This window comes from Coregonus clupeaformis, chromosome 12 (genome assembly GCF_020615455.1).
Source record: "Coregonus clupeaformis isolate EN_2021a chromosome 12, ASM2061545v1, whole genome shotgun sequence".
Classification (NCBI taxonomy): Eukaryota; Metazoa; Chordata; class Actinopteri; order Salmoniformes; family Salmonidae; genus Coregonus; species Coregonus clupeaformis.
In genome coordinates, this window is record NC_059203.1 from 50,010,317 (window position 1) to 50,138,993 (window position 128,677).

A 128,677-nucleotide genomic window follows, 5' to 3' on the forward strand; every position below is an offset into this window, starting at 1 on the left:
TATGTTATGTCTAACCCTGAGTCCAGGTTGGTTGTGTGTGCATCTTGCTAGTTGTCACTCAAATTACGAGGGGCTGAAGCAAATTGACTAGAACTTGAATTGCTAGGGGGCTGGCCCATGTGGGGGAAAATGTAGGGAAAATGCCACAGAACAGCTTCCAGAAAAACGGTCTCTTTCATACCAAGGATTTAGTGGCTAATTGAGGTCAGACAGTAATTCTGCTTATAGATTATGCATGCATGAACTATACATTGACACATCCAGCCCAAAGTGGGAAGTTTTAAAAAATACTTAGTAGTCAGAAAAGTTACAGAGCATGTCTTTAAAAGGGAGTAAATGGTGAACAGTGATATTGATGGGAAAGAAGCACCTGTTTCAGTAGTGCAAGTCACAGCTCAAATGGTCTTGCAGTCCTTCATTTAGCAAATTAGGTAGGCTGCCTCACAACTCAAGTAGGCCTGAGTGTTTTTATTTTAGACAGAGAAGATAGGCCTAAACATTTTATTTAGTTGTCAAGTGTGCTACTGGCTTTAGTGTGCTAGCTAGCCAGCGTGTTTACAGTTTCATTAATTTGTACAATAAAAGTGACTCCAAAATGACACAATACATTATTTGCCATTCATTTCTATTGGGCACAAAATAATCTGAAACACAACCAAAAAGAGCAAATTTGTAGAGTCACAAGCTTGATGTAATCATTGCGTGCTATGAATATGGTACCAAATACTTAACTGTTTACTACTTTAATATGCACACTTAAGTGAATTTGTCCCAATACCTTTGCTCCCCTTCAATGGGGGGACTATGTACAAAAGTGCTGTAATTTCTAACCAGTCCTCACGATATGGATGAAAACAGCCTCGAATTAAAGCTGACAGTCTGCACAGGTGAAGAAGCCAGATGTGGAGGTCCTGGGCTGGCGTGGTTACGCTTGGTCTGCGGGTGTAAGGCCGGTTGGACGTACTGCCAAATTCTCTAAAACGATGTTGGAGGCGGCTTATGGTAGAGATATGAACATTACATTCTCTGGCAACAGCTCTGGTGGACATTCCTGCAGTCAGCATGCCAATTGCACGCTCCCTCAAAACTTGAGACATCTGTGGCATTGTGTTGTGTGACAAAACTGCACATTTTAGAGTGGCCTTTTATTGTCCCCAGCACAAGGTGCACCTGTGTACTGACCATGCTGTTTAATCAGCTTCTTGATATGCCACACCTGCCAGGTGGATGAATTATCTTGGCAAAGGATAAAATGCTAACTAACAGGGATATAAACAAATGTATGCACAGAATTTGAGAGAAATACACTTTTTGTGCATATGGAACATTTATGGGGTCTTTATTTCAGCTCATGAAAACTGGGGACCAGCACATTACATTTTGCGTTTATATTTTTGTTCAGTGTAGGTAGAGGTAAAGTTAAAAGGCAACAGGATAGATAATAGACAGTAGCAGCAGCGTATGTGGTGAGTGTGAAAGTGTGTGTGTGTCTCAGTCACAAGATCTCATCCTAATTGAATACTTCTAGAAGATTCTGGAGCATTTTCCACCGCCATCAACAAAACACAAATTATGGAATTACTCGTGGAAGAATGGTGTTGCATCCCTCCAATAGAGTTCCAGACTCTTGTAGAATCTATGCTAAGGCACATTGAAGCTGTTCTGGCGGCTCATGGTGGCCCAAATCACTGGGCACAGACGTCAATTCAACGTCTATTCCACGTTGGTTCAACGTAATTTGATTGAAATGACATGGAAACAACATTGATTTAACAAATGTGTGCCCAGTGGGAATTCCCTATTAAGACACTTTATGTTAGTGTTTCCTTTATTTTGGCAGGACATTCAATTATGGTATATTGTTGTTAATTTTACTAGAAAAAAAACAATTATGAGCACATTTTGTCTGAAATATTTTGTCCACATTCCCTCGATTCTGGTGATGCGATGCAAAATGACTTGATAGTGTACTCTACTGTATGTATGCAAACACATAATAACCAATATCACGACGCCAGGACAGCGGAGTCACTCACCACCTTCCGGAGACATTTGAAACCCCACCTCTTTAAGGAATACCTGGGATAGGATAAAGTAATCCTTCTACCCCCCCCAAAAAAAAATAATAATTGTAAAGTGGTTATCCCACTGGCTATAGGGTGAATGCACCAATTTGTGAGTCGCTCTGGATAAGAGCGTCTGCTAAATGACGTAAATGTGCCCTTGAGCAAGGCACTTAACCCTAATTGCTCCTGTAAGTCGCTGCGTCTGCTAAATGACTAAAATGTAAATGTAAATTTAAGCTTGGACCACCAACTGTGTCATTTCTACCATGCCACTACAGTTATTGTGATGTGCTGTGCTGTGCTGTGCTAGGGAAATTATCTGATACCTTTACTGCCTCAATGTGGTAAGTTCAAACTCACCAGGCTACACATGATAAATTCAAAATCAATGATGTACAAATGTGTACCTTTTATTTGTTACTGTGGACATCAACGGTTGTATGCATGGTACTTTGGAATAGGTGAGAAACTTGGCAGACATGTTTTATGTCAATTATGACTTGATAACCCATGACCAAATCTCATGAAAAGTCTGTTGAGAGATTATAAACATGATGGCAACCTCCCTGTGTGTGACTTGGCTTATTCCAGAGACTATTCCAGTGTACGCCACAGGGAGGGAGCAAAGGGAAGTATTCTACCAAAGGTTACTCACCCATCCAGGGCCAACATCTTACTAAATCCAAGAATAACCTGACAATAACCCATCTTGTTACAATTTAAATGACATTCAACAGCAGCAGCACTTGACTGAAATTGAGACAGAGAGGATTTATTGAATACGACAGCTAAAAACATAATAATGTTGGATTTGTTATCATTGCTTATTCGATGTATTTATTTGTTCAGGCCCTTTAGACACGAGGTTGCCCGAACAACCAGTGCGTATATTAAGGACCTCTTAACTGCAGAGTACATACGCTGTAACAGAGCTTAGCAGCCAGAGGAGTTAACCTTGGGCAACAGGACACATGTAACAGTTTAAGATAACGGTGAAGTTAGGGGTGATCTACGAGGGTCTACTTTTACTCATTCAGACTGACAGGGTTGGGTAGGTTACTTTCTAAATGTAATCCGTTACCAGTGGCGGCTCCTGAAAAAATTCTCAGGGGGGGCAATTTTTCTGATGATTTAGGTGACCTACACACATTTTTAAAAAGATATGTCCAGCAACAACATGAAGACAGGGGCAGCATATAAGTCAATACCAGAAGCATTTATTGACTGATCTCAAAAGTGTTGGCTTACAAAATCAAAATAAGTTATCACAGTAAAAATAAAGGGTGTCTTTCACATTCCTCAACACTGCATAAACAATATGCATTTCCATAAACAAATGAAATATCAGCTGAAAATACAGCATCTTGGTATTTGTTCAGATTGCAGGATCAACAAGAGCTTTTACCACATTTTTTGCCTCATGGTTGAATTGGAAATATGTGCACCTGAGCATAATTCACAACAAGCAAGCAGGAGCTTTTGATAGAGGCTACTGAAAACATTGATGCAAGTTATTGGTAATAAGACATTTTTATAGACTTCCATATTCTGCCCTCTTGTATAGATTTGTGAAAATGAACAGTGATAGACATTTTGCTTGAAAACTGAATTTGAAAGTAATTTCTAGAAAAGGTAAACACAGCTATCTGTATGGCTTTGTAAAAATGAACAACCATATTCTGGCCAATTGTATAGATTTGTAAATATAAACAACCATATTCTGGCCAATTGTATAGATTTGTAAAAATGAACATGAACAGATATTTTTTTTTGTTTTACTTTTTTTAAAATGAAAAATAACTATTTTAAACAACATCAACTGTGAACTGATTTGGGCGTGTGTGTGTTAAAGAGACAGGGAGGGAGGGACAAAGAGAGAGAGAGGCTACATTACTTGTACTGAAACTGTTCTCTTCTCTGTTTCAATACAGCAAAGCGTTCAATGACTTTCTCATTGAAATCAGGCATGCTGAGGACTAGTTCCCTCTCCATGGAAAGCATGGCCAGTGCATTCAGACGTTCCTGGCCCATTGAATTTCGCAGGAATGTCTTAACTCGTGTCAAAGTTGAGAAACATCTCTCAGCTTCAGCTGTTGTCATGGGAGTAGTTATGAGGATGTTCAACAGAGTCACAGTCTCAGAGAACGTCTCCTGGAGGTTGTAGCTCATGAGAACCTGGTACAGTGCCAGTGCACCACAGCCTCCCTTGAATTCAGGATTCTCATAGATCAGAGATAGTTCTGTCTTGAGCTTTGCCTTGCTCAGCATGGGGTATGCATTCACAGTGGCATTCAGAGCCTCATCAGGAAATGAATGGCAGTACCTTTCAAACATGTCTGCTTGCAGTAAGGTAGCACTCACAAGGTGGCCAGAGAAAGAGAACCTTTCTTTGGTGTGATCCAGGATGGTGTTGCAGACCTCTTCAGACAGCCTCTGCTTCTCCTCTTCTCTCAAAGCTGTTCTGGGTCTTTTGGCTCCTGTTGCTTCTTGCAGCTGCTGTTGAGAGGAGTCCCTGAAGGCAAACAGACCAATGTGTTTGTTGGCTTTGTACAGTATTGTTGTCTATGTGATGCACAGGTATATGCAATGTATCCATGATGTATAGTACAAATACTTCAGTTCCACTTAAAATGGGCAGGGATGCATAAAGTCTTTAGTGTTTAAGTTAGCCTTTGTGTCTCACATAGCCTGGATGTTCAGCACAGTATACAGTGGTGCTCATAAGCTTATGATCCCATGCTAAAGTTGACTAAAAGAGGAATAAAAAAGAAAAGAAAATTGGTGTCCATAAAGGTTGGATTTTCCAACTTTTTTTAATTAAGTCATTAAGATAAATTTCCAAAAGATTATTTTTTTATTTTTTATTCCTCTTTTAGTCAACTTTAGAATGTGTTCATACACTTATGAGCACCACTGCACAGTACACATAGTATATAAAATAAAATAGATTACACCACTGGCCATATATAATGAGAATAATGTAATTTCAAACACAAATGCAGTCTCCTTTCATGCATACATTTTCAAATAAAGCTCTGCTTTGAGAAAGATCGAATGATATTGTTTAATCTTACCTTATGGCCTGCACACTGCTTGTGAAGCTGTCGAGGGCACTTTTGATAAAGACAGCATCGATGTCCTTCTTCTGTAGCTTCTGGTACAGAATGTCGACGTGGGGCATGATTTTGTGAAAAAAGCCGCAGGAAAAAAATAAAATCTTCATCATGCAGCATCCTCACGTAGCCAGATGCCTCTCTCACTGTGCCCTGGTCAAATGAACCCAATGAACCCGTCCGGATGGCTTCAAAACATTCTATGAGGTCGTCTCGATTCTCGTAGACAGTGTTCACGACTCTGCTGTTGAAGTTCCACCGTGTGGATGAAGGTCTGGGCAGTCTTCGTGCAACAGTCTGGTCAAGAATGCTGGTGCGTTTGGGTGACCGGGAAAAAAAAAGTTGTATGATCAAATTCAGCTGATGCGCATAGCAATGCACGTAATGGGCATTCTTGAAATGCTCACGCACCTTTTTCTGCACACCAGCCTTCTCTCCCCTCATCACACTGGCTCCATCGTAAGCTTGCGCAATGAGTTTGACTTTCTCGTCATCGGCAAAAAGACCGTTCAGTCTCTCCAAAAGTACACTGGCGATTGAGACAGGTTGATTCCGAGATGGGAAGGAACTCAAAAAAGCGCTCCTGCACTTTGTGCTTGCTATCTATGTACCTCAGCACAAGCACCAACTGTGTCTGTGTAGAAACGTCCGTGGTCTCGTCAGCTTGGATAGCTACGAAGTTCGCAGACTTCACCTCCTCCACAATATGTTCCCTCGTGACCGCTAGCATACACTCCAGTAGCTCGTTTTGAATGGTCTTTGATGTGCCCTTGAAAACTTTAGCATTTTTAAGATGGTCATCAAACACCTCATCTAATTGTGCCACAAAGTTGACAAGTCCAAGAAAAATACCAGGGTTGGTGGAGCCCTCAGTTTCATCTTTGCCTCGCAAAGCTAACTCAAACACGCCGCAAAACTTCACACACTGGATTAGCCGGCTGAGGATATGGCGGTTCTTGCTAACCTCATCGTTGTGGCGGCGGACAGCTAGCCTGTATCCCTCATCCAGTTGAGTGGCAATATTCACTCTCCCCAAAGCAGAAATTCTCAAACAGCTATCCATGTGGGTCTTTGACAGCTCATGTTTCTTAATCTTTTCTGAAAGATGGTGCATGTCGGTTACACCAGTCGCTGTCCAAGCGGTGCTGTCTGAAGTGCCGCCTTCAGGGTGAATGAGTAAGCAGGGGTAGCAGAAAACTGCATTAGCTACATCGCAGCCTGCTAGCCAGGTTTTTCGTTCATACCAATTTTTGGAAAATCCTCGGGTGTAGGACTTCCCCCCTTTAGTAGAAACCTGTTGAATTATTAAATTTGGTCTGGGAGGTCCTAATTGTTTCGTTGCCAATTTATCTTCATTTGTTCGCCGACAAAAGGAACTTATTTCAAAGACACAATCGAGTTGCACTGAAGCCTAGCCATGTTGATAGTAGTAGTGAATTGATTGAGGCTGCTACCCTCTCTTTTCTTAGTTACGTTCATGTGACGAAAGCGCGTAAGTGCAAGCCCAGAGACACCCATTGAGATTGTATTGAAGGCTCTGAAATTTGAAAAAAATAGATTTTACATGGGAGTCTATGACAGAAGTTCTGGGCGATTTTCAATCTGACTGAAATCGCCCCAAAAGGGGGTGGAGCCATTTGAAGCACGACTTTAGCCTGATTGGACATTTAGTGGCAGTGTGGCACTGTGGCAGATCAGACGTATAGATTACAACACTGATAACTACTGTTGCCGTGATATAATTGATTAGAAAAAAAATCCCTTCCTTTTCCCGTTTGGCAGTGCGTCGCCCATATCGCCCTATTGAACAGGCCGTCCCTGTCCGTTACTGTTACTGTCCACACTGATGTGGATGTCGCAAAGTTGGAGGCGTCGTAGAAGTGCCATGGTGTTAGTTTGTTCATACATACAGTAGTTACTGTAGAGTAGTGATGTGCAGTTTGCGAATGAGTCATGATTTTTGAACAACTCATTTTACTGACTCGAGAGTCATGATTCGTTTTTCAGAGTGTCTCGTTAATTTAGTCATTTGTTTGACCTGCTGGCCGCAATGAATTCTACAGCAGGATTTAAAGGGTCTGCATGTTCAATCCGATATTTGCAGTGGCCATACAGCATTTACGTCAGGAAGTCAGGGCATTCATACTTTTTTTTTTTTTTTTTCTTCTTGCGCTTCGCTGAGCAGAGCTATTTTGAAGGAAGTTGTCAAGGTAGTGAGTTTGTGTTTATACTGGACCTCCCGCCCCCACCTACCATCAACCAATTATGTCAGTTCGGAGCTATACAGAGCTCTCCGCATTGTTACAAAATTTGCCCGGCGCATGGCGATGCGGTACAGAGCTGTACTTTGGCCTCTGCATGCCCCGGAGCCTCTGCAATTGCGTCGCACTGTCCATATGGCGCCTCCGACCACATTTTGGATCAAGCATAAATTTACTTTTAATACGCACTCCTCCGACTCACCGGCTCCGGAGACGTGCTCCTACCACCAACTGGCTATCATGATGAATCATCATATGAATGCAGAAAAATTGATCATGCTGCAGGCAGCATAGAGAAGAAAAATACATGTTTAGAACTGATCACATGGTACAATAATTAATGCAATTAATTGATTATTGAATGTTATTGATGGACAGCTTTTTAGAACCAAAACATAGGCTACACAGCCTGCCTCTGCTCCAGTGGCAACCTGTCACTCAGGGCAGGTGGGGAAGAGCACCACCTGTTTTGAGCCCCATGTTTAGCATGTTAATTGTGCATTAATATGTGTCACATATCAGTTTGCAAACAATGTAAAAAACAAAACAAATAACATTGAGTTAATAAAGCCGCATACAAACATGGTGTCTTTTTTTTTAGTAAGGCAGCTCCAAAATGAAGGTGTTTGAGCCTAGCTCAGTGCTTTCTGTGGTGGTGGGGCAGCCAGCGGAAAATACGAAGTGTAGGGGTTGGTAATGTTCTCTAGTTGCGCTGTGATTGGCTCAGTGTTCTGTCACTCATGGTGACACTATGTCACCTCAAAATCTACGGGGAGAGCAAAAAAATTCAAGCCCCTAGGGTGCTGCCATAGAGTTACATTAGAAGTGCCCATCCAAGAAGGCTCAAGGTCATTGGCCACAGGTAAAATGACTTCAAATCACGTTATATCTACAGTAGCTTTGATTGGACTGATCATGTCAACATCATACTTTCAAAATCTTAACTAGTAAGCTAGCAGTCATCATGAATCAAGTTGACAATCTACTGGCAAATCCTTTTCAAACCTTGTCATACGAAGATAAATTAGGTATCGGTGCTCATCGGCCATTGGACATAAACATTACACAACAAGTTGGAAATCGCAATTTCAACAATGAGTGGGTTGGAAGGAATCAGTGGCTAACTGCAAGCATTGCAATGCAATCACTAGCGGATTGGATGGGTGGTCCAAGTCTGGGCTTAAGGGTCTCTTTTCCAAGCTTAAAAGGATAAACATTCAACATTGGCCATGCTGTCAATCCAGCATGACTTCTGCCTCTTTCAAAACAACTGGAAACTCAGAAACTGGGAAAATCTCAGACTTCAGTGAGTTCAAGACAACTGGGAACTCAGAAGAAAACGAGCTCCGACTGGGAAAATACGTTTTGAATGGTCATCCAACTCAGAATTCCAAGTCAGGAACTCGGGCCTCTTTCTAGAGCTCTGACCTGAAGATCACTAACGTCATTATTCAACCTTGTTTTTTTCTGAGTTCCCAGTTGTCTTGAGAGCACCATAAATCCAGAGAATGCCAGACTTTGATGACAAAGGTTGATGACAAAATTTGCCCACCAAGGACCACCGCGCCACCTTCCTGTTCAAGTGAGCACAGCACAACAAGGTGAGTCCGAAAATGTATTTTATGCTGCTGCATAAATTATGTAATATGCCAGTGAGATATGTATACTGTAGCTAAGAAAGTAATACTAAGTGTATGTTGTGTAGTAAGCTGTTAGTAGCCCATGTGCCTCACCCTAATAATTTGGTCCCTTTTCCACTCATAATTTAGCCTACTGTTCTGACTTGGTGGTGCACATGTAGCCTATAGCTTGTTTTAGAGAAATGTCATCATCGAATATTGTAAGAGCTTTCATTGTCTGCTTATATGCCCCCTTTATTTATCCTACGGTTCTGACTTGGTGTACAGGGAGAATACTGTAAGAACGGCCCATGTTCTGAATTCTGTCGCTGTACATTTCAAAAGTGCTGAACAAATAGTTATATTGACTATGTCTGTCCTAGCTCGCTCATTAATGTCTTAATTGAAATTACGGATTGCCTCTTATCCGCTCGTCATCTCAATTGTCAGTAGAAACCACATTTGTTTAAGCAAGTCAGCCATATCAGCTATGTTTTTTTAAAGGCAGTAAATGAGGCTGAATTAATTGTTTCGCTGCCAGACAAAGCTCCGCTGACGGCCAGGTGTAACAGTGGTAAGGTGTTGGGACTGCTGTGGGACTCTGCTGTTGGGACAGCTTATGTAGGCCCTAACAGTTTGTGGGCACCATTTGTCACTGTTATAGTCCAATTAATGTATTGTTTAGTGTTGTGTTGTGTAGTGGCTTTGCTGGCATGCATTTAGAAAAATATTGCGGGGTTTGCCCCACCAGGATTTACATGCTGAAATCGCCACTGCTCTGCTCAACACTCAAACTCGAGAACGAATTGCTTCGGGGCTGCTGCAGTTCGCAAATTATATGTACTTACGGCCATAACTAGACCTTGTTTCAAAATAATGAATACATAATCTTATTTGTATGCCTAACAATCACAAATGTACATTGTTCAAAGCACACTTTTGAAAGTCTCAATCACAAATGACAGCTCCAATAACCCCTTATATGGTGAATGATTCGCTGGTAGGGGGTCCTTCGTGCTCGAGGCATTACTGAATCGAATGAAATGAGTCGAAAGATTTGTTCTTTTGACTGAACGAGTTGAAAAGATCTGAGCCAGTAAAAAGAGCCGAACTTCCCATCACTACTGTAGAGAACAGACCTCTTGTTTGGTTTTATTTCGTTATTTATGTCTTACACAACTTGAATGTATACTAACATTCTAAATTCCTCTGCAGTAAACCTCTCTAATCATGTTGATATGTGTAAATACCTATGTAAAAGACTGCCACATAATTCAGATGTGGCACAGAATTCCACTGTTGTAGACCAGACCAGAGCCACTGCATCCAACATCTGGTGTCCAGATTGAGTGGTAGGTTGTAGTTGACTTGTTGGAAAGTAAGGGTTTCATAGTGCAGGTTGACTCTATTAAGTTTAACATGAAAAGTTACTGTGGCTTCCACCTAGCCAAAATTATATTACTCCATACATGATTATCAACTATTCTATTTTATTGTTGCTCTAGATTGTCACCCTAATCTACAATTACACAAACTTGCATAATAATATTTGTGTTTTTCTCCGCTCTGCTGGCGAGTATTTCTCTCTGCTCATACAGGAGTAATAAAGGACTAATTTAATAATTTTGTGAAATATCTTCTTTTTTTTATTTATTTTTATGTTAATGGAGGATTAAGTTGAATTAAGAACTCTCCCCTCCCATCTCCCAACAGGCACTAGAGAACAATGAACAAAAAGAGCAGAGGCAAACTAGTGGGGGTTTAAAAAGAGAGATAGCAGGAGAGAGAGAGAGAGTTAGAGTGAGAGAGAGAGAGAGAGAGAGAGAGAGAGAGAGAGAGAGAGAGAGAGAGAGAGAGAGAGAGAGAGAGAGAGAGAGAGAGAGAGAGAGAGAGAGAGAGAGAGAGAGAGAAAGGATGGGACTCTAAAGATAACATAAACCTAACCTTAACCACACTGCTAACCATAATGCCTAACCCTACCCTTAAATTAAGAACAAAAAGCACATTTCTGTTTTCACTAATTTTTACAATATAGCCAATTTTGACATTGCAGCTGGCCCATCTAGCGGAAATTGCTCAGTTCTGCCTCTAGGGCAAGATTCATGGCAATAAATGTCAACCAACTCACCTATACCATCCATATGGTTAGGAGAAAACACAATCTCCACCGCCCCATGACACTTTGTTCTTTATGTAATGGTAAAAGAGGTAGCCCTTTCCTGCAGTCAATGACCAAAAGCGCCCTCTTTGGCCTCGTGGGTGGAATGTTATAAATGTATATAAAGTGTAATGTTGGGATGCAAACTCAAAATGGAATACATTTAAACTCTATATCTGACATGGTACAGGTGTATTTTTTTTGTGTGTGAGGTGTATACTTTTGTTTCAAAGTAGATTTGTTTAAGACCAAGAATCACTCTGTGTGACCCTGATTTAGCCCACTGCAGTAAAAAGTTAAACCACTTCATGGAAACACAGTTACCTGGATACTTTCATTCGTTTACAAGTAAAACTTTTTTACAATCACTTAAATGGACTCCAACTTTATATTCTCGCCTAAGCCAGTTTTCGATATTTTTGAATAAGAATGGAAATTCTCTCTGATGAACCAAGCAACCAATCCATCCATTTCAGTAAGGAGGACTGGATTTGACTAGAGGGGGCTGTGGTGGAGTTCGTGATGGCGGGGTGTTTGATCACGTCCCCAATTTCAAAGGTACAGGAGGGTCACCTGATCCTCTTGGTAGGGGAGGATGGGGGCTCCGTGAGCCTCAATGCCCCGGGCCGGGGATACAATAGGTACCCACCCCAGGGGCCAGCCCTTTCAGGCCCCTAGACAGGGTGGCCTGCCTTTCACACAGATCTAATTTCAAGGACCAATTTATCGATTGATGAGTGCAGGACAGGTTGCAGGGAGTTCAGCCTTTTGAAGAGAGAAGACTGTGGGCTGTGCTCTTTAGGCTGCCTCTTTCTCTTTCTCTCAAACTCTCCCCTCCTTGGAAAATAATGGTTTCCAGCTTGGTTGCGATAGAATAAGAGAGGTGGTGTAAGCTAGTTTAGGGATTTGTGAGCTTTGAGGGATGTATATTTCAGTAGTATACAGTAATGAATGTATTACTACACTGTATGTTTTGGTCGTTACACCTTAGTGACTCACTGTAGGCATTTGTTCAGTGCTGACTGAAACCGGTCATTAGTCATGTTACGTAACAGGTCTCTGTCTGTCTATAAATGGTTGTGAATTGTGTGGTTGACACAGTATCTGTCTACAGACCATGTATGCCTAGTTTATTTGGTAGATGAGAGATGTTTGAAATGGATGTGGTTACAGTATGTGGGTTTGTAATGCTCCTGTCTTGCCAGGTTGGGGCTGGGGAAAAGTGGATGTGACTTATGAGTAGCTGTTTAATAGTTGCACTGAGTAATCATCTGCCAATAAAAACCACTTTTTTATGTGGACAAAGTGGCATGAGACATTTGATGGTGACATTTCAGGGATCTTTTCTAGTGGAGCCATGCACCTTTTTATTATCCACTTGTGGCCATAACTCATAGCCAATGAACAGCAGTGTTACATAAAAGACCAAGCTGTGCACTTGCTGAAATTTGTCTGACTGCCACAGAGAAATGTCCTTACTCATGTCAATGAGAACAGGAAGCTCATTATTGATGTTCAGAGAGAGGGAATGTTAATGCAAAGGAGCATTCCAACTCAATGACAGAGAAAAATCCATGAGCACTTCACTGTGCGTATACTGTAAGATGTGTTGTCCAATGGATCAATATCACTCCTTCAACACACTACCACTTGGAGAAGTACCCTGGCACAGACTCAGCCCCTCAGGGAAGAAGTAGTGGGAGTCTAGCCAAGCCACCAGTGACATAGAGAGTGGCACTCTGTCTTACAATGCTTTATTGTGGCAGTGAATCCTTAGTGGGCATATCTCTAAGGCTTTCGAAGAACAATGACGTATTCATTATTTGAATATGTGATCACACTTAATCTATAGGCTTTTATTACTGTAAATAAATTCCATCAATTATGTATTCATATAATTATATATTTTCATATCAATATAAGGCATCTGGTTTCCAACAAGTTAACAAGATCCTTTGTTTTCAACCTCTGCCTACATGAAGGTAACATAATGATCAATATTTACAATGAGGATACATTTGGCTAGATAACAGTAATCATCAGCAGCAGCACACAGTCTGGTCTTACGAGAACCAAGCTTCATGTGACCTCATCGTTCAACACACCGCATGCTTCACAGAGAAAGGGATACAACCTTCCACAGACCAAACAGGAACAAGACCTTTTACAAACAAACCTCCAGGACAAGAGACAATGGATCTTTCAATCGTCAGATAGATACAGCTGCAAACACATATATGTACTCAGATATATCATATGTACGGTGTAGGTGGACGTTGAACAGGATGTTTTTTTGAATAATGTTGACTGAAATTACATACAGTTGAAGTCGGAAGTTTACATACACCTTAGCCAAATACATTTAAACTCAGTTTTTTCACAATTCCTGACATTTAATCCTAGTAAAAATTCCCTGTTTTAGGTCAGTTAGGATCACCACTTACTTTAAGAATGTGAAATGTCAGAATAATAGTAGAGAGAATTATTTATTTAAGCTTTCATTTCTTTCATCACATTCCCAGTGGGTCATAAGTTTACATACACTCAATTAGTATTTGGTAGCATTGCCTTTAAATTGTTTAACTTGGGTCAAACATTTCGGGTAGCCTTCCACAAGCTTCCCACAATAAGTTGGGTGAATTTTGGCCAATTCCTCCTGACAGAGCTGGTGTAACTGAGTCAGGTTTGTAGGCCTCCTTGCTCGCACACATTTGTACAGTTCTGCCCACACATTTTCTATAGGATTGAGGTCAGGGCTTTGTGATGGCCACTCCAATACTTTGACCTTGTTGTCCTTAAGCCATTTTGCCACAACTTTGGAAGTATGCTTGGGGTCATTGTCAATTTGGAAGACACATTTGCGACCAAGCTTTAACTTCCTGACTGATGTCTTGAGATGTTGCTTCAATATATCCACATAACTTCCTCAGGATGCCATCTATTTTGTGAAGTGCACCAGTCCCTCCTGCAGCAAAGCACCCCCACAGCATGATGCTGCCCCCCCCGTGCTTCATGGTTGGGATGGTGTTCTTCGGCTTGCAAGCGTCCCCCTTTCTCCTCCAAACATAACGATGGTCATTATGGTCAAACAGTTCTAATTGTTTCATCAGACCAGAGGATATTTCTCCAAAAAGTAAGATCTTTGTCCCCATGTGCAGTTGCAAACCATAGTCTGGCTTTTTTATGGTGGTTTTGGAGCAGTGGCTTCTTCCTTGCTGAGCGGCCTTTCAGGTTATGTCGATATAGGACTCATTTTACTGTGGATATAGATACTTTTCTACCTGTTTCCTCCAGCATCTTCACAACATCCTTTGCTGTTGATCTGGGATTTATTTGCACTTTTCGCACCAAAGTATGTTCATCACTAGGAGACAGAACGCGTCTCCTTCCTGAGCGGTATGACGGCTGCGTGGTCCCATGGTGTTTATACTTGTGTACTATTATTTTTACAGATGAACGTGGTACCTTCAGGCGTTTGGAAATTGCTCCCAAGGATGAACCAGACTTGTGGAGGTCTACCATTTTTTTTCTGAGGTCTTGGCTGATTTCTTTTGATTTTCCCATGATGTCAAGCAAAGAGGCACTGAGTTTGAAGGTAGGCCTTGAAATACATCCACAGGTACACCTCCAATTGACTCAAATGATGTCATTTAGACTATCAGAAGCTTCTAAAGCCATGACATAATTTTCTGGAATTTCCCAAGCTGTTTAAAGGCACAGTCAACTCAGTGTATGTAAACTTCTGACCCACTGGAATTGTGATACAGTGAATTATATGTGAAATAATATGTCTGTAAACAATTGTTGGAAAAATTACTTGTGTCATGTACAAAGTAGATGTCCTAACCGACTTGCCAAAACTATAGTTTGTTAACAAGAAATTTGTGGAGTGGTTGAAAAACTAGTTTTAATGACTCCAACCTAAGTGTATGTAAACTTCTGACTTCAGCTGTACATTACTCTTTCCGCACACTGCACTGAATACTCATGAAAACTAAATACTATAGGGGTTAGATTAAATAATGATGATCAGCCAATGGTAATCACTTTTTGCAATCTCCAAACAATTATCCTACATTTATGTATCTTCATAGATTGGACTGTGGTGTCAATGTGGCCAGAATCTTTGTCTGTTGAGTTGTCTGCAGTGGGCCAGTTATCCGGTGTTGAGATTAATTGAATTGAAGGTCATCGGTATCTGCTAAACTCACTTGAAGTCCAAAATTCTAACCAAGCGATTGTCTGATTCAAAATTACGTAGAGACATGATATTTTTGGAATTCTTATTTTTAAACAGAAATATAATCCAGTTTGAAAATGGTCCATTCTGTCAGAGACAACACCAGCATTGTGCTCTGGGCCCCGGCAGCCACACTGAAAGGCCATCTACCCAACAGCCCCCAGGCTCATCTCGGGGTATAGGCGGTGTGTGTGTGTGTGTGTGTGTGTGTGTGTGTGTGTGTGTGTGTGTGTGTGTGTGTGTGTGTGTGTGTGTGTGTGTGTGTGTGTGTGTGTGTGTGTGTGTGTGTGTGTGTGCATGTCCGTGCAATGCTGTCTAAACTAGGCCTGAACGAGTTCCACTCAGCATCCCCCAATCACAATTCCAATCTTCAGCACTGGTTTTATAGGACTGGCTGCTGAGTGTGTTGACGTACATGTGGGGTCAAGGTTCAACTCACAGGGGCTCAAGTGTAGTGCACCCATATCCAACACCAAGGAGGGAGTTGTCAAGGTCCGGGTCGTTGATCAGGAAAATCGAGCCACTCATATATGACAGGTAGACAAACGTTACTTTCTCTTCATCTTCCTGCATTATTATTTTTCTTTATATCTGTGGTAATTTAAGCGTAATGTTTCATTGAATTAAGGTAAACTCCCATTTCCTGTTCAGTTCCAGGCAGCTGTCTTTTCTAGCATAGGTTCTGATCCGATGTGGCTAATGGGGCCCAGATGTGGCAAAACTCCCCTCAGCTCTCTGCCCAGCAAAACTCAACCACAGCCAGAGGAGAAGAGGCCTGGAGAGTTTTCACAGGTAATTCTCTCTCATCCATTGACCCACTGAAATCAGAATCTCTTATTACTCCTGTATGAGTATTTTCATATTTAGAATATTTTTGCAGATTGGCTGTGAACTTTGTCATAGACTTCCATCATTGGATGAGCATTGGAATCACCAGGAAGCCTGATCTAGTATACCTAAAGGCGTCAGCATGATACAGTTCGGCTGGCGGCCAGCCGAAGTCGGCTAGGCGAACCGAACGAGTGTGCTCGCATAATTGCTTAAAATACCTTAAAAGAAAAAAGCGGCAACAGTACTGTTTGTCCATTTTGAGATAATAGTTACAATTAATCTAATTCAAGAAATCTGTCATTCATTTTGATGTTTTTGCCGAGGTGATCTTAGTCGGGCAATTTTACATCTAACTAAGATGTTTGGTGCAGTATTGTTTAATGCTGCACCAAAGATGGCGTAGTAGTGCAGTCCTGTTTTTGTCGTGTGTCTGTAAATGGCCTGTAAATACCCTGTTTTTTTGTATTTTTTGTACATATTTCCCTATCAGACTTTTCATCCTTCTACAAAGTATACTTTCCTGCAACCCGCCTCACTCAATGTGGAACGGATTCTATTATTGACTTACCTTTTATCTAGAATCTCCAGTTGAAACTAGCTAGCCAGCTAACTAGCTACTTGCTATTAGCCACAGTTAGCGGTATTTCACCCAGAACATTGGATTTTTCTGCCGGAATAATTTAATCACTGGACATTAATCACCGGATCGCAACTAGCTAGCCGCAACCGAATGGATGTTGCTGTTTGGCTAATCACCACTGCCCCCGATGCAAGCACCAGTTAGCCTCGAGCTAGCCTAGAGCCAGGCTCATATCCCGGCTATCTACCTCTAGGTCTACCGGACGGGAGTAGCCAGCTAACTAGCTACTTGCTATCAGCTACCGTTAGCGGTTTTTCACCATTGTCCGTGGCCTGCACCACCTACCAGCCAGCTCTAGTCTGGACTATTATTCGGCCAGTCTGCACTTTCTGCAGAGCGCGTTATCGACCCAGAACATATCAGTTTTTCTGCCGGAATCACTGAATCACTGGACCTTTAACTCCGGATTCATCGCTACCAGCTAGCAGCAACAAAATGGACGTTGTGGTCTGGCTAATCATCCTGAGCTAGGCCCATCTCCTGGCTATCTACCTCTCTGTCAACCGGACGGGACCACCTAGTGTTGACACGGAGCCCCGCCGATCCTACACGACTGGTCTGCCGACGAAATCGTCTGATGTTTTTACAACAGGCTTCCCGTTACGACGTCGACCACGAAGATTCCATCTGCTAGCCCCGGCCCGCTAGCACACACTAGCCGTGGCCTCTTGCTCGCTAGTGCTTTAGCAGCCCCCGAACTACCTCCGAACTAGCCTATTGCTGTTCACCGGACCTTATGAAAACTCAGCTATACAGCTGATGTCTGCTGGACTGTTCCTTTTTACGGTACCGCATCCTGTTTATGTTTAGCCTCAGCCCAAACTGTGTCCTCATTACCAGCTGTTGTCTTAGCTCTCTCAAATTACACCTGTGATTGCTTTATGCCTCTCTCCCATGTCAATATGGTTAGCTTATTGTTGTTTCGGTTATTTCTAATTGTACTATTTCACTGTAGATCCCCCAGCCCAGCTAAACCTGCCTTAGATAGCTCCTTTGTCCCACCCCCCATACACGCGGAGACCGACTCAGTTGGTGCCTCCAGTGATGCTATCTCTTTCATTGTTACCCAACGCTTAGGTTTACCTCCACTTTACTCATATCCTTCCATATCCTTGTCTGTACATAATGCCCTGAATCTTTTCTACAACGCCCGGAAATCTGCCCCCTTTATTCTATGTACCCAACGCACTAGAAGACCAGTTCTTAAAGCCTTTAGCCGTTTCCTTATTCTAGTCCTCCTCTGTTCCTCCAGTGATGTAGAGGCTAACCCAGGCCCTGCAGCCCTCAGTATCACTCCTACTCCCCAGGCGCTATCATTTGCTGACTTCTGTAATCACAAAAGCCTTGGTTTCTTGCATGTAAATTTCAGAAGTCTACTTCCTAAGTTTGAGTTATTCACTGCGTTAGCACACTCCGCCAACCCTGATGTTCTAGCAGTGTCTGAATCCTGGTTTAGGAAGGCCACCAAAAATTCTGAAATTTCCATCCCCAACTATAACATTTTCCGTCTAGATAGAACTGCCAAAGGGGGTGGAGTTGCAATCTACTGTAGAGATAGCCTGCAGAGCTCTATCATACTATCCAGGTCTGTGCCCAAACAGTTTGAGCTTCTACTTCTAAAAATCCACCTTTCCAGAAATAAGTCTCTCACTGTTGCCGCTTGCTACAGACCCCCCTCAGCCCCCAGCTGTGCCCTGGACACCATATGTGAATTGATTTCCCCCCATTTATCCTCAGAGTTCGTACTGCTTGGTGACCTAAATTGGGATATGCTTAACACCCCGGCCATCCTACAATCCAAACTAGATGCCCTCAATCTCACACAAGTGATCAACGAACCTACCTGTCACGAGTTACAAAGCCAGAACCCAGAAGCAGACCAGGACAAGGTAAGTTGAAACGAAGGTGAGTGTTTATTTACAAAGTCAAGAGTGATGCTGAATAATCCAGGGAACAGAGCGGGCGGCGTTGATTAGTTGTTGGGGGTGCAGTGGTTGATCCAATCATGGCTCGGCAGCCGCCGACCACCAGGCAGAGGTTGGATGAAGGTTCCGGACGAGTGATGTTCATGGCTAACGATCCGGCAGGGAATGGATGTTAGGCCAGAGCCTAAGAAGGGTGATGATCAGGACCAGGTGTGCAGATTGCTGATGGGATGCAGGTGCGGAAATCAAGAGAGCTCCCCGGAGCGTTCCAGAACCCTCGGGAAACTGGAGATCACGAGCCGAAAAACTAGTCCACAGACAGGACCCGACTCAGACTGCCGGGATCGTTACAGTACCCCCCCTCCGCGAACGCCACCGGGCGGACTCCCGGAGCGCCAGGATGGAGGCGGTAGAAGTCACGGATGAGGTCAGCATCTAGGATCTGTCGCCGCGGAATCCAACTCCTCTCTTCAGGACCATACCCCTCCCAGTCCACGAGATACTGGAAACCCCGGCCCCGCCGTCTGGAATCCATGATGCGTCGCACCGTGTAGGCAGGACCACCTCCGATCATCCGAGGAGGAGGAGGAGGAGGCGGAGGAGGCAACAGAGGACTGAGGAAAACAGGCTTGAGGCAGGAGACATGAAAGGTGGGATGGACTCTGAGCGTCCTCGGGAGTTTGAGTCGAACTGCCACCGGATTGATCACCTTCTCCACCACAAACGGACCAATGAACTCGGTAACAACTTCCTAGACTCAGTCCGTAAAGGAAGATCCCGTGTGGCCAACCAGACCCTATCTCCGATGGTGTAGGTGGGAGCGGGGATCCGGCGACGATTCGCCTGGAGCTGATACCGGTCCGAAACTCTAAGGAGTGCCTTTCTGGCCCGATGCCAGGTCCGGTGGCAACGACGAATATGGGCCTGAACAGAAGGCACTGAGAGCTCCTTCTCCTGAGAAGGGAACAAGGGAGGTTGGTAGCCATACAGGCACTGGAAGGGAGACATCCCAGTGGCAGATGTAGGGGAGAGTATTGTGGGCATACTCAACCCAAGGCAACTGAGAGACCCAGGAGGTGGGGTTGGAAGAGGCCAGGCAGCGTAGCGTGGATTCCATCTTCTGGTTGGCTCTCTCCGCCTGACCATTAGATTGGGGGTGAAAACCAGATGTGAGACTGACTGTAGCTCCAATGGCCAAACAGAAGGACTTCCAGACAGCAGAGGTAAACTGAGGGCCACGGTCGGAAACGATATCACTGGGCAACCCGTGGACCCTGAAAACCTCCCCTAACCAGGATCTCGGACGTCTCCGAGGCAGAGGGAAGCTTGGCAATTGGCACAAAGTGGGCGAACTTGCTGAATCTGTCCACGATAGTCAGAACGACCGTGTTCCCCTCAGAAGCGGGCAACCCAGTGACAAAGTCCAGGGCCAGATGCGACCATGGTCGCCGGGGAATAGGAAGGGGGTGAAGTAGTCCAGAGCTGGGCCGATTGGTACTCTTATTCTGCGCACACACTGGACAGGCAGCAACATAACCCCGAGTATCCTCGGCCATGGCAGGCCACCAAAAACGTCTGCGAAGAAACGCCATCGTCCGAGCCACGCCAGGGTGACAAGCCATCTTGCTGGCGTGGGACCATTTGAGGACCGCAGGACGAACCGACTCAGGCACAAACAACCGACCGGGTGGACCGTTACCGGGACCGGGCTGCGTCCGAAGAGCCGCCATCACCTCCTCCTCAATCTTCCACCTAACAGCTCCCACGACGCAGTTCCGGGGAGAATTGTCTCGGTCTTGGACCCACTCTCCTCCGTCTTGGAGAACATCCGAGACAAGGCGTCCGCCTTGCCGTTCTTAGATCCAGGTCGGAACGTCAGGGAAAAATTGAATCGTCCGAAAAACAACGACCACCTGGCCTGACGGGAGTTGAGACGTCTAGCCGATTGCACGTAAGCAAGATTCTTGTGGTCAGTCCAGACAATAAACGGCTGCTCCGCCCCCTCCAACCAGTGGCGCCACTCCTCCAAGGCAAGTTTCACCGCGAGAAGCTCCCGGTTACCCACATCGTAATTCCTCTCCGCAGGCGAAAGGCGACGAGAGTAGTAGGCGCAGGGATGGAGTTTACTGTCCGTGGAGCATCGCTGCGACAGGATGGCGCCAACTCCCACATCAGACGCGTCCACTTCAACGGCACGAACTAACGGGCCGTGTCCGGTTGAGAGAGAATCGGTGCGTTGGTGAATCGCCTCTTCAAATCCAGAAACGCTCGATCCGCCTCCGGATTCCACTTGAAGCTCCTGATACTGGAAGTCAAGGCCGTTAACGGAGCGGCCACACGGCTGTAATCCCGGATGAATCTGCGGTAGAAATTCGCAAACCCCAAAAATCTCTGGAGCTGCAATCTCGTACCGGGCTGGGCCCATTCCAGAACCGCTCTAACCTTCTCCTGGTCCATCCTAATCTCTCCCCTGGAGATGATGTACCCGAGAAAGGATGTCGTGTGGGCGTGAAACTCGCACTTCTCGGCCTTCACGAACAGGCGATTCTCCAACAATCGCTGCAGAACCTGCCGGACATGCTGGACGTGGTCGGAAGGTTCCTTCGAGAAGATCAGAATGTCATCCAGGTAAACAAACACAAAGAGACCGATCATATCTCTCAGGACGTCGTTCACCATACTCTGGAATACCGCTGGAGCATTGGTCAGTCCAAACGGCATCACCTGATACTCGAAGTGACCCATCGGTGTATTGAAACCCGTCAACCACTCGTCTCCCTCTCTGATCCGGACCATGTGATACGCATTGCGTAGGTCTAGCTTGGTGAACACCGTAGCACCCTGTAAGGAGTCGAAGGCAGAACTCATCAAGGGCAGGGGATACTTGTTCTTGACCGTGATGTCATTCAACCCCCGATAATCAATACACGGTCGAAGAGAGCCATCCTTCTTACCCACAAAGAAGAATCCTGCCCCCAGGGGTGATGACGAGGGACGAACGAGACCAGCAGCTAGGGACTCCTTGATGTAGGTCTCCAAAGCCTCACGTTCAGGGCGGGAGATACTGTATAACCTTCCCTTGGGGTAGACAGCTCCAGGGAACAGGTTGATGGCACAATCATATGGTCGGTGGGGAGGGAGTGACAGAGCCTTCTGCTTACTGAACACTTCCCCAAATCGTGATATGTCTCGGGAACCAGGGACAAATCTGGGGGTTTAGCCTCAATCACCTGACTGGGAACCGAATGGGGACAGGCAGTCTTGAGACAGTTAGCATGACAATCAAGGCTCCAACTCGTTACCTTGCCCGTCACCCAATCGAACGTGGGATTGTGTTCCTTCAGCCAGGGGTATCCAAGGACCAGAGGAACATGGGAAGACGGCAGAATGAAGAATGAAATCATCTCCGAATGATTCCCCGACAACAGCATCTTAACCGGTTCAGTCCTCATCGTGATACGTGCCAGACTACTGCCGTTCAGAGTGGTCGCTTCAATGGCTTCCGGCAATTGCTCCTTGGAAAGCCCCAGCTGTTCCACCAACTCGGCATCAAGAAAGCTTCCATCGGCACCTGAATCGATAAAGCGTTAATCGCTAAGCTCTGATTCCTGTTCACAAGGGTAGCCGGAAACGGGGTCTGACAGAGGTACTGAGAGGTTGAAACTGGCTCGCTAAAAGTCCTCCCAACTTTAGCGAGCCGGGCAGTTTGACGACCGCCGGGAACAAGTGGAGATGTAATGTCCCGAGCTACCACAGTAGAGGCAGCAGTTGGTCTTACGTCTATGTTGACGCTCCTCCTTGGTTAACCCGTGCCGCCCCACTTGCATGGGTTCAGAATCGGGAGAGAGGACCTCTCCACTAATCCTTTGTGGTGGAGAATGATCGACGTGTTCTGGTCCACCACCCGACCCGACTGGGAACTGAGAAGCTGATCGATTGGACGGACCCCATTGCTTCTCCCTCCTTCGCTCTCGGACTCGATTATCCACCCGAATGGACAAGGCTACCAAGCTGTCCAGGTCACTAGGCTCCGGATAGGAGATCAACTCATCCTTGAGCTGCTCCGACAGACCCTGGTAAAAGGCCGCTTGCAGAGACTCCTCATTCCACCCACTCTCCACAGCCAACGTCTTGAACTCGATCACGAAGTCGGCCACGCTGCGAGTTCCTTGGTGAAGCGAAAACAGGCGCCTAGCTGCGTCCCTCCCTCGGACGGAATGGTCGAAGAGCTTCCTCATCTCGGCCGTGAACCCCTGGTATGAAGCCATGCAGGGGTCTTGTCGTTCCCAAACGGCTGAAGCCCACTCCAGCGCTCGGCCACGCAGCAACTCAATCACAAAGGCTATCCTAGCCTTGTCTGTGGCATAAGAGTAGGGCTGTAGATCGAACACTAACCCACACTGCATAAGGAAAGAACGGCATCTTCCCAGCTCCCCCTCATATTTATCCGGCGTCGGAACCTTGGGCTCACGGAAGGACACCGCTCCAGACGCGGCAGGCGAGATGGATGAAACCGGTAGTGGATCCTCCACCGGAAACTTGCGCTGGTTCTGGACCTCCGTCAGACCGGTAGAAAGGTTCCGAACTGCCAACGCGATCTCCTGTAGCTCCGTGCTATGATGGCCCAACATCTTCTCCTGATGGGTAATGGCATGGCGAACAGAGTCCAGGTCCGCTGGGTTCATTACTGGCCGGATCGTTCTGTCACGAGTTACAAAGCCAGAACCCAGAAGCAGACCAGGACAAGGTAAGTTGAAACGAAGGTGAGTGTTTATTTACAAAGTCAAGAGTGATGCTGAATAATCCAGGGAACAGAGCGGGCGGCGTTGATTAGTTGTTGGGGGTGCAGTGGTTGATCCAATCATGGCTCGGCAGCCGCCGACCACCAGGCAGAGGTTGGATGAAGGTTCCGGACGAGTGATGTTCATGGCTAACGATCCGGCAGGGAATGGATGTTAGGCCAGAGCCTAAGAAGGGTGATGATCAGGACCAGGTGTGCAGATTGCTGATGGGATGCAGGTGCGGAAATCAAGAGAGCTCCCCGGAGCGTTCCAGAACCCTCGGGAAACTGGAGATCACGAGCCGAAAAACTAGTCCACAGACAGGACCCGACTCAGACTGCCGGGATCGTTACACTACCAGGTACAACCCTAAATCCGTAAACATGGGTACCCTCATAGAACATCCTGACTAACTTACCCTCTAAATACACCTCCGCTGTCTTCAACCAGGATCTCAGCGATCACTGCCTTATTGCCTGTGTCCGTAACGGGTCCGCGGTCAAACGACCACCCCTCATCACTGTCAAACGCTCCCTAAAACACTTTAGCGAGCAGGCCTTCCTAATTGACCTGGCCCAGGTATCCTGGATGGATACAGATCTCATTCCGTCAGTAGAGGATGCCTGGTTGTTCTTTAAAAGTAATTTCCTCTCAATCTTAAATAAACATGCCCTATTCAAAAAATACAGAACTAAGAACAGATATAGCCCCTGGTTCTCCTCAGACTTGACTGCCCTTGACCAGCACAAAAACATCCTGTGACGTACTGCATTAGCATCAAATAGCCCCCGCGATATGCAACTTTTCAGGGAAGTTAGGAACCAATATACACAAGCAGTCAGGAAAGCAAAGGCTAACTTTTTCAAACAGAAATGTGCATCCTGTAGCACTAACTCCAAAAAGCTTTGGGACACTGTAAAGTCCATGGAGAATAAGAGCACTTCCTCCCAGCTGCCCACTGCACTGAGGCTAGGAAACACTATCACCACCGATAAATCTACAATAATCGAGAATTTCAACAAGCATTTTGCTACGGCTGGCCAAGCTTTCCACCTGGCTACCACTTCCCCGGCCACCAACTCTGCACCCTCCGCTGCAACTTGCCCATACCCCCCGCTTCTCCTTCACACAAATTCAGACAGCTGATGTTCTGAAAGAGCTGCAAAATCTGGACCCCTACAAATCAGCTGGGCTAGACAATCTGGACCCTTTCTTTCTAAAACTAGCCGCCGAAATTGTCGCAACCCCTATTACTAGCCTGTTCAACCTCTCTTTCGTAACGCCTGAGATCCCCAGAGATTGGAAAGCTGCCGCGGTCATCCCCCCTCTTCAAAGGGGGGTGACACTCTAGATCCAAACTGTTACAGACCTATATCCATCCTGCCCTGCCTTTCGAAAGTATTTGAAAGCCAAGTTAACAAACAGATCACCGACCATTTCGAATCCCACCGTACCTTCTCCGCTATGCAATCCGGTTTCCGAGCTGGTCATGGGTGCACTTCAGCCACGCTCAAGGTCCTAAACGATATTATAACCGCGATCGATAATAGACAGTACTGTGCAGCCGTCTTCATCGACCTGGCCAAGGCTTTCGACTCTGTCAACCACCGCATTCTTATTGGCAGACTAAATAGCCTTGGTTTCTCAAATGACTGCCTCACCAACTACTTCTCAGATAGTGTTCAATGTGTCAAATCGGAGGGCCTGTTGTCTGGACCTATGGCAGTCTCTATGGGGGTGCCACAGGGTTCAATTCTTGGGCCAACTCTTTTCTCCGTGTATATCAATGATGTCGCTCTTGCTGCTGGTGACTCTCAGATCCACCTCTACTCAGACGACACCATTTTGTATACATCTGGCCCTTCATTGGACACTGTGTTAACAAACCTCCAAACGAGCTTCAATGCCATACAACACTCCTTCAGTAGCCTCCAACTGCTCTTAAACACTAGTAAAACTAAATGCATGCTCTTCAATCGAACGCTGCTGCACCCGCCCACCTGACTAGAATCACCACTCTCGACGGGTCTGACCTAGAGTATGTGGACAACTACAAATACCTAGGTAAACTCTCCTTCCAGACTCACATTAAGAATCTCCAATCCAAAGTTAAATCTAGAATCGACTTCCTATTTCGCAACAAAGCCTCCTTCACTCATGCTGCCAAACATGCCCTCGTAAAACTGACTCTCCTACCGATCCTTGACTTCGGCGATGTCATTTACAAAATAGCCTCCAACACTCTACTCAGCAAATTGGATGTAGTCTATCACAGTGCCATCCGTTTTGTCTCCAAAGCCCCATACACTACCCACCACTGTGACCTGTACGCTCTTGTTGGCTGGTCCTCACTACATGTTCGTCGTCATACCCACTGGCTCCAGGCCATCTATAAATCACTGCTAGGCAAATCCCCGCCTTATCTTAGCTCATTGGTCACCATAGCATCACCCACCCGTAGTCTGCGCTCCAGCAGGTATATCTCACTGGTCATTCCCAAAGCCAACACCTCCTTTGGCCGCCATTCCTTCCAGTTCTCTGCTGCCAATGACTGGAACGAATTGCAAAAATCTCTGAAGCTGGAGACTCTTATCTCCCTCACTAACTTTAAGCATCAGTTGTCAGAGCACCTTACCGATCACTGCACCTGTACACAGCCCATCTGAAATTAGCCCACCCAACTACCTCATCCCTATATTGTTATTTATTTTGCTATTTTTCACCCCAGTATCTCTATTTGCACATAATCTCTTGCACATCTAGCATTCCAGTGTTAATACTAATTGTAATTATTTTGCACTATAGCCTATTTATTGCCTTACCTCCATAACTTGCTACATTTGCACACACTGTATATATATTTTCTGTTGTATTTTTTGACTTTATGTTTTTTTACCCCATATGTAACTCTGTGTTGTTGTTTTTATCGCACTGCTTTGCTTTATCTTGGCCAGGTCGCAGTTGTAAATGAGAACTTGTTCTCAACTGGCTTACCTAGTTAAATAAAGGTGAAATAAATAAAATAAAATAAATGAAAGAATGTGCATGAAAACAAGTCGTCTCTCGTTGAATGACAACAAATACATTATTGAATAATCCCTACAGTTGACCAATCACAAACGAATGGGTGTAGACTTCAGCTCCTGAACTTTGGCTGGCCTCGAGAATTTCATTTGTGTGCCCGAAAAGCTGAAAAAACCCTTCTCGAAGACCAAAACGGACAAAAATATCACAAAATGTTGTTATACTATATGCACAAACTCTTCCGAAACTGTTTCAGCTGGGAAGCATGCGGACACCTTAAGATTCCCCTTCTCACCACCTGACTAGTGGCTGCAAACAGTGAAAGATGGCTTCCTCTTCTTCCAGACACCCTCAAACTCCCCTACACAGAACCCCACAAACTCCCCCACTGGATGCTAGTGTGTATTACCACAAAGGCTGTGCTATATCTCTCTCTTCCTTTTGTTCACATTTTACTATTACACTTGGGTTATGGTTGTACAACTTATATCTCAAGTACGAAATAGTTAAACTGACATAACACATTTTCTTCCCAGAGCAGATTTCCCAACTCTCAGTCATGTTTTACGTCATATAAAAAAGATTATCCTATAGTCCCTAAAATCATTCACATCATTATTTGAGTATGGTAGTCCCTTAGACTCCTTTGCCAGATGTAAACACTTTCACTTTCATTCGTTCCCTTGGTCTGATTGTACTTATTCCTGCCAGGCAAGCATATCAAAGCAGTCATCACGGTGTAAGTGCAGTGGTATCTTATTACATATAGAGCAGTGGAGGCTCCTCAGAGGAGGAAAGGGAGGACTATACTAAATATATTCACACTGTTTTGCAATTAAGGTTTTCGTCCTCCTCTGGGTACATTGACTTCAATACAAAACCTAGGAAGCTCATGGTTCTCACCCCCTTCCATAGACTTACACAGTAATTATGACAACTTCCGGAGGACGTCCTCCAACCTATCAGAGCTCTTGCAGTATGAACTGACATGTTGATGACCCAATCAGAGGATCAGAGAATGAATCTAGTACTGAAAGCATAAGCTACAGCTAGCTAGCACTGCAGTGCATAAAATGTGACGAGTAGTTCACTCAAAGAGCGAGAAAGATAATAAAATTAATTTCTTCAAAAATGAAGGAGAGGCAAAAGAGAGAGAGAGAGCTAGTTATATTTAGTGTAATATTTTTTCACTTTTACTTACCTAGCTAGTGAATACAGCTAGCTAGTTTAGCCTACTCAAACACCAGGCTCAAACAGAGAGGGATGCTATGTTAGCTAGCTGGCTATGGCTATCCAACACTGCAACTCTTCCAAGTCAAGGTAAGCTTTTGGTTTTATAAATGTTTTGCCACCGGGACATGCCGGTGTAACTGCTAAACTGCTTGCTGCTGACTGTACTTCATGATTGTAGCAGGTTTATTAACATGTTAGTTCTAGTAGCTAGCTGTGTTGACTATAACGTTAGCTAATATGGTGACAATGATGTAAGCTGTGTGTAGTGGTTAGTGGTTATGGTATGAAGGTTTGGCTTGGAAAGGTTTTTTCACCTGGTCACAGACAACTGTAGTATTGTGCACTGGAGTCCACAAGTGAAGGGAAAAGGTGAGAGGAGGAGAGCGCAAAGATGCGAGAAGGAATTATACAATGAGCAAATGATCATGCTGTTTGTATGTGGCTGCTATGAAAGTGAACTGTGTTTGCTGTGATCAGGGGTGTATTCCTTCCACCGATTCTGTTGAAAACATTTCTTAAACGGAAGCAAACGGAACGAAACGGGGATCAACATACCTGAATTTGTCCAATAGAAACTCTTGTTTGCAACTGTCTCCCGAGTGGCGCAGTGGTCTAAGGCACTGCATCGCACTGCTAGCTGCGCTACTAGAGATCCTGGTTCGAATCCAGGCTCTGTCGTAGCCGGCCGTGGCCGGGATACCCATGGGCAGGCGCACAATTGGCCCAGCGTCGTCCAGGGTAGGGGAGGGAATGGCCGGCAGGGATGTTGGTAGAGCATGGCGTTTGCAATGCCAGGGTTGTGGGTTTGATTCCCACGGGGGGCCAGTATGAAAAATAAATACAAATATGTATGCACTCACTAACTGTAAGTCGCTCTGGATAAGAGCGTCTGCTAAATGACGTAAATGTAAAAATGTTGATTCCTCCCTATATCAGCTAGATGCAGGCAAGAGTGTGAAAGGCGGTATTTGATGTGTCACTGTCTTTCACCTTGATTACTCCAATTTTTCTCCCGAACTGTGCACCTATGTTGTAAACTTCATTTGTAGGCTAGGTTGTAGCAACCTCGTGATAGGTATAGGGAATATTATTGTATCATGTAGTAGCCTAAACCTATCAATGTTACATTGAGCTGGATGAATGGAATATGAATGACAGTCATCCAATATGCTGTAATAGAAACAAGGTCATGCTCATGAATCGTCCTCCCTCATCTTAAACTGCCCTGACCGTCAGTGATATACAGTAGTATGCAGAGAGGCACCCCATGTGGCAAACAATGACTCTTAACGCAAACTCCAATAACGACTTCAAACTTATTGTCTCTCAATTAGTATAACTTTATATGATACATTGCAACAGTCAGGAAAGTACCCATAGCTGAACTGTAGTAAGCAGGTTACATGGGTCCCACTTGGACTGATCGGACGTTGATGAAAAGCAGGCTGTCCTCAGAATCCTCCATAGTGTGAGTTATGTTTCCTCACTGGTTACTGTCATTACCTTATTCTGTCTAAAGATGTTGAAGGGAACAGCATGAGAATGTAAGCTGCATGGCTGAGGTCTTCTAAATATGATTTACAGGAGATCAGCAGGAGGCCAGGGTCCAAAGCCCCCAAGGCTCCCAAATGTTAAAGCAGGAAGTAGTGTCTGCTCCCTGTCTGTAGATACAGGGGGTCTGATCCCTCACAGACACAGGACTCTGGAGTGGCAGACACCACTGGTGCCATGGGAACTGGCCTCAGGACTGCTGTTTACACATACACATACTTATAGGGTCTCAATTCAATCCAAGCCGCAATACAGTATTTGGATAGTAGCATGTAAACATCTAAGGTCTGGAAGGTGTTCATGTAACGTCTGGGGGTCTCGGTCAGCCTGACCAAGTCTAATGGGGAGGTGGAACGGGTAAATCAGGATGTGGGTAGGTTCCTGCGGTCCTACTGCCAGTTTCGTTAAGTTCTTTTTGGTAGCATTCCTATGTTGAAGATAAAAAAATAATTTTGTGCATTTTTCCCCATATTCCATCCAGTTTGCTTTATTTTTATAATATATTACACTTGATCTTTCTTGAATAAGTTTCTCAATTTCTTTTTGTTTTTCCTCTAATTTATTCTGAGCCTCTATGTTACAGTTTTTATTGCCATCTATCTGTTCTGTTAGACTTTCTATTTCCTTTGTTAGTATAAACTCTTTTGACCTAAATTGCTTTTGTTTTCGAGATGAGTACTGAAATACATGGCCTCTAAAGGCACATTTAAAGGTGTCCCATACAATAAGGGGATTTGCTGTACCTATGTTATGTCGGAAAAAGTCAGTTATAAATTCCTTTGTTCTAATTATAAATAAATTATCATCCAATAGGCTTTGATTAAATTTCCAATATCCTCGCCCACGTGGAAATTCAGTAAGAGTAATGTATATGCCAATTATATGATGGTCCGACCGCATTCTGTCCCCTATCAACACTTTTTAAACTTTTGGAGCCAACGAGAATGAGATAAGAAAGAAGTCAAGACGACTAGCTTGATTGAGTCTCCGCCATGTATATCTCACTAGATCAGTATATTTAAGCCTCCATATATCTACTAGTTCTAATGTATCCATGACATTCACAATTTCCTTAAGAGCATGTGGGTGATTGTTTGTGGTGTGATTTCCTTTACGGTCCATTGAGCTATTTAAAACAGTATTATAATCCCCCACCATAATAATATTGTCTTGAATTGCTTGCAGGGTTGATAATTTATTATATATATTGTCAAAGAAGTGTGGATTATCATTATTTGGTCCGTAAAGGTTAAAGAGCCATATCTGTTTATGGTCCAATAACATATTTAAAATCTACCTTGCGTATCTATTTGGACAATTTGCACATTCGGATCGAAATTACTATTAATTAATATCATCACCCCTTTTGAATTTCTTTGCCCATGGGAGAAGTATATCCCCCCCCATTACTTTTTCCACACAACTTCATCTCGAATAGTTGAATGAGTTTCCTGTTTACAATAGATATTATATTCCTTCTCTTTGAGCCATGTAAATATTGTTCTTCTTTTGTTATTATCAGCTAAGCCATTACAATTATAACTGGCTATACTTATTTCACCATACACAATAATGAGATACAAGTTTCAAGTCTATTTATCATTATAAATATATGTTTGTAAATGTACCAATAAAAAATACTTGAATGATTGAGTGTCCATACAGCTGTACCGTGATATTTGCATTGCTACTGAGTAACCCTTCAATTGTTCTCCACTAATTTCCCCGCTAAAGCCCCTCCCCATCCCAAGTTGAGCCGTCATCCCAGTGATCGGCATCCCACCCACGTCCCTCCGGATCCCTAAGGCCCCGAGAGGCCAGGACCCATCCATCGAAAACAGCACACAGTGCCACCCACAAAACAGAAGCAGATTAACCGCCAAAAGCATTTCCAATGCTGTCACCTATATATATATACAGTGGGGAGAACAAGTATTAGATACACTGCCGATTTTGCAGGTTTTCCTACTTACAAAGCATGTAGAGGTCTGTAATTTTTATCATAGGTACACTTCAACTGTGAGAGACAGAATCTAAAACAAAAATCCAGAAAATCACATTGTATGATTTTTAAGTAATTAATTTTCATTTTATTGCATGACATTAGTATTTGATACATCAGAAAAGCAGAACTTAATATTTGGTACAGAAACCTTTGTTTGCAATTACAGAGATCATACGTTTCCTGTAGGTCTTGACCAGGTTTGCACACACTGCAGCAGGGATTTTGGCCCACTCCTCCATACAGACCTTCTCCAGATCCTTCAGGTTTCGGGGCTGTCGCTGGGCAATACGGACTTTCAGCTCCCTCCAAAGATTTTCTATTGGGTTCAGGTCTGGAGACTGGCTAGGCCACTCCAGGACCTTGAGATGCTTCTTACGGAGCCACTCCATAGTTGCCCTGGCTGTGTGTTTCGGGTCGTTGTCATGCTGGAAGACCCAGCCACGACCCATCTTCAATGCTCTTACTGAGGGAAGGAGGTTGTTGGCCAAGATCTCGCGATACATGGCCCCATCCATCCTCCCCTCAATACGGTGCAGTCGTCCTGTCCCCTTTGCAGAAAAGCATCCCCAAAGAATGATGTTTCCACCTCCATGCTTCACGGTTGGGATGGTGTTCTTGGGGTTGTACTCATCCTTCTTCTTCCTCCAAACACGGCGAGTGGAGTTTAGACCAAAAGCTCTATTTTTGTCTCATCAGACCACATGACCTTCTCCCATTCCTCCTCTGGATCATCCAGATGGTCATTGGCAAACTTCAGACGGGCCTGGACATGCGCTGGCTTGAGCAGGGGGACCTTGCGTGCACTGCAGGATTTTAATCCATGACGGCGTAGTGTGTTACTAATGGTTTTCTTTGAGACTGTGGTCCCAGCTCTCTTCAGGTCATTGACCAGGTCCTGCCGTGTAGTTCTGGGCTGATCCCTCACCTTCCTCATGATCATTGATGCCCCACGAGTTGAGATCTTGCATGGAGCCCCAGACCGAGGGTGATTGACCGTCATCTTGAACTTCTTCCATTTTCTAATAATTGCGCCAACAGTTGTTGCCTTCTCACCAAGGTGCTTGCCTATTGTCCTGTAGCCCATCCCAGCCTTGTGCAGGTCTACAATTTTATACCTGATGTCCTTACACAGCTCTCTGGTCTTGGCCATTGTGGAGAGGTTGGAGTCTATTTGATTGAGTGTGTGGACAGGTGTCTTTTATACAGGTAACGAGTTCAAACAGGTGCAGTTAATACAGGTAATGAGTGGAGAACAGGAGGGCTTCTTAAAGAAAATCTAACAGGTCTGTGAGAGCCGGAATTCTTACTGGTTGGTAGGTGATCAAATACTTATGTCATGCAATAAAATGCAAATTAATTACTTAAAAATCATACAATGTGATTTTCTGGATTTTTGTTTTAGATTCCATCTCTCACAGTAGAAGTGTACCTATGATAAAAATTACAGACCTCTACATGCTTTGTAAGTAGGAAAACCTGCAAAATCGGCAGTGTATCAAATACTTGTTCTCCCCACTGTATATATATATATATAAAAATACATATCCTATTTTCCATCATTAGCAATTAATATGCGTAATAATGTCAGTAGTTCATGCGTAGGATTTTAACATATAACCCGGATTGCCATTGTGTTACATTTGATTTATTGACAAGCAATTATTATCCTAGCAAATAATTGCTGCGGTCCATCCCATACAACCCCCCCTGGCTTGTTGGCCATTAGCCAATCAGCGTTTCTCAATGAGTTCAAAGCAAGTGAATGCATCCAACTGGTATTTACGACTTCACAACTGGTAAATTCCCATCTCCCACATGGTTACGAATGCAGCATTAAATTGACTATATTGGGTAAAAAAATTTACCATTATACTAGACTATCCGCACATGTACCCTAAAAGGTATCGACGAGTACCATGTGAGTTCTGAAGATACCTTACATGTTCCTTTGACCTTTTTGTACACCAGGGAACAACACAGTACCGTAATGCAGTTACACCTACAACACTGCCAAAACAACAGCTATTAGGGTGTCGGCTATCGCATGTTTATGCTTGATTTAGGCTTCAATGTCAAGTGTCCCTGAGCATTGCTACTTATTCGTTGGTGTCGCACAATTATTTACTTGATTTTAGCAAAGTGCAGAAATGTATTCTTGTCAATAAATCTGTGGTCGATGTCTGTCATGGTTACAGACTGGTGTCAATACAGGAACTTCAGGTTGCTGGCATCCAAGATGTTGAGAGTTCCAATCCCAGGTGTGGCTGTGTCACAAGTGTACTAACCAATGTTGAAGTCAGTTCCATTTTAAGTTCCAGTCAATTCAGGAAGTAAACCAAATGCCACTTCCTAATTTTCCAGTATTGAAAAGCATAAACAATCAATGGAATTAGAATTGGAATTTCTGTGTACTTCCTGTATACAGTTCTTTATTTACTGACAAAATACAGTTCAGCTGTAGAAATACATTAAAAGGGGTTTCCACTATTTTCACTGCAACTCAGTAGCTGGTAACTTACTATAAAATAATAAGCGCATCTAAACTATCCTATGCATGCCAGTTGATTTGCAGAACTGGCCAAAATGTAGCCTGCCCAAGTACATTGCAATTGACAGTAAATATATAGCAAAATACTAATACAGTATCTTACTCCTGTATACATTTACCATAAAATGACTAAAACGTCCCACAAAGCAATGGCTAACTGTGTAGTTTCCTGTTATCACATGTTGAACCACATGATTTCACATGTGGAAAATCACTTGATTTCACGTGACACATGACATTTCATGTGAAAAACAAGTGTTTTTGAAACACTTCATGTGACATTTCACAGGTGAAAACGTGTTTTTGGAACACTTCACATGACATTTTTTGGGGGAAAGTTCACATGTGATTACATGTTTTTCACATGTGCAATTTCATGTGTTATCACTGTTACACTAAAGTTAACCCAACTGGGATTTGAACTCACAGCCTCTGGATTTCAGGTACACTGACCTTTCTGCTGCACCATAAAGTCTGTAGCGTTCCCCTACACATGCATTACCTATAATACATCTCTGCACTTAGCAAATACGTGCCATCTGCACTGCTATTTTAGCTATCAGTTATTCTGACTATTTTCTCATCATTGATTACATTTACTTATTTCAGCAATTTGAGTGTTTTCTGTATAGTTGTCTAATGTTGGTGGGGCATATTATTCTGCTTTAATGTTACACCTGAATCACTATGATAAATATAATAGTTTTTCTTGAGTGTATAACAAAAAGCTGAGATGTACTTTGAAGCCCAAAGTGTAGGAATACAAGTGAAATCACTTATTGACATAGTCATGGTGGCGTAGCAGGAGGATCGGAATTTTATTTTTATTTTTTTTATTTCACCTTTATTTAACCAGGTAAACCAGTTGAGAACAAGTTCTCATTTACAACTGCGACCTGGCCAAGATAAAGCAAAGCAGTGCGATAAAAACAACAACACAGAGTTACATATGGGGTAAAACAAAACAAAGTCAAAAATACAACAGAAATACATATATATACAGTATGTGCAAATTTAGCAAGTTATGGAGGTAAGGCAATAAAATAGGCTATAGTGCAAAATAATTACAATTAGTATTAACACTGGAATGATAGATGTGCAAGAGATGATGTGCAAATAGAGATACTGGGGTACAAATGAGCAAAATAAATAACAATATAGGGATGAGGTAGTTGGGCGGGCTAATTTCAGATGGGCTGTGTACAGGTGCAGTGATCGGTAAGGTGCTCTGACAACTGATGCTTAAAGTTAGTGAGGGAGATAAGTGTCTCCAGCTTCAGAGATTTTTGCAATTTGTTCCAGTCATTGGCAGCAGAGAACTGGAAGGAATTGCGGCCAAAGGAGGTGTTGGCTTTGGGGATGACCAGTGAGATATATCCCGCTGGAGCGCAGACTACGGGTGGGTGATGCTATGGTGACCAATGAGCTAAGATAAGGCGGGGATTTGCCTAGCAGTGATTTATAGATGGCCTGGAGCCAGTGGGTTTGGCGACGAATATGTAGTGAGGACCAGCCAACAAGAGCGTACAGGTCACAGTGGTGGGTATTATATGGGGCTTTGGAGACAAAACGGATGGCACTGTGATAGACTACATCCAATTTGCTGAGTAGAGTGTTGGAGGCTATTTTGTAAATGACATCGCCGAAGTCAAGGATCGGTAGGATAGTCAGTTTTACGAGGGCATGTTTGGCAGCATGAGTGAAGGAGGCTTTGTTGCGAAATAGGAAACCGATTCTAGATTTAACTTTGGATTGGAGATTCTTAATGTGAGTCTGGAAGGAGAGTTTACAGTCTAACCAGACACCTAGATATTTGTAGTTGTCCACATACTCTAGGTCAGACCCGTCGAGAGTGGTGATTCTAGTCAGGTGGGCGGGTGCAGCAGCGTTCGATTGAAGAGCATGCATTTAGTTTTACTAGTGTTTAAGAGCAGTTGGAGGCTACTGAAGGAGTGTTGTATGGCATTGAAGCTCGTTTGGAGGTTTGTTAACACAGTGTCCAATGAAGGGCCAGATGTATACAAAATGGTGTCGTCTGAGTAGAGGTGGATCTGAGAGTCACCAGCAGCAAGAGCGACATCATTGATATACACGGAGAAAAGAGTCGGCCCAAGAATTGAACCCTGTGGCACCCCCATAGAGACTGCCATAGGTCCAGACAACAGGCCCTCCGATTTGACACATTGAACTCTATCTGAGAAGTAGTTGGTGAACCAGGCGAGGCAGCCATTTGAGAAACCAAGGCTATTTAGTCTGCCAATAAGAATGCGGTGGTTGACAGAGTCGAAAGCCTTGGCCAGGTCAATGAAAACGGCTGCACAGTACTGTCTATTATCGATCGCGGTTATAATATCGTTTAGGACCTTGAGCGTGGCTGAAGTGCACCCATGACCAGCTCGGAAACCGGATTGCATAGCGGAGAAGGTACGGTGGGATTCGAAATGGTCGGTGATCTGTTTGTTGACTTGGCTTTCAAAAACTTTTGCAGTGAACCAAGAGAGTTCAAATCTCAGGTAAGGCCATGTTGAATAATAATTACTGTATAAATAAACGCACACAATGTAGTCAAATATGTATATTAAAAACACAATGTTAAAAGCACTGTGTGTGCATCATAATGTCTCATTTTTGTTTGCAGGGCATCACCTGTGAAATCTCATGTGAAAATGTTAATCCACATGTGAAATGTTATGCGATCTCGTGAAAATCCACATGTGAAATATCACCACATGTGAAGTGTTCCAAAAACACATGGTTTCACATGATTTCACGTGCAAAACATGTGAAATTATGTGATTTTCTACATATATAATGATGTGTTTTTTCCGTAAAGGATGGGTAGTATATAAAACATCAGGGTCTCTCTGTTACACCATATGTTATTTTTATCAACAGTTTAACATATAAACAATATTTCACTCCCCTGTAAAAACTTATTTTGGGGGTATAAACATGTGAAATGGAGCTGCAAAGATAGCCAATGTATTTGTATGTCATATCCATCAAAAAACAAGGATGGTTCAAAATTATTCCCAAGATGTGGTATGGAAAGACTACTACTAAGACACCGTTGGATATGTAAGAATGTTTAAATAAAACAACATGGCCATGAAGAAGTTTCAGTAGATTAGGAACTGATTCCTATAAAGCTATATGGTGTATAATGTACATTGTAAAGTCATACCACACAATTATATTACTTTTTATTGAAATTCAACTTGTGAATAATCTTCATTAAAAATATATATAAATGACAGTATGCTCAAAACAAATATATATATATATATATATTTTAAATGTAACTATAATGCTACAAACAAACAACAACAACAACAACAAATCTCTACACAACACAACACCCACTAACTGATTATGAAAAAAAATAAAAAATACAATCACATCAGCAACAGCAAAATCTTTCAGAAAAGTGTATATGTCTGTTCTCAGTATTGAATAACTTGAATACAGATGGTATTACAACTTTTGTGTTTTGTCTAAATGATTTTTCAGTATTAAATAGAAAATTCAGCAGTGTGGTAAAGGATTCTGAAAAAAACATGAACTAGATAGTTTTATTATGTTTGTGTGAACATTGAAATGTACTAGTGATGGGGACGGATATGGAATATCCATCCAATAAATTAGATAATGATCGGCTCACCATTTAGTATTTTTAACTACAATTTTATACAATAGCAAAAATACAACATACATATTTTAAAATGTTATTTTTTAAGTACTGAATAGAAAGAATAGTAGATGGTAATGTTTAAAAATATATATTTTTTTTATTTTTTTTTTATTAACCCTCTTCTTTTTTGCAGCTTTTCTGCTACATATACATACATTTTCCATGTAAATTTGACATACACATTTTGCATACACATTTGACATACATGGTACTTTTATATACAGCAATCACATAACAATAATACATTACCGAACATAAGCTCTTTAATGTTACAGGCTTTGGATTTTCCATTTATGTTTTGAGGTTGGACTTTAACACGTATAGCTCGTTAGCACGTAGGGCACACCAATTGGTGTCACCTCGTTAGTCAGTATGCGTTACACCTGTGCTGGTTGCCATCTCGTTAGTGGGAAGGTGCTGTGCTGGCTTTTTGGTTTGCTTCCTGTCTTTAAGGTTGGTGTGGGTTGTTCTTTTGTTTGCCTTTTAGTGGGAAAATTTAGTGGGCGCTCTTGGTGGGTGTCTGTTAGGTCTCAGTTGTTATTGCTATGAAACTTTCAGTGGACACCCCCATGAGTGTCTTTCAGAACCCCTCCTAAAACACCACCTGTTTCGTTTAGCTTATTGTCAGTGACTCTTTGCTCCTTTCTGTTTGAGTGACAATTTTAGATTTTCTTGCTGGGGAACGTAACAGTAAATATCATTTTCCATACAGTATTTGACTATAACTTTGTGGTTTATGTTATTGTCCTGCTGAAAGGTGAATTTGTCTTCCAGTGTCAGGTGTAAAGCAGACTGAAGCAGGTTTTCCTCTAGAATTTTGCCTGTCCTTAGCTCTATTCTTTATTTTTGTCCTAAATAACTCCCTAGTTCTTGACGTTGACAAGTATACCCATAACATGGTGCAGCCACCACCATGCTTGAAAATATAAAGAGTGGTACTCAGTGATGTGTTGTATTGGATTTGCCACAAACATAATGCTTTGTATTCAGAACAAAAATATAATTGATTTGCCAAATTTGCAGTATTACTTTAGTGCCTTATCACAAACATGATGCATGTTTTGGAATGTTTTTATTCTGTACAGGCTTCCTTCTTTTCACTGTTTAAGTTAGGTTAGTATGGTGGAGTAACTACAATGTTGTTGATCCTCAGTTTTCTCCTATCACAGCCATTCAACTCTGTAACTGTTTTAAGGGAAATCCCTTAGTGGTTTCCTTCCTCTCCTGCTACTGAGTTAGGAAGGACGCCTGTATCTTTGTAGTGACTGGGTGTATTCATACACCATCCAAAGTGTAATTGATAACTTCGCAATGCTTAAAAGGATATTTGGTGTCTGCTTTTTTATTTTTACCTATTTACCAATAGGTGCCCTTCTTTGCGAGGCATTAGAAAACCTCCCTGGTCTTTGTGATTGAATCTGTGTTTGAAATTCCCTGACTGAGGTATCTTACAGATAATTGTATGAGTGGGGTACTGAGATGGGGCAGTCATTCAAAAATCAAGTAAACCACTATTATTGCACACATGCAACTTGCAACTTCTGTCACTTGTTAAGTACATTTTTACTCCTGTACTTATTCAGGCTTGCCATAACAAAGGGGTTGAATACTTGTTGACACATTTTTTATTAATTTGTAAAACATTCTAAATACAAAATTCCACTTTGACATTATGGGGTATTGTGTGTAGATTAGTGACACAAAATGTCAGGATGTAACACAACAAAATGTGAAAAAAGTCAAAGGTTGTGAATACTTTCTGAAGGCAATATGTATCCAAATTGGAAGAGTGATTTGGTGCAGTGAACAAGTGACTTTGTGAATTTGTTTGTTGCATTCAGTCAATTGAAAATGTGCTTAGAGTTTTGAAACATGAGCCATTTTGTGACAAGTACTGAGGATATGAAGAGGCAGGACATAGACGCAGGAATCAACGAGGTAAAGGTTTACTTAACAATGAGAAAGAGAATAACAAGGAGCAAGTAAACGACACGATGCTAACAAGTACACACAACACTGGTGGGTACATACACGTGCCCTAGAGTGGCGTTGGCAGGCGATGGGTCCTCCTGAGCTGCCAGGCGGATGTCTTCATCCACATCCCAAATGACAGGCGCAACGATGAGAGACGGGCAGGATCCCCCAGATCCTTCCTTTCTCCGGTATGGTGCATCCTGGAGAGTGCGTCGGCTTTCACATTCTGGGATCCTGGGCAGTAGGACAGAATGATATGAAAGCGAGTAAGAAATTGGACCCACCTGGCTTGACGAGAGTTAATCCGTTTCGCTGCCCGTATGTGCTCCAAATTCCGGTGGTCAGAAAGAATCCGGAATGGATGGACTGCACCCTCCAACCAGTGTCTCCATTCTTCCAGAGCGAAGACCACCGCCAACAGGTCCCTGTCTCCAACTCCATAGTTCCTCTCTGCGGGAGAAAAAGGCACATGGATACATTTTCTCTGGCTTACCTTGACGCTGGGAGAGGACCGCACCCACGCCCTCCTCAGATGCGTCCACCTCCAGGATGAAAGGACAAGATGGATCTGGGTGTTTTAGGATGGGCGCTGTGGTGAACCTTTTCTTCAGCCTCTTGAAGGCAGCGTCAGCTTCAGGGTTCCAGGCCAGCTTCTGAGGCCCACCCTTAAGAAGAGAGGTGAGCGGGGCTGTAGGACCTGATGAAACGCCGGTAGAAATTGGCGAAGACCAGGAAGCTCTGTATGCCCTTGATGGTGGTGGGGACTGGCCATGACCTGACGGCGTCCGTCTTCTCTCTTTCCATGAACACTCCCTGAGGACTGATCCTGTATCCCAGGAAGGAGATGGCCTGTTGGTGGAATTCACATTTCTCCACCTTCACCAACAGGCTGTGTTCTCGGAGGCGGAGTAGGACAGCTCTGACGTCCCTGACGTGCTCCTCGAACGTAGCTGAGTAGATCAAGATATTGTCGATGTACACCACCACCTGTCTACTCAGCATGTCTCGGAACACATCAGCTCCCTATCTATAAGGTTCCCCGCTGATCCGGAATCTATCATTGCAGTGGAAATGGAAGAGAAGGAATAACCAGTCACCGTTATGGGAACTAAAAACAATGGTTTTGTGATAGGAGATGACGTAACACTCATGGAGCGGCGACGGGAGTCATACCGCCTAGATTGGGAGCCACCAGGAGATCTGTGGTCCGTGGTGGTGAAGGCGGTGCTGCCCACCTCCATTGGTGAGGACTCGGAGGCAGGGCGGCTTCCATAGCTCAGATGGGGTGAGCGCCGAGGCTCCGGGAGGTGTTGGGAACGCCGTCTGTCTCTCAACATGTCGTCAAGAGGGATATACGTGGCGGTGAAGGGATCAAGGTCCATCTCGTCCTCCCAACAAGCGAGTTCCGTCTTGATGTCCTCCCGTAAGCCTCTCCTGAAGGCCGTGCGCAGAACACACTCATTCCAGCCAGAAGACGCCGCCACCGTATGAAAGCTCAGAGCGTACTCGGACGCGGGCCCCTCTCCCTGTTGTAGCTGGAGGAGACCCTCACCCCCGTCCTTTCCCTCCGTGGGATAATCAAACCCTGAACCGAGCGAGGAAGGTGGAGTAGGGAAGCGCCACGGCCTCACCTCCTTCCCAGACTGCCGTGTCCCAATCCAGCGCCTTTCCTTTAAGTAGCGAAATCACCAACGCTATCCTGGCTTGGTCAGATGCCCCAGGCAGATGCCCCAGATAAAGTGAAACCTGTAGCAGGAAGCCACTACATTTAGTAGTTTTACCGTCATAGCACTCTGGTAGGGCGAGGGGTCCCTCAGAGGTTGGTGATAGCACAGGAATAGGTGGACTGGGTGCACTCGCCGCTCCCTGGGGTGGAACCGGAGCGCTGGGCAGATTATGCAGAGTTTGGAGCATTTCCTGCATGGCGGCGTTCAACTGGGCTAGCAGCTGCTTGTGCTGGTCGAGGCGCTGGGAAATTCCAGGAAGATTACCTGGTGCATCCATTTTCGTGAGAGGTGTGTAATTCTGTGACGAGTACTGAGGTTACAAAGAGGCAAGACGCAGGAATCAACAAGGTAAAGGTTTACTTAACAATGAGAAAGAGAATAACAAGGAGCGCGTAAACGACACGACGCTAACAAGTACACACAACAACGACGCCCAATCTAGGCGGTATGACTGGAGGTGGTTAGGGTGCGTTGGGTAGACCGACGAATCAGAGCGCCGGAGGTGAGCAACGAGAGGAGATGTGACACATTTTGATCATCTGATTAGATGTTTGTACTTAGAGTTGTGAAAATGTTCCACGTACTTGTAAAAACTGCACCAAAGTGATATTAAAAAAGGCAATTCACATCTCTGTCTATTAATAAAACATAATTAAAAACGTAAATAAAATAAAAAGCGTAAAACGCTTTTAGGGTTTCTGAACAGACCACAACCCACCCCATCAAACCGGTTATACCATGCTAACCCTTCCTAACCAATCCACAAAATTGATCAAAGACACAATAGTTCTTTGTATCCCAAATTGCCCGAGCCATATCCTCCAAATCTCACAGACACACACGCACGCACGCATACAAACTAGTGATGTGCTGGTTGACTCATAACCCACAGTCCCCACGGTTGTATATTATATTGTGTGGATGAAGAGCGGGTGAGTAGCGGGCGGGTTGAATAAATAGAACAATACCTTAAAAATCCATAAACATATCATTCTTGTGCAATTTATATCTCGGCTACATTGAGGTTTTTCTTTCAGGCTATCTGGCATTAGTGTGTAAGCCTAAGCTTTCAGGCCTAACTATGCACGCACCAAATAGCCCACATGCTAATCGCCAAACGCCTTTGGGAACAGACAGAAAAAGTTAACATCAATCCATGGAGGCAAAAAGGACAACGTTGGAGTTTAATTCAATAAGAGAAAAGCTGCGAAATGGAGAGTTGAAAATGAAGAGAAGGGAGGGCCAGAAAAGTAATGTTTGGGAATATTTGGTGAAGTGGTAAAAGAGGATGATAGAAGACATGATTCTGTGTTATGGGTGATGATTGTGAAGTGCTACAAATTCGACAGTCACAAGACGGGACTTCAAATAGGTCTATGGCACGTCAAGGGAACTGTAGCCTTCTGTTTAGATGGGTTAAATGGAAACTGACTGTAGGTCTATAACCTCTCACATAGCCATAATATTAACTCCTGCAGAATAAAGCATGTAGGATACATTTTGACTTGGGAACAGGAAGGAGAAACATGCTTTTTTTTTTCAGCATCTTGAGAGAATGCGAATGTGCAGTTAGATACCGTCTGTAGAGGTGCCATCTTGATCAGCATCATAAAAGCTGATAATATTTCAACCACATAAAATATGCATCTAACCCGAACTGAAACATATTGGGTTGTTTTCACATCTTTCTATTTCCTTACAACCAGTCGAACTGATGTAATTTGGAAATTGGGCAACATATAATTACAAAGAGAAGCTACATGTATCTAATTATAGACAAGTTGACTAACAAATAGCCTACCAAACACACACACACTGTGAGTGGAAATACTTGTGTTATTATATTTCTTATATATTACAACCGATCACAAGAAATGGGGTTAGTTGTCATCTTGAAATTCCCTCTTGCTGAAGACCTCGTCTCTCCTGGGAAAATATGTGCCTGTAACCTTTCTTGGAGTCCTGACATTATAAATTCACGTCTTTGGCTAGTAAATGAAACATTTTGGAAATAGGAAGAAAAACATTTAATCAACACACCCACCCACAATTCCACCCCAGACTCTGGGGCACCATGGCCTGACACCTACCCTATTGTCTTGCTGCTGTTACAACGATCAAGCCTGACCATTTGGCCTGTTCAAAGAGCAGGACACCCTTTCAAATGGATACATCCTCATCCTCTCAGCTTCGATTGCCTAAACTAATCAAAGACTGACAACACACACACACACGCATGCAAACACACACACACCACCCCTTCCAGATCAAAGTAATCAGATCATGGCGACCCGACAGTTATAACATGCAGCCCGTCTGGTGTTCAACCTTCCTAAGTTCTCTCATGTCACCCCGCTCCTCCGCACACTCCAGTGGCTTACAGTTGATGCTCGCATCTACTACAAAACCATGGTGCTTGCCTACGGAGCTGTGAGGGGAACGGCACCTCCTTAACTTCAGGCTCTGATCAGACCCTACACCCAAACGAGGGCACTACGTTCATCCACCTCTGGCCTGCTAGCCCCCCTCGCTCTACGGAGGCACAGTTCCCGCTCAGCCCAGTCAAACCTCTTTGCTGCTCTGGCACCCCAATGGTGGAACAAGCTCCCCCACGACGCCAGGACAGCGGAGTCACTGACCACCTTCCGGAGACACTTGAAACCCTACCTCTTTAAGGAATACCTGGAATAGTATAACAGAAATCCTTCTACCCCCCCCCCCCCCCCCCCCCAATAAAAAAAAGGGGGGAAAAAGGGTGGTTGTCCCACTGGCTATCCTAAGTTGAATGCACCAATTTGTAAGTCGCTCTGGATAAGAGCGTCTGCTAAATGACTTAAATGTAAATGTAAATAACCCAACCAGACCCCTCATAAATCACAAGGTGTAATTTACCTATTATAAAACTTCATAACCCCAGACATGCCCCCCTCATAAATCACGAGGTGTGATTTACATTTTGACATATTAAACCCTACTAAGGGTTTGTAGAGTGATTCTGCTAACCGCATTGTTTAATTCTTGAAGTTTTTTAGATAATTACATTTAAAATTATTTGATAATCGAGGTTCATGGGAAAGAAAATGTCCAAAACATGTAAACGTGTTTCTAAAAAAAACAAACTGAGGAGAGAGAGAGAGAGAGAGAGAGAGAGAGAGAGAGAGAGAGAGAGAGAGAGAGAGAGAGAGCAATCTTTTTCCACCACCTAGATTGTTTTAAGTATTCACTCCTCTTCTCCTTTTTTGTACCACATTTGTAATCTATTGACTTGCACACCTCATACTGAAGTGCTTATCACACTACTTCGCCAGGGTAACACTTTCCCTAGAAAGTAGGACTGTGGACAACTATGTCACTGTGAAGCTATATCAGACCATGGGATCTAGCCATTATTTTGAGGGGAAAATACAAACACCCGCGTCGCTGGGAGGTGAGTTATTGAGGAATTTTGAGGAAACCAGTTGCAAATGTAAATTATACATTTTTTACAAGTTCTTTGATAGTGATTGAAAACAGCTTGCTCCTCCTTAACAACCCATCCAAAGCCACCATGGTACCATTGTGGGCACTGGAGAACAACTGGAAAAGGAAGAGATACTGAATGTCTGACAGTTACAGCATTCAGTTTACCCTAGGTATTTACGATTCAACAAGAAATTGTTCCAGTTACCCATAAACCATTGGAAACAAGCTGGATTATACAAAGAACTCTGTAAAGATGATCTCATAAACATCTGTTGTGGAAATAAATACTGCAATGTATGATGAAAACAGAATGGCACAGTAACCCAAATAACAGTACATTACATTTTAAAGAGCAAAGTGATACTTTGTATGGGGGAAAATCATTCTCAAACTTCAAACTATACGATCAATGGTTTGATTTCAGCCAAATAAATCAGACATAATCCATAATCCTGTTTGATTTTCGTGTAAATCCATCAGTACAGGATGACAAGACTGTATTAGTATTGTATACCATTGTGATCCATAGATAGACCTTCATGGCATTTCATTTGTTCTGTACACATGTAGAAGGGTAAACACGGCACTGTAGCATGAATGTACGCTATGTATTTGGTTTTGGTTTTCAATGGAGTTGATAAAATGCTGCCTTTGATGCTGATGAATGGATAAGAGTAATCCTTGACTGATCTGGGGAGTTAGGGATTGCTGTATGAGAAATCAACTGTTGATGAATGGGTCTACTCCATTGACCCAAATAGAACTGAATGAGTGATGACAAATAATGACATCCGTGCAGGAAATCCCAACCCGACAGAGAACAGAAGAGAGAATAACATGTTATGCTTCATGTGGACTTCTAAATGTCAGTTGGTAGAGCATGGCGCTTGCAACGCCAAAGTAGTGGGTTCAATTCCTGGGACCACCCATATGTAAATGTATGCACGCATAACTGTCACGTTTTGATAAAAGTGTCTGCTAAATTACATATCATTACATATGACTGTTTTCAGTAAGAGTCGAAGAAAGCATAAACAAATTAACTTTTGAGCTGCACAACGTCTGAACTTGGCTGGGTCTTGTGCATGCGTGCAGGTCAAAAGTTTATCTTTTGATGCTTTCTTTGACACTTACAGAAAACAATCATACGTAACATATGCCATTTCGCAGATGCTTTTATCCAAAGCAACTTACAGTCATGCGTGCATACATTTACATATGGGTGGTCCCAGGAATCGAATCCCCTATCCTATGCGTAGCTAACTCCATGCTCTACCAACTAAGCTGGAAAGGACCACACACAGTTCATTCGGAAAGTATTCAGAACCCTTGACTTTTTCCACATTTTGTTACGTTACAGTCTTATTCTAAAATTGATTAAATAGTTTTTTCCCCTCATCAATCTACACACTATACCCCATAATGACAAAGCAAAAACTGTTTTTTTTTGTAAATTTCAGTGTAAAACTGAAATATCACATTTACGTAAGTATTCAGACCCTTTACTCAGTACTTTGTTGAAGCACCTTTGGCAGCGATTACAGCCTCAAGTCTTCTTGGGTATGACGCTACAAGCTTGGCACACCTGTATTTGGGGAGTTTCTCCCATTTTCTCTGCAGATCCTCTCAAGCTCTGTCAGGTTGGATGCGGAGCGTCGCTGCACAGCAATTTTCAGGTCTCTCCAGAGATGTTCGATCGGGTTCAAGTCCAGGCTCTGGCTGGGCCACTCAAGGACATTCAGACACTTCTCCTGAAGCCACTCATACGTTGTCTTGGCTGTGTGCTTAGGGTTGTTGTCTTGTTGGAAAGTGAACCTTCGCCCCAGTCTGAGGTCCTGAGCACTCTGGAGCAGGTTTTCATCAAGGATCTGTATCTTGCTCCGTTAATTTTTCCCTCGATCCTGACTAGTCTCCCAGTCCCTGCCGCTGAAAAACATCCCCACAGCATGATGCTGCCACCACCATTCTACACCGTAGGGATGGTGCCAGGTTTCCTCCAGACATGACACTTGGCATTCAGGCCAAAGAGTTCAACCTTGGTTTCATCAGACCAGAGAATCCTGTTTCTCATGGTCTGAGACTCCTTTAGGTGCCTTTTGGCAAACTCCAAGCGGGCTGTCATGTGCCTTTTATGGAGGAGTGGCTTCTGTCTGGCCACTCTACCATAAAGGCCTGATTGGTGGAGTGCTGCAGATATGGTTGTCCTTCTGGAAGGTTCTCCCATCTCCACAGAGGAACTCTGGAGCTCTGTCAGAGTGACCATCTGGTTTTTTATTACCTCCCTGACCAAGACCCTTCTCCCCCGATTGCTCAGTTTGGCTGGGCGGACAGCTCTAGAAAGAGTCTTGGTGGTTCCTAACTTCTTCCATTTAAGAATGATGGAGGCCACTGTGTTCTTGGGGACCTTCAATGCTGAAGAAATGTTTTGGTACCCTTCCCCACAAGGCTATACTCAGCCTTGTCTCAGGGTAGTAAGTTGGTGGTCTGTTGATATCCCTCTAGTGGTGTGGGGGCTGTGCTTTGGCAAAGTGGGTGGGGTTATATCCTGCCCGGTTGGCCCTGTCTGGAAGTATTGTCGGACAGGGCCACAGTGTTGCCCGACCCACCCCTGTCTCAACCTCCAGTATCTATGCTGCAATAGTCTATGTGACGTGGGGCTAGGGTCAGTCTGTTATATCTGGTGTAATGCTCCTGTCTTATCTGGTGTCCTGTGTGAGTTTAAGTATGTTCCCTCTAATTCTCTCTCTCTCCCTTTTTTATTTTTTTATTTTATTTCACCTTTATTTAACCAGGTAAGCTCTCTCCCTCCCCTTTCAGAGGACCTGAACCCTAGGATCATGCCTCAGGACTACCTAGCCTGATGACTCCTGGCTCTCCCCAGTCCACCTGGTCGTGCTGCTGCTCCAGTTTCAACTGTTCTGCCTGCGGCTATGGAACCCTGACCTGTTCACCAGACGTGTTACCTTGTCCCAGACCTGCTGTTTTCGACTCTCTCTCTCTCTACCGCACCTGCTGTCTCGACATCTGAATGCTCAGCTATGAAAAGCCAACTGACATTTACTCCTGAGGTAATGACCTGTTGCACCCTCTACAACCACTGTGATTATTATTTGACCCTGCTGGTCATCTATGAACGTTTGAACATCTTGAAGAACAAACTGGCCATAATGGCCATTTACAGTTGAAGTCGGAAGTTTACATACACTTAGGTTGGAGTCATTAAAACTTGTTTTTCAACCACTCCACAAATTTCTTGTTAACAAACTATATATTGGGCAAGTCGGTTAGGACATCTACTTTGTGCATGACACAAGTAATTTTTACAACTATTGTTTACAAACAGATTATTTCACCTATATAATTCACTGTATCACAATTCCAGTGGGTCAAAAGTTTATATACACTAAGTTGACTGTGCCTTTAAACAGCTTGGAAAATTGGCTTTAGAAGCCTCTGATAGGCTAATTGACATCATTTGAGTCAATTGTAGGTGTACCTGTGGATGTATTTCAAGGCCTACCTTCAAACTCAGTGCCTCTTTGCTTGACATCATGGAAAAATGAAAACAAATCAGCCAAGACCTCAGAAAAAGTCTGATTCATCCTTGGAAGCAATTTCCAAACACCTGAAGGTACCACCTTCATCTGTAAAAACGATAGTACGCAAGTATAAACACCATGGGACCACGCAGCCGTCATACCGCTCAGGAAGGAGACGCGTTCTGTCTCCTAGAGATGAATGTACTTTGGTGCGAAAAGTGGAAATCAATCCCAGAACAACAGCAAAGGACCTTGTGAAGAAGCTGGAAGAAACACGTACAAAAGTATCTATATCCACAGTAAAACAAGTCCTATATCGACATAACCTGAAAGGCCACTCAGAAAGGAAGAAGCCACTGCTCCAAAACCGCCATAAAAAAGCCAGACTACGGTTTGCAACTGCACGTGGGGACAAATACTTTTTGGAGAAATGTCCTCTGGTCTGATTAAACAAAAATAGAACTTTGGCCAAAATGACCATCGTTATGTTTGGAGGAAAAAGGGGGACGCTTGCAAGCCGAAGAACACCATCACAACCGTGAAGGACGGGGGTGGCAGCATCATGCTGTTCGGGTGCTTTGCTGCAGGCGGGACTGGTGCACTTCACAAAATAGATGGCATCATGAGGAAGGAAAATGATGTGGATATATTGAAGCAACATCTCAAGACATCAGTCAGGAAGTTAAAGCTTGGTCACAAATGGGTCTTCTAAATGGCCAATGACCCCAAGCATACTTCCAAAGTTGTGGCAAAATGGCTTAAGGACAACAAAGTCAAGGTATTATAGTGGCCATCACAAAGCCCTGACCTCAATCCTATAGAAAATGTGTGGGCAGAACTGAAAAAGCGTGTGCGAGCAAGGAGGCCTCCAAACCTGACTCAGTTACACCAGCTCTGTCAGGAGGAATGGGCCAAAATTCACCCAACTTATTGTGGGAAGCTTGTGGAAGGCTACCCGACACGTTTGACCCAAGTTAAACAATTTAAAGGCAATGCTACCAAATACTAATTGAGTGTATGTAAACTTCTGACCCACTGGGAATGTGATGAAAGAAATAAAAGCTGACATAAATCATTCTCTCTGCTATTATTCTGACATTTCACATTCTTAAAATAAAGTGTTGATCCTAACTGACCTAAAACAGGGAACTTTTACTAGGATTAAATGTCAGGAATTGTGAAAAACTGAGTTTAAATGTATTTGGCTAAGGTGTATGTAAATCTCCGACTTCAACTGTACTCTTATAATCTCCACCCGGCACAGCCAGAAGAGGACTGGCCACCCCTCAGAGCCTGGTTCCTCTCTAGGTTTCTTCCTAGGTTCCTGCCTTTCTAGGGAGTTTTTCCTAGCTACCGTGCTTTTACATCTCCATTGCTTGCTGTTTGGGGTTTTAGGCTGGGTTTCTGTATAGCACTTTGTGACATCTGCTGATGTAAAAAAGGGCTTTATAAATAAATAAATTTGATTGATTGATTGATTGGTCTGTGCCTCAACACAATCCTGTCTCGGAGCTCTACGGACAATTCCTTCGACCTCATGGTTTGGTTTCCGCTCTTACATACACTGTCAACTGTGGGACATTATATAGACAGGTGTGTGCCTTTCCAAATCATGTCCAATCAATTTAATTTACCACAGGTGGACTCTAATCAACTTGTGGAAACATGTCAAGGATAAGCTATGGAAACAGGATGCACCTGAGATCAATTTCGAGTCTCATAGCAAAGGGTCTGAATACTTATGTAAATAAGGTATTTCAGTTTTCTTTTTTTCTTTTTTTTTAATTTGCTAAAATTTCTAAAAAACTTGTTTTTGCTTTGTCATTATGGGGTAGTGTGTCTAGATTGATGAATGAAAAAAATAATTTAATCCATTTTAGAATAAGGCTGTAACGTAACAAAATGTGGAAAAAGTCAAGGGGTCTGAATACTTTCCGAATACACTGTAAGTCTACATCTATGTCTGGAGTCCATCCAATGGTCCATCCAATGGTTTGTCGCATTTCTGGCTTGCTGCTAATTTCACTTACCGCTTCAATTAAATGACAAACATGAAAGATAATTAATTCCTAAGAAAATTGCTTTTTGAATTATAACTTGCCAGCCCATGATACGTATCATTAATCATTAATCATTTTATTTTAAATTGCACTATTGATTGATTTTATTCCTCTGTGATTTTAACCTGCACTTGATTTCATGTACTTTTAATGTAAGGTGTCCTTGAGTGTCCTGAAAGGTGTCCTGCAAATAAAATGTATTATTATTAATATTATCAGTGGGTTTGGACGGACATATGCCTTCTGCTGCATAGGCTTTGTGGATGGCTAGTGGAGTCATGTGTGGAATGCCAGTAATTGCTGTTGTCCCCGTTTCTTTGCCCCATTAACTTCTATGGTTATTTTTACACCTGCAGTGTGCATGGTTATGCTGAAGCAAACTCAGACAAAGAGCCAGCGAGGCTGCTGGTCGCTAAAGGGGACTGGGCGTCATGGCAATTCATCAAATCTTAACCCAATTACATGACTATTGTCAACTGGTCACTTTTCAATCCAAGCCTCTTTTACCTCTAGGAATGTACAGGGAGGTAACACAGGGAAATTAGCATTGTACACACTGATATTAACATTGTCTGCAAAGCATTGTATAGTTCTGTTCAGTGAATGCTGTGTTGTAAGAGACTTGTTACTTTTTTTCCCCAATAAGATAATGTTTTGACATCACATAATAGTGTGTGCTTCATAATGAGCTATTATAAACTACAGATTACAAGTGATTGTCAACAGCATTGATCATGAAAGTGATATATGACTCCTGAGTGGCGCAGTGGTCTAAGGCACTGCATCGCAGTGCTAACTGTGCCACTAGAGATCCTGGTTCGAATCCAGGCTCTGTCGCAGCCGGCCGCGACCGGGAGACTCATGGGCGGCGCACAATTGGCCCGGCGTCGTCCAGGGTAGGGGAGGGAATGGCCGGCAGGGATGTAGCTCAGTTGATAGAGCATGGCGTTTGCAATGCCAGGGTTGTGGGTTCGATTCCCACGGGGGGCCAGTATAAAAAAAAAAATGTATTCACTAACTGTAAGTCGCTCTGGATAAGAGCGTCTGCTAAATGACGTAAATGTAATGTAAAATGATATAGTGACAGGGCCAGGCACTAGGACCTGCAGCACTCCCCAGCTGAAAGGAGGCACTGGCACTGGGACTCTTCTGACTATAACTTTTCAGAACGATCAATTTCCAAACAAGTGCAAGAGGCTGAGTGGATTGTCTTCACTCAATGAGAAGGAACTGGGCTTTTTGAGAGCTGAATTGTGGAGATAAACCTGTGGAATAACACATACACTGGAATATAGCTCAGTATTGGTTGGGACATCCACTTGTGAACAGGTAGGAGACTTTACACAAGTTCAGCCCCTCTGCTGCTGTTTTGTAAAGCCACATTGGGAAACATACTTACTCATACCTTGTGTCAAAAGAAAAGGTAGAAAAGTAAATGACCTGAGCTTTTCATAGAAAAAAACATTGCTATAGAACAGACAAGTATGCTGTTCAACTCATTATAATAAGATAAAGCTCTTGCAATTAGTGAAATACCTTCATCTTCTGTGTACCAAAGGCTCTAAATTAATTCCATATCAATTTATATCATTTTTATTATTGTACTTGCTTGCGTGCCAAAACTTTCTCTGTCAGTGGTCTGGTCTCCCTGAAGTGACTGCGTGAGGGTACCATTTAAACAATATAAAATAATAATACCAAGGCAATCCTGGTACATTCTGTTCATTTTTTGTTTATTTTTATAAATAGCCACCTTCATAGACGGTATGTTCATACCGTCTATTCACGAAGCTGTTTGCCGGCTGAGGACAGCTGTCCAACTCTCTGACGGAGCCCTGAAGTTCTTTCTAAACGCAAATACACCTCGCATGCGATATAGTTTTGGAAGGACATGGAACTTAACTTTTATATCAGCGAGTAATCTTTTTTTTTTTTTTTACAAAAGGTTTAATTACTACACACCTTTATAGGGTTAGGGTTCCCACACGGCCAGATTTCCATGTTACAGTGCTTGTTTACGGAAGACAGACACAAGACAGAGGCGACTACCTGTGCTAATTAGCTATCTGCGTCTCCGAACACCTGTGTGTAACGGAAGAAAGGACGCCACAAACATAGTGTAACTTAAAATACTGTCGGCTGTAACTGTGCTAAATCTGGTTAAAACAGTGTACAGTCAGTTATTTTGATGTGATATGAAAGTAGAGGGCTGTATGCTTTTAGAACCGTAACACAATTGAGAATCCATTCACGTTTAGATGGAGTATTTGGCTGTTTTGGCTGCCAGAGACAAATCGCCTCTGAACATAACTTGTAAGGTCCTTGGTTCTTATAGTAAATTCTCACCTAGGTGTTTCAGCCCCATACTGGCTTCACCAGGCTGCCTGGTTGAGGGCTCAGCAGAGAGGTGGTAGAGGTAGAGGTCAAAGCCCATGGTTGAATGGGAAGCTACCATCTCATCTTTTGTTGTCACTCATAGCTCAGCCTCGAAACCCAGCCTCAGGCTCCTCAGGTTACAGCAGTACTCAGAGACCCACTACTCTCTCTCTCTTCTCTATGGACTGCTAGGCACTGCTCCCCAAAGCTAGTCATTTTCTGCTTTGTTTTCTTTCTATTAAATTGACTCATTAAATTACATTTCTTTGGTTAGCAATTCGAATTTTATAGACTTTAACATTTATGTTGGAATATTGTTATTCAGACATTCATTTCACATGTTATCTCCACTCAAAGGAATTGTTGAGATACACTGATGTATCCCCACAAGGCCCATGTTCACTCCCCTTCAAAGAGCTGTCACTCAAATGGCACCCCAACAAGAGAACACAGAGTTAGTCGTTTTGGAGTGAGAGGAGGGAATGTAGGATGCCAAACTACAAATGGAATTGACCCCTATTGTGGAAGTCTGAGGGTCTGCCGGAAACAAGAGAGCAGCTGTATTAAATGTTTACCTCTAGAGTGCTCAAATTTCCTGCACTCTAAAAAATGTGGGGTTAAAAACAACCCAATTTGGGTAAATATTTAACAGAACACACCTTGGGTTATTTTGACCCAGCCAGTTGGGTAACAAACAACCTGTTGTTTTCTTTAAATTGGGTTGTTGATGCTGGGTTATTGAGATTTATACAACAGGTGGGTCTAATCCTGAATGCTTGTTGGTTAAAACCGCATTCCAGCTGGTGTCTATTCCACAAGTTTCCACCGGCTAAATCTATGATGTTAAAATGCCTATTTACTCTGTTCCATCTGATTACGCAATCCACTGTCTCATCAGCCCAGCCAGGCAATTATAAACTTGATCTCCACTATAAAAAGCATCTAGACATTATGTCACATTTCTTTTAGACTAACATTTAGTTTTCAACAGTGGAGATTTGTATAAACCTTGCTGTCTGTCTCCGACATTTACAACATTGTTTCAATATTCAAATTCAATCTCCAGCTATCCTATAGTAATAAACTTTTCAGGAGTCGGGACGAGACAGACAGGCAGGCAGCGTTTCTCAGCCAGTCGAAATCATGAATCAGCTGGCATAATTTTTACGGATATATACAAAGAAATGTAAATTGAAAAAAAGGTAAAACGAAACAAAGTGCAGCTAGTTTGCAGTCTTTCCAGCTTCAGTTTGAAGTGATTGTGTTAGCTGTGTTGTTGGCTAGCTCCTCTGAACAGCAGTGTCATGACGATTGAGCACATTTTCTATGTCAGGCTCATTGTTATGGATGTATCCAAATAAATGTCACTAGAAAACAGCTTGAACAAATGCAAATGCGGCTACTTTGCTGTTGTTCTGGCTGCACTTTTTGACGTGACTGTAAGTTAGCCGAAGTCGCGTCCATAGATACAGAACAAAAAGACTGAACGACTGGGTCGCGTGAGAGTAAATGTAATTCCTGTTCATCATGTTGTTTGTACACTGCAAATTAAAATGGCCCTTCAATATTTTTGCACATTAGATATTTTAATATACAATTAATAACATTATTATTTAAATATCATAACAAAGTAGTAACTATCCCAACATTGGGATACGCACAGGAACTGCATACATTTCTGGATATTTGTAATGGGTGGGCCTCAACTATACAGCACACATCATACAGATGTTTAATTTTGCAAGAGCTAGAAGAACTGTATGCAGTTCATCAGAGCAGAGATACATTCCTTCTTATCACACTCATCATCACCCCTTCTCTCAGCAGAGGCTGTCAACACAGACAATGTAACAATAACAAATTCCATGCATCGTCTGAATGAGAGATGAGCACTGTATCAGTGCTATTATCAGTGCTAATAATGGAAAAGACTCCCTAAACTTCCTGCATTATCCTGCTCTTGGGGTCTGTGCAAATCTGACTTACTTCCAAATCTTACCTGCACACACAAGCAAGTTCTTTTGTGGCTTAAATACAATACTTTTCCAGCACAATCGCCATTCAGCCACTCCTTTTTGAGTCTCTTATCCTGAGGTATTACGTGAGGTGTTTGGTTTTAGGGAAGGTGTTTTACAGTGGTTAGCCTCACCTGATACAGTATGTCTCTCAGAGTTGACAGTGTGAAGGGCTTGAAAACAGGTACCTAGGGACAGATAATCCTTCCCTGCTTGCTGTAGGAGTTTCATGGAGTGAACCAAAGCCCCCAAGCTTTCCTCTGGCTGATCCCATGATTACTAGTAGAAGAACAGACAGGAGAGGGCACAGGGGAGAAATATGTGGCCTTAGAGCAGCCCAACAAAAATAAATATGCTTTCCTGGGACTGAGCCTCAATTATTCTAACCCAGACTAAATTAACGTCTGGATTTATGACATCGTAAGGATTTCAACAAGTCCTTGAGTTGGAACTCTTTAATGCAAACATATTTTTCTAAAACACACAAACACCTTTAACTAATACATACAATCATGCACATTGGTGACAAAATAGTCTGTGATCATTATTCCTAGGAAATCAACAGAATGGAACCAGCAAGTGAAAATGTAAAAAATATATATATATATATATATATATATATATATATCAAGATACAGATCTGCAATGAGATGACACCACATTAGAACTTACATGTGTTCCATTTCATTTTCGTGATATGGTCTAGCCTGTTATGATTTGTTATGATTTGCCTGAGATGTATTTGGAGACGTCATCTACAAATTGAAACGTAAGCAATTTATTTAGCTGAAGCTGGCCTACTGGGCGGTCGGTAGCCTAGTGGTTAGAGCGTTCAGCCAGTAACTGTAAAGGTCGCTAGTTTAAATCCCTGAGCTGACTAGGTGAAACATCTGTCGATCTGCCCTTGAGCAAGGCACTTAACCCTAATTGCTCCAGGGTCGCTGTCAACAATGGCTGACACTTGGTTGTGACCGCAGTGGGGGTGTCTCAAGGGCAGTGGGATATTCAAATTTCAATTTTCCCACTACACATTTGTACATGTGTGAAACAGGACCAATCTAAGCACCCCTATTTGACTGCTGGCCCACTATCTCCACTCCTCTTTTGTCTTTCCTCATCTGGTATGAGCTGGGCTGCATTGCTGCGGTGTTGCAGTGCACTCAGGGAGGGTACTTCTCCCACCTAGCTGTTTGACCCCGCGGTCTGGTTAATCTGCCAAACAATCTTCCACAGGTGGGTGGGTGGGTGGGCCTGGATTCTCAGACATTAGATCTCCCTACTCATTTAAGTTATATGCTTCAGAGCATGAGCCGTTTTCAATCAAAAGTAAATATAAGATTGATGTACGGAGTAGAGTTGCTGTATAAATACACAGATGGCAAATGTCACGTTTGCTTAACTTTCTTTTAGTTTCAATTAATGTCATTACCGCCAAACAAGAATGTTCCGATTAAATCATATTATGAAAAATGCCATTTAGCAAACTCCAGGCATTTACATTTGTTGGTTGCTCTCAATAAATGTTTTTTTCTGGCAACCCTTCCAAAGAGCCTATTGAGATGGAGGTGGTGTCTAATTGTAGATTTGAAGACTTTGTGACCTTGAGATGCGATCAAGTTCAGTAATTCGCCAAGGTTGGCCCTTAGATTTGCCTTTGCCTCCCAAACCATCTTCCTCACTGTGCATGGGGACAAGATACACTTGCGTCCAATACCAGGCAAGTTTACCACTGTTCCAGTGATTTTAAAATTCTTAATTGTTGCCCTAATAGTGGTAAGTGGTATATTTGTTTTTTAAGTAATTTATTTGCACTCATTACCTGAGTTATGAAGGTCAACAAACATTTGTCTCTTTTCATTTGCGAGTTCTGTGCCTTTTCCCATGGTGATGGATGACAAAGGGATTTTACATTGGTGTTACCTCATTTTTATACCCCAGTGAAACAGGAAGCCACTGAAGACCAAAATACAGTTCCTTAAAACGAGAATAACTTTTAAAAAGTGTAATGTTAATGCAGATTTAAAAAATATATTTTTGTCCTCCACAATGAAATCGGGGAGGGGACTGTGGATCTGTCTCTGTCCATTAGTAAGTTAGTTCGTACAGCACTGGCCCGATTTTGACTAAACTTGGGTGAATGATGCATCTTGCCATTTGATTTGTTTAACACTTTTTTGTTTACTACATGATTCCATATGTGTTATTTCATAGTTTTGATGTCTTCACTATTATTCTACAATGTAGAAAATAGTAAAAATAAAGAAAAATCCTTGAATGAGTATGTGTGTCCAAACTTTTGACTGGTAGTGTATATGTATTTATAGGCATACATGTAGGTCTATTATGCAATTTTTGTTGACATTTATCATTTTTGTTTAAAAACTCTACCCTTTCAAGCTGGAATCCTTAATGGTGAAACTGCCACATCCGTTTGGGATATTATAACAACAAAGAAGTTACAGCAAACAACAAACACTGTTTTTTTTCCCTCGGACATCATTGCACGCATGATAGAACAGCAGAATATGTGCTGCTAATTGTTTTACCACACTGCTCAATGCACCTCACCTCCATTTTGTCCACAAAATGAAAACAGTAACCAAGGTGCTGGGGCGGACAGTGGCCCTTTTTCCCCTAATGCAGAATCCATCTTTAACATGCAATCCTCATGGAAAAAACAGTACAATAACCTTGGACAAGTTAAGAGGCTAAATGAAGGTCAGCCGGGGGATAAACAAGATCCAGTTTTCCACTTCAAATGGAAGTGAACCAATGAAGTCCTAATTGGATAATATTACTCTAAACAATTTGGCCTCTTAAGGTAGTGCAGAATTATTTGAAACTCAGACTGTGCACCTAACTTCTACATTCGCTCTAGGCGATAAGAGACACTTGATGGAATAGTTAATTTAATAATGATCAACAAGAGGTAGGTGGGAAGGCAATGAAGTGTTGAACCATCACTGGTTGCACATTAACTCCAAACTGACTATGTCACAATGACATAAGTAATAATAATTTGTTCTTAACTGACTTGCCTAGTTAAATAAGGTTAAATAAAATAAAATAAAAATAGGGGTGAGATCAGAAAACCAGTCAGTATCTGGTGTGACCACCATTTGCCTCATGCTGCGCCACACATCTCCTCCGCATAGAGTTGATTAGGCTGTTGATTGTGGCCTGTGGACTGTTGTCCCACTCCTCTTCAATGGCTGTGTGAAGTTGCTGGATATTGGCGGGAACTGGAACACCCTATCGTACACGTCGATCCAGAGCATCCCAAACATGCTCAATGGGTGACATGTCTGGTGAGTATGCAGACCATGGAAGAACTGGGACATTTTCAGCTTCCAGGAATTGTTTACAGATCCTTGCGACATGGGGCTGTGCATTATCATGCTGAAACATGAGGTGACGGTGGCGGATGAATGGCACGACAATGGGCCTCCAGGATCTCGTCACGGTATCTCTGTGCATTCAAATTGCCATTGATAAAATGCGATTGTGTTCATTGTCCGTAGCTTATGCCTGCCCATACCATAACCCCAACACCACCATGGGGCACTCTGTTCACAACGTTGACATCAGCAAACCGCTCGCCCTCACGACGCCATATGTCGGTTGTGAGGCCGGTTGGACGTACTGCCAAATTCTCTAAAACAACGCTGGAGGCAGCTTATGGTAGAGAAATTAATATTACATTCTCTGGCAACAGCTCTGGTGGACATTTCTGCAGTCAGCATGCCAATTGCATGCTCCCTCAAAACTTGAGAAATCTGTGGCATTTTGTTGTGTAACAAAACAGCACATTTTAGAGTGGCCTTTTATTGTCTCCAGCACAAGGTGAACCTGTGTAATGATCATGCTGTTTAATCAGCTTCTTGATATGCCACACATGTCAGGTGGATGGATGATCTTGGCAAATGAGAAATACTCACTAACAGGGATGTAAACAAATTTGTGCCAAAAAATGGAAAGAAATAAGGTTTTTGTGCATATGGAAAATTTCTGGGATCTTTTCTTTTAGCTCATGAAACATGGGACCAACACTTTACATGTTGCGTTTATATTTTTGTTCAATGTAGTTAAATTACGAGTTGAACTACATGTAGTTCACTACTCCCCAACTTTGAAACTGAGTATGCTTTAAATGCCAGGATGTCATGCTAATTTCGACTTTTCATCTAGTATGAATTCGCTACATGCTATTGAGAAAGAGAATCCTCTTTTCAGACGCACGTGTGTTTGACAACAGCTGATAACCAGCTGATAATCAGATAAGGGTTGTGCCTTACCAAATGAACGAATGGCGAGAAACAATTGCGCATTAGATGACACATTCTCAGTATGGGTGAGTCTAGTATGTTGATATTTGTTGCTTACTACATACAATACTACATACATTTTTACTAAACAGTACATTCTAAATAGACTGTGGTATGATTAGTACACAGTAAGCAGTTTTAGTATGTAGTAGGCAAGACAGAATTCAGTCAATGTCACTGACAGTTGGAGGCTGTATTCTTTTTTCTTCTAGAGGGTAAGATGTTCCTTCTAGTCTGTTGGCAGCTTTTCCTATACTAGTCAGATGGATGGATACACTACACAGCCTCTTACGCCGTTACGTGGAGAGGTCCCGCTTAAGAACCCTGAGCCCAGACTAGTGAAGGAGGGTCAATGCATATGAAATAGCACACACCAGAGAAAATGTTGTATATCACAAGCGTTAAGTCAAGTTTATTTTACTTGCAGAGGGGCAATCATCTCTGATATTCTGCGCGACTAGATTGATGTATGCCATCTAAACTTGGGATCTAATTTCAATATTTAGAGGAACCGCAGACAGTTGTATACAGTGCCAAGGGACATAATGTAAATCTGAACATCTGCTCAGATGATCTGCCCTTTGCAAAGTTACAACAGGGCCACGATCGCTCACTTCATTGGCCCTCACTAAAGTGATCTCTACCCAAGAACCGGAAACGTGAGAGGGCCACTTGGACACAGCATGAAGGTACTGAAGCTCATGCATTGTTTTGGTGGGCGCTCTTGGCTTACCTTTGAAATAGAGCAGTGCCATTTAACACGTTCTGCAACTCTGGGAGCGAAAGACCATAACAGACATAATGCTTTCATCCTGACATGGCTAGCAGTCATAAAGCAACATGCAATCTGAGGCGGAGGCTTTGAACCCGCCGATTGACTGCCAAGTAAAGCCACAGAGACACACAAACCGATGAAACAAAGATGTAAACAGACAGAGACACCATAATTTCACAGCAAAACATTGTGAGCTAGCTGGACTTGAATGAGCCACAAGTGGCCTCCTGGCTGCCATTGGTCAAAGCTAAACACTGTACAATACATTATTGGCTATGAGATGCACTCAAATGCATTCTCTTCAATGTTTTGTAGGGTATGCCAGATGTGAGGTCTGTATCAAAAGATTTCGCATTGACCCACATTTATTCTCTAGCTACATCCAAGGAGATGTTATTTCAGTGGCCAGGTGTGGATGCATTGGGACAGACTACGATCAAGGTAAAATCATCTCCTAAGTCTTGATACATTGGTCACGTATAATGTTTAAGGCCTTGTGATAATCTGTCCTATAATAGCTAAATTGGTCCTTTGTGTCTGTGAACTGTAATGTTGACCCAGGAACACAATTTGATCCTATCCCTATGTTCCTTTTCTAGGCCTACTTCATGGACATCACTTCACTGGAATGATATGAGATCAATGTTATTCCTGCTAAGACGCTTTCCATTACTGGAGCACATTGACCAATTCAGGTTGGCAAAATATGTGTTGCTCTTTGTTTAGGTGAGCAGAACAATGTGTTAGACAGTTGCTACAATGCTGCTTACCGATACCTCTCCTACCCAGGGATCGGGATCGGGATCGGGCAGGAAGACATGATATTGAATGGAGAAATCAAGACTGATCTTTGAATCTTTACCATCTAGTTGCAGATTTTAATATATAATTTACAGCGGAAAAACAAAGCCTTTCATGCGTTTTGCTCAGTATTATTTTTGTGCTGGTTGTAGTTTACAGAAAAGCCTGTCTTCTTTTTGACAGATGTGTTCAAGTGAGGCTAATGTGTATAAAGTCACAGTGTGTACAGAGACAAGGGTCCTCTGTGTTCCCTCCAGGCTCAGAGACCAAACACAGCCATCAGTGACTAATGAAACTGTCCTAGTTCAACTCCAGCTCCATACAAGTTTATGGTACTCTCCTGCGTGAACTTTTTTCTGTCTTGGTGAATTATGTTTTCAACACTGAAACATTTAAGGAAGGAAAGATAAAAGTGTTTATTCTGATGCCTCTTTTATGGGGGGAGTCTACCGGATTCTCGATGTTTCATCAAACTTTTATTTTATTGCAGAAATCACAACAGCAGAATGCAGGCCTGTTTCACTGTCTGAGACATTTCTTCATGCTCTTTGCAGACATTTCTAAACACGCTCTTTGCAGGAATTTCTAAACACACGCTCTGGACATTATCTTCAGGTAGACACAACCCCTTTACAATCCCATTTGTATATTTTGGGTTCTTGGTATTCTGAATGGAATAGTAAGTGATGGCTCAATCTGTGAGATCAGCAGATGCACTGGACTACATCCCACTTCCACAACACAACAGCCAGAGCCAGTGTGCTGGAACGCAGAGCCGCCCTGCAGTTGATTATCACATGTCCTCTTTGGCTTTCAGCAGGCCTAGACACCAGCCTCCTTCCTCCACTCTCACACATCTGCACTGAATCAAAACAGCCTGCCATTTTCACTCTCTGGAATTGTCATATTTAAGATGATTTCCCACAAAGTTATCATGCGATAACAGTAATACAGCCTTTCACCCCAACTAGATAAAACAAGACTGTTGTCAAGAAAATGGGAAACGATATGCTTCAATTAATTGCATGCTATTATACTTCTTAGAATGTTCACGCTCAATAATTCCCAACTCCTGGACAAGCTGGAGCGGGTATAAATACAACTTTCAAATCAGGGCTTCAGTTGACCTAAGGTGTTTTGCATCAACTCTTTGAAGGTGAAGCCTTCTACTGTCTGATAACATACCGTTCTTGCTTGAAATTCATCCTCATCATATCCCGCTTAAATGGATTTTCTGAAATGAATGACATGATTTATATACAGTGTTGTTTGTTTTCTTTTGCTAATGCTTTTTTTTAGCATTCCTCTATTTTACAATCATCAAATCAAAGCTGATGTCAAAAAGCTGCTGATGTTGGGATCATAGATGTATTGTCTATGGTTGGGATTAACACAGTGCACAAGATGACCCAGGACCAACAAAGTCAAATGATGATCTAACACCTACAGTGGGTATAATAAGTACTCACCCCCTTGGATTGTTTCACATTTTGTTGTGTTAGAAAGTGGGATTGAAATGAATTTAGTTGTGATTTTTTTTGTCATTGAGCTACAAAAAATACTCTGTAATGTCAAAGTGGGATAGCTTAGTGGTTAGGAGCGTTGTGCCAGTAACCGAAAGGTCGCTGGTTCTAATCCCCGAGCCGACTAGGTGAACAATCTGTCGATGTGCCCTTGAGCAAGGCACTTAACCCTAATTGCTCCTGTAAGTCGCTCTGGATAAGAGCGTCTGCTAAATGACAAACAAAAAATGTATATATACAGTACCAGTCAAAAGATTGGACACACCTACTCATTCAAGGGTTTTTCTTTATTTTCTACATTGTAGAATAATAGTGAAGACATCAAAATTATGAAATAACACATATGGAATCATGTAGGACCCAAAAAAGTGTTAAACAAATCAAAATATATTTTATATTTGAGATTCTTCAAATAGCCACCCTCCAATGGCCTCATGGTGACATCCCTGAGCAGTTTCTTCCTGCCCTGCAGCTCAGTTCAGAAGGACGACTGTATCTTTGTTGTGTCTGGGTGGTTGAATACATCATCCACAGCATAATTATTAACTTGACCATGCTTAAAGAGATATTCAATGTCTGATTTGTTATTGTTACCCATCTACCAATCACTGTCCTTCTTAATGAGGCTTTCGAAAAGCTACCTGGTCTTTGTAGTTGAATCTGTGTACTTGACTGAGGGACCTTACAGATGTTGAATGTATGGGGGACAGAGGAAGGGGTAGTCATTAAAAAATCATGTCAACCCCTATTATTTCACACAGAGTGAGTCCCTGTAACAAATTATGTGATTTGTTTAGCCACATTTTACTCGAAAATTAATTTAGGCATGCCTAAACAAAAGGGTTGAATATTTTACAACTGTACTAATTTTATTTTCACTTTGACAATTTGAAGTATTTTGTGTAAATCAATGACAAAAATCACAACTAAATGCATGTCAATCCCACTTTGTCATGCAGAATGCTCAGGTGTATCCCATTGCGGAAGAGTTTTAAAATCTGCCACATCCCCTTTGAAGCTGTTGTTTTCTCGGATGATTAAATTCACACATTTAAGAACCATACGCTTCTTATCCTTTTATCTATACTAGCACAACTAGCTGCATTTATTTTTACCACTTTACACGTTAGTGGAGGCTGGTGGGAGGAGCTATAGGAGGACGGGCATTTTTAAATGGATGGAATGGAATCAGTGGAATGGTACCAAACACATCAAACACATGGTAACAACATGTTTGACTCCATTCCCTTGATTCCACTCCAGCCGTTACAATGAGCCCGCCCTCCTATAGCTCCTCCCACCAGCCTCCTCTGTTACACATGTGTTTTAGGATTGCACCTCTGTAAATGTAATTTGCCTGATGACGTGCTAGAGAAGAAGGAGTGTCTCATTTCATACAAGCGAATTTGTTTCCACTTTTCCAGAAGAAATTACGCGAGGTATCAATAAAATCCCATTGAGATTCTCCCCAGGACTGCATTTTGTTCTCCTGCCTTATGCAGTCAGTTCTCCTGCATTCTCGTCCAGGGTTTGGCTTCCCATTGGAGAAAATTGAATCACATTTGGTCATAGGGGTGAAATAGATGTTCTTTTACACACATTGAGAAAGACACAGGGAGGGGTCTCGATTCGTCACGCTAACAATTTCAAACAGCTTTAGTTTAGGGTTTGGTTGTGCCAATTAGAATGACTCATTACTCCTCACATTTTATAATCAGCGACAAGTAGTAGTATGTTCCCAAACGTATTTTAATGATGTAATGACAATCACACAGATGACTAAGTCCCTGTCTGCGTAAAGCCAAGCCTGGAAGCTTATCTTAAGACATGCAGATGTCTCTCTGGTTTTAACAAACCACAGTGTCATCCCGCCAAACCATCTGCAGAGCAGACGCTTAACTGAGCATTCAGATTTAATTAGCTAAATAACGAGTGTGGTAAAGTGTATCCATTCAGAGCATGAGTGGAAAACTTCTCAACTTAGAGGGCTGCAGCACTGGCACTGATAATGTCATTGATTGGCTACAGTCTACACCAGGGGTGGGAAACTCCAGTCCTGGAGGACAGCAGTGTGAAAGCTTTTGACCTGGTCTAACAGGGTCAGTCCTATTCACCAGCTGCAGATGTCTGATATGCCTATGGGTAGACAGTTTAATATCTCAACTAGGGACAGACATTTTGTCTAGTTACAACCCTAGTTGTAGTCTATAACTAAGACCCAGATTCATTCCTGGTCAGGTCATGTGGTGAGAAAAACTCTGGCCCTACTCATGACACAGTTTTTAGTATAAAGTGGCATTGACCAATGGAACCTTTGACACAGTAGTGAAGACTGATGATAAGGTACAGTGATCAATCTCTCACACCAATTCATAATCTCCCCTCCTACACCAGTGTCACCTGGTGTTTTGTGTGTGTGTGTGTGTGTGTGTGTGTGTGTGTGTGTGTGTGTGTGTGTGTGTGTGCGTGCCACGGTTATTGAAGAACATAACGTGTGTGTGTGTGTGTGTGTGTGTGTGTGGGTGGGTGGGTGTAAGTGTTGTGTTTCCTCTGACATTGGCTTTGTTGACACTGAAACACACATCTTTCAAATGGGAGGTTCAGTTTAGGGCTGTGACAGTCATGGAATTTTGGATGACGGTGGTTGGTCAGCCAAATGACCGTGTCTACCGTAACAACCTCTTGAATAGCCTAGGTTAAGACACACATTTTGTCCTCTCTTCCGCTCCTAACTGCATGTGCTGCCATAGAAATAGAACGAATAGAACGGGCGTCCTCGTTCAAGTCAATGATCGAATCAAATCAAATCAAATTGTATTTGTCACATGCGCCAAATACAACAGGTGTAGACCTTACCGTGAAATGCTTACTTACAAGCCCTTAACCAACAATGAGGTTCAAGAAATAGAGTTAAGAAAATATTTACTAAACAAAATAAAGTAAAATAAAAAGTACCACAATAAAATAACAATACTGAGGCTATATACAGGGGGTACCGGTACCGAGTCAATGTGCGGGGGTACAGGTTAGTCAAGGTAATTTGTACATGTAGGTAGGGGTAAGGTGAATATGCATAGATAATAAACAGCCAGTAGCAGCAGTGTAAAAACAAAGGGAGGGGGGGGGGTGTCAATGTAAATAGTCCGGGTGGCCATTTGATTAATTGTTCAGCAGTCTTTTGGCTTGGGGGTAGAAGCTGTTAAGGAACCTTTTGGACCTAGACTTGGCGCTCCGGTACCGCTTGTCGTGCAGTAGCAGAGAAAACAGTCTATGACTTGGGTGACTGGAGTCTTTGACAATTTTTTGGGCCTTCCTCTGACACCGCCTAGTATATAGGTCCTGGATGACAGGAAGCTTGGCCCCAGTGATGTACTGGGCCGTACGCACAACCCTCTATAATGCATTATGGTTGGATGCCGAGCAGTTGCCATACCAGGCGGTGATGCAACCGGTCAGGATGCCCTCGATGGTGCAGCTGTATTATTTTTTGAGGATCTGGGGACCCATGACAAATCTTTTCAGTCTCCTGAGGGGGAAAGGTGTTGTCGTGCCATCCTCATGACTGTCTTGGTGTGTTTGGACCATGATAGTGTGTTGGTAATGTGGACACCAAGGAACTTGAAACTCTCGACCCGCTCCACTACAGCCCCATCGATGTGAATCGGGGCATGTTTGGCCCTCCTTTTCCTGTTATCCACAATCACCTCCTTTGTCTTGCTCACGTTGAGGGAGAGGTTGTTGTCCTGGCACCAAACTGCCAGGTCTCTGACCTCCTCCGTATAGGCTGTCTCATCGTTGTCGGTGATCAGGCCTACCATCGTTGTGTTGTCAGCAAACTTAATGATGGTGTTGGAGTCGTCCTTGGCCACGCAGTCGTGGTTGAACAGGGAGTACAGGAGGGGACTAAGCACACACCCCTGAGGGGCCACAGTGTTGAGGATCAGCGTGGCAGATGTGTTGTTGCCTACTCTTACCACCTGGGGCTGGCCCGTCAGGAAGTCCGGGATCCAATTGCAGAGGGAGGTTTTAGTTCCAGGGTCCTTAGCTTAGTGATGAGCTTTGTGGGCACTATGGTGTTGAACGCTGAGCTGTAGACTATGAACAGCATTCTCACATAGGTGTTCCTTTTGTCCATGTGGGAAAGGGCAGTGTGGAGTGCGATTGAGACTGCGTCATCTGTGGATCTGTTGGGGCGGTATGCGAATTGGAGTGGGTCTAGGCAGGTTACCTTCTCTTTCTTGGGCACAGGGACTATGGTGGTCTGCTTGAAACATGTAAGTATTAGAGACTCGGTCAGGGAAAGGTTGAAAATGTCAGTGAAGACACTTGCCACATCGGCTACGGAGAGTGTGATCACACAGTTGTCCAGAACAGCTGGTGCTCTCATGCATGCTTCAGTGTTGCTTGCCTTGAAGCGAGCATAAAAGGCATTTAGCTCATCTGGTAGACTCCCGTCACTGGGCAGCTCGCGGCTGGGTTTCCCTTTGTAGTCCATAATAGTTTGCAAGCCCTGCCACATCTGACGAGCGTCAGAGCCGGTGTAGTAGGATTCAATCTTAGTCCTGTATTGACGCTTTGCCTGTTTGATGGTTCATCTGAGGGTATAGCGGGATTTCTTATAAGCGTCCGGATTAGTGTCCCACTCCTTGAAATGATATGTGATATGATTTAGATGCAGAAAGTAAACAGCATAGTGGGTAAATATTCGCAACAACTAAGAGCATTGAAGCGCAAGGCTCAACTCAGCTGTTAACTTCTCAGCTGTTTAGGTGCCCTGGCTACCACGCTATAACAGTGTGAAGTGAACCTGTGCACATGCACAGATACTGTGTGTGACTGTGTGAGAGCGAAGTCTTGCATCTCCCTCATCTCAATTTCTCCGGTGCTGCTTCTGGCAATGTCATTTCGCTGAGTCTACCTTTAACATAATTTGAGTGAACATTCTACATTAGCATGGAATGTAGAACGTTTGCTACAACACCTTGCTTGTTTCAGCAAGGAGCAATAAAGTGTTATCACTTTGCGGACTCAACCGCACGAATGCCCGGCCGTCCCGTCTTAAGTCAGCTGTTCGTTCCACCATTTTTTGTTTTGTTATGACGGTTATTTTATTTTCATGACAGTCTTCATCCATTACCATTGGTTACACGGTTATATGGTAATGTGCCAGCCCTAGTTCAGTGTAGTTTCCTCAAAGGGAATATCAGGAGGGGAGAAATTAGAAATTAACTATAACTCCCCAGGCATTTTGTGTTGAAACCATTGTCACATAGATTGATTCATTGATTAGGATAAAACATTTTGTCTAGCATCTGCTAAACCTTCATGAAGCATTGCAGCATCTCTCTGTGAGTCACTTTGAATAAAGGCGGATAAAAAAAGTCTCACACAGCATTAAACTAGCTACGGTAGCTACAGTTATTAGACAGAATAAAGACCAAACTATTCCCAGTATCCAGATCTCTCTCCTGTTCTTTGTGCTTGTCCCCCCCAGATCCCTGCTATATCAGGCTCTAGGCCAGCACAATGCTATGCTTCATTCCTGCTCTGAGCAGTTTCGCAAGAATGCCCACGGCAACGCAATGAGCAGCATGTCATTCAAAGCCCAGAGGTGGCCCTCAGATAAAGTCACCGGTGCCACAGCTCCCTCTACGCCGGACGGCTCTGAATGGGTCCGGGCAGACAGGCTCAGGTTACCAGAGGCACTGTGTGACTTTTACCGTATAAATGAAGCCAACGTTTTCTGGGGGGATTGTCTGTTTATTGCATACGGTGGATTGTCTGTGTCGCCGGGGTCTGGTTGTCAGTCATGCCAGACAGAATTCATTAAATGAACTGACTCCATTAGAGCTAATGAGTTGTAGATCAGTGGTTGTGGGTGGGCCGCGCTATTCTGAACTAACAGACCATATCGATTACTGGGTGTAATTCCTCTGCACAGTGACGGCGCAATTTTTTTTGTCATTGCATACATGTATATTCAATGTAAACTCGTTAAAAATCATAGTGCCTTCCACAGAGTCTTAAATAATATTCTGGTCATGGTACAAAGTAATTGGTCTCAAAGATTCTTGTAAGGTTAATACATTTACATTTTAGTCATTTAGCAGACGCTCTTATCCAGGGCGACTTACAGTTAGTGAGTGCATACATTATTTTTTATTTTTCATACCCCCCGTGGGAAACAAACCCACAACCCTGGCGTTGCAAACGCCATGCTCTACCAACTGAGCTACATCCCTTATGTAACTGAAAACAAGCAGAATGTATCAGGTTCTTTCATTTAGATTTCCATATTAGTTTGGAAAATGTGTCTTTCCCTGACAGAAAGAAAAACATGGCCATTATATACAGTACAGTACAGTACACTTAGAAAAAAGGGTTCCAAAAGGGTTCTTCGGCTGTCCCCATAGGATAACCCTTTTTGGTTCCAGCTAGAACCCTTTTGGCTTCCATGTAGAACCCTCTGTGGAAAGGGTTCTACCTGGAACCAAAAAGGGTTCTTCAAAGGGTTCTCTTATGGGGACAGCCGAATAACCCTTTTAGGTTCTAGATAGCACCTGTTTTTCTAAGAGTGTAGGAGAGAAATCTGGCAAGGTTCAAGGCAATTGGCTGACAACCTACATGCTTTCGTTCTCCATTCTTCTTCTAGGCCCGCTGACTGTGACTATGCTGATGAATGTACAGCTCAAAACTGTATTCTGTAGATATTCTCTGAGTGTATATTACGAGCAGCTCTGCTAAGTTCTTTGCCTCTTCATCCATACATACATTTGTCTAGCTTCAGGAGAAAGACTGTCTGGCGTGGTGTGTTCTCAATGATTCTGTGGGGATGATTCTGTGGATGATTTTGTGGATGATACTGTGTGTTCTGTCTGGTTGATTTATAGTAGCAGTCAGACTGTGACAGTAACGAGGTGTTGTTGGAGAAGAGCTGTGTGGTGAGGAGCTAACTCTTTCTCTCTGCCCACATGGCTATCCACTGTCCTTACAATGCTGCCTCTACGAGAGGGTGTAGAGGGATTACACTGGAATGTATTGGAGATTCCTGGGGGAGCAATACTGAGCGAGGGTTTAGTGTTCTGTTCACGGATGGCTGTGCCAAAGTCATTGAGTTTAATACTCTAAGACCCTAATCTAGTTTTTAGTTTTCACATGGGAAACCACACATGGTAACACTAATACAGACAGTATATCACCTCAGCTGCATGTGAGGAATATGTGTTAATATGTCTCACTGTGGTTTGATGAAATATATTTATTGAGCACTGTTTTGTTCAAACCAGTGGGTTCCACACTGTACAATGAATCCCACAGGTCCTGTGCATCACATGTGTGTACCGGTATGTAACGATGTGAGTATATCACACTGGGCATCCCTCTCCCATGTCAGTGTGTTTAGAGTGGCTTGATGGGCTGCTTTACAAACCCTGTGCCTGACTCACCATAGCGCAGAGGGAAATAATACTGTGGCTACCCCACTTTCCAACCAAGGTGCATGAACACTGAAAGAGCAAGCTGAAGATAAAAAATATTCAGCTACTTTTGGCAGGACCATTGAAGTTAGCTTTAGAAATAATCTGTTATTGTTCAAGCCATTTGCTTTGGTTGCATGCCTTCATCGGGTTATTTGTGTCTTTCTCTCTCCCCATAGGCAGGTGCCAGGACCGAGCTGGGGGCCACAGAGAGCCAGACAGACAGTCCTGATGGCAGAAGCCTGGAAGGCAGTCTGCTCTGAACACGTGCTCTAGGAGCCAGGGGCCACACTTCACGGGGAAACACTGCACAGGTGAGCTGAACAATATTTGTTTTTAAATCTTGAATCCAATTCAAATTTGAATAACTTTCTTTTCATAAAGCTTTACATGAGAGAAGTGAAATGTTAAAATCAGTTAAGATCTCTGTGTGGGTCACGATCTCAAAAAGGGTCACCTGTTTAGAGAATTTTCCCTGGTCAGGTCACTATACAAACTCCTGGTGTAGTTAGAGTACAACATACTGTAATGATGCTTTCAATGCCACCACAAGAGTAAATATGTTTTTCTAGCTGCACAGTATGTATTGTGTAAAACATAGTGTCGACAACCACACAGCTGTTGTTGTATCTCTCAATCCCTGCATGGTACTGCCATCACACTGACCCCACACTGTGACAATAGTGTCACACATTATAATCCTCAAGCTACCTTTCTCTATGGATGAATAGGACAAAGTTCCTCACCTATTTTGAAACCACCTGCCTGTATGATGGAAGAAGCGGAATCCAAAGTCAGTATCTACAATTCTTAAACAGGATTTGATCCCTAATGTTGGTGTCTGTGTGTGTTTGATCCCTAATGTTGGTGTTTGTGTGTGTTTGATCCCTAATGTTGGTGTCTGTGTGTGTTTGATCCCTAATGTTGGTGTCTGTATGTGTTTGATCCCTAATGTTGGTGTCTGTATGTGTTCGATCCTGCCAGGTGTGTGTGTCCATGAGGTCATCCATGCTGGTCCTGCTCCTCATGGTCAGTGCCCAGGCAGTGGCCACCATGGGAGGGGACTTCTGCCCCCCGGTCTCCGCTCAGCGGCAAGGACCTGCCCCCAAAAGGACCCCTAACTCTGCCCCCACCGTGGATCCCAAACTGTTCACCAAGCGACGCTACCATTCGCCCCGCGTTCTCTTCAGCGCCCAGCCGCCCCACACAGAGCCCATGGGACGCCAGTGGTCCGGGGCCAGCAGGGGAAGGCGCAGGGTTGGCCAGCCGAAGCACCGGGGGGTGTACTCTGTGTGTGAGAGCGTCAGCGTCTGGGTAGGCAACAAGACCAAGGCCACGGATATATCTGACAACGAAGTGGAGGTGCTCCCGGACGTCAACATTAACAACGTGAAGAAGAAGCAGTACTTTTTTGAGACCATGTGCCGTGGCGCACGGGGGGGCAGCACTGGCTGCCTGGGCATCGATGGGCGACACTGGAACTCCTACTGCACCAACTCGCACACCTTTGTGCGGGCGCTGACTTCCTTCAAAAACCTGGTGGCCTGGAGACTGATCCGCATCAATGTGGCATGTGTCTGTGTGCTTAGCCGAAAGTCCTGGCGACAGTGACCGTGCTCTCACTGGTCATGTGGTCACTGCAGTACTGATGACAGGACCACTTGGTACTATCATGTGGTCACTCCAGTACTGCAGTCCCAACCACCCACCACCAACCCACTGGAGTGCTCTGAGACTCTGCCCCACCACAGCCCTCACCTAGCCCTCTGCACAGAGTAAATTATTGATTATGAGGACTGCAAGTATATAAACCAACTATTTGTTTATCAGTTGTTGTTGTTGTTTTGTTGTTGATATTGTTATTTATTAAACACCTCAGTACATGCACTGCATGTTGTTTGGCGTTATTGTCTGGGTGGTGGCTGTCACAGAGACCAATGAACAACAGGCAGACTCCTAGGAGACACTACTGTGTAATGTCAAAAGAAGTGGCTACACTTAGAGGTTTTTAAAACTGTATAAAAGTCTGCTCCATGAGAAGGTGGATGAATAGAAACATACGGCACCATTTTGAGGTCCTTTGGTCAGCATTTGGCTCATGCCTTCTCTGTAATTTATCTATATTACTTCAGAACAAATTCAGTTCTGTTTTTCCCAATAATGTCAATTTCAAGAAGGATGAACAAGCCATATCTAAAATAAAATGTCCCTGTGGATAACATTTCTTTCCACGGGCTGGCTTTCCCAAAAGCCTCAGTCCGTTTGCATCATGGAGAGAAATAACATGGAGAGAATAGTTAAGGTCCTTGTTAGCTACGAAGCCTTTAGGAAATTTGTTCATCACCCTTGAAAGGTTTCGCGTAACCTCCGTAGCTAAAGTAGCGCGTTCATTTCTCCCATATTTAGCTTATTTCACCCATGACTAAATACAAATATACACAATACTGACACTGACCAATGCTTTCTGGAAACGCACACCACACAGCGTCCATCAGACACTTTTAATGTGGTCCAGCAGTCCTGGCTAGGTGGTCTAAATCAAGGGATTGGAATCTCCTCCTGGCTGCGTGGAGCATTTCCACAGCCCAAACACCCAGCTGGACAGCCATCCATCCATCCACCGCCTGGCTATAACCACAGGACCTGGGCAGGTTGGGTGTAAACACTAAAAAAGGTCAGGTTAACCACAGAGCAATGAGGTCACATCTTTGGAGCGAGCTACAGTACTGGTCTTCAACCCTAAGCCTGAAAAGACCCACATGGTCTGACTTGTTGTAATGTATGTATTGTATATTATGAAAGTTTACACAGATAAATATGTATTTAATGTATGTGGCATATGTATTTAATGTATTATGTGTGGCATATGTATTTATTCAAAACTTACTAATGGAAAATAAAACTTGAATTTGTTGGGGGGTTTTCCAGCCCAGTGCTAACACACCTGGTTCAATGTGTCCAACTAATCATGAAGCCCATGATTACACTCTTAGAAAAAAAGGTGCTATCTAGAACCTAAAAGCATTCTTCAGCTGTCCCCATAGGAGAACCCTTTGAAGAACCCTTGTTGGTTCCAGGTAGAACACTTTTGGTTCCAAGTAGAACCATTTTGGGTTCCATGTAGAACCCTTTCAAAGAGGGTTCTACATGGAACCCAAAATGGTTCTACATTGAACCAAAAAGGGTTTTACCTGGAACCAAAAAGGGTTCTCCAATGGGGACAGCCAAAGAACCCTTTTGGAACACTTTTTTGAATCAAGTTTAATTATTGTCTGGAACAAAAACATGCATACATGTGGGTTTCCTGGGACTAGGACTGAAGAACACTGATCTACAGTCTGAGAGTTTACAGAAGTCATAGTTAGACAGTATACTTTGATCCCAAAGCCAGAAATATAAGAGCAGACCAGCATTTTTGTCCCATTACCTGTACACAACTGTTTCTGAGTAGTTTTCAGAGCCCTTGTTCTGTTAATTCCAGAGGAAGTAGAGGTGATGTGTTTGTTTACATAACCTAAGTGGCATGCTGGTGAAGAATGCAGACAAAGTATAGACCAAGGACGTATTGGCTAGTAATATGTATCTGAAACTACTATTTTTGACCCATAGTTCTACAACCAATGCTGTCTCGATTGCAACTCCCAGTTTCCCACATCTATTATTAACACTGTATTTGGACGAATAGCATGCCTACTGCGCTTAATTTCAAATACACACACAAATGCATTTTTATTTCACTGTGATATTTGAAAGGCTGACCTTTTAAGGGATGTTTTAAAGTTGAAGAAGAGCCAAACCCTGAAACAAGGTTTGCCAACATTGAATAGTGGAAAGTAAACCACATGTCCACACTCCCCTCTGGTGTTCTTTAAGATGATCTACAATCTCCCTACAGTTCAATGACTGCACTACACTGACCATCGCCCATCCCATTCATACTGTCATAGACCGCTGGTACGATTCTGGTCATGGAAAAAGGACAGGTAAAGACAAACACAAACTCCTCTCAGAGTAGTAATGTTAAACCAACAATCTCTATGCATGATTTCTCCTGTAGCTCAGTTGGTAGAGCATGGCGCTTGCAACGCCAGGGTTGTGGGTTTGTTTCCCACGGCCAGTATGAAAATGTATGCACTCACTAACTGTAAGTCGCTCTGGATAAGAGCGTCTGCTAAATGTCTAACATTTCTTTACCAGCTAGTTACATTTAATAACCAGGAACTATTCCTAGTTGAAAAACAACAAACATTTAGTTTCAAAAATATTTGTCAAACAGGGATTTGACCATTATGTAATGACCCAATATAAATGCTTCAGTTATTTGTCATGTCCTTCACCAGAGAGAAATACAATGTTTAAGTTTTTTGATCCACAGGCTAGTTGGAGAAAGCAGCCATTCTGACACAGAGCCAGAAGGGGTCACTGTTTACCTCCTTTCAACCAACACACAGTCAAAACAAAGTGAGCAGAGATACTGTAGCTTTGACCTTCACTGCCACAACTGCTTGACCTCCTTCATACCCATGGACAAGAGACCCAAAGAATACAAGTTTAGAGTTCCTCTCCTAGTCTTACAATGAAAAGAAAACAAAAGATAACTTAACTGTAAAAAATAAAATATATATATATATATATATATATATATATATATATATATATATATATATATATATATATATATATCATTTGGCTGAATTAAACAATGATATGGCAGTTTTGATCACGCGGACTGGGATATTTTGCGGGTTGCCTCTGAGAATAACATTGACTCGGTGACTGAGTTCATTAGGACATGCATAGGGGATGTTGTTCCTACTGTGACGATGACAACCTATCCAAACCAATAACCGTGGATAGATGCAGTGGCGATTTTAGAATGTAAATCTTGGTAGATGCATGCCAGCAAAGCCACTATACAACACAACACAACACTAAACAATACATGAATTGCACTATAACGGGTACAAACGGTGCCCACAAACTGTTAGGGCCTACCTAAAGCTGTCCCAACAGCAGAGCTTTCTTTTCAGCACCATGGAGTGAATCCTTACCACCGCTACACCTGGCTATCAGCGGAGCCTTGTCTGGCAGCGAAACAGTTCATTCAGCCTCATTTACTGCCTTTTTTAAAAAACATAGCTGATATGGCTGACTTGCTTAAACAAATGTGGTTTCTACTGACAATTGAGATGTACAAACTATGGCATAAGGGAACGACGAGCGGATAAGAGGCAATCCGTAATTTCAATTAAGACATTAATGAGCGAGCTAGGACAGACGTAGTCAATATAACTATTTGTTCAGCACTTTTGAAATGTACAGCAACAGAATTCAGAACGTGGGCCGTTCTTACAGTACTCTCCCTGTACACCAAGTCAGAACCGTAGGATAAATAAAGGGGGCATATAAGCAGACAATGAAAGCTCTTACAATATTCAATGATTACATTTCTCTAAAACTGGCTATAGGCTACATGTGCACCACCAAGTCAGAACAGTAGGCTAAGTTATGAGGGGAAAAGGGACCAAATTATTAGGGTGAGGCACATGGGCTACTAACAGCTTACTACACAACATACACTTAGTATTACTTTCTTAGCTACAGTATACATATCTCCCTGGCATATTACATCATTATGCAGCAGCATACAATACATTTTTGGACTCACCTTGATGTTCTGTGCTCACATGAACAGGAAGGTGGCGCGGCGATCCTTCTTGTGGGCAAATTTTGTCATCAAACTTTGTCATCAAAGTCTGGCATTCTCTGGATTGGATTTATGGTGCTTTCAAGACAACTGGGAACTCTGAAAAAAACAAGGTCGAATCATGACGTCAGTGATCTTCAGGTCGGAACTCTAGAAAGAGGCCCGAGTTCCCGACTTGGAATTCCGAGTTGAATGACTGTTAAAAATGTATTTTCCCAGTCGTAGCTCGTTTTTTTCAGAATTCCCAGTTGTCTTGAACTCACTGTGAAGTCTGAGATTTCCCAGTTCCAAGTTTTCAGTTGTTTTGAACGTGGCAGAGGTCATGCTGGATTCAACCTTTTCTGGCCCATGGTGTTGTATATGAATGTTTATCCTTTTAAGCTTGGAAAAGAGACCCTTAAACACACACTTCGACCACACACCCACTCCACTGAGTAGCAGGATAGTGATTGCTTTGAACGCTTGCAGTTAGCCAGGGATTCCTTCCAAACCACTCATTGTTGAATTTGCGATTTCCAACTTGTTGTGTAATGTCCAATGGCCGATGAGCACCGATACGTTTTATCTATAATTTATCTTCATATGACAAGGATTGAAAAGGATTTGCCAGTAGATTGTCGACTTGATTCATGATGATGACTCCTTGTCTAGCTTGCTAGCTAAGATTTTGAAAGTATGACGTTGACATGATCAGTCCAATCAAAGCTACGGTAGATATAACGTGATTTGACGTTATTTTATCTGTAGCCAATGACCTTGAGCCTTCTTGGATGGGCACTTCTAATGTAAATCTATGGCAGCACCCAAGGAGCTTGATTTTTCGAGCTCTCCCCGTAGACTTTTAGGTGACGTAGTGTCCCCCTGAGTGACAGAACACTGAGCCAATCACGGCGCAACTAGAGAACATTACCAATACCTACGTTCCGTATTTTCCACTGGCTGCCACACCACCACAGAAAGCACTGACCTAGGCGGAAACACCTGCATTTTGGAGCTGCCTTACTCAAGAAAGCAAAACATATATATATTTTTTTACATTGTTTGCAAACTGATATGTGACCGGTATTAATGCCAAAATAATATACAAAACAGGCCATTATTTTTTTTTTTTATAGCTCAACAGGTGGGGCTCAAAACTGGTGGGGCTCTGAATGACGGGTCGCCACTGGATAGATGGCAGCATTAGACGTAAACACGGCAAGGTGACTGTGAACATGGACGAGTACAAACAGTCCAGTTATGCCCTCCGTAAGGCAATCAAACAGGCAAAAGGTCAGTAAAGAGACAAAGTGGAATCGCAATTCAATGGCTCAGACACGAGACGTATGTGACAGGGACTCCAGACAATAATTGATTATAAAGGGAAAACCAGCCACATCACGGGCATGACGTCTTGCTCCCTCTGGACAAGAGGAATACCTATGTAAGAATGCTGTTAATTGACTACAGCTCAGCCTTCAACATCATAGTACCCTCCAAGCTCATCATTAAGCTCGGGCCCTGGGTCTGAACCCCGCACTGTGCAACTGGGTACTGGACTTCCTGACGGGCCGCCCCCCGGTGGTGAAGGTGGGAAACAACACCTCCACTACGCTGATCCTCAACACAGGGGCCCCACAAGGGTGCGTGCTCAGCCCCCTCCTGTACTCCATGTTCACCCGTGACTACGTGGCCATGCACATCTCCAACTCAATCATCAAGTTTACAGACGACATAACAATGGTAGGCCTGATTACCAACAATGATGAGACAGCCTACAGGGAGGAGGTGAGGGCCCTGGCAGAATGGTGCCAGGAAAATAACCTCTCCCTCAACGTCAACAAATCAAAGGAGCTGATCGTGGACTTCAGGAGACAGTAGCGGGAGCACGCCTCCATCCACATCGACGGGGCCGCAGTGGAGAAGGTGAAAAGCAGTTTGGGGAAAAGTACCCAATTGTCATACTTGAGTAAAAGTAAAGAGAAAGCTTAATAGAAAATAACTCAAGTAAAAGTGAAAGTCACCCAGTAAAATACTACTTGAGTAAAAATCTAAAAGTATTTGGTTTTAAATATACTTAAGTATCGAAAGTAAATGTAATTGCTCAAATATACTTAAGTTTCAAAAGTAAAAGTACAATTATAAATCATTTCAAATTCCTTATATTAAGCAAACCAGACGGCACCATTTTCTTGTTAATTTTTTTATTTACAGATAGACATCGGCACACTCCAACACTCAGACATCATTTACAAACTAAGCATGTGTGTTTAGTGACTCTGCCAGATCAGAGGCAGTAGGGACGACCAGGGATGTTCACTTGATACGTGTGTGAATTGGACCATTTTCCTGTCCTGCTAAGCATTCAAAATATAACGAGGACTTTTGGGTGTCAGGGAAAATGTAAGGAATAAAAAGAACATTATTTTCTTTAGAAATGTAGTGAAGTTAAAGTAAAAGTTGTCAAAAATATAAATAGTAAAGTAAAGTACAGATACCCAAAAAATCGACTTAAGTAGTACACCACTGGTGAAAAGCTTCAAGTTCCTTGACGTACACATCACTGACAATCTGAAATGGTCCATCCACACAGACAGCTGTGTGAAGAAGGCGCAACAGTGCCTCTTAAACCTCAGGAGGCTAAATAAATGTGTCTTGGCCCCTACGACCCTCACAAACGTCTACAGATGCACCATTGAGAACATCCTGTAGTGCTGTATCACCGCCTGGTACAGCAACTCTTTTATTTATTTTTTTCACCTTTATTTAACCAGGTAAGCCAGTTGAGAACAAGTTCTCATTTACAACTGCGACCTGGCCCAGAGAAAGCAAAGCAGTGCAATAAAAACAACAACACAGAGTTACATATGGGGTAAACAGTGGTCCTCTGTAGCTCAGCTGGTAGAGCATGGCGCTTGTAATGCCAGGGTAGTGGGTTCGATCCTCGGGACCACCCATACACAAAAAAAAATTATGCACGCATGACTGTAAGTCGCTTTGGATAAAAGCGTCTGCTAAATGGCAGATTTTTATATTATAAACAAAACATGAAGTCAAAAATACAACAGAAAATATATATACAGTGTGTGCGAATGTAGTAAATTATGGAGGTAAGGCAATAAATAGGCCATAGTGCAAAATAGTTACAATTTCGTATTAACACTGGAATGATAGATGTGCAAAAGATGATGTGCAAATAGAGATACTGGGGTGCAAATTAGCAAAATAAATAACAATATGGGGATGAGGTAGTTGGATGGGCTAATTACAGATGGGCTGTGTACAGGTGCAGTGATCGGTAAGCTGCTCTGACAACTGACGCCTAAAGTTAGTGAGGGAGATAAGAGTCTCCAGCTTCAGAGATTTTTGCAGTTCGTTCCAGTCATTGGCAGCAGAAAACTGGAAGGAATGGTGGCCAAAGGAGGTGTTGGCTTTGGGGATGACCAGTGAGATATACCTGCTGGAGCGCAGACTACGGGTGGGTATTGCTATGGTGACCAGTGAGCTAAGATAAGACAAGGATTTGCCTAGCAGTGATTTATAGATGACCTGGAGCCAGTGGGTTTGGCGACGAATATGTAGTGAGGGCCTGCCAACAAGAGCGTACAGGTCACAATGGTGGGTAGTATACAGGGCTTTGGTGACAAAACGGATGGCACTGTGATAGACTACATCCAATTTGCTGAGTAGAGTGTTGGAGGCTATTTTGTAAATGACATCGCCGAAGTCAAGGATCAGTAGGATAGTCCGTTTTACGAGGTCATGTTTGGCAGCATGAGTGAAGGAGGCTTTGTTGCGAAATAGGAAGCCGATTCTAGATCTAACTTTTGATTGGAGTTGCTTAATGTGAGTCTGGAAGGAGAGTTTACAGTCTAACCAGACACCTAGGTATTTGTAGTTGTCCACATACTCTAGGTCAGACCCGCCGAGAGTAGTGATTCTAGTCGGGTGGGCGGGTGCAAGCAGCGTTCGGTTGAAGAGCATGCATTTAGTTTTACTAGTGTTTAAGAGCAGTTGGAGGCTACGGAAGGAGTGTTGTATGGCGTTGAAGCTCGTTTGGAGGTTTGTTAACACAGTGTCCAATGAAGGGCCAGATGTATACAAAATGGTGTCGTCCGCATAGAGGTTGATCCGAGCATCACCAGCAGCAAGAGCAACATCATTGATATACACAGAGAATAGAGTCAGCCCGAGAATTGAACCCTGTGGCACCCCCATAGAGACTGCCAGAGGTCCAGACAACAGGCCCTCCGATTTGACACATTGAACTCTATCTGAGAAGTAGTTGGTGAACCAGGCGAGGCAGTCATTTGAGAGACCAAGGCTATTTAGTCTGCCAATTAGAATGCGGTGGTTGACAGAGTCGAAAGCCTTGGCCAAGTCGATGAAGACGGCTGCGCAGTACTGTCTTTTATCGATCGCGGTTATAATAACTGCATTGTCCGCAACCGCAGGGCTCTGCAGAGGGTGGTGTGGTTTGCCCAACTTATCATTTGGGGTACACTGCCTGTCCTCCAGGACATTTACGGCACCTGGTGTCACAGGAAGGCCAAGAAGATCATCAAGGACCTCAGCCACCCGAGCCATGGCCTGTTCACCCCATTACCATCTACAAGGCGGGGTCAGTGCAGGTGCATCAAAGCTGGGACCAAGAGACTGAAAAACAGCTTCTATCTGAAGGCCATCAGACTGTTAAATAGTCACCACTAGTCAGCCTCTGCCCAGTACCCTGGCCTGAACTTTAGTCACTGTCACTAACCGGCTACCACCCGGTCCTCAACCCTGCACCTTAGAGACTGCTGCCCTATGTACATAGAGTCATTGAACACTGGTCTCTTTAATAATGTTTACATACTGTTTTACCCACTTCATATGTACATACTGTATTCTAGTCATAGTCTAGTCATAGTCTTATTCTGTCATAAGGTGAATGCACCAATTTGTAAGTCGCTCTGGATAAGAGCGTCTGCTAAATGACGTAAATGTAAATGTAAATGTAAATGTAGTCAAGGTCTATCCTATATAACTATTACTGTACATATACTATTCTACCCCACATATTCTACAGATATACTACATATTCTATCCATATCCTGTCCATAACGTCATATATATATATATATATATATATATATATTCCAGACTCTGACATTACTCGTCCTAATATTTCTATATTTCTTAATTCCATTATTTTACTTTTTATATTTACGTGTATTGTTTTGTATTGTTTTGTATTGTTAGATATTACTGCACTGTTGGAGCTAGGAACATAAGCATTTCGCTACACCCACAAGTAACATCTGCTAAATATGTGTATGCGATGCGACCAATAAAATGTGGTTTGATTTAGATTTTCACCCAGTATCTCTGAATCATATGCTAGCACATTGTATTATTTTACAATCATATATTTGGTGGAAATTCAATACCACCAATATTTCTTATGTATCAAAACTTGTTCAACAAACTATTTTGTCAATAGTGACTGATGAACAAAATGTCTTCGCATTTTTGCCATCTGATTAATTTGTACCACTCATAAACCAATGACGGAAATGGGCGGTCCTACAACGAGTGTAAAGCTTCTCCAATGTTGTCATTTTGAGATTGCAGCGCGGTTTGTAGACTATTGTTGATGTCAAAGACCAGTCATTTCCAACCCACATGTAGAACAAAGTCTCACTGTCTTATTGTCATAATTTTATTGGTCGTATTAGAGACGGATTCATAGAATCATGAGTAAAGTGCAAGGTGGGATGAAATGCGTGAAATATCTCCTTTTAGTTTTCAACTTCATATTCTGGGTAAGTGTTGATCCTACTACCGATCCATTAATATACATTTATTCAATCATAAACATCGTTGCATGTGTGCAGAATTGATCGTGATTTATAGTGACTCTTCATACATTGCAGATGCTTTTTGCAGCAAGTGCATCTCTCACGCTGCTGTAGCCGATTCATTTCTATTCTTCTCCCGGTCCGGAGGGAAAGTTAATTTCTTCTATTGTTGTCGGATTTTTATCAACGTAACTCATTTTCACGGAAGCATGTTGTTACCAAATATAATCGTATTCTCTTATTTGATGGCTGAGATAGAACATTCTTACCAAACCACGCACGCACACACACGTTATATTACATGACTTCAAGGACATGTTCTCATGATAACTCATTTAACCACGACTCGCCTCCCTCCAGATACAGATGGTATGATTTTAGTTTGATCACTCTTTTGTTGAGAATTTGCGTATGAGCTTCATGATTTACGTACATTTACTGAAAACCCGCACTAACACTTGGTTATATTAACAGTATTGCACTTTTGAAGTAGACTATTTTTGTCTCGTTTATAGCCTTACCACTGACCAAGCAACTGGACTAATGAACTAAATGTTCAAATCCTGTTGCAGCAGGATTATTACATCTGTATTTGAGATTCTGAGGTCACAGTCCTTAACTGGACTGACTGAACTTCATGTTTATTGTCAACACAAAGTGTGAATTAACCTCCACATAAAATGTTATTTAAATATTAATGTAATGGTTTATGCAATTGTACAATTTCAACAGCTATTACAGCAGTATGCATAGTTTGCGGTAGACACTGTTGTGATTTACACTGTATGAAGTTTCTCTAATTTCAACAGTAAAACACTGTAGAATGCACAATAAATACTACAAATGTGTTTTAGAGAATTCATTATGGTGCATTGTGGGAAAGTATTGTGGGCGGGGAACGAGTCTCTGCAGATTAACATATTTTAGGGCTTGCTTTGTAAGAGGCTGTATTTGATACACTGGTGAGTGAGAATGCTGTACATCCACAGGATACAGTAATATACTGTATTTAACGAATTCTACAAACCTTGTCCTGAAAATTTACATTAACTGCTGGCAGTAATTTACTGTAATTCAGAATACAGTACTGTACTGCATTTTTTGGAAACCTTTTGAACACTAGTGAGTAGTGATGGGAAACAAAGCTTCCTGAAACATTGAGTTTTTCCAGCCAATTGTGTCGAAAATAGGTTCATTACTCTGAGCTTCATTATCCGTTCGCAATGCACACTGTTACATCTGCTGGTCAGCAATAAATAGCAACGTGTGATTATCAGATAGCGGGGGTTTTTTCTCCACTGATTTCATCAAAACTCCGTGGCACAGCAGTAAGTCATTGGCTTTAATAGCCTACAATCAGTTGGATTGCATCTTACATCCTCCCTTTTTTGCCTTCAAGTTTACTATTTTTCAAAACTCAATCTATGGCATTATTTAGGATGCTTTAGACAAGCTTATTCTAAATAAAATGAATTATTTGAACAAGAGCGCAGAATGTGTGGTTTCACATAAAAGTATTTTCAAACTAGTGTGCTTTAAACAGGATTCAACCTCATACCCTCATGTCCCCTACTCTACCTTCTAAGCTACCAGTCAGGTGAATTACATGTACAAAATCCTAGCTATATGTATAAGTACGTTATGCAGTTAAGGTTGGTGTTTGAAAGCAGCTTAATCGAACAAAGCACTGGAACCAAGGTGAAATCAGTGGGATCTCGCATTTTGCAACACATGGTTTGAAAAAGCACGTGATCAAACGAAGCTGATGACGTACTTCTGATAAAGTCATACACACATTGGCGCACTGCTTCGAAGTTACGCCTCGATCACACCAACAGCGTCATTGCGTTTTGGTACACCAGAAGTACATTAATTTCCAATGGAACACTGTGTGTGCCTTGCAGCATTACGTTGCAGAGGCAGTTGCAGTGTGTTCTGTGTGGTGCATACGTTGGATTTATCGAACATGCATCAAATTATATGTGTAGACAGCTTGACAGAAATAGTAGCAGAAGGTGAATATTGAACTTTTGTTGCACACATATCCAGATGATGCTGCGTACCATTTAGAGCAATGACGCTGTAGGTGTATTCAAGACGTTAGCAATTTCGACGCATACATCAGAGCTCCAGTATCAAACATAACATCACTAATAGTGAGTGCATGGTATTGATGTTTCTGACTCATTAACATATTTTGAGGTGTGTCTTGTAAGAGGCTATATTTGTTGCACCCGTTAGTAAGAATGTTGTACGAATTTAACTGATATGTGGTAGTGGTTCTCCAACAGTTACATGTACAGTGGGGAGAACAAGTATTTGATACACTGCCGATTTTGCAGGTTTTCCTACTTACGAAGCATGTAGAAGTCTGTAATTTTTATCATAGGTACACTTCAACTGTGAAAGATGGAATCTAAAACAAAAATCCATAAAATCATATTGTATGATTTTTAAGTAATTAATTTGCATTTTATTGCATGACATAAGTATTTGATACATCAGAAAAGCAGAACTTAATATTTGGTACAGAAACCTTTGTTTGCAATTACAGAGATCATACGTTTCCTGTAGGTCTTGACCAGGTTTGTACACACTGTAGCAGGGATTTTGGCCCACTCCTCCATACAGACCTTCTCCAGATCCTTCAGGTTTCGGGGCTGTCGCTGGGCAATACGGACTTTCAGCTCCCTCCAAAGATGTTCTATTGGGTTCAGGTCTGGAGACTGGCTAGGCCACTCCAGGACCTTGAGATGCTTCTTACGGAGCCACTCCTTAGTTGCCCTGGCTGTGTGTTTCGGGTCATTGTCATGCTGGAAGACTCAACCACGACCCATCTTCAATGCTCTTACTGAGGGAAGGAGGTTGTTGGCCAAGATCTCGCGATACATGGCCCCATCCATCCTCCCCTCAATACGGTGCAATCGTCCTGTCCCCTTTGCAGAAAAGCATCCCCAAATAATGATGTTTCCACCTCCATGCTTCACGGTTGGGATGGTGTTCTTGGGGTTGTACTCATCCTTCTTCTTCCTCCAAACACGGCGAGTGGAGTTTAGACCAAAAAGCTATATTTTTGTCTCATCAGACCACATTACCTTCTCCCATTCCTCCTCTGGATCATCCAGATGATCATTGGCAAACTTCAGATGGGCCTGGACATGCGCTGGCTTGAGCAGGGGCGCTGCAGGATTTTAATCCATGACGGCGTAGTGTGTTACTAATGGTTTTCTTTGAGACTGTGGTCCCAGCTCTTTTCAGGTCATTGACCAGGTCCTGCTGTGTAGTTCTGGGCTGATCCCTCACCTTCCTCATGATCATTGATGCCCCACCAGGTGAGATGTTGCATGGAGCCCCAGACCGAGGTTGATTGACCGTCATCTTGAACTTCTTCCATTTTCTAATAATTGCGCCAACAGTTGTTGCCTTCTCACCAAGCTGCTTGCCTATTGTCCTGTAGCCCATCCCAGCCTTGTGCAGGTCTACAATTTTATCCCTGATGTCCTTACACAGCTCTCTGGTCTTGGCCATTGTGGAGAGGTTGGAGTCTGTTTGATTGAGTGTGTGGACAGGTGTCTTTTATACAGGTAACGAGTTCAAACAGGTGCAGTTAATACAGGTAATGAGTGGAGAACAGGAGGGCTTCATAAAGAAAACGAACAGGTCTGTGAGAGCCGGAATTCTTACTGGTTGGTAGGTGATCAAATACTTATGTCATGCAATAAAATGCAAATTAATTACTTAAAAATCATACAATGTGATTTTCTGGATTTTTGTTTTAGATTCCATCTCTCACAGTTGAAGTGTACCTATGATAAAAATTACAGACCTCTACATGCTTTGTAAGTAGGAAAACCTGCAAAATCGGCAGTGTATCAAATACTTGTTCTCCCCACTGTATATAGGGGACAGATCAGAGTGGCAGCTGGTCTTAAACATTTAATGGTTGAATATTTAACCATTTCCCTTTGATCTGTTTTACCCTGTAATCACAACCAGTTTGGAAGCCTTTGTTTAGGCCTCAAAAATTGTAAGTGATTTAAAACGCATAGTATTCATTAATATGCTGTACTATACAAATGCCTAGCAGCCAACCTGCTTGCTCCAATCCCTTGTAAAATACTGTGAAAAAAGTAATTTCTTACAGTTTATTAGTCACTTTTACAGTATTGTAGTGTGTTTCATTACTTTGACATTATAGTAACTTACAGGAAGGAAGCTGGCATCAAGTTCCCGTCAATATCTCAGTAATGTATTGGCACAATCCAGAGATCATAAGATATCTTGTTGTAATTATAATTATTTTGAAGACCAGTGTATCCTTAACTACAACAACATTTTCATAAACGGTTACAGAAACATTTAACTTGCTATGACTATGATCGGCCTATGTGTTTTTTTATCAACCTTGGTTGAATGCACCAACTGTAAGTTGCTAAGGGACAAGAGTGCCCGCTAAGTGACCAAAATGTAAAAATTATAACTTGTAAAGAACACTGGATAATATGTCACTGGGTTATAACAGTAATATGCTGTAATTGTAATTTATACTGTAAATTAGATTACAGTAAATGACTTGGTACTGTAAATTATATTACAGTACACATTTGGCCAATCGCTGCCAGGAAGTTATTGTACATTTTACAGGAAATATTTTACAGTGTATACATATAGCATAAGCCTACTGAACGTCTTGCAGAACTACAGTTTGTTGCTACATTCCGAACATAATGTAGCTATGATGGCCCACCATATTTCCTATCCCCCTCCCTCGTACAAGTTGGCACTGTGATGTGACTTTCTTTTTGCAAGTCTGGGAAGAGTGGTGTCACTTTGTCAGACAGCAGCCCTTTTGTGCCCAGTTAAGAGACAAAAAGCAGGGGCGTTATGAGACGAGCCAAAGAGGGCGGGTCGTAGTGGACAGGAGAAATGTACAGCGTCAGTTTGGGGTACAGTTCCAATGGGGGGGTAGTGTATGGTTCTAGTAAGCTAACATATGAAATGGTTTTAAGATGGTCATACCAAGTATCAGTTAGCTATTTGATTTGGAATTGTAGGACCCCTTTAGGTATTTAAAAAATATATTTGCATTTTACAGACGCTCTTATCCAGAGCGACTTAAAGTTTGTGAGTGCATAATTTTTTTTTTTTCATACTGGCCCCCCGTGGGAATCGAACCCACAACCCTGGCGTTGCAAACGCCATGCTCTACCAACTGAGCTACACGGGACCATGTAATTGTTTTATTGATGAAACATTGAATTTGGCCTTACTGCTATTAGTCCATAGAAATGCATTGAATACCAGATTCATACATGGATAAACAGATGGGCAAAAAATTAATTAAAAGAATGTTAGTTTTAAAGTGTCTGTCCTATATCTGAGAGATCAGGACATTTATATATTTTTTTTACCCATATTTAACTCCTTTTCTTTGGCACTAAACAATTTCCTTATACGTATACTTCCATACATTATTCTACCTGGTACCGGGCTACCTTCAGACGAGGCTTGTGGGCGTCCAAGAGCAAAACATAGAGGGGCTATATTAGTGTGTAGCCCAAACTGTTTGGATACTACAGACAAAAGTTGGCAGATCGGCGGTACCGACTTCAGACAAGTCCCGTGCCGCTTGTGGGAGTCATGGAGAAAAACGAAGAACACCCTCGTAAGAGTCTCTCTCATCTTTCCTCCTGTAGCTCAGTTGGTAGAGCATGGTGCTTGCAACGCCAGGGTTGTGGGTTCGTTTCCCACGGGGGACCAGTATGAAAAATGTATGCACTAACTGTAAGTCGCTCTGGATAAGAGCGTCTGCTAAATGACTAAAATGTAATGTAAATGCTACAGACAGATTTTAGGGATGTCTCATGGTCTGACAAACACCACTGTAGCCAATGTTAGTTGTGAAGTCAATTATTTTTATACTGAATGTTCATGAAAACAGCCTGTTTGACGGTCATTGTTGTTTTCAGAGTAAAACATTTTATTGAAGAGTATCTGCCCAAGAGTATCTGCCCAGGCCTTTACAAAAGGCCAGATGGTACATGTGACAGAGTCACATGGAGTCATGGGTGACACCACCTTGTGTTACTGGGTTTCAATCAATGGGTTATTCTATTTAAGCTCTCAAGGGGACCAATGCTGTGCCATGTCCTGATCTCAAGGTCAGGTCAAGACTAGACAATGTTCATAGACACTAGTCGGTCTGTACAGTATCTCACATCTATAGTATGCAACATGACGCTTTAAAAAAGGTCAAGGTTTATGATGACAAAATACACATTTGTGTAAACTATACAATATTGTGCAAAATGTGTTAGTTGATTGCTAATGTGTTGCATTGTTATTCAGTGAATATTCCCGGTATGTTGAGGATTGATGTATTTCCACTAAATGTTATGCAGTAAATATTGCAATGTAGCTGGCTATGATAACACTATAAGTTCCTTTTGGTTGGTGATTTTCTGCTCCTCAGCTGTGTGGCTCGTTGGTGTTGGCAGTGGGATTATGGCTGAGGTTTGACCCAAAGACAGTCCAGCTCCTGAATGGAGAGGGAGCCCCCGAGACCTTCTTTATAGGTGAGTCCAGTCCACAGTCAGACCAGGACCCCAGACCAGCTGAACACCCTCCCCACTGGTTCTATTGGAATTATTGTACTGTTACCAGCATCATGGTCAGTATAGCACAACGTAGCCATAGCAAAATGCTACGTTTCAAAAATGTTTTGCACATATCCTTGTACTTAACATGGCCTAGCTACCTACAACGTTTACTTAGGTAGGAATACGTTTGAAGTACAGTATTTAATGGGTGGGTATCTTTGTGTTTGTTGGAACATTTCCCATCAATCTAACCTGTTCTTGTTTCTTTCCCATAGGAACATATACGCTATGACAGGAACCTTTTTGACAGGAACCATTTTTTTATGGATTATTCTAATATTAGTGAGTTACACTAAAACGCCTGCGGGTCATCCCCTTGTAGGACATAATAATAGGTTTATTTCTGCAACAACAAACGCATATTTCCCACAAAAGCTAATTGAAGAGAAAGTGCATGGAGGGGCATTTTCCTGAGCATCCGGTTAAATGCAAACTACACTTTAAATAACATCATATTCACACAATGCCCCATGTCATGTCACAATCTATATTAGCCATTGTATATGTATTCCAAGACTCTGTCTTGTGTTTCAAGTGACCTCAACGTTCAGTATTAATTATCGGTGTTCCATATAATATCCTCTCTCTCAATTGGTCTCCTACATGGACATGAGTAGAATGCAGCCTGATCTTGTTACTCCCATTTAGAGCGTGATTAAAATGGTGACTCACTTTACCAACTCTACCATGCCTTCACCCAGTTGGCTGCTGCCCTCAGGGTGCTGTAGCTCATTCGGTGGGCTCTGAGGCGACTGTCTCCTAGCGACCACCCCTCCCATTAGCCAGAGAGTCATGATATCATCATTCATTGCATCATTCATTGCACATTGTGATATCGACATCTGATGGCAGCTTTTCTATTAAATCCTAGTTAAATGCAGTAAAAGAAGAGCTGGGTACATGCCCAAGCTTTTTGGGTTTGTGTGTCATCACTGATGGGATGATGTATGCAATGTAGCTGGCTATGATAACACTATAAGTTCCTTTTGGCTTTCAATGCAAATGCCATACCAGCTCTTGCCTGGGCATCCAAACCATGTGGTACAAAGAGAGCTACTACCAACATAGTGACTTTTGAGTTTGGTAATGTCCAGGCAATGTATAACAATCACCTGTCCGAAACAGATGTGCTATATAAAACAAGGATTGGGAATCGTGTAACATATATATTTTGACCCCTAGACTTTTCTGCAGAAAAGCAAGCAGTATGCAGATAGTGAGTGTGATGACCAACACACAGCAAAAAGCAAAGCCCATTAAGCATCAGATGAAAGCTTTGATTAGTAATGAAATGGTAGCAATAGAGCAGCAGCAACATAAATCATAAACCAAACTCAAAATTGTATCCAATAAGGCTTTCTGTATTGGTTGTAACAAACAATACATGCATAACCTTGTATTCTGATCAATTTCAGTTCACATTTAATGTGGAGACGTTACACATGTCTGGGCAAAAACATAGCACTAAGATTGATCATGTTTTGTCATAGTCCAAGGGAGCCTTGGATACAAGATAAATATTATATTGGCAGCATAAGAACAATATGAGAGGGAAAGGTTACCTTATTGCAGTTGTACTGAGGAGACAATACTAATTAGACAGGGATACCATAGAGGGGCAAGGAGGCAGCATTCCCTATTGATGATTCACTTTCCATTATGTCACCTCTGTGCTTCTGTGTCTGTGTAAGCTGAGACAAGGCTATGGGGAGCAGTGTACTTACTGAATGAGTCGATTTGCACACTAAACGCTCAAATATTTGCATTGCCCATTAATAACCTCCACCAATGTTGGTGCAGCACAGAAATGCAAATGCTTAGATATTGCACACACTGAAAAGGAGCTGTACATGTGTTTGGATGGAAGGGCTCTTTTATCAACGTCGCCCGCTTTTGTTTGTGTAAAGCAAGGTGCCTGTCTTGTCTCATGATGTTTTCCATCGCTAAGCAGGTGATCAGCTTTGAGCTTAGCCAATCCTCTCGTTTCCAGTTTCCTCCCCCAGCCAGAGTGCAGCCACAGCAGACCGCTTCACTTCACCTCCTGTCTATTGTTCTTAAACAACAAAAACAACCTCCCATGTGGTTTAATTAGGCCGCCTGTGTCGTTGATTAAGCCAAACACTGAGCATGGGGACTTCCCTGGTGTACCATTACTCTACCGAATCATCATCTAAGTGTCGCACTGTTTCATTGTCTCAGGGAAGGGCTGGTAGTGAGGGCTGGGCCGAGGGGGGCATGCGGGAACATCACAGGGGAGATGAGATGACACCATCCCAGCCACAGTGCTGTGGTGACTGTGACACCAGTCTCAGAGCAGATGCTACCCCAGCAGAGTCTTTGTTAGGCCTGACCTGTGATGATGGTCTCTCCTCTGCTCCTTGTGTTGAGAGTGGTATTGTTGCTCAGGCAGGGGTGGAGCAGCTAATGAGGACATCCACAGGCCTCTGTAATCTGTCTCATCAACACAACGCTCATATATTCAGAGACATATACTGCTGCAAATTCAGCAAAGTGGAGCATTGGATTACCTTAGCAACACTTTGCTATTCAGGGTATGTAAAATATATTCAAATCAACCGAGAGTAACTTTGAATAATGTGCAATGAGCACTTTGAAGTGGGAAAGTACCTTGTTTTAACGATGAGACTTTTCACCACTTTTAGGATTTTCCCTCTGTGACTCATTTTAGCCTACAGTTCAGAAAGTCAGCATGAAGATAGTGTTACATACTGGATACTTCTACACTTTACTTTGTAGTTAGATTGTGTTTCTGCATGGTAGTATCCATGTGCAACACTCTTGCCTAATGCTGCCAACCTCTGTTGATTCAATGCTCTCTCGCTCTCTCTTTCTCTCTGTTTATCTGTATGTGTCTCTGTCTGTCTGTCTGTCTGTCTGTCTGTCTGTATCTCTCTATGTACTCCTCAGCTGTGTACATCCTGATTGGTGCAGGCGGGGTCATGTTGCTGGTGGGATTCTTTGGTTGCTGTGGAGCTGTGAAGGAGTCACAGTGTCTTCTTGCATTGGTGGGTAATTGCTAGGAGTTTTACCTTAGGTGCCTAGCCTCAGGTTGTGTCTATAACCTAAGGTCATTCATGTAATGTACATATTAGATCATAACCTGTTCCACCTGTTGTGTCATCAGTTGTCAGAGCAGCTTACCGATCACTGCACCTGTACACAGCCTTTCTGAAATTAGCCCCCCAACTACCTCATCCCCATATTGTTATTTATTTTGCTCATTTGCACCCCAGTATCTCTATTTGCACATCATCTTTTGCACATCTATCATTCCAGTGTTAATACGAAATTGTAACTATTTTGCACTATGGCCTATTTATTGCCTTACCTCCATAACTTACTACATTCGCACACACTGTATATATATTTTCTGTTGTATTTTTTACTTTATGTTTTGTTTACCCCATATGTAACTCTGTGTTGTTGTTTTTATCGCACTGCTTTGCTTTATCTTGGCCAGGTCGCAGTTGTAAATGAGAACTTGTTCTCAACTGGCTTACCTGGTTAAATAAAGGTGAAATAAAAATAAAAAAATCATCATGATTTGTAATTACAGTTGAAGTCGGAAGTTTACATACACTTAGGTTGGAGTCATTTACAAATTTCTTCTTACCAAACTATCGTTTTGGCAAGTCTGTTAGGACATCTACTTTGTGCATGACACAAGTAATTTTTCCAACAATTGTTTACAGACAGATTATTTCACTTAGAATTCACTGTATCACAATTCCAGTTGACTGTGCCTTTAAACAGCTTTGAAAATTCCAGAAAATGATGTCATGGCTTTAGAATCTTCTGATAGGCTAATTGACATCATTTGAGTCAAATGGAGGTGTACCTGTGGATGTATTTCAAGGCCTACCTTCAAACGCAGTGCCTCTTTGCTTGACATCATGGGAAAATAAAAGAAATCAGCCAAGACCTCAGAAAAAAAAATGTTAAACCTTTGGGAGCAATATCCAAATGCCTGAAGGTACCACGTTCATCTGTACAAACAATAGTACGCAAGTATAAACACCATGGGACCACAGAGCCGTCATACCGCTCAGGAAGGAGACACGTTCTGTCTCCTAGAGATGAACGTACATTGGTGCGAAAAGTGCAAATCAATCCCAGAACAACATCAAAGGACCTTTGTGAAGATGCTGGAGGAAACAGGTACAAAAGTATCTATATCCACAGTAAAACAAGTCCTATATCGACGTAACCTGAAAGGCCACTCAGCAAGGAAGAAGCCACTGCTCCAAAACCGCCATAACAAAGAAAGAAATGTCCTCTGGTCTGATGAAACAAAAATAGAACTGTTTGGCCATAATGACCATCGTTATGTTTGGAGGAAAAAGGGGGTGCTTGCAAGCCGAAGAACACCATCCCAAACGTGAAGCACGGGGGTGGCAGCATCATGCTGTGGGGGTGCTTTGCTGCAGGAGGGTCTGGTGCACTTCACAAAATAGATGGCATCATGAGGAAGGAAAATTATGTGGATATATTGAAGCAACATCTCAAGACATCAGTCAGTAAGTTTAAGCCTGGTCGCAAATGGGTCTTCCAAATGGACAATGACCCCAAGCATACTTCCAAAGTTGTGGCAAAATGGCTTAAGGACAACAAAGTCAAGGTATTGGAGTGGCCATCACAAAGCCCTGACCTCAATCCTATAGAACGTTTGTGGGCAGAACTGAAAAAGCGTGTGCGAGCAAGGAGGCCTACAAACCTGACTCAGTTACACCAGCTCTGTCAGGAGGAATGGGCCAAAATTCACCCAACTTATTGTGGGAAGCTTGTGGAAGGCTACCCAAAACGTTTGACCCAAGTTAAACAATTTAAAGGCAATGCTACCAAATACTAATTGAGTGTATGTAAACTTCTGACCCACTGGGAATGTGATGAAAGAAATAAAAGCTGAAATAAATCACTCTCTCTACTATTATTCTGACATTTCACATTCTTCAAATAAAGTGGTGATCCTAATTTTTACTAGGATTAAATGGCAGGAATTGTGAAAAACTGAGTTTAAATGTATTTGGCTAAGGTGTATGTAAACTTCCGACTTCAACTGAACATAGTATGCATTTTGAAGTTCACTGTTAAGTGAAAAAAAGAACTATATCCCAGGGTTAGGTTTTCAGAAGACTGAGGTGGATTTTCCTCTAACTCTTTACCTGGGCTTTGCTCCTTTCATATTTATTTTAACCCTGACACTCCCCAGTTCCTGCCGATAACATGATGCTGCCACAACAATACTTTCATTTTGATTTCACTTTGAAAATGTGGAGTCGGTTGTGTAGAACGGTTGAAATAAATATCATATTACATGTCTTTGTAGATTACATTTTAAGGCTACAAAATGTGAAGATTATGCAAGGGGTATGTAGACTTTCACTAGCGACTGTATAAGCATACTGAAGGCCCTGAGTTCTTACTGACCCAGGGAAATCTCCTGGCCATATGTACAGGATACTGTATGCTAGGCTATGAATTAAGATACCACTGCCCTCTCTGTTTTGCAGTTCTTTGCCTTCCTTCTTGTCATCTTTGGTGCAGAGGTTGCTGCAGGTGTGTTTGGATTCATGAGCAAAGACAAGGTATATCCACTTCAATCAGTGTTCCGATATTTTATTAAACGTGAATTAAAGACAACCACTTATTTATACTGCAATCTCGATCTCTGACTTATTTGAATGACTGTTTAATCCTTAATCTATGTTTTAGATCATCAACGATGTTCAACAGTTCTATAGTGAATCTATTTCAGATAATTCTGAAAATTCCAACAGCACTGCTGTAGCTGAAATTTACCACACTGTTGTGAGTTAAACTACATTTTTATTTATGCTCTCATATGTACATGATCATGTCACACTGTCAATGTTGTCCATTTCTATGTTTTGATATACAATATTTATTTTTGATATCCTATGTTTTTTTTGCCGTAGCTGAATTGCTGTGGTGTCTCCATGCCTTTGTGTCCTGATGCTGATGAAGACACAAAGGTACAACTCTTCTTTGTGCTCTCCTGGTGCAGTATCATACCATAGAGAATGATAGAGGCCTCTAGTGGCCAAAAGGCCTTATTAGTATGGGCATCGCCATTGAGGGCTTCCACCATTTTAATTTAGTCAACTGGGTGGGACTTCCAACTTCATTGGCTATCCCTCCTGGTTGCCCTGTTGGAGTCATGTCCAACCGGGTCATCAGGAGGTATCAGCCAATCGTGAAGAAGAAAATTGACTACATCAAAATGGAGGTTGCCTCTGGTGCTGCCGGGTCATTCATACTATGCGATGGCTTTTGGACCTCATGACTTTAGGGGACTTAAAAAATATATATAATTCTATCAGAAAAGGGACATGTTTGACTTTCAGAAAAATATATTGGTCAGGCACTTATTCTTTCTTTTGGTGCATTTTCCAACCTGTTAAGTGCATAATCCTAACGGTGGAAATTTGGAACATAAATTAGCGATAGCTCTGTGAGTGAACAAGATTGAGCTAGCATAATGGCGAACACTTCTCTGTCAAACATACAGTATTTTGAAATTTGGTACATTTTCTCTATAATTTTGCCTAACAGGGTGGAAATGTATGAGTGGGACCTACAGACTAACAACATGGAACAACAAATACAACAGAGAGTTTATATTTATTTAGCTTTTCACCATTGTTTTCCCACCAAATAAATTATGATGCTTCCTGAATGTGGTGTCATTGTAGAAAGGGGTTGTTTTCTTAAATTGAGAATTTCAACAAATTAACAGGGTAAACGTGATATCAGGAACACACAGAAAATCTTAAATAAAATAATAAATACAATAATCATGAAAACGTTATTAATAAGAGATAATTTAACTAAAATAATTATGGCTTATATTTCTCGTGGAAGTTGATGAATAACACCCGGGGACATGGCAAAAACGCCTACATCCACTGAAAACAAAGTGTTCAAAATGCATAAAATGCCCTTTCAAGATCCATATTTTGGTGTATTTAAAGTAAAGGACACCTGCTTATATTTCAAGCCTTTTGGAATCCACATTTTACACTAAACAAGAAGGGATATTTCCTGGGGACAGAAAAGGCACCGCATGGTAGGAATGGCCCTACCCATGCTGTCACACGCTATAATGGCAGATACAAAGATGAGTCCTCTATCTCTATGTTGAAAAACAACATTGTTTTACCATAGGCCTACTGCTTGTCCCCTACTGAGTGCCATTACTGTAGGCCTACTGTTGTGTTTATTTCACATTACAAAAGAAAAATCTAGTTTTATAAGCTAGTTATAGTACAGTAGTGCCTTTAGCTGTGCTTAGAGCATAGGGTTAATATACTTTGTAAGAAATAGTGAATAAATGTATTGTAAGTGACATCCTATATGCTATGTGTTTCTAGGACTGTCTGAATGCAATAATGGGCTTTTTCAATGAAAAGCTCTACATTATCGGATATGTGGGGATTGGTGTAGCAGGAGTAATGGTAAGGATCTTACTGACACTGGCACAAATTACATTATGTTACATATGGTAACTCATGATTATTTACAATATGTTACACATGAGACTGCATAAAACTGTATTACAAGCTTATAGCCTACTAATATAGATGTTTTTGTTCTCTCCTCAGGTCATTGGTATGATCTTCAGTATGGTCCTCTGCTGTGCAATTCGAAACAACAGGGAGGTGATCTAGAAAGATCCAGTAGCTCATCCCTTCCCACCGTGCAGGCCCAACACAGACTCACCAGTCCCTTGTCCCATCCTCATTCAGGCATTGTGATTACATCACATCTGGGCTGGAGGAAAGGGGAGCCTTTTAAAAAAAAAAAACAGAAACATACAAGTCCATGGGGTCAATTTGGTGGTGTGGGTGTGATATCACACACCCAGAATATCACCAGGATTTCCCCATCCTCTAGACAGAGGCCTGCACTGTGTGGAGCCAGACAATCTCTCTTTCCTCTGGCATCTCTGTAAACTAAATATCTGGTCCCTCTCTGCGCTCCTCCTCTCCAAGCACAACATGGCTCAGGATTTGGAAGTACTCTGAGACATTCCCCATTTTCCGCATCCTCTTCTAACACTGCTAGCATTCCATGTACTTGTAACGTCTTCTTTTTGACGAAACAATGTGATGGCAGAGGAGCATTGCTGTAAATACAAACTCCTTTTTTTGTGCTGTTTTTAAACTTTTTATTCAATGTCTTTTGGTAATTTCAGCTTAAAAGGGCAATCAGCAGTTGAAACAATAACAAAGTGTGTTCCCCACCCGTTTCGGTAAAAAGCTGAGGCATGGGGCTGAATAAATGTAACCACTCAAATTCATATGGAACTATGGATGCAAGGACTGACCATCCATTATATAAAATTATAGTTTTAACCATGTTGTGAGGCCATATAGTGTTTGTTTACAAACATTGGAGTAAAACTAGCATATATTTGGGGTTCTGGTAGGGTACAACAGTTGAACTAAGTTAATGAGGCATTAATAAGTTATATTCTTCAAGAAACAATGGGTACATATAAATCCAAAAATGGATGTAGCATTTGCAGATTGCCCATTTAAGGGTTCATTGTGTGTACAGAGCTACTGTAGTCACCCATCTGCTTGTTAAAGTTGTATGCAATTTAGGTCAGTAACCTTAACTCCAGTCTTGAGAGTTTTACATAACTGTTGTTGGGACTTGCAGCATACATTTCATTCCTCACTAAATGCCTAAATGTTGCATCTTTGTACAGACAAGCCCAAGCGACCTATCCTCACTGCAGCTGCATATTTTACTTTAACAACCTGTATGGTTTTTGCCCTCACTTACCCCCATTAGGAAAGTAGTGCTCTGCTAGAAGTACCCCCTGCAACTTTGAGCTGGGAGTGTGGGCCTACAATCCAAAAAGAGCCTGTTTCAATTTGACAGACATTCTGAATAACTATTGTCATTCATGTTCTGGGTCAGGGAAGCGGCTACATTTATGAATTACTGTCATTCTGTAAATGTCTAACCTTCTGAACTCTGGATGATAAATGCCTTTTGCATTGTCCTGAGTGATCTCTATTAGAGCATGCAACGTGTGAACCTTTACAGTGTGTTAGTGTATATTGTGTGTGAATTCTTGTGGGCATTAAGATTTTGTGCGCACACAGTAGGCTACGTTGTAGATCCATTTTATGCTAGAAATGTCAAAGAAACCAATGAATGCTTTTATCAGCATGTCCATTTTGTAGCTGTTTAATTGCCTGTAAAGTAAAACACTAATGGGAACAAGTTCTGTTTCTATTATTTTAAAGATGTTTGGGATCTCCCTAGAGAAAGCTAAAATACATTAAGAGACTATTCAACCCAGTTAAGAGCAGACAGCTGTTAAATGTTTATTTGATAAACATATACCAAACAAAACTAGAAATACGCCATACAAAGCAAAGTAACAGTCATTTCCTGTGTTAGATGACCTGGGAGCAGATAGTATCAGTGATGCCATTTGGCAGGCTCAGTCAGTCCAGATAAAGTATTGCTTCCTTACAGTGTGAGAAATACCAATCCACTCAAAGCAAATTCAAAACCATTTGCATGAAATTTAGGGGCATGTCATTAATTAAAAGAAACTAAATAATGACTGTAAACTAATCTAAATCTTGACCTATATCCTTGAAGTAACATGGACAATAACAGTACACTCCACAGCTCTACTGTATATACTACATTATATGAATGAATCTCAAGTATTTAGAATATAAAACAATACAAAAAGCTTAACAATGCTGATAATTCATGAGTTGTTGCTGTGGAATAGCAATTAAGTGCTTGGTCCATCGATCTCAAACTAAACCTCAGTGAAATGGTGCCAGTAAAAAATGTTTCTTTAAAAATGTTAAAAAGCTACTTCTAGAGTATTTCTAGAGATCTTAGGCCTCCTCAGTCGATCACAGTGAATTTATCAATTCACACATGTAAAATCGGATGAATTGAAGGCTTGAAGTCACATGATTGACGCTTTGAAATACCCACACAAAATCTCTTTACTCCACACTATTGCATTCAACCAACAGCACAAAAGCGGAATCTTAAATTATCCCCCCAAGGGTTTTTCAGACCAACAATGAATGAATAAAAAAAAATAAAAAGGCATGAAAATGCCTTCAGTCGTTGGTTGTGTTGAAGTGGTCCCCACCTCCCTCACAAAGAGGAACCAGAAGGACTCCCCAGCCAGAGCCACTGCTGCAGTTCTCGGTCCCCAGTTCAGCAAACTGGCACTTTCAAGTGCAAACGTTGGTCACAGCCCATTAAATAAGCCAGGAAAACATTTGGAGGAAGTGCAGTACAGCCGTTAGACCATACAGGAAGTCAAGAACTACAGAATGCTTTTTTCAGTTTTTTCCAGGCTCCAAAGCTCTGACACCTCAGTCTTACTTGGGTTTATTTTCTGTAATATATACTGATGGTGTATAGCTGCCAGTCTTTTTCTGAGATACTTCTTCATCTGACGTGCGAGAGTCCAATGCACAGCCAGGCAGGATTGCTAATCTCATGCAGACAGGTAGTTAGTTGAAAGGTGACAGGTCCAGGATGAACTCTCCGATGCCAATAAAGTACATGACCTGTGCGATGCCGAAGAGAGGAGCGATGACCAGCGCCCTGCAGCCTGCTCCCTTCAGGAAGGCAGAGGGACCCTCCTTACGCATGATCTTACTGCCAGGAGACAGGAAATAAATCAACACTGCTTGAATTGCAGGAATGTGTGTAAATCATTTGTTATACACCTCACTGGTTGTGAAGTTGCAAAAAGATCAAAGGCAGGAAAATACAAGTGATAAAAGACTGACTCTGTACCTGACACAGTCAACCACACCGTTGTAGCTCTCCTCACTGGCGCCTTTGTTTAGAGATTGCAATCTCGTTTTCACAACTGAAATAAAGAGCGGGAACTTGTTATAACAGGAACTACAGCAGTAAACCAAATACACATCCACTAGCTTAAAGAGCGGGTCACAAACAGAGAGATTCCAGACTCACCATCACAAGGATTGACTGCCACAGCTGCGGTAGAGCCAGCCAGACAGCCAGAGAAGAAAGCCCAGTAGAAGGGTGCTGATTCATCTCGAGAGGGCTGTCCCAGCCGGTTGAGGTGGGCGAATAGTGGGAAGTAGACCATGGAGAAGGGAACATCTCTGAAACACAAAACAAGTATTTTATAATGCCCGAGAAACCGGTGTTTGGAGGATATATTGGCACGGTGTTAGGCCCGAGACTGGCTGGCAACGTTCTTATCCCTTGCTTGCTAGCTAGCCAACTACGGCTAACTTAGTCACGTCAAACAGTGCAGCAAAGTAGCTGCATTTGTTTAAGCTGTTTTCTAGTGACATTTGGATACATTAATAAGAATGAGCTAATGATGCACGATTTCACCTGGCATAGAAACTGTGTGCTCTCGTCAGGACAATGATGTTCAGAGGAGCTAGCCAACAACACAGCTAACACAATCACTTCAAACTTAAGCTGGAAAGACTGCAAACTAGGTGCATTTTGTTTAGTTTTGCCTGTTTTCTATTGACATTCCTTTGTATATGTCCATAAAAATGATGATTCTTGTCGGTCTTGTCCTAACTCCCAACCCCTCACGTTCTTTACTATGGGACAGCTGGAGATCAAATTTCAATATTGAAACAATGTTGCTAATGTCAGAGAGACAGTTTTATACAAATCTCTGCTATTAAAAAACAATTGCTAGTCTAAAAGAAATGGGAGATAATGTCTAGATGTTTTTTCCGTGGAGATTAAGTTCATAAATTGTCTGGCTGGGCTGATGAGACAGTGGATTGCGCAGTCTGATGGAACAGAGTAAATAGGCATTTCAACGTTGTAGCTGTAGACGGTGTTAACTTGTGGAATAGACACTGGCCGGAATGCAGTTTTAACCAATCGGCGTCCAGGATTAGACCAACCCATACGTACGGATACACACACACATACAGTGAGGGAAAAAAGTATTTGATCCCCTGCTGATTTTGTACGTTTGCCCACTGGCAAAGAAATGATCAGTCTATAATTGTAATGGTAGGTTTATTTGAACAGTGAGACAGAATAACAACAAAAAAATCCAGAAAAACACATGTCAAGAATGTTATAAATTGATTTGCATTTTAATGAGGGATTAAGTTAACTGTTTGGCCATAATGACCATCGTTATGTTTGGAGGAAAAAGAGGGACGCTTGCAAGCCGAAGAACACCATCCCAACCGTGAAGCACGGGGGTGGCAGAATCATGCTGTGGGGGTGCTTTGCTGCAGGAGGGTCTGGTGCACTTCACAAAATAGATGGCATCATGAGGAAGGAAAATTATGTGGATATATTGAAGCAACATCTCAAGACATCAGTCAGGAAGTTAAAGCTTGGTCGCAAATGGGTCTTTCAAATTGACAATGACCCCAAGCAATGCTACCAAATAATTAAAGGCAATGCTACCAAATACTAATTGAGTGTATGTAAACTTCTGACCCACTGGGAATGTGATTAAATAAATAAAAGCTGAAATTAATAATTCTCTCTACTATTATTCTGACATTTCACATTCTTAAAATAAAGTGGTGATCCTAACTGACCTAAGACAGGGAATTTTTACTAGGATTAAAATGTCAGGAGTTGAGTTTAAATGTATTTGGCTAAGGTGTATGTAAACTTCAGACTTCAACTGTATACACACACACATATATATATATATATATATATATATATATATATATATATATATATATATATATATAAACTCAGCAAAAAAAGAAATGTCCTCTCACTGTCAACTGCGTTTATTTTCAGCAAACTTAACATGTAAATATTTGTATGAACATAAGATTCAACAACTGAGAAACTGAACAAGTTCCACAGACATGTGACTAACAGAAATTGAATTAAATGTCCCTGAACAAAGAGGGGAGGGGGGGGGGGGGTCAAAATCAAAAGTGACAGTCAGTATCTGGTGTGGCCACCAGCTGCATTAAGTACTGCAGTGCATCTCCTCCTCATGGACTGCACCAGATTTGACAGTTCATGCTGTGAGATGTTACCCCACTCTTCCACCAAGGCACCTGCAAGTTCCTGGACATTTCTGGGGGGAAATGGCCCTAGCCCTCACCCTCCGATCAAACAGGTCCCAGACATACTCAATGGGATTGAGATCCGGGCACTTCGCTGGCCATGGCAGAACACTGACATTCCTGTCTTGCAGGAAATCACACACAGAACGAGCAGTATAGCTGGTGGCATTGTCATGCTGGAGGGTCATGTCAGGATGAGCCTGCAGGAAGGGTACCACATGAGGGAGGAGGATGTCTTCCCTGTAATGCACAGCGTTGAGATTGCCTGAAATGACAACAAGCTCAGTCCGATGATGATGTGAAACACCGCCCCAGACCATGATGGACCCTCCACATACAAATCGATCCCACTCCAGAGTACAGGCCTCAGTGTAACGCTCATTCCTTTGACGATAAACGCAAATCCGACCATCACCTCTGGTGATACAAAACTGCGACTCGTCAGTGAAGAGCACTTTTTGCCAGTCCTGTCTGGTCCAGCGACGGTGGGTTTGTGCCTATAGGCGACGTTGTTGCTGGTGATGTCTGGTGAGGACCTGCCTTACAACAGGCCTACAAGCCCTCAGTCCAGCCTCTCTCAGCCTATTGCGGACAGTCTGAACACTGATGGAGGGATTGTGCGTTCCTGGTGTAACTCGGGCAGTTGTTGTTGCCATCCTGTACCTACTCCCGCAGGTGTGATGTTGGGATGTACCGATCCTGTGCAGGTGTTACACATGGTCTGCCACTGCGAGGACGATCAGCTGTCCGTCCTGTCTCCCTGTAGCGCTGTCTTTTAGGTCGCTCACATTACGGACATTGCAATTTATTTCCCTGGCTACAACTGCAGTCCTCATGCCTCCTTGCAGCATGCCTAAGGCACGTTCATGCAGTTTGTGACCTTAATTGCCTACCGTCTGTAAGCTGTTAGTGTCTTAACGACCATTCCATTAATTGTTCATTAATTGTTTATGGTTTATTATTTATTGAACAAGCATGGGAAACAGTGTTTAAATCCTTTACAATGAAGATCTGTGAAGTTATTTGGACTTTTACGAATTATCTTTGAAAGACAGGGTCCTGAAAACGGAATGTTTGTTTTTTTGCTGTATATATATATATATATATATATATATATATATACACACACACACACCTCTTTGTTTTCTAGCCCAGCACCCCATTAAAATTTACTTCAGGCCTTTGACTTATATGAATAAGTCATATGAGTCACATTCATGTGTAACAAGCTCTTACCTCATGAGGGTGGCCCAGAGGCCTTTGTAGAGGCCCTGGATGCCTTGCGTGTGCAGAACCTCCCGGGCGATCTGGGTAGCAGACACCGCCCTGGCTTCAGTGCTGGGCCCCGCGTTGTAGGACCTGCTCAGCACCGTGGTGGTGGCAGCCAGCTTAGCGGGAGATATCGTGGCTGGCTTTCTCTGCTGAGCTGCTGGGAGGAAGAAAAACAAAAAGACATTAATATATTTGCACAAACTTCCATCAATCAAATCAGGATAATACTGTGACCTTGTTTACCTAGCCTTCCTGCGTCCTGAAGTTGAATCTTGAGCATTTCCATAGGAGTAGTAATGACAACCTGGCACATGCCTGCACCACATCCTGCCAACATCTCCTTAAACACTGTCAAGCCCTTCCTGCAACAAAGAATCGGAGATTAGAACGCAAGCGTGGGACATGTCTCGTCAATGACTAGTTGGACACGTTGTTATACATCTATTCCACTAAATCAGCCTTTCCTCTTAATCTACTGTCTTCAATGGCTGAAATGTAAACGGTCGTTTACTCATTTTTGCTAAGATGCTGCCGGAAGAAGTCATTTGCGGCTAGTTTGATGGCCTTCTCTGGAGTGACCAAGGTCAGATTCACAGCAGCACCTGAAGATAAACCAATTGACCATTAGTCAAACCTTAAAAATCATCACAAGCAAGTCAACATAATGAGTTCCATTCAAACATTAGAAACATGATGAGAACCAAGTAGAACATGAATGAGAGAAGAGACCAGAGAACACTAGAGAAGGGCATGCAGAGAGGATGGGAAATTAAAAAGACAAAGTGAGAAAGTTAGGCTAGTCTAATGTAAGAAAGACCAACATTTCTTTAGAAAAGAAGACATTAGATTAAGGTGTAGACTAGAATGGATAGACGAGAATGAAGGTAGCCTTAGCCACTACTACAACATACATTTTCACAAGAACACTGAATGTCAATGGTCACAAGTGTTGGTGAAAGAACAGAGAAAGTAAAAGGAGTCGACAGGACAGGTGAGATTAAGTTGTATGAAGACATGAAGGAACAAAATATTTCACAAATAGGACATTTAAAAAAACATTGTTTGCCTAGTTGAAATAGAGCAGTGTAGTAAGAACCATTAAATGATTTGCCTCCAGCGTGGCTGCGCCATATCGGCTAGCCTCTCAATATCCCAGGGGGATCCACGTCTGTAATATGAAAAACACAGATGCAAAAAAACAAGCATTCCTCACACAAATGGAGCCCCATAAAATGGCCTCCAACCTCCTCCCCACAATAGACACTATATGTTGCCCATCATAAATGTGTTTCACACAATATTCAGTTTCAGTAAGGCTATATATAGTAATGCATTTCACTGAACACTGCATCAATCATGTGATCAATTGAAAATATGTCAATTTCCTTTTATAAGAATTGATGGAGAATATTCTACCATTTGTCATTCATTCAATTAAAAAACAAATGAGCATGAATTAACAACCAATTTACATAATGAAGGATGCATATAAACATCACATCAGTACATTGTCACCACAACCTATCAATTTTTAAGATCACATGTGAATATAGTTTTTTCTATCAGTAATGAGCAACTACTGCATTAATTGTGTTTGAACAGCAACTTGACAGCTTATACTTTAAGTCAATAAATAATTCAATCCTGATCAGTTTGTTGCAATTCCACTAATAACCCCCTGTTGACTAGGTATATAACCACTACGACTAAAAATGAAATGACTCTTACCTCTATACATGCCAAAGTATCCTTCTGATCTAACGGTTTTGACAAAGCAGTCCATCCTAAGAGAGAAAAGACATGTCCAAATGAGGGAAACTTATCACAACTAATTACTACAAATTAATTCATGAACACAGTTTAAAAGCGACATCATCCAACAAAGCATATGTAAATACAAAGTACAGCCATTACTACCCCTGTAGGTAAAACAGAACTAAGGAGCATCAAGGGGCTTAAGGCTTTGAGTGGAGATGCCAGCTGAATGGGTGCACAGAGCAGAGGGAAATTTGATCTCTCCTTGCACATTCCTCAGGATTACTCAACGGGGAAGAATAGGACAATGGCGGGAGTCAGTTGTTACAGACACGGGACTCAAAACCTGGCATTAGTCTTTCACAAAGGCAACCGGATTCTTTGAAGTACTGACCAAGATATCCCATCCTATATATTAGTGCAGACCTGCTAACCTTGAAGAATTTACCACTTGAGCACCTTTTAAGCCTAATAATGATGTTGGCAAAAAGACTGCCTGAATAGAAATGGTAGGCTATAGCCTTATGGGTATTTGGTAATTGCCTGCTCTTCAGTAGCCAAATATAAATATGTTTAAATGTTCAATCAGGGCTCTCCCTAGGATTTTCCGACAAGGTGGCGCTGATTTAGGCCTAAGGTCAGGAAGGAAGTTGGAGCTTTTTGAATGGTTTGAAAAACCTCTAACTGCCATTTCCTGAAACCTAGAGTCTTAAACTATATCAAACATTGTATCCAACACAAGTCTTGTGTATGATCCTAAATAAAAATTGTAGTAGTCTCAATGACACTCATTCTTCTAGGTTAAATTTAGGGGTAGTGATTATTCTAATTAATTAGGCGTCTTCATGTGGATAGTCTAGTAAAAATGTAAACTGGATTCTTAATAATTCAATTACGGGATGCAATATAGTAGTCTAGCTTACTGTAGGCTATTTGGAATATGAAACAACTGAACTAGGCCTATGTGAGCTTGTTTCAGATCTCCATCCCTGACCTCATCCATCAAGTTAGGTCTGACTACTAGGCTACCATTCATTCAACATGCCTCGTTGTCAGTGGTGAACGGACTATTATCACATCATTAGCAGCCTACTGTTGACATACAGCAATATCAAGAGGACAGATCAAGTACTGATTAATTAACATAGGCATACTAATCTTTTAACAGTCTAAACATGTTCTGTGAAGGAAGGTATTAGCGGAACAGCTCTCTCTGCCATGTCTGTTTCCATCCACGCAGCAACACGCCCTGAGCTACCGCAACACCGCACATGTTTCCTTGCTCATCAATGCCCTCACACCTACTACCGTTGCAGAGATCAAAGCATGTGCGGGCAAGAAAGTAGTCACTTAATTGACTAAACGATGTAGCTAACTACCTTCATCGTAATGACGCCTTAGCTAAGGAGCCAACTACAAAATAATAGTGGTTATGTGCTTGACTAACACCAACTTTTACATTTTAATAATTTAGCAGATGCTCTTATACAGAGCGACGTACAGGAGGTACAGTTAGGGTTAAGTGTCTTGCTCAAGAGCACAGATTGATTTTTCACCTAGTTGGCTTGGGGATTCGAACCAGCAACCCTTTGGTTACTAGCCCAACGCTCTTAACTGATAGGCTACCTGCCGCCATCTGTTAGAGTCATTTCTTATGAGTATTAAAATTATTATTGTCTAATAAACTAATCAAGATTTAGCTATGCAGTCACACGGCATGACATGAAAAGGGAGGACAGAGTGAAGGACTCACATGTTTTTGTAGATCTGTTGACCTTGCCTCTGGTTCTGTAGCCTGGTCTTTACCAGGTCGATGGGGAACACACAGGTAACCCCCACAATGCCAGCAATACCACCATTAATCAGTTTAGCGGGAAGGCTGGAAAAAGCAACCAGTTTGAGATTATGTTCAAATTGGCATATCACACAACTTCAATGCACTTGAAATAGATAAAATGTAATGAATGCATGCCCTTATGAAAACTGTACTGATGCTTAATTTTCTTGGGTTACTAACACTGAACAAAAACAAAACTACTATCTAGATATTGCACACACAGTATGAGATAGAGAAACCCACAGTGACAGTACCTGATCTGCTGCTTGGCCATGGTATATTTCAGATAGGTAGCAGATGTAGAACGGAGCTGTGAGATCTTAGCTAGTCGTAAGTAGATCGTAGTGGTCAGTAGATCAGGAATTCTGGAGGGGAAGAGCCAGGGAGGTTATATATAGACAAGCCTATCAGTCCTGAGCATGAGGTAGGCTACACAAACGCAACATTACACCTTATACACACAAAGCCTGTCCCATGCACATACAGTAACACCCACTTTGGATTATCTCCACCCACTCACATAGCAAAGGAACACAAGGGTATGATGTAGTCAGTGAGCCTATGCTGTGTACATAACATCTCGTAAATACGAGAATACAACGTTTTACGTACTTACTAATGGGAACGCTGAGATAACCTACTAAGGAAATGACCTAGATAACAGCCTTTTTGGCAGTTAAATGCAACAAAACATTATTTATAAAAATATATCAATTAATATGTTTTTTTGAACACTAATTTGTTTAAAAGCATGATACGCTACATAACCAAAAGTATGTGGACACCTGCTCATCAAACATCTCATTCCAAAATCATGGGCATTAATATGGAGTTGGTCTCCCCTTTGCTGCCATAACAGCCTCCACTCTTCTGGGAAGGCTTTCCACTAAATGTTGGAACATTGCTGCTGGGATATGCTTCCATTCAGCCACAAGACCATTAGTGAGGTCAGGCACTGATGTTGGGCGATTAGGCCTGGCTCGCAATCGGCATTCCAATTCATCCCAAAGGTGTTCGATGGGGTTGAGGTCAGGGCTCTGTGCAGGCCAGTCAAGTTCTAACACACCAATCTTGACAAACTATTTCTGTATGGACCTCGCTTTGTTCACGGGGGCATTGTCATACTGAAACAGGAAAGGGCCTTCCCCAAACTGTTGCCATAAAGTTGGAAGCACAAAATCGTCTAGAATGTCATTGTATGCTGTAGTATTCAGATTTCCCTTCAATGGAACTAAGGGGCCTAGTACAAACCATGAAAAACAGCCCCAGACCATTATTCCTCCTCCACCAAACAGGTAGCGTTATCCTGGCATCCACCAAACCCAGATTCGGTCGTCGGACTGCCAGATGGTGAGACTTGATTCAGCACTCCAGAGGACGCGTTCCTACTGCTCCAGCTCGTGCTGACGTTGCTTCCAAAGGCAGTTTGGAACTCGGTAGAGATTGTTGCAACCGAGGACAGCGGACCTGTTCTGCGAGCTTGTATGGCCTAACACTTTGCAGCTGAGCCATTGTTTCTCTTAGACGTTTCCACTTCACAATAACAGCACTTACAGTTGACCGGGGAAGCTCTAGCAGGGCAGAAATTTGACAAACTGACTTGTTGGAAAGGTGGCATCCTATGACGGTGTCATGTTGAAAGTCACTGAGCTCTTTTGTAAGGCCATTCTACTGCCAATGTTTGTCTATGGAGATTGCATGGCTGTGTGCTCGATTTTATACACCTGTAAGCAACGGGTGTCGCTGAAATTGCCAAATCCACTAATTTGAAGGGGTGTCCACATACTTTTGTATATATAGTGTAGCTGTAATTTTAGTTTATGGTTGACACTGCCTATTTGCCAATCTGCGTTCTCAACAAGCTAAAAGAACGTGAAGGCACAACTCGTTGCTCCCAGTTCAAGTAGTATTGTCCGCGTTTCCAATTAGCTTCCTACTCATTTGGGCATGTAGTTAGTAACGTTAAAAATGTTAGCGCTAATCGGGATCTGTTGGACGTACCTACCCTACCCCAAATGCCTCTGTTTGCATGAATTTAAAGTACTCTTGGCCCTGAGGCATCAGCTCAGTTGCTAAGGTTGCCGAAGACACATTCCGTGTTAGGATGTGACAAGATTCAACTCGAGTCTAACTTGTAACTTTCCTACACTCCAAACCGGTTTAAGAATCTAAACTTTAGTTACCTATTTCACCTTTATTTAACGAATAGTAATCTATGATGATTTCCTATAAGCAACCTTATTCAATAACAGCAACCAAGGCCAGGTTAACGTATAGAAATGACTAACTTATAGCTTGCTAGTTACCGTAAACTAGCTTGTATTTATCCGGAAATTGCCAATTCAGTAACTTCGGTAGCTATATAGCTAACGTTGCTGAAACATTATTGATCAAGTTTATCTATAGCAAGAACTCATACTCAAATGTCTAATATGTAATTTAATTGCACTAGTGAGCTATTTGATAGCGAGCAAACTCGCTGGCTAACTTCTATCCAGCCGCTGCAGTTCCTCTTTCAATAATGCATTGTTAGGAAAAAGAGCAACTATGACATAGAAATTGTCAATACAATGATGATACATTGATATTTGTTAACGATAATGATACTCACCTAAAATAAATGTGAGATGAGATCTTTCGTTCTTGTACTTGAGAGTATCGTCGGTCTCGTATTCGTGAAATTTGCTGAATGTGAGATAATGGAAAATTCCATTCATTCCTTTGAAGGCGGGGCCAAATCGTCGAACCTAGAGTTCCAATCCATCCAATCGTGGTTTGTAGATTTACATATTGACGGTTCATTGGTCCTTTTAGTTGTAAGAACAGTGTGCGGTGGGCGGTAGAAAAAGCTCCGCTGCAGGAGATGGTCAAGCCCAACCCAGTCTCTCATTAATTAGTACATAAAAACATTGTGCTTATTTGTACATATACTACATAATTAATGAGAGACTGGGTTGCAACCAATAAACAGAATAAACTATTTTACCTTTTAATTAGATCTTTGATGGTGTAGCTAGTTTATTTATGGACTGTGTGTCCCATAGAAATATGATTACATAGCTACACTGGTGTCTGCACATTTTAAACTAAACTGTAATTCTCATTTTCGTGTCTGTATACCAATTGTGTAAATGTAAATATACAAATCTAGTTAATAAATAATAATAATAGCATTGTTTGCACCTGAGGTCGTTAATGAATTAAAGCAGATAAATAACAAAAACATGAGTGTTAACTTTGGAGGCTTTGCCTTTCGCTTTTGCACAATATAATATAATATAATATCAACCATCCACAATGTATACCAATTTACTTCTGTCATGTGTGAATCTATTATATATTATGACTATGATGTCTCACAGTATATGATCACACATTTTGGTACTTGCTTTTCTACGTTAACATACAATAATGTTTATGTTCAACTACATAGAGAAAAGAGCTTGAGCAAAGAGCGGGATGCAGCACGTGTGGCATTTGAGGAGGCACTTTGAGAAAGCTAACGCACAGCAATACAATTTCAACATGTAGCTGTAAGTTATATTTCTTCCCACTTCCCCAGTATATTTTTAGGGCAGTTGAATTGTGGGTACATACCACAATGTTGTAAGTTTAATCACAGACAGATTCCCATTTTACGTTTGATTTTAATAAATACTTTAGGATCAGAAGGAGCGAGCTGCAAAGCGAGTCACCTGCTCCTGCCACTAGCCTTGCTCCTGTCCAATGGATAGAGAGGGACAGCAGAGGCAACATAATTCACCAAAGACCTGGACAAAAAAAAGGTCTAAGAAGACCTCAAGACATGGTAAGTGTTATGTACCTATTTAGTTTTGTGTGTTTGTTTACGCAGGTAACCATTTTTTCTAAATAGATAGCACATGCCAGTCCTGGCTGCCTCATGTTAATTGTATATTATTGTCATCAAAAGTCACAGCGGAGGACATGGACCTTACCGGAACAGGTGACCATATTGCAGCTAATGGCAGGGGTGAGTATCGCCCTAAATAGAGCTTTACCCTGGGGCATCTGACCCTAAAACAGGGTTTCTCCACCGGCCCTCCCAGATGTTTCACATTTTTGTTTGAACCCTAAACTGCCACACCTGATTTAATTAGTCAAAGGCTTGATGATTAGTTGACTGATTGAACCATGTGTGCCAGTTAAGGGTTAAAACAAAAATATGAAACGTCTGGAGGGGCCCTAGGAGAAGTTTGGAAAACCCTGCCCTAAAGGAACCCAAAGGGAGATGCCAAGAGTGAGATCTCCCTTGGGGGATTTCTTAAGAGAGTTATCAAGGCTATGATCGTTACACTACTCCCTCGGTTCAGAAAACACAACCTGTGCTTCTCTATCACGAATCCCTCATGCCTTAACGGGACATGCTTTTGACCCTCATACACTATCCTACCTCTTTCCATGCACAAAGTTCATATTCACCCTTCATTGACCCCTAACATATACATGTCTTATACATGTAAAGTAATCAATACGTTCCAATATGATGACAGGAATAAGTATATTTCAAGCCAGAATCCAACAGGTAGAAAAGTGAATGTTTCTCTATTTGAACTTCATAATTGCATTGATGTCGGTGGAGTCATGGTTGTAACTTGCCCTATGTTTGACAGCCACACTTCATGATAGTCAGACAGGGCAGACAGGGCATCTCCAGAAGAAGATTGTGGGGCTTTACCTCAGTGTGAAACAGAGGAAACACTACATACAGTTGAAGTCGGAAGTTTACATACACTTAGGTTGGAGCCGTTAAAACTAGTTTTTCAACAACTCCACAAATGTCTTGTTAACAAACTATAGTTTTGGCAGATCGGTTAGGACATCTACTTTTTGCATGACACAAGTCATTTTTCCATTGTTTACAGACAAATTATTTCACTTATAATTCACTGTATCACAATTCCAGTGGGATAGAAGTTTACATACACTAAGTTGACTGTGCCTATAAACAGCTTGGAAAATTCCAGAAAATGATCATGGCTTTAGAAGCTTCTAATAGGCTAATTTACATAATTTGAGTCAATTGGAGGTGTACCTGTGGATGTATTTCAAGGCCTACCTTCAAACTCAGTGCCTCTTTGCTTGACATCATGGGAAAATCAAAAGAAATCAGACAAGACCTCAGAAAAAAAATTGTAGACCTCCACAAGTCTGGTTCATCCTTGGGAGCAATTTCCAAACACCTGACCGTACCACGTTCATCTGTACAAACAATAGTATGCAAGTATAAACACCATTGGACCACACAGCCATCATACCGCTCAAGAAGGAGACGCGTTCTGTCTCCTAGAGATGAACGTACTTTGGTGTGAAAAGTCCAACTCAATCCCAGAACAACAGCAAGGACCTTGTGAAGATGCTGGAGGAAACCGGTACAAAAGTATCTATATCCACAGTAAAATGAGTCCTAGATCGACATAACCCGAATGGCCACTCAGCAAGGAAGAAGCCACTGCTCCAAAACTGCCATAAAAAAGCCAGACTACGGTTTGCAACTGCACATGGGGACAAAGATCGTACTTTTTGGAGAAATGTACTCTGGTCTGATGAAACTAAAGTTGGCCATAATGACCATCGTTATGTTTGGAGGAAAAAGGGGGACGCTTGCAAGCCGAAGAACACCATCCCAACCGTGAAGCACCGGGGTGGCAGCATCATGCTGTGGGGGTGCTTTGATGCAGGAGGGACTGGTGCACTTCACAAAATAGATGCCATCATGAGGAAGGAAAATTATGTGGATATATTGAAGCAACAGGGTTGCATCTTACTCTCCAAATTACTATACAAAGGAAATATTTTAGTTTATATAGCCCCTTTACACATTTCTTCAACAACATCTGTTAACCATCAGTTGGCACTCCCCACCCTGATGTTATCCCCTTGAACCCCAGGCAGGATATTCCATCTATCAATAATTCTAAGATAAACACCAGTAAGCTCCATCGACATACTGGAATCCTTGGCATTCAGACTTTGTGGCACCAAGAGTTACCTATCTAATGGATTTAACCTCGTTCCTACAACACTGTGAAAACACGTCAAATCACCCTACGAACAGTTCTTGTGATGATGTTGCTTCCAGAGGCAGTTTAGAACTCGGTAGTGAGTGTTGCAATTGAGGACAGACGATTTCTTAGCTTTAGCACTCGACGGTCCCGTTCTGTGAGCTTGTGTGGCCTACCACTTCATGGCTGAGCCGTTGTTGCGCCTAGACGTTTCCACTTCACAATAACAGCACTTACAGTTGACCGGGGCAGCTTTAGAAGGGTAGAAATTTGACAAACGGACTTGTTGGAAAGGTGGCATCCTATGACGGTGCCACGTTGAAAGTCATTGAGCTCTTCAGTAAGACCATTCTACTGCCAATGTTTGTCTGTGGAGATTGCATGGCTGTGTGCTCGATTTTATACAACTGTCAGCAACGGTGTGGCTGAAATAGCCAAATCCACTAATTTGAAGGGGTGTTCACATACCTTTGTATATATAGTGTATGTACATAGCTACCTCAATTACCTCGTACCCCTGCACCATGACTCAATACTGGTACTCCCTGTATATAGCCATGTTATTTTTACTTGTTATTGTTATTCACTGTGTAATTATTCTGCATGTCACTATTTATATTTTTATATTATATTCTTTATCTTTATCTGTAACTCTGCATTGTTGGAAAAGGACCAATAAGTAATATTTTCACTGTTAGTCTACACGTGTTGTTTTACGAAGCATGAACAAATAACATTTGATTTGCGTTGTGTGTGGAGTGTGACAGCTTGCTGCGTTCCTACATAGGATGTGATTAATACAGATTAGTTACAACTATTTACAGACTTCAGCTTTAATAACGTCACATTCATGGAATTGGTTCACCGTAAACAAAATAGCTCAGTGAGTCAATGGACAGGATAGACAGGGAGGGACAAACCCATGAGGCAGACAGAAATACCAGGATCAGCCTCCATTGCAAGCAAAGTGATAAACAAAAAGGCATATTCACATACCAACACAACAGCAACAATACATGTCACAATAAATAGGATACACCACCCTGTAGCTCACTGTATCCACCATAAACACATGAATACAACAATGCTGTTCTGTTATGATAATGATTAGGTTACTGACCATAAACTTGTTTTGAACTGACCATTCTCATTGCCTCCCTTATTGGTGAGTATGGTCATGACAGCCAAACTATCCAGGGAAGGGAGAGCATTATCAGTTGGGATGGATGTAGTTGTTCAGGCCAGGGTATGGGTAGATGTGTCTAAGTGGCTTGGAACACCTGGCGCCGTCTCCACTGCTGGCCTTGTGGGCACACTCATCACTGTCTGTGTTGCAGGTGCCACAGTGGCAGCTGAGGGCCACGGGGTAGGTGAAGAGAGGGTTGGCATGGAGCGGGCAGCCAGGTAGTATGACTGTTCGGTACTCCACCTGGTCATAGGTACAGCCTCTCTGGATAAGGAAACGCGGTCCGGCCAGCTCCTTCATGTTACTGTCCTGGTAATCATACACACACAAACACACATGCTTAACATACACTGAGTGTACCAAACATTAGGAACACTTTCCTAATATTGTATTGAGTTGCACCCCCTTTTGCCCTCAGAACAGCCACAATTCGTCGGGGCATGGACTCTACAAGGTGTCGAAAGTGTTCCACAGGGATGCTGGCCCATGTTAACTCCAATGCTTTCCACAGTTGTGTCAAGTTGGCTGGATGTCCTTTGGGTGATGGACCATTCTTGATTCTTGGAAACTGGTGAGCTTGAAAAACCGAGCAGCGTTGCAGTTCTTGACATACTCAAACCGGTGCGCCAGGCACCTACTACCATACCCCGTTCTAAGGCACTTAAATATTTTGTCTTGCCCATTCACCCTCTGAATGGCACACATACACAATTCATGTCTCAATTGTCTCAAGGTTTCAAAATCCTTCTTTAACCTTTCTCCTCCCGTTCATCTACACTGATTGAAGTGGATTTAACAAGTGACATCAATAAAGGATCATAGCTTTCTCCTGGATTCACCTGGTCAGTCTATGTCATAGAAAGAGCAGGTATTCTTAATGTTTTGTATACTCAGTGTACTTGTATACATTACATACTGTACATGCGATGTAGGTCAAATATGCCTCACGGTCGAATTCGAATTTTTTATAGTTCAAGTTACACTTATATTTTAGCATCTCTTCTGCAATGCAAAACATGTGACAGGTTATATAATATATCATGGCCAGGTCGGTCTTATAAAATATTATGCAAAATCTCGATGAGATTACTCTGATAAAATAAAGGTAAAACATCAAATGTTTTGTGGGGGTATAAAAGTTTATAAGTGAGGGCATTTTACAGATCCAGCTTGTCTATAACAAAAACTAATTGAAGAACTAAGAATGTCAGGTTGAGGTTGTAGCCTACTTACCCTTGAGTAGCAGAAGCCCATGCAAATGGTCGTATTGATGGCCACACAGAAGTCACATTCATGTCTCTCCTCATACAGAGTGTAGTCCGTGGGCACACACATGGGCACAGCTTGGCTGAAGAGCAGGCAAAGAAGACCACACATGGCCACCGACGATTCCATTTGGCAAACAGCGATGACTTTCCGTCACACAATCAAGAACCTGCATGGAATTAGAGCAAATGGCAAGAATAAAATATGAACAAATCTAAAGTTTTTTAGTTGGAAAACTGAAAAACCTAGAGAGGTTTATACATTTGAGAAGCCATTTTAGTAAAAAACAACTCAGTCCTGCAGCAAGGCTTTACCAATAGCATGACAAAGAATCTGTACCAGTGTTCCTGTGAGGTCAGTGCTGCTCACTCACCTGGTAGAGCTGGGCACCTGCAGGCCTGATGATGCTGTCTGATGGGGCCTGATGGTCTTTATACAGACGTCCTAATCCACCCTGATCCTACTGGACCATTATCTCCCATCTCTGACAGTGTGGAAGCAGGAGTCTCCTGGCCCATTATGAGGATGACATGCATTAATAAAAGGCATCCTCTGTAACTACAAACTTCCATTAGCAGTACAGCGATGTGTGGGGTTAACCTGTAATAACCTCATAATAACCCTGTTCTTTGGCAGTATGTACAGCAGTATGTACAGCAGTATGTGTTAATCCCACTTGGTGGCACAATAGAAAGCGAAGTGGTAAAGTCAGAGATTGGCCCGGTGTAGTAACAACCTCAAGTCCAACTCCTAGATGAGTCCAACTCCTTCACGAGTCCATCTCCTAGGACTCGCGGGTGGTTTTATTTGGCCCCTCAAGTTTACTGAAAAAAAATGGAGAAAAAAAAGTTCATTGTTGAACATAAACTGTAAGAACACCAGGAAATCAGCTCCAAGTGATTTTAATTTGGGAAATCTGTTCCCAAGTATTTCCATGCATAATAGAGAGACACATGATTACATACAAATGTAAGCAAGGTTTGAAATGATTATGTTAGTCAAATATGATGTATGTTTGGGGTTCTTGCAGTCTACAAATTAAATGTAATTATGTTCCAGCCCCCCGACCATTGTTGAAGAAAAAATCTAGTTGATGATCCCTGGCCTACAATATGGTTAAAATTACAGGGCAAAGTGGAGATGCAACCATAAGCTTACATATCCAATTATTTCAGATCTACATGTTCCTAAACGTCATTTGCCTAGGGGTCAGGGGCTAGGGGTTATTTCTGGATATAGGCCTACTTTTGTTGTTTTGTTTCACTTTCAATTGGTTGGAAAAAGATGTGACAGTGTGTTAAAAAACATCAAGCTTTACAAGCTATCACGTGTTCTGAAATATGGTCAAAGTTCATACAATGCCATAAAGATGTGTAACATTCTGATATACCTTGTCTATTAAACTTTGATGAGCTCTATAACAAAGTTATACAGGATTCCATGTAGGCCTATAAGTGCAACCTACCCCCATTTAACTATTTGCTGTTACATAAGCCTATTTTTGTTTTTACATCACATATATGTTAGGGTTTTGTAAGGAATTTGGTACCTCCACTTTAGGTCGCTGTGATGAAGTGAGCGTTAGGCTCCTCTCACCACGCATGTGCTTATCAAGGCCTTCAGCCAACCGAGCCATGGCCTTTTCACCCCACTATCATCTAGAAGGCGGAGACAGTACAGGCATGGGCGGTGTGTTCAATAGGGCGATATGGGCGACGCACTGCCAAACGGGAAAAGGAAGGGATTTTTTTTCTAATCAATTATATCACGGCAACAGCAGTTATCAGTGTTCACGTCTGATCTGCCAGCCACTAAATGTCAAATCAGGCTAAAGTCGTGCTTCAAATGGCCCCGCCCGTTTTTTGGGCGATTTCAGTCAGGTTGAAAATCGCCCAGAAGTCTCTCATAGCCTGTCATGTAAAATCTATTTTTTTCACATTTCAAAGCTTTCAATAGATTCTCTATGGGTGTCTGTGGGCATGCACTTACGCGCTTTCGTCATACGTGACGTAACGTTGAACGTAACTAAGACAATGGCGGCTAGCAGCGTCTATGTTGCGACCTGCAGTGTGGCGTTATTTTATGTTTTTAATTTGTAGACTTAGTTTACAAACATTCTGCAAACATTCTGCTTTGGACTGATCTTCGGTTTTGGACTGATCTTGTTGATCGTGTACATACCCGCTACGAACGGACTAAATAATGAAAATGCTGCTGGCAGCGGAATCCCAATACAGCTGGGAGACTTGGCTGGATGACAGAGTCCCGGACAGAGAAGTGGAGCCGGCCACCTTCACCCTGGTCAGAGCGGACCGCGATCCTGGTAAGAGAGCGACTCTGTACCCGACATTGAACTGCTTTCTGTGTCATTGAACCTTACTATTGTTGATAAAACAAGTTTACTGGAGAACGGAGACCAAGTAGAGACTTTTGGACAAGGTGGATAATTGTATAATATAAGGCAGTTTATTCAGAGGTAAAGATATCTGGAATCGCGTGCACGGACCCGTTCGTCAAACTCGTAGGGAGTTTATCAGAAGAGCCCCTAAACATTGTGTGCTGACATTTTATACAATAAAATGAAGTAGGTTGAATCTAGTAGTTCTGATCTTCTGATTGGTCCTGATGAGTTGGGCAAGGTCACCTCCAGGCTAGTGTCACTGTTGCATTGGCTCTGAGTCGGGTTCTCTGTCTTCAGATGTTCAGCCTAAGAGAAGAGGATTTGTGTGTGTGTGTGTGTGTTTGTTATCAGTGTGTGTGTGTGTGTGTGTGTGTGTGTGTGTGTGTGTGTTTGTTATCAGTGATGATGTGTGTGTGTGTGTGTGTGTGTGTTTATCAGTGATGATGTGTGTGTGTGTGTGTGTGTGTGTGTGGGTGTGTGTGTGTGTCCTCAGGGCAAGAACTCGTGAGTTGGAAGAACTGAGAGACCTATGGCGTGGGTGTTATCCTTAGCCACCTGCTGACAAGGCTGACAAGATAGGACTCTTGTTCATTGTATTGAATACAAAGGCCCAACACAAAATGGGTCATGCACAAGATTTTAGTCAGACCAAGCTATAACATTATATATTTACTACGACAGTACATTCAACCAAAAGCTAATATAACAAAGGCATCAGAGATTATTTATAATCTGTCACAGAAACTGGAATCCATCTCCCCAGATCAGTCAATAAATGCTTCTGGTATTGACTTATATGCTGCCCCTGTCTTCATGTTGTTGCTGGACATATCTTTTTTAAAATGTGTGTAGGTCACCTAAATCATCAGAAAAATTGCCCCTCCTGAGAATTTTTTCAGGAGCCGCCACTGAGTACAGGTGCAGCAAAGCTCGGACCGAGAGACTGGTAAACAGCTTCTATCTCCAGGCCATCAGACTGAATTATCGCTGTACCCCACACATACAATTATCTCTAAGGTCCCTCAGTCGAGCAGTGAATTTCAAACACAGATTCAGACCAGGGAGATTTTCCAATGCCTTGCAAAGAAGGGCACCTATTGGTAGATGGGTAAAAAATATCCCTTTGAGCATGGTGAAGTTATTAATTACACTTTGGATGGTGTATCAATACACCCAGTCACAACAAAGTTTAGGCGTCCTTCCTAACTCAGTTTCCGGAGAGGAAGGAAACTGCTTAGGGATTTCACCATGAGGCCAATGGTGACTTTAAAACAATTACTGAGTTTAATGGCTGTGATAGGAGAAAACTGAGGATGGATCAACAACATTGTAGTTACTCCACAATACTAACCTAATTGACAGAGTGAAAAGAAGGAAGCTTGTACAGAATACAAATATTCCAAAACGTGCATCCTGTTTGCACAAAGCACTAAAGCAATACTGCAAAAATGTGGCAAAGCAATTCACTTTTTGTCCTGAATACAAAGTGTTATTTTTGGGGCAAATCCAATACAACACATCACTGAGTACCTCTCTCCATAATTTCAAGCATAGTGGTGGCAGCACAATTTTCAACATGTCCCTGACTGAGTCTGTAATACCAACATGTTTCAAGCAGACCACCATAGTCCCCGTGCCCAAGGACTCTAAGATAACCTGCCTAAATGATTACCGACCCGTAGCACTGACGTCTGTAGCCATGAAGTGCTTTGAAAGTCTGGTCATGGCTCACATCAATAGCATTATCCCAGAAAAACTAGACCCACTCCAATTTGCATACCGCCCCAACAGATCCACAGATGATGCAATCTCTATTGCACTCCATACTGCCCTTTCCCACCTGGACAAGAGGAACACCTACGTGAGAATGCTATTCATTGACTACAGCTCAGCATTAAACACCATAGTGCCCTCTAAGCTCATCACTAAGCTAAGGATCCTGGGACTAAACACCTCCCTCTGCAACTGGATCCTGGACTTCCTGACGGGCCGCCCCCAGGTGGTAAGGGTAGGTAACAACACATCTGCCACACTGATCCTCAACACGGGGGGCCCCTCAGGGGTGCGTGCTCAGTCCCCTCCTGTACTCCCTGTTCACCCATGACTGCATGGCCAGGCACGACTCCAACACCATCGTTAAGTTTGCCGACGACACAACAGTGGTAGGCCTGATCACCGACAACGATGAGACAGCCTATAGGGAGGAGGTCAGAGACCTGGCCGTGTGGTGCCAGGACAACAACCTCTCCCTCAACGTGACCAAGACAAAGGAGATGATTGTGGACTACAGGAAAAAAAAGAGGACTGAGCACGCCCCCATTCTCATCGACGGGGCTGTAGTGGAACAGGTTGAGAGCTTCAAGTTCCTTGGTGTCCACATCACCAACGAACTATCATGGTCCAAACACACCAAGACAGTCGTGAAGAGGGCACGACAAAGCCTATTCCCCCTCAGGAGACTGAAAAGATTTGGCATGGGTCCTCAGATCCTCAAAAATTCTACAGCTGCACCATCGAGAGCATCCTGACTGGTTGCATCACCGCCTGGTATGGCAACTGCTTGGCCTCCGACCGCAAGGCACTACAGAGGGTAGTGCGTACAGCCCAGTACATCACTGGGGCCAAGCTTCCTGCCATCCAGGACCTCTATACCAGGCGGTGTCAGAGGAAGGCCCTCAAAATTGTCAAAGACTCCAGCCACCCTAGTCATAGACTGTTCTCTCTGCTACCGCACGGCAAGCGGTACCGGAGTGCCAAGTCTAGGTCCAAAAGACTTCTCAACAGCTTCTACCCCCAAGCCATAAGACTCCTGAACAGCTAATCATGGCTACCCGGACTATTTGCACTCCCCCCCACCCCATCCTTTTACGCTGCTGCTACTCTGTTAATTATTTATGCATAGTCACTTTAACTCTACCCACATGTACATATTACTTCAACTACCTCAACTAGCCGGTGCCCCCGCACATTGACTCTGCACCGGTACCCCCCTGTATAGCAGCTAGCAGTACTGTAGCAACTAAATACAATATCCTTTTAGCCAGCTACATTCGTTCGCAGCGACGCCGTTTTTCAAACAAAGTCATCACCGCAGCCATTGCTAGCTAGCCAACGCTACCAGCTGGCAGTACTATAGCAACTAAATACAATATAATTTTAGCCAGCTACATTCGTTCGCAGCGACGCCGTTTCTCAAACAAAGTCAACACAGCAGCCATTGCTAGCTAGTCAACGCTAGCAGTACTGTAGCAGCTAAATGTACTGGTCCTCTGTAGCTCAGCTGGTAGAGTACGGCGCTTGTAACGCCAAGGTAGTGGGTTCGATCCCCGGGACCACCCATACACACAAAAAATGTATGCACGCATGACTGTAAGTCGCTTTGGATAAAAGCGTCTGCTAAATGGCATATTATTATTATTATTATTATAGTACTAAATACATTATCTTTGTGCTAGCTAGCCAACGTTTAATTATTGCTGCGTTATGAAAGGAACTAGACACGGACACGAATTATCTGTTTAGCGTGTTAACACACTATTGGTAGTTTGTTGTAACCAAGTATTGGTGCTAAACCGTGTGTTATTGGATGCTAGCATGCTAGTTAGCTATGGCGTCATAGTTAGCTAGCTGAATAAAGTAAGTTGAGTCTATTCCTTGAAACATTGAACCGCTGTAGTTTACAACAATTCTAATTTCTAAAGTGGAAGTTTGGAGTGTTTTATTCGGGTGTTTCAGTGAAACAATTATAGTTTCTGAGGTGGAAGTTGGGAGAGTTATATTTGGGAGTTGTGGTGAGGGAGGCCTCGCTCTCTCCTTTCCCAGATGTTTAGTTCATTTCATTCCGATCTCCTCTGCATTATTGTAGCCATTTGCTACAGCCTGTCAACTATGCCTCTGCCTATCCCTGTTCTCTCCTCTCCGCACAGGCTACACAAACGCCTCACACCGCGTGGCTGCTGCCTCTCTAACCTGGTGGTCCCTGCACGCACCACACACCTGGAGTTCCAAGTCTCAGGCAGCCTCTGGAACTGCCGTTCTGCTGCCAACAAGGCTGACTTCATCCCAGCCTATGCTACCCTCCAGTCCCTCGACTTCCTGGCGCTGACGGAAACATGGATTACCACTGAAAACACTGCTACTCCTACTGCTCTCTCCTCGTCTGACCATGTGTTCTCGCATACCCCGAGAGCATCTGGTCAGAGGGGTGGTGGCACAGGAATCCTCATCTCTCCCAAGTGGACATTCTCAATTTTTCCCCTAACCCATCTGTCTATCTCCTCATTTGAACTCCATGCTGTCACAGTCACTAGCCCATTTAAGCTTAATATCCTTGTCATCTATCGCCCTCCAGGTTCCCTTGGAGAGTTCATCAATGAGCTTGACGCCTTGATAAGTTTCTTTCCTGAGGATGGCTCACCCCTCACAGTTTTGGGGGATTTCAGCCTCCCTACGTCTACATTTGACTAATTTCTCTCTGCCTCCTTCTTTCCACTCCTCTCCTCTTTTGACCTCACCCTCTCACCGTCCCCCCCCTACTCACAAGGCAGGCAATACGCTTGACCTCATCTTTACTAGATGCTGCTCTTCTACTAATCTCACTGCAACTCCCCTCCATGTCTCCGACAACTACTTTGTATCCTTTTCTCTCTCGCTCTCCTCCAACACTACTCACTCTGCCCCTACACAGATGGTAATGCGCCGCCGCAACCTTCGCTCTCTCTCTCCCACTACTCTCTCCTCTTCCATCCTATCATCTCTTCCCTCTGCTCATTCCTTCTCCCTCCAATCTCCTGATTCTGCCTCCTCAACCCTCCTCTCCTCCCTTTCTGCATCCTTTGACTCTCTGTGTCCCCTATCCTCCCGGCCGGCTCGGTCCTCCCCTCCAGCTCCGTGGCTTGATGACTCATTGCGAGCTCACAGAACAGAGCTCCGGGCAGCTGAGTGGAAATGGAAGAAAACTAGACTCCCTGCGGACCTGGCATCTTTTCACTCCCTCCTCTCTACATTTTCTTCATCTGTTTCTGCTGCTAAGGCCACTTTCTACCACTCTAAATTCCAAGCATCTGCCTATAACCCTAGGAAGCTCTTTGCCACATTCTCCTCCCTGCTGAATCCCTCCCCCCTCCTCCCTCTCTGTGGATGACTTCGTCCAACCACTTTGAAAAAGAAGGTTGACGACATCCGATCCTCGTTTGTTAAGTCTAATGACACTGCTGGTCCTGCTCACACTGCCCTACCCCTATGCTTTGACTTCTTTCTCCCCTCTCTCTCCAGATAAAATCTTGCGACTTGTGACTACAGGCCGCCCAACAACCTGCCCGCTTGACCCCATCCCCTCCTCTCTTCTCCAGACCATCTCCGGTGACCTTCTCCCCTACCTCACCTCGCTGATCAACTCATCCTTGACCGCTGGCTATGTCCCTTCCGTCTTCAAGAGAGCGAGAGTTGCACCCTTCTCAAAAAACCAACACTTGATCCCTCTGATGTCAACAACTACAGACCAGTATCCCTTCTTTCTTTTCTTTCCAAAACTATTGAGCGTGCCGTCTTTAGTCAACTCTCTTGCTATCTCTCTCAGAATGACCTTCTTGATTCAAACCAGTCAGGTTTCAGGACTGGTCATTCAACTGAGACTGCTCTTCTCTGTGTCACGAAGGCTCTCCGCACTGCTAAAGCTAACTCTCTCTCCTCTGCTCTTGTCCTTCTAGACCTGTCTGCTGCCTTTGATACTGTGAACCATCAGATCCTCCTCTCCACCCTCTCCGAGCTGGGCATCTCCGGCGCGGCTCACTCTTGGATTGCGTCCTACCTGACCGGTCGCTCCTACCAAGTGGCGTGGCGAGAAGCTGTCTCCGCACCACGTGCTCTCACCACTGGTGTCCCCCAGGGCTCAGTTCTAGGCCCTCTCCTGTTCTCGCTATACACCAAGTCACTCGGCTCTGTCATATCCTCACATGGCCTCTCCTATCATTGCTACGCTGACGATACACAACTAATCTTCTCCTTTCCCCCTTCTGATAACCAGGTGGCGAATCGCATCTCTGCATGTCTGGCAGACATATCAGTATGGATGACGGATCACCACCTCAAGCTGAACCCTGGCAAGACGGAGCTGCTCTTCCTCCCGGGGAAGGACTGCCCGTTCCATGATCTCGCCATCACGGTTGACAACTCCGTTGTGTCCTCCTCCCAGAGTGCGAAGAGCCTTGGCGTGACCCTGGACAACACCCTGTCGTTCTCCGCTAACATCAAGGCGGTGACCCGATCCTGCAGGTTCATGCTCTACAACATTCGGAGAGTACGACCCTGCCTTACACAGGAAGCGGCACAGGTCCTAATCCAGGCACTTGTCATCTCCCCGTCTGGATTACTGCAACTCGCTGTTGGCTGGGCTCCCTGCCTGTGCCATTAAACCCCTACAACTCATCCAGAATGCCGCAGCCCGTCTGGTGTTCAACCTTCCCAAGTTCTCTCACGTCACCCCGCTCCTCCGCACACTCCACTGGCTTCCAGTTGAAGCTCGCATCTGTTACAAGTCCATGGTGCTTGCCTATGGAGCTGTGAGGGGAACGGCACCTCCGTACCTTCAGGCTCTGATCAGTCCCTACACCCAAACGAGGGCATTGCGTTCATCCACCTCTGGCCTGCTGGCTCCCCTTCCTCTGCGGAAGCATAGTTCCCGCTCAGCCCAGTCAAAACTGTTCGCTGCTCTGACACCCCAATGGTGGAACAAGCTCCCTCACGACGCCAGGACAGCGGAGTCACTCACCACCTTCCGGAGACATTTGAAACCCCACCTCTTTAAGGAATACTTGGGATAGGATAAAGTAATCCTTCTACCCCCCTAAAACAAAAACAAAAAACAAAAATACTTTTGTAAAGTGGTTATCCCACTGGCTATAGGGTGAATGCACCAATTTGTAAGTCGCTCTGGATAAGAGCGTCTGCTAAATGACGTAAATGTAATGTAAATGTATATATAGCCTCCCTACTGTTATTTTATTTTACTTCTGCTCTATTTTTCTCAACACTTTTTTTGTTGTTGTTTTATTTTTACTTTTTTTGTTAAAAAGAAATGCACTGTTGGTTAAGGGCTGTAAGTAAGCATTTCACTGTAATGTCTGCACCTGTTGTATTCGGCGCATGTGGCCAATAAAATTTGATTTGATTTGATTTGATCATGTTGTGAGTATGCTTGTAATCGTTAAGGACTGGGGAGTTTTTCAGGATAAAAAATGAAACGGAATGGAGCTAAGCACAAGCAAAATCCTAGAGGAAAACCTGGTTCAGTCTGCTTTCCACCAGACGAATTCATCTTTCAGCAGGACAATAACCTAAAACACAAGGCCAAATCTACACTGGAGTTGCTTACCAAGAAGACAGTGAATGTTCCTGAGTGGCCGAGTTACAGTTTTGACTTAAATCTACTTGGAAATCTATGGCAAGACCTGAAAATGGTTCTCTAGTGTAAGGGTGGGTGTGAGGTGTGACCCAGGTGCGGTGCAGGATAGACAGTAGGCAGTAGGCAAGGATGGTGAAACAAGGATCTTTACTGGTGGTCCAAAAGCCAGGATACAAAACAATGGACTATTCACGAAAACAAATGAGGAGCACAAAGTTCTCCAAATAACAGGCTGACAGCAAACATGACGAAATACTAACTCTGACTGAAAAAACACAATGACACAGGGAGAACACTTCTCGAGTACCTGTAACTCCGTCACGTGATCTGACACTGATACGTACTGCTTGACATCAAGGAACTAGAAGAGAAAGCTGAGCAAGGGAACACATGGAAGTGAGGGCATAAATACAGTGAATCAGATAGACACAGGTGACACCAATAGGCAGATAATTAGTCCCGACTGTGAGTGAGGAGGTGCCTATGGTTGTCAGAGGATGACACCTAGTGGGTCGCTCCGGAACTGCGACCCACTCCTGTAATAGTGTGTGTGTGTGTGTGTGTGTGTGTGTCCCCCCCCCCCGACGAACGGCCCAGCTGTTCACCTCACCGCGACGGAATGCTGTATCAGCCCTGGGTCCAGAATGTCCCTCCTGGGCACCCCGGACCGCTCCTCCAGCCCTTAACCCTCCCAGTCCACCAGAAATAGGAGACCCCTCCCCACCCGCCGGCAGTCCAGGATCCAGTCCACCGTAAAAGCCGGCTGCCCTCCGACGAGGCACAGCTAGGGAACAGGACGAGGAGGGGGAGCCAGGGGACAGGTGGCGATGGGCTAGAGGAGGGACATATGGAATGTGGGATGCACCCGCATGGTGGGGGGGAGTTGCAGGTGGTAGGTCACTGGGTTAACTCGCCGGACCCCTCTGAATGGCCCGACGGGACTGCCGCCTTCTCCTCTTGCTCGGGGAATAGGTGCGCTTGGGTATAGGCAGGGGTCGGAGCAGCCCTGCTGCGGGCTGACGTGAGCTCTTCGTGCGTGCGCACACCGGGAAAGCAACCTGAAGGCGCATGTATCCCCCTCAGCAGATGGCCACCAGAACCTCATACGCAGGAACTCCAATGTCCTGGCGCCCCCTGGATGGCTAGTGAGGTCAGACGCGTGTGCGCCAGCTGAAGCAGTCGTGAGCGCGCAGCCTTGTGTATGTACATCATCCCCGATGGGCCTCTGCCCGGATCGGGCTCCCGCCATAGCGCTGCTCTGACCAGCCTATCAATTCCCCACTAAACTGGGGCAGCCATCAGGGCGTTGGGGACAATGGGGTCGTCCCTCATGGCCAGCGTCTCCGGCCGGGACAAGGAAAGCAATCGCCCTCGTGTGGGCATGGAGCCCGGCAGGAGATCGATAGCGCAGTCATAAGGCCTGTGAGGAGGTAGGCCCTTGGCACGTCTCCTACTAAACACCTCCCCCAGATCCCAATACTCCCGGGGAAAGCCTGCCAGGTCTGGGCCGGTGACGGAGTGCGGGACCTAGGAAAGAGGTGAGGACTGGTAGGTGGTCTGGGACAGTGGTTTGGGCTGATGAGTGGTCGGTGGCAACAGGAACAGGACGGGGGCGAGCCCCTCGCCCCGTGGACCAGTCTATCCAGGGGTTGTGGGCGACCAGCTAGGGGTGCCCGAGGATGAGGGGACATTCCGGAGAGTCCACAATGAAAAACTGGATATACTCCCATAGCCCCCCTGCCACCCGGACACGCACGGGGACAGTGCGCCAGGTGATGCAGCCCGACCCCAACGGCCGGCCATCCAGGCCCATGACAGGAACCGGCTCGGAGAGAGAGAGTAACGGTACGCTCCACCTTTGGGCCAGCCCTGCGTCCATCAAGTTTCCCGCGGCCTCAGAATCCACCAGTGCATGCGCCCGACGCACACTGCGGGCTCACTGAACCCTGACGGGGAGAAAGGTCCGGGAGTCTCTGAAGTTGGGGTTTCGGTTCCGGCTTGCTAGCACCCTTCCCGATCCTAGAGAGCCCTCCCGTTTCCCCGGGTTCTCTGGGCATGAGTCGCAGTGGTGACCTGCGTGGCCACAGTACCGGCAACTTCCCTGGGGTAGACACCTCTGCCTCTCCCACCTGGACAAGCCTGCCGCACCCAGCTGCATAGCCTCCTCCTGAGGCGTCTCCTCCCTGAATCGGCGGAAAGCCTCCGGGCTGATAGGGAGACACAGAGGTGAGCCTTGCGTCATGCCTCTCTCGTATGCCCTCTCACAAAGCCGATTGTCCACCTGCACCGAGAGGTCAATGAGGCCGTCCATTCGCTCAGGCAGCTCCCTGAAGGAGAGTTCAGGTTCCTGCGCGTACAGGACGACAAGGGCGGCCTCCTCCCATCCTGTCTCTCGAGCCCGGGTCCGGAACTCCACGGAGTAGTACGCCACCGAACGGTCACCCTGCCGACAAGCCGGGCTTTCCAGCATGATGGAGTACCTTGCCATAAGGCAAAAGTAATAACTAAGTGGCTTGGGGAACAAAACATCAACATTTTGGGTCCATGACCAGGAAACTCCCCAGACCTTTATCCCATTGAGAACTTGTGGTCAATCCTCTAGAGGCGGGTGGACAAACAAAAACCCACAAATTCTGACAAACTCCAAGCATTGATTATGCAAGAATGGGCTGCCATCAGTCAGGATGTGGCCCTGAAGTTAATTGACAGCATGCCAGGGCGGATTGCAGAGGTCTTGAAAAAGAAGGGTCAACACTGCAAATATTGACTCTTTGCATAAACTTAATGTAATTGTCAATAAAAGCCTTTGACAATTATGGAATGCTTGTAATTATACTTCAGTATACCATAGTAACATCTGACAAGAATATCTAAAAACACTGAAGCAGCAAACTTTGTGAAGACCAATACTTGTGTCATTCTCAAACTTTTGACCACGACTGTATATATTTATATTCCGGACTCTGACGTTGCTCTTTTTGATATTTCTTAATTTCTTATTTATTTGCATGGACTCTACAAGGTGTCGAAAACTCTTTTTCTCTGGCCTCGATTGATTTAGTAACACTAATTCTGGCTATCATAGAAGGGTAAAAATTCCAATAACTTTTGAACAGATTATTAAAGCGAGGTTTGGACTATTGGTTTTCTTAGAGGAGTGTCTACACAATAAACATATTATTTTACCCATTGGACAAAATATGCTTTTTTGATTGGACACCGTACATGGAGCGATGGAAACATTTTGCAGTTTTAACGCCCATTTCCCTCAATTTTACACATTTTCCATGTCTTATGAAACCAGGATTCGAATCATGACCGAATGAAAAATGTAATAATAATACTTTTTTAAAAATTTAATCGGGACCCGCGGTCCATCTGTGTCTGGATCCGGCCCGCGGTCTGCCTAATGAGTGTGGCTGGTGTAGAGCTTGTTCTGTGACACAGGCTATCACAGCCTGACTGGGAAAACCAAGGCAACCTTGAATCCAACTAATTGAAACACTAGTGGCAATGGAACAATAACAGAACAAATTGTTCAGTGTTCCTCAGCAGTAGTGTCAATACCAATGAATGTTCAGTTCCTGACTTAGTCTGGACACCTAGATCATGACTGGTTATAGTAAATCTTCTTGTCAACAGTACGTACATAGAACAGGGACTTGAAATCTGAAAGCTATCAGGCTATGGCAGGCTTATTTTCATCTGAAATCGTTCATATTATACCCCACAATCATAAACAAACTTAACCCAACTGTAAAATCAACATGCTTGATTGGCATGTAGTAAGCCCTCGATACACCTTGTTTGTGAGGTACTGCCTTCCAGGAAATGTAATAATCTACTGCATTGATGGGAACAGATAACCAACCAAAGATGCACTATGCAGAATTCGCTCAGCCATTTCCTGGTTTCTAAAATTCTAATATTTTGCCTAATTTCAGTGTATGTGACAAAATAAGCAAGATAATCATTGTACCATCTAAACTGAAGAACGGGAAGCATAGAAATAGTGCACATAGAACAGATCTACCGCTTCTTATACTTGCTTTCAAAAAGTTACATATTGCAGATGAAGTGTTTTCATTTGATGTTCATGATTTTTTATGTATCCACCATTTCACACTAAAACAAAAGTTACTGAAATTAATGCAATCTGTGAATAGGAGCATTACAGTTTGAGTACTTGAGTGATTATTTTTACAATATACTGACTCATGCAATGGGATGGAATGGCTTATCAATGGCTGATCAATGACTGCATGTTTTGTTCTATCTAAAAGATGACTTTGCTTGTCTGGAAAGTCTAATCAGTCAGGTTTTAATGTCATGTTCACAAGTACAGTGAAATGCAAGCTCTAAACCCAATAATGCAGTAATCAATATCAATGTAGTACTAAAAATAACATAAGGTAGAACAAAAACACACAAAAAAATATCAAAATTATTATAAAAAGGTCTGGTCTTGGAGTCCATAAATACTGCAGGAGTTCTTGATGCGGAACCCAT

General features: G+C 43.0%; 4 protein-coding genes across 5 annotated transcripts; 2 read left to right on the forward strand and 2 right to left on the reverse strand.

The window, feature by feature from the left end:
- Window positions 1-51,635: 51,635 nt before the first annotated feature.
- Window positions 51,636-71,604, forward strand: LOC121578716 (nerve growth factor-like). The gene is made up of 3 exons (XM_041893101.1): window positions 51,636-51,777; window positions 69,918-70,052; window positions 70,723-71,604. The coding sequence occupies exon 3, from the start codon at window positions 70,735-70,737 to the stop codon at window positions 71,347-71,349; it is 615 nt and encodes a 204-aa protein (XP_041749035.1). The 5' UTR covers window positions 51,636-51,777; window positions 69,918-70,052; window positions 70,723-70,734; the 3' UTR covers window positions 71,350-71,604.
- A 9,386-nt stretch (window positions 71,605-80,990) lies between these two features.
- LOC121578365 (CD9 antigen) lies at window positions 80,991-96,242 on the forward strand. The gene is made up of 8 exons (XM_041892707.1): window positions 80,991-81,228; window positions 87,737-87,839; window positions 90,852-90,949; window positions 93,455-93,529; window positions 93,657-93,752; window positions 93,881-93,937; window positions 95,336-95,419; window positions 95,567-96,242. Exons 1-8 carry the CDS (start codon window positions 81,160-81,162, stop codon window positions 95,630-95,632), a joined length of 648 nt encoding a protein of 215 aa, XP_041748641.1. The 5' UTR covers window positions 80,991-81,159; the 3' UTR covers window positions 95,633-96,242.
- A 1,039-nt stretch (window positions 96,243-97,281) lies between these two features.
- Window positions 97,282-108,605, reverse strand: LOC121578366 (mitochondrial glutamate carrier 1). 2 transcript variants are annotated; one of them, XM_041892709.1, is made up of 10 exons: window positions 108,502-108,605; window positions 106,145-106,255; window positions 105,807-105,932; window positions 104,027-104,082; window positions 102,810-102,900; window positions 102,542-102,660; window positions 102,263-102,452; window positions 98,949-99,103; window positions 98,766-98,841; window positions 97,282-98,624 (listed from the first exon to the last, which is right to left on the reverse strand). In XM_041892709.1, exons 2-10 carry the CDS (start codon window positions 106,162-106,164, stop codon window positions 98,477-98,479), a joined length of 981 nt encoding a protein of 326 aa, XP_041748643.1. In that variant the 5' UTR covers window positions 106,165-106,255; window positions 108,502-108,605; the 3' UTR covers window positions 97,282-98,476. The 2 variants fall into 2 exon arrangements, with proteins under 2 accessions (XP_041748643.1, XP_041748642.1); XM_041892708.1 differs by having other exon boundaries at window positions 102,263-102,455.
- A 4,155-nt stretch (window positions 108,606-112,760) lies between these two features.
- On the reverse strand, window positions 112,761-114,761 carry tshba (thyroid stimulating hormone subunit beta a). Its single transcript, XM_041893102.2, has 3 exons — window positions 114,739-114,761; window positions 114,333-114,534; window positions 112,761-113,408 (listed from the first exon to the last, which is right to left on the reverse strand). Exons 2-3 carry the CDS (start codon window positions 114,492-114,494, stop codon window positions 113,127-113,129), a joined length of 444 nt encoding a protein of 147 aa, XP_041749036.1. The 5' UTR covers window positions 114,495-114,534; window positions 114,739-114,761; the 3' UTR covers window positions 112,761-113,126.
- Window positions 114,762-128,677: the final 13,916 nt, after the last annotated feature.

Excerpts from the sequence above, each read along its gene's own strand:
- LOC121578716 (XM_041893101.1), top strand. The coding sequence starts at position 70,735 with ATGAGGTCATCCATGCTGGTCCTGCTCCTCATGGTCAGTGCCCAGGCA.
- LOC121578365 (XM_041892707.1), top strand. The coding sequence starts at position 81,160 with ATGAGTAAAGTGCAAGGTGGGATGAAATGCGTGAAATATCTCCTTTTA. Across the intron at positions 90,950-93,454 it reads CACAGTGTCTTCTTGCATTG|TTCTTTGCCTTCCTTCTTGT; the intron begins GTGGGTAATTGC and ends TCTGTTTTGCAG. Across the intron at positions 95,420-95,566 it reads TTGGTGTAGCAGGAGTAATG|GTCATTGGTATGATCTTCAG; the intron begins GTAAGGATCTTA and ends TTCTCTCCTCAG.
- LOC121578366 (XM_041892708.1), bottom strand. The coding sequence starts at position 106,164 with ATGGCCAAGCAGCAGATCAG. Across the intron at positions 102,901-104,026 it reads ATACTTTGGCATGTATAGAG|GTGCTGCTGTGAATCTGACC; the intron begins GTAAGAGTCATT and ends GTTTATCTTCAG. Across the intron at positions 98,842-98,948 it reads GGCAGTCAATCCTTGTGATG|TTGTGAAAACGAGATTGCAA; the intron begins GTGAGTCTGGAA and ends TCTTTATTTCAG.
- tshba (XM_041893102.2), bottom strand. The coding sequence starts at position 114,494 with ATGGAATCGTCGGTGGCCATGTGTGGTCTTCTTTGCCTGCTCTTCAGC. Across the intron at positions 113,409-114,332 it reads TGGGCTTCTGCTACTCAAGG|GACAGTAACATGAAGGAGCT; the intron begins GTAAGTAGGCTA and ends TATGATTACCAG.